At 38.9% G+C, this 117,500-nt stretch overlaps 2 protein-coding genes and 1 pseudogene across 2 annotated transcripts; 2 read left to right on the top strand and 1 right to left on the bottom strand.

Moving 5' to 3' along the window:
* The window catches only part of LOC137636971 (multiple epidermal growth factor-like domains protein 6), a 25,838-nt pseudogene extending 18,500 nt beyond the window's left edge, over positions 1–7,338 (top strand).
* Positions 7,339–16,749: 9,411 nt separating this feature from the next.
* LOC137636972 (inhibitor of nuclear factor kappa-B kinase subunit alpha-like) lies at positions 16,750–85,632 on the top strand. Its single transcript, XM_068369297.1, has 15 exons — positions 16,750–16,857; positions 21,939–22,061; positions 22,706–22,923; positions 31,896–32,054; positions 33,310–33,524; positions 43,563–43,679; positions 45,239–45,368; positions 47,715–47,906; positions 56,028–56,242; positions 59,481–59,635; positions 60,159–60,339; positions 60,802–60,954; positions 68,613–68,757; positions 71,631–71,812; positions 84,997–85,632. Exons 2-15 carry the CDS (start codon positions 21,944–21,946, stop codon positions 85,172–85,174), a joined length of 2,358 nt encoding a protein of 785 aa, XP_068225398.1. The 5' UTR covers positions 16,750–16,857; positions 21,939–21,943; the 3' UTR covers positions 85,175–85,632.
* A 17,467-nt stretch (positions 85,633–103,099) lies between these two features.
* LOC137636970 (ras association domain-containing protein 10-like) lies at positions 103,100–116,285 on the bottom strand. Its single transcript, XM_068369296.1, is given in 5 exon segments — positions 103,100–106,240; positions 114,152–114,363; positions 116,068–116,226; positions 116,228–116,248; positions 116,250–116,285. Coding segments are annotated over 5 exon segments (1,620 nt in total). The 3' UTR covers positions 103,100–105,048.
* Positions 116,286–117,500: the final 1,215 nt, after the last annotated feature.

Genomic DNA, 117,500 nt, shown 5'->3' with positions numbered 1-117,500 from the left:
CTGGCTCGGGCAGTATTGCCATATACCGTGTCGTGAAGGTAAGTTGAGAGAGAGAGAGAGAGAGAGAGATTTGAAATGTTTTGTAATATCAGATTGTTGAACGATGTGATTATATTGAGAGAGAGAGAGAGAGAGAGAGAGAGAGAGAGAGAGAGAGAGAGAGAGAGAGAGAGAGAGAGAGTTTTGAAAGGTTTTGAAATATCAAATTGGTGAACGATACAAATTAAAACTGTTTCAATGAAAATTATCAACCATATAATTAAAACTGTTTCAATGAAAACTATCAACCATATAAATTAAAACTGTTTCAATGAAAACTAACAACCGTATAAATTAAAACTGTTTCAATGAAAACTATCAACCACATAAATTAAAACTGTTTTAGTGAAAATTATCAACCATATAATTAAAACTGTTTCAGTGAAAACTATCAACCATATAAATTAAAACTGTTTCAATGAAAACTAACAACCATATAATTAAAACTGTTTCAATGAAAACTATCAACTATGTAAATTAAAACTGTTTCAATGAAAACTATCAACCACATAATTAAAACTGTTTCAATGAAAACTATCAACCATATAAATTAAAACTGTTTCAATGAAAACTATCAACCACATAAATTAAAACTGTTTCAATGAAAACTATCAACCACATAAATTAAAACTGTTTCAATGAAAATTATCAACCATATAAATTAAAACTGTTTCAATGAAAACTATCAACCATATAATTAAAACTGTTTCAATGAAAACTATCAACCATATAAATTAAAACTGTTTCAATGAAAACTATCAATCATCTAAATTAAAACTGTTTCAATGAAAACTATCAACCATATAATTAAAACTGTTTCAATGAAAACTAACAGTCATTTAAATTAAAACGGTTTCAATGAAAACTATCAACCATACAAATTAAAACTGTTTCAGTGAAAACTAACACTTGCATAAAATTATTTTTCTCTATTAAAGGATTTTGGGGTGAAAACTGCAGACAGTCTTGCAATTGCACTAGAGAGAGTAGTTGCAATCATGTTACTGGGTCGTGCATATGCCCACCTGGATACGTAGGAATATTCTGCGAAAGTAGTAAGTATCAAAGATCCTTTCAAATGTAGTAGTAAAAAGGTGTCTTATTTTAGCCCATGACCAGAGAAAACTTGGGAAAGAATTGTAGCTTAGCAAGTAGTAGTAGTAGTAGTAATAATAATAATAATAATAATAATAATAATAATAATATAGTTTTTTACCTTGCTTGAGGGTACACTCGGGCACTCTATGCCATCTTATTTCTCTTCCTCTTGTTTTGTTAAAGTTTTTATAGTTTATATTTATAGTTTAATGTTGTTACTGTTATTGAAATATTTTATTTCCTTTCCTCACTTGGCTATTTTCCCTGTTGGAGCCCTTGGGCTTATAGCATCCTGTGTGCTTTTCCAACTAGGGTTGAAGTTACTGTTCTTGAAATATTTTATTTTTCATTGTTTCCTTTCCTCATTACTATTTTACCCTCTTGGAGCCCCTGGGCTTATAGCATCCTGCTTTTCCAACTAGGGTTGTAGCATAGCAAGTGATAATAATAATAATAATAATAATAATAATAATAATAATAATAATAATTATAATATATGGGCTATTTTCCCTGTTGGAGCCCCTGGGCTTATAGCATCCTGTTTTTTCAACTAGGGTTGTAGCTTAGCAAGTAATAATAATAATAATAATAATGATAATAATAATAATAATAATATATGGGCTATTTTCCCTGTTGGAGCCCCTGGGCTTATATCATACTGCTTTTCCAACTAGGGTTGTAGCTTAGCAAGACATAATAATAATAATAATAACAATAATAATAATAATAATAATAATAATAATAATAATAATAATAATAATAATAATTTTAATATATGGGCTATTTTCCCTGTTGGAGCCCCTGGGCTTATAGCATCCTACTTTTCCAACTAGGGTTGTAGCTTAGCTAATAATAATAATAATAATAATGATAATAATAATAATAATAATAATAATTATAATAATAATGCTTATTGAAAAAAACTGAGAAATACAATAAAAGTAAACAATATAACTTTTTCCTATTTCTGCCTTTTCAGAGTGTCCTGAAGGATACTGGGGCCAAGGTTGCAAAACCAAATGCCTCTGCAGTAGGGCACAGCTGTGCAATGCTTCAACGGGAGATTGCCACTGCCCTACGGGAACTCGCGGTGAGGACTGCCGACGGGAATGCCCTTTGGGTTACTATGGAGAAAAGTGTGATATGGTAAGAGGAATAAAAGTATTTGTTATCTATAATTTTATCTTTAGAATGGGAATTTTAGTCAATTTTCTTTTAGCGAGGCAGATTTGCACTGACTCCCAGCGGTGCCCTTTTAGCTCGGAAAAATTTCCTGATCGCTGATTGGTTGCACAATATAATTCTAACCAATCACCGATCAGGAAACTTTACCGAGCTAAAAGGGCACCGCTGCGAGTCGAGCGAGGCAGATTTGCACCGACTCCCAGCGGTGCCATTTTAGCTCGTAAAAGTTTCCTGATCGCTGATTGGTTGGAAAATATAATTCTAACCAATCAGCGATCAGGAAACTTTTCCGAGCTAAAAGGGCACCGCTGCGAGTCAGTGCAAATCAGCGAGGCATATTTGCACCGACTCCCAGCGGTGCCCTTTTAGCTCGTAAAAATTTCCTGATCCCTGATTGGTTGGACAATATAATATTAACCAATCAGCGATCAGGAAACTTTTCCGAGCTAAAATGGCACCGCTGCAAAACGGTGCCCTTTTAGCTCGTAAAAATTTCCTGATCGCTGATTGGTTGGACAATATAATTCTAACCAATCAGCGATCAGGAAAGTTTTCCGAGCTAAAAGGGCACCACTACGAGTCGGTGCAAAGCTGCCTCGCTAAAAGAAATGGACTATAGTTAAATGGTCGCCATTATTCTAAAATATAGTTAGGAGATAATTAAACTTAGAATTCTTTTAATTTTAATAAACTATTTTTTTTTCACTGTGAGAGGAGGTTGCGTGTGTCTGTATATCTATCGATAAATTAATCAGTCATTTTGACGGGTCGCGTACAGCAGTTGATAATAGTGTTTATTACCATTGTATTTGTAGATATTACTCAATTCAGCCCCCCCCCCCCTCTCTCTCTCTCTCTCTCTCTCTCTCTCTCTCTCTCTCTCTCTCTCTCTCTCTCAATATATGATTATTGGGTACATGTACTGAATTTCTCTCTCTCTCTCTCTCTCTCTCTCTCTCTCTCTCTCTCTCTCTCTCTCAAACATCATTATTGGGTACATGTACTGAATCTCTCTCTCTCTCTCTCTCTCTCTCTCTCTCAATATGATTATTGGGTACATGTACTGAATTTCTCTCTCTCTCTCTCTCTCTCTCTCTCTCTCTCTCTCTCTCAATATGATTATTGTGTACATGTACTGAATCTCTCTCTCTCTCTCTCTCTCTCTCTCTCTCTCTCTCTCTCTCCTCTCTCTCTCTCAATATGATTATTGGGTACATGTACTTCATTTCATCTCTCTCTCTCTCTCTCTCTCTCTCTCTCTCTCCTCTCTCTCTCTCAATATGATTATTGAGTACATGCACTGAATCTCTCTCTCTCTCTCTCTCTCTCTCTCCTCTCTCTCTCTCTCTCTCTTATGATTATTGGGTCCATGTACTCTCTCTCTCTCTCTCTCTCTCTCTCTCTCTCTCTCTCTCTCTCTCTCTCCTCTTCTTAATATGATTATTGGGTCCATGTACTCTCTCTCTCTCTCTCTCTCTCTCTCTCTCTCTCTCTCTCTCTCTCTCTCTCTCTCTCTCTTAATATGATTATTGGGTCCATGTACTGAATCTCTCTCTCTCTCTCTCTCTCTCTCTCTCTCTCTCTCTCTCTCTCTCTCTCTCTCTCAATATGATTATTGGGTCCATGTACTGAATATCTCTCTCTCTCTCTCTCTCGTCTCTCTCTCTCTCTATCTCTCTCTCTCTCTCTCTCTCTCTTAATATGATCATTGGGTCCATGTACTGAATCTCTCTCTCTCTCTCTCCTCTCTCTCTCTCTCCTCTCTCTCTCTCTCTCCTCAAATCATTATTGGGTACCATGTACTGAATCTCTCTCTCTCTCTCTCTCTCTCTCTCTCTCTCCTCTCTCTCTCTCTCTCTCAATATGATTTATTGGGTCCATGTACTGAAAAATCTCTCTCTCTCTCTCTCTCTCTCTCTCTCTCTCTCTCTCTCTCTCTCTCTCTCAAAATCATTATTGGGTACATGTACTGAATTTAATTTTCTCTCTCTCTCTCTCTCTCTCTCTCTCTCTCTCTCTCTCTCTCTCAATATGATTATTGGGTACATGTACTTCATTTCATCTCTCTCTCTCTCTCTCTCTCTCTCTCTCTCTCTCTCTCTCTCTCTCTCTCTCTCATATGATTATTGGGGTACATGTACTTCATTTCATCTCTCTCTCTCTCTCTCTCTCTCTCTCTCTCTCTCTCTCTCTCTCTCTCTCTCTCTCTCTCTCTCAATATGATTACTGGGTACATTTTACTGAATTTCATTCTCTCTCTCTCTCTCTCTCTCTCTCTCTCTCTCTCTCTCTCTCTCTCTCTCTCTCTCTCTCTCTCTCTCTCTCAATATGATTATTGGGTACATTGTACTAAATCTCTCTCTCTCTCTCTCTCTCTCTCTCTCTCTCTAAGCTTTGTGACTGCCAGCACGGAGGCCAATGCAACCAAGATGGCGTCTGCCAATGCCCTGCAGGGTATACCGGAAACACCTGTGGTATTCGATGCCCTCCCAATACTTGGGGCATCGGGTGCAGTTCAGAATGCAATTGCTATAATAATGGCATTTGTAACCCTAGTGAGTAATTATTATTATTATTATTATTATTATTATTATTATTATTATTATTATTATTATTATTATTTCATAATTATTATTATCATTATTATTATTATTATTATTATTATTATTATTATTATTATTTCATCATCATCATTATTATTATTGTTATTATTATTATTTCATCATCATCATCATTATTATTATTATTATTATTATTATTATTAGTAGTAGTAGTAGTAGTAGTAGTAGTAGTAGTAGTAGTATCGTTTTTATTATTATTATTATTATTATTATTATTATTATTATTGTTATTATTATTATAATTGGACATAAAAGTATTAAAAGACATAATGTTATTATTATCATTGTTATTATTATTATTATTATTATTATTATTATTATTATTATTATTATTATTGGACAAATAATCTTAAAAGGCATTATTATTATTATTATTATTATTATTATTATTATTATTATTATTATTATTATTATTATTATTATTATTATTGTTATTATCATCATCATCAGAAACTGGCTTCTGTCAATGTAACATCGGATGGACGGGACCCACCTGTAACGACCCCTGTCCCCCTGACCACTACGGGCCTAACTGCCAATTAGAGTGCGGCTGTCAAGCGAACAGCTCTTGCAACCGATTCACCGGCTGCTGCGACTGCACGGAAGGTCGTTATGGTCGGTTCTGTGAACTTGGTGAGTTGGAAGGCGTATTTTTTATCCCTCAGATACTCCCTCCTCTTCACAAAAGAGATAAGATACCTGAGGTAATTAGGGGTACCACAGGAGTTAGAAAACTATCAGATAAGATCCAAGAAAGCAGATTGAGATGGTATGGTCATGTCGTGAGAAGAGATGAACAGTATATTGGGAGGAGAGTGATGGAAATGGAGGTGCAGGGAACGAGAAGGAGAGGGAGACCAAAGTGAAGGTGGATGGACTGTATCAAGGATGACCTTAGATCAAAGGGATTAACCGGTGATGAAGTGTGGGACAGAGGTAGATGGAGAACGCTGGCCAGAAATATCGACCCCACATAAAAGTGGGAAAAGATGCAGACAAAGAAGATTCACAGATCTCTATGATCTTATTAGATGGCGAGATAAGGTCAAGGATGATATGGAGAGAAGAGGTTTGGTGGAAGAGGAGGCCTTTGACAGAAGGCATTGGAGAGGGCATATCATTATCATCATCTCCTCCTACGCCTATTGACGCAAATGGCCTTTGTTAGATGTCGCCAGTCGTCTCTATCTTGAGCATTTAATTCAATACTTCCCCATTCATCATCTCCCACTTCACGCTTCATAGTTCTCAGCTTGTTGCCCTGGGTCTTCCAACGCTTCATAGGTCTCAGCCATCACTCTTCATAGTTCTCAGCCACTTCGCAGTTCTCAGCCAACCGACCCCTTAGGCCAGGAGCACACTAGCGACTCTGTGGCACCACAAAGCCACAGTATCGTGTGGCGGGGATGTGGTCTCCCATAGGTTTCCATTGTTTTCAAGTTTTGCCACGCAAACTAGCGACTGTGGCAAGCGACTGTGGCTCTCTGTCGCTCATCCCCGCCACGGGCGTGGCGTGGCTTTGTGGCGCCACAGAGTCGCTAGTGTGCTCTGGCCTTAGTGTAAGGATAACGATGGGGAAGAAGTGTTCATATATGTTTTAGCAAGAATTAATAATGAATGTTAAGAAAGTAATAATTAATTACTAATAATTCACTACAAAGCAAATCTAGTTATAACAATTCCATTTTTTAATGCAGAATGTCCATCTGGATTCTACGGTCCAGAATGCAACAGTTTATGCCTATGTGAAAATGGTGGTTCTTGCGATCCGCGAAGCGGACAGTGTATTTGCGCTCCGGGATATACTGGGGAAAACTGTGATATCCGTTGCCCAATTGGTACGTAAAACTTCTCTTTATCCGTCACTCTTAATATAATGAATCTTATAAAGTGTATTTTAATTCAAATGAATTGTAAACAATACTAATTCATTTACCTTATTTTTTTTTTATCTTTTATTATAAAAAATACAATTACATCTTAGCAATTTACATTATATACGTAATTATTCTTTACAAAATACTGATATAAACTACATTGTTTTACATAGCTATAAATTAGCTCAATACAAATTAAATCAATTAATAAATATATATGCAATAAATTTTATTGTACAAACGTTCTTAACTTATAATCATATTAAATATTTAAGTAATTATCATAAATGTACTCTTTTGTAAATATCTTATTTAATTCTTTTTTAAAAGTATTCCTTATTAAATTTTTTGTTTTTAACATTCTATTTCTTATGAATATAAGTAAATTTACCTTATTCAGGAACCTTTGGTACGAACTGCTCTGAAAAATGCCTCTGCGGAGAATATCGATGCCACGGAGAATCTGGGATATGTCTATGTCCGCCTGGTCTGAGTGGAGATTACTGTTCTTCTTGTAAGATTCATAGTTTATTAATCTCTGGAGATTAACATTAGATTATTATTCTGTTAAAGGTATAAGAGTTAGCTTAAGCTGGACAATTAATACATCTAGTATACAGGAATACATTGTCGTTATACATTGCGTAAGATTAGTCCAAATATTTGTAGTGTATCTTTCTGCAAGGAAATAGTAAACATATTTCTTTAATAGCCATCCTTGTGAACTAAGCATGCGGGTTTTTTGGGGAAGCCTATAGATATATCTGCTGAGTTATCAGCAGCCATTGCCTGCCCCTCCTTGGTCCTAGCTTGGATAGAGAGGAGGCTTAGACGCTCATCCTGTCCTTTGCCTCTGCCATTCATGAGTGGCCTTTAAACCTTTAAACCTGAAATATATTTCACAATCTTTGTGCATTCTCATCATATGTCCCTTGCCTCTGCCATTCATGAGTGGCCTTTAAACCTTTAAACCTGAAATATATTTCATAATCTTTGTGCATTCTCATCATATGTCCCTTGCCTCTGCCATTCATGAGTGGATTTTAAACCTTTAAACTTATAATATATTTCACAATCTTTGTGCATTTCTCATCATATGTCCCTTGCCTCTGCCATTCATGAGTGGCCTTTAAACCTTTAAACCTGAAATATATTTCACAAACTTTGTGCATTCCTCATCATATGTCCCTTGCCTCTGCCATTCATGAGTGGCCTTTAAACCTTTAAACCTGAAATATATTTCACAAACTTTGTGCATTCCTCATCATATGTCCCTTGCCTCTGCCATTCATGAGTGGCCTTTAAACCTTTAAACTTATAATATATTTCACAATCTTTGTGCATTCCTCATCATATGTCCCTTGCCTCTGCCATTCATGAGTGGCCTTTAAACCTTTAAACCTGAAATATATTTCACAAACTTTGTGCATTCCTCATCATATGTCCCTTGCCTCTGCCATTCATGAGTGGCCTTTAAACCTTTAAACTTATAATATATTTCACAATCTTTGTGCATTCCTCATCATATGTCCCTTGCCTCTGCCATTCATGAGTGGCCTTTAAACCTTTAAACCTGAAATATATTTCACAATCTTTGTGCATTCCTCATCATATGTCCCTTGCCTCTGCCATTCATGAGTGGCCTTTAAACCTTTAAACCTGAAATATATTTCACAATCTTTGTGCATTCCTCATCATATGTCCCTTGCCTCTGCCATTCATGAGTGGCCTTTAAACCTTTAAACCTGAAATATATTTCACAATCTTTGTGCATTCCTCATCATATGTCCCTTGCCTCTACCATTCATGAGTGGATTTTAAACCTTTAAACCTGAAATATATTTCACAATCTTTGTGCATTCCTCATCATATGTCCCTTGCCTCTACCATTCATGAGTGGCTTTTAAACCTTTAAACCTGAAATATATTTCACAAACTTTGTGCATTCCTCATCATATGTCCCTTGCCTCTGCCATTCATGAGTGGCCTTTAAACCTTTAAACTTATAATATATTTCACAATCTTTGTGCATTCCTCATCATATGTCCCTTGCCTCTGCCATTCATGAGTGGATTTTAAACCTTTAAACCTGAAATATATTTCACAATCTTTGTGCATTCCTCATCATATGTCCCTTGCCTCTGCCATTCATGAGTGGATTTTAAACCTTTAAACCTGAAATATATTTCACAATCTTTGTGCATTCCTCATCATATGTCCCTTGCCTCTGCCATTCATGAGTGGATTTTAAACCTTTAAACCTGAAATATATTTCACAATCTTTGTGCATTCCTCATCATATGTCCCTTGCCTCTGCCATTCATGAGTGGATTTTAAACCTTTAAACCTGAAATATATTTCACAATCTTTGTGCATTCCTCATCATATGTCCCTTGCCTCTGCCATTCATGAGTGGATTTTAAACCTTTAAACCTGAAATATATTTCACAATCTTTGTGCATTCCTCATCATATGTCCCTTGCCTCTGCCATTCATGAGTGGATTTTAAACCTTTAAACCTGAAATATATTTCACAATCTTTGTGCATTCCTCATCATATGTCCCTTGCCTCTGCCATTCATGAGTGGCCTTTAAACCTTTAAACCTGAAATATATTTCACAATCTTTGTGCATTCCTCATCATATGTCCCTTGCCTCTGCCATTCATGAGTGGATTTTAAACCTTTAAACCTGAAATATATTTCACAATCTTTGTGCATTCCTCATCATATGTCCCTTGCCTCTGCCATTCATGAGTGGATTTTAAACCTTTAAACCTGAAATATATTTCACAATCTTTGTGCATTCCTCATCATATGTCCCTTGCCTCTGCCATTCATGAGTGGATTTTAAACCTTTAAACCTGAAATATATTTCACAATCTTTGTGCATTCCTCATCATATGTCCCTTGCCTCTACCATTCATGAGTGGATTTTAAACCTTTAAACCTGAAATATATTTCACAATCTTTGTGCATTCCTCATCATATGTCCCTTGCCTCTACCATTCATGAGTGGCTTTTAAACCTTTAAACCTGAAATATATTTCACAAACTTTGTGCATTCCTCATCATATGTCCCTTGCCTCTGCCATTCATGAGTGGCCTTTAAACCTTTAAACTTATAATATATTTCACAATCTTTGTGCATTCCTCATCATATGTCCCTTGCCTCTGCCATTCATGAGTGGCCTTTAAACCTTTAAACCTGAAATATATTTCACAATCTTTGTGCATTCCTCATCATATGTCCCTTGCCTCTGCCATTCATGAGTGGATTTTAAACCTTTAAACCTGAAATATATTTCACAATCTTTGTGCATTCCTCATCATATGTCCCTTGCCTCTACCATTCATGAGTGGCTTTTAAACCTTTAAACCTGAAATATATTTCACAAACTTTGTGCATTCCTCATCATATGTCCCTTGCCTCTACCATTCATGAGTGGCTTTTAAACCTTTAAACCTGAAATATATTTCACAAACTTTGTGCATTCCTCATCATATGTCCCTTGCCTCTGCCATTCATGAGTGGCCTTTAAACCTTTAAACTTATAATATATTTCACAATCTTTGTGCATTCCTCATCATATGTCCCTTGCCTCTGCCATTCATGAGTGGCCTTTAAACCTTTAAACCTGAAATATATTTCACAATCTTTGTGCATTCCTCATCATATGTCCCTTGCCTCTGCCATTCATGAGTGGATTTTAAACCTTTAAACCTGAAATATATTTCACAATCTTTGTGCATTCCTCATCACATGTCCCTTGCCTCTGCCATTCATGAGTGGATTTTAAACCTTTAAACTTATAATATATTTCACAATCTTTGTGCATTCCTCATCATATGTCCCTTGCCTCTGCCATTCATGAGTGGATTTTAAACCTTTAAACCTGAAATATATTTCACAATCTTTGTGCATTCCTCATCATATGTCCCTGGCCTCTGCCATTCATGAGTGGATTTTAAACCTTTAAACCTAAAATATATTTCACAATCTTTGTGCATTCCTCATCATATGTCCCTTGCCTCTGCCATTCATGAGTAGCCTTTAAACCTTTAAACCTGATATATATTTCACAATCTTTGTGCATTCCTCATCATATGTCCCTGGCCTCTGCCATTCATGAGTGGATTTTAAACCTTTAAACTTATAATATATTTCACAATCTTTGTGCATTTCTCATCATATGTCCCTTGCCTCTGCCATTCATGAGTGGCCTTTAAACCTTTAAACCTGAAATATATTTCACAATCTTTGTGCATTTCTCATCATATGTCCCTGGCCTCTGCCATTCATGAGTGGCCTTTAAACCTTTAAACTTATAATATATTTCACAATCTTTGTGCATTTCTCATCATATGTCCCTTGCCTCTGCCATTCATGAGTGGCCTTTAAACCTTTAAACCTGAAATATATTTCACAATCTTTGTGCATTCCTCATCATATGTCCCTTGCCTCTGCCATTCATGAGTGGCCTTTAAACCTTTAAACCTGAAATATATTTCACAATCTTTGTGCATTTCTCATCATATGTCCCTTGCCTCTGCCATTCATGAGTGGCCTTTAAACCTTTAAACCTGATATATATTTCACAATCTTTGTGCATTCCTCATCATATGTCCCTTGCCTCTGCCATTCATGAGTGGCCTTTAAACCTTTAAACCTGAAATATATTTCACAATCTTTGTGCATTCCTCATCATATGTCCCTTGCCTCTGCCATTCATGAGTGGCCTTTAAACCTTTAAACTTATAATATATTTCACAATCTTTGTGCATTCCTCATCATATGTCCCTTGCCTCTGCCATTCATGAGTGGATTTTAAACCTTTAAACTTATAATATATTTCACAATCTTTGTGCATTCCTCATCATATGTCCCTTGCCTCTGCCATTCATGAGTGGATTTTAAACCTTTAAACTTATAATATATTTCACAATATTTGTGCATTCCTCATCATATGTCCCTTGCCTCTGCCATTCATGAGTGGCCTTTAAACCTTTAAACCTGAAATATATTTCACAATCTTTGTGCATTCCTCATCATATGTCCCTTGCCTCTGCCATTCATGAGTGGATTTTAAACCTTTAAACCTGAAATATATTTCACAATCTTTGTGCATTCCTCATCATATGTCCCTTGCCTCTGCCATTCATGAGTGGCCTTTAAACCTTTAAACCTGAAATATATTTCACAATCTTTGTGCATTCCTCATCATATGTCCCTTGCCTCTGCCATTCATGAGTGGCCTTTAAACCTTTAAACCTGAAATATATTTCACAATCTTTGTGCATTCCTCATCATATGTCCCTTGCCTCTGCCATTCATGAGTGGATTTTAAACCTTTAAACCTGAAATATATTTCACAATCTTTGTGCATTCCTCATCATATGTCCCTTGCCTCTGCCATTCATGAGTGGCCTTTAAACCTTTAAACCTGAAATATATTTCACAATCTTTGTGCATTCCTCATCATATGTCCCTTGCCTCTGCCATTCATGAGTGGCCTTTAAACCTTTAAACCTGAAATATATTTCACAATCTTTGTGCATTTCTCATCATATGTCCCTTGCCTCTGCCATTCATGAGTGGCCTTTAAACCTTTAAACCTGAAATATATTTCACAATCTTTGTGCATTCCTCATCATATGTCCCTTGCCTCTGCCATTCATGAGTGGATTTTAAACCTTTAAACTTATAATATATTTCACAATATTTGTGCATTCCTCATCATATGTCCCTTGCCTCTGCCATTCATGAGTGGCCTTTAAACCTTTAAACCTGAAATATATTTCACAATCTTTGTGCATTCCTCATCATATGTCCCTTGCCTCTGCCATTCATGAGTGGATTTTAAACCTTTAAACTTATAATATATTTCACAATATTTGTGCATTCCTTATCATATGTCCCTTGCCTCTGCCATTCATGAGTGGCCTTTAAACCTTTAAACCTGAAATATATTTCACAATCTTTGTGCATTTCTCATCATATGTCCCTTGCCTCTGCCATTCATGAGTGGCCTTTAAACCTTTAAACCTGAAATATATTTCACAATCTTTGTGCATTCCTCATCATATGTCCCTTGCCTCTGCCATTCATGAGTGGCCTTTAAACCTTTAAACCTGATATATATTTCACAATCTTTGTGCATTCCTCATCATATGTCCCTTGCCTCTGCCATTCATGAGTGGCCTTTAAACCTTTAAACCTGAAATATATTTCACAATCTTTGTGCATTCCTCATCATATGTCCCTTACCTCTGCCATTCATGAGTGGCCTTTAAACCTTTAAACTTATAATATATTTCACAATCTTTGTGCATTCCTCATCATATGTCCCTTGCCTCTGCCATTCATGAGTGGATTTTAAACCTTTAAACTTATAATATATTTCACAATATTTGTGCATTCCTGATGTTAACCCCTAAGGAAAAAATACCTTATAAATCTACTCGTAACGTATAATATACAGCCATTTTAATGTAATTTATAAATCTACTCGTAACGTATAATATACAGCCATTTTAATGTAATTTATAAATCTACTCGTAACGTATAATATACAGCCATTTTAATGTAATTTATAAATCTACTCGTAACGTATAAAATACAGCCATTTTAATGTAATTTATAAATCTACTCGTAACCTATAAAATACAGCCATTTTAATGTAATTTATAAATCTACTCGTAACGTATAAAATACAGCCATTTTAATGTAATTTTTTCCAGCATGCAGACAAGGCACATACGGAATCCAATGTCAGGAAACATGCAATTGTGTTAACGGAGGAACCTGTGACGCCATGAACGGAGTCTGCACTTGCCCGCCGGAGTGGATAGGCTCAATGTGCCAAGAAAGTAATGTATTATATATCCCTGGAACGGTCATTCTGTATTTTGTATTCTGGTGCATGAAAGATATGTCTATTAGTAATTCCTTTTGTATGACTGGGTACGTTATGCTCACATGTGTGAATATAAATGCAATTAATTCTAAGTGCTTGCCTGATTAGCCTTGATTATAGCTTTGGTGCTGATAACGATATAATGTTATAGATAAGTCTTTTGTCTATATTTTTTATTGCTTGCTAACAATGTGGCATCTAAATGAAGGGCTAGATGTTTTAATTATTGCATGCGAGAGTATAGACCGTATAGGCCTATTTTAGAAGTTATTAATTTTCTGTATCATTGTGGAATTTACTCTTTAAAGCACTCGTTGCTTGCAGCAATCAAGCTTATCAGTATTCTGATAAATATGGCAAGCAATGATATGACAATTTGAATCTCTCTCTCTCTCTCTCTCTCTCTCTCTCTCTCTCTCTCTCTCTCTCTCTCTCTCTCTCTATATATATATATATATATATATATATATATATATATATATATAGATAGATAGATAGATAGAGAGAGAGAGAGAGAGAGAGAGAGAGAGAGAGAGAGAGAGAGAGAGAGAGAGAGAGAGAGAGAGAGAGAGAGAGAGAGAGAGAGAGAGAGCTTTTCTATATTCTGTGCAACCTTAATTTCAATGTTAACAATATTCCATACTTGTTTTATAATAATAATAATAATAATAATAATAATAATAATAATAATAATAATAATAATAATAATAAATAACTTTCTCTAAACAGGGTTGGCTGAAATCCAAAGGAAACGAAGCATATGGGCCTAGGATCACCTCGAACAGCAGGGAATAGAAATTTGTATAGGCTTAACTGGAGGACCTGGAATTGCAAGGCGTAACTGGAATGGCAAATCACATCTATAAAGGCTTCTTAATCCAATGTTCTTTATCGAATGTTGGGTGCCATAACATCTCGACTACATCGTCAACATTGCAGCCATTGCTGTTGGTGATGAAGTGGAATTAAACACAAGTCTCGCTTTAATTTATAGGCCTAACCTTTTTTAATTGAGAAAGGATGTTGATACATTTATTCCTTAACATAGTTTAATGTAATGTATAACTGTTCTTTTCGTTTTTAATTGGCTAAAGGAGGGCAGATTTAATACTGTAGGCCTATTGAAACAATATCTAGAACTCTAGGATAAATCAATCAAGTTTTAGGCAAAATATAAAATTTTACTAGAGCTACAGTAGGTTATGAAGAAAAGTCTAGGCCGATAGAGTAAGGAATATTCAATAAATTCCATTAAAATACATTCTTATGATGCATACATTTTTCTAAATTGCTCAATTAGAATTTATTAGTATTAACAAGCACATTTGAAAAAATGCCATTGGCTGCAGAAATTATGTTGTGCATTATACAGTCTGGTGTAACTGATAAGAAAACAGTGATTCTGATAAGAGGCGTAATAAAACACAATCATGTTTTACTGATTATTATCTTGAACGACTTCAGGAAACTTTAAACTGTACTGATAATATTGATAATTCATAAAGATCGATTGGTTTACTATTTTTTTCCATTTGAATGATTTTGAGAATGTTCAGTTTTCTAATTCATCTTACTCGATTGTCACTAAATAAATTTGAAATTAAGATATAAAGTTATTTAATCCCTTTTACGTTATCTCTGCTCGGGTCTGAGCCTATACAAGCTCCCATTAGACATACGAAAAACTCAATATATCGGAACTTGCAAGCACAAACTGAAGATTTTTCCTTGTGTTTAAAGTGTTTCGATAAAGTGGATTTGACAATTAACATGAAAAACGTTATGCGATACTAAAAAATATATAATAATATAGGCCTATACGACAAACAGTTAACAGATATTGTAGGCCCTGTAGTGCGAAGAGTTACCCTTTGTTATAAGGCCAGGAAAACGATATTTAAAGTAAGTAGACGACAAACAGTTAACATATATTGTAGACCCTGTAGTGAGAAGAGTTACCCTTTGTTATAAGGACAGGAAAACAGCATTTAAAGTAAGTAAAGTAATCTTTCAGCCTTTACTGTACCTCAAGTTGCAACACGGGTTTTCCCCGATCGCATGAGGCCAAAATGAACACATCATTCTAGTTGTTTTTAAGTTCTTTCAATTAAAATTAGTATTTGAGTATGACACTGTTATTGCTGTACTAACATATTTGAGTAAATAAAAATGGAAAATATCTTGACTAAAGAATAACCTAAATTGATGTTTTCATGATGAATGGTACAGTTACAAGGAGAAGAAACACACAAAGTAGGAAACATGGGTTAAAGAACTCTCCAGTCACCACTCGTATAAATTAAACTGGTTATCAACTGAAAACTAAAGTAAAAATCAGAAAGTTTATTTGGATGTGCACAGTAGACTAAAAATTAGATTAATTAAATAAAATACTTCAGTTGGTAGTAGACCTCTTTAATTGCAATTTAAATCAATTATGCCTAAAACTGGCAGTTGCCTTCACTGGAACAATTAGCTTATTGTTGACCTGAGCTTTCTTATATAATGACAGGAACATTATGCTTATAACCAACATGCATTATGTAATAATCACATTATAATCGAACAACGAAGATATAATTCTAATCATAACAGCGGCGAGGTATAAAATTATCTCATTTCTGATAAAGTGGTAGTTATGAATTATTGTTCGCTAATCTTTTTTACCCTGAGTTTTCCTCGTCATTCTGTTTGAAGTAAGTTTGCTAAATAGACTGATCGTCTTTACACCTTTAAACAACAGTACAATGAATAAAATAGTGATACATTAATAATATATTCAAATTGATAAATGTTTCTGGCAACATGGCGGACGGAAGGATAATTTCAATCTCTGATTGGATAAGATATCTATTCCATTGGGGAACCCCCGATGCAGAGTTGCCAGTTAGGCCAAAAAAAAAAAAACAAATTAGGCCTTTTTTAAATTGGTTGGCCGTGAGTAATATGAAAAAAGGTGGGTATTAAATACTATATATTATTTTTTATACTAAGCTTTTAATGCTTCTGTTGATTAGAAGTTGACCTTCTATCATTTAGATAACCTGGCAACTCGACGAAACAGAAGACGATCAAACCAAAACAAATGTCTTAGCTCGTACCTGTTTGACGTCTGTGCTTGGTAAGTTTTTGCCATTAAATCAACGCTCGTAATTGTAATTTCAATGTTTATATATCAATTTAAGATGGAAATACAATATATAACCATCCCACGATGTATTAAGGACAGTAACTATTCAAGAACTAGAATTCAGATGTGGTTTTCCTTGGCCCATTTTTTTTTCTGATCGTCAACCTGGATTCTGTGTTTCTTTTAGTTCGTGTCTGTTATAAAGTTCCAGTATATATGGTAAATTGGACTCTATTTTATGTTAATTAATTAAATTTATGACATGAATTAGTAGATTTATTGGAGTAGGCTGCCTGGTAGCTTTTCGTCAAGGTATTATTATAGGGTAATTTAAAGTCCTTTAGGCATTTGTTTACTTCTGGTTAGCCCAAGATTAGGGCAAACGGAGCCTTTGTATATCAGCGGCCAGTTCCTCCTTTGTGGATTAAAAATAGACATCAACTAATCTAAACTTTCCCCCCTGACCTAACCTACAAGCCGTATCCTTACCTACTTACCTAATGGGTGGCTAACGACCCCTGCGACCCCCCCTTACATTGCCGTATTCCAAGTTAGCCATAATCAAACATAAATGTGGCTGCTATCATACATACACCCCCGGTGTATGTATGATAGCGGCCCCATGCATGTATCATGATGGCTGATTAAGAATACAGCAGTGTAAGGAGGATCGCAGGCGAGCGTTATCCCTCTCCCATTACTTAAGTAGGTAAGGAGACGGCTTGTAGGTTAGGTTGGGGGGGAAAGTTTAGATTGGTTGCATGCGGGAGGAACTGGTCGCTGATATACAAAGGCTCTTCTGTTTGGTCTAGGGTAGGTCATCATGCATTAGAGAGTTGGATATGAATTTGGTAAAATTACAGAGAGTTAGTGTGTATGGACATATAAAACTTTAATAGTTATAGTTGGAAGGTTAATGTTTTATTAGGTTAAGTGGTATCTTTGTCGGACGTTACTACTTTTAAGAGATCCGGAACTCCCTAAAGAACAGTAATAGTAGGGTTGCACAGTGGGAAATGTTGGTGTTTGGATGAGGGAATATACAAAGTGAGTAAAATAAAGGAAGCTGTCCAACCTAAGCACACCCACCTAACGTAAACTAACCTAACCTAGGGGCTAGTTCGTCCTTACTTAAGGGGGAGCCTTCCTTCCCTCGTGACCCTTATTTCCCCAAATCTTGTACGACAACTAATCGATGTGAAAATGCATGACAAATAGAATCAGGCAAACTGTGTAACCTATTCATACCTACCTAAATGAACCTAGGGGCCTATATCTGCCTTACTAACTGAGAGGACTTTAATTTCGGCCAAATACGTGAACCATGCATTTTTCTAACAGGCTTTCTTGTTTTTTATCCATTTTTGACTACCCATTTATGAGTCTTCCTACCCCTCGCCTAAAAACGATTTATGGGATCTTGGTGGGAAACCAGAGCTTGTGGTTAAGCTAATACCAAAAGTGAGTAATTTGGAGCTATAGAAATGGTCATAAATGTATATAAAATACTTAGTAATCAGTGGGAAAAATGTATAGAAAATCCTCAACTCACATTCGGAGATACAAATAAAAATCCAACTAAAATTGTATACGGTATCTCATACAAGGGATTTTAACGAAGGAAAAATCTATTTCTGGGCGAGGAATCTGTGTCGCCCAGTGAAATGCTACTTAAAGCACCATTTCAAAGGTATAAATACTGCTAAATATACCAGAGAAAAAAGTTGCATGGAATGCCAGGAATAAACCTAGCTCGCTCACTCTTGAGCGTCGGTATAGAAAACTGGGGCGTGATTGAACCAAGACCATGGATCCCTCACCAATTAGACCTCTCCTTCATCAACATCCCCCTCCACCCCTACATCTCCCCACCCCTTATCTTCATTCTTCTATCAGCACCTGCGTTGGTCAGACGTGTTTTATTTTGCTCTGTGTTGTTTTGTGTTTTTGAAGATGTCCGACGTTTTAGAGATCCTTGCTCCCAAGTTGAGTGTTATATTTGTCTATTTGGGATTTCTAGGTAGCGACACTTATTTATTCTTAACTGTGTTTGGTTCATATATTGTATTTTTGATACAATATAGTGGAATAAACTGTAATAAAACAATATTATGTAATCTAATGCAGTAAGCAAGATGACATTTGCCATATTACACTAGACTATTTGTTGACTCTTGCAGCTGAAAATTGTAGGCATGTGAGTTGGTTGAAGCCTACACTAGGCCAAAATTTTAAGATATTTGATTTTAACCATAAAACTTACCCGCTGGTTATATAAGAAAGGCTAAAGTCCCTGGACGCCCCGACAGAAATTCAAAACTCGCGGAAATCGCAGATATGCCAGGTGTATACTAGCGCCCTCGCGGTAGACAGGCCGAACTATTCCAACCAATTCAGACCTTCTCTGTCGCCATTGCTGGCTGGAACGATTGGAATTCACTCACAACTTACTTTGATTTGGACAATTTATGCGGTGATGTACACTGTCTTTTGGTTTTGGGCTTTCGCTTTTGTGATTTCTCTTTCATATTATCTTGAAATCTTTGTTGTTTTGGGTTTATTTAGTTACACTAGGATAAAATTTTAAGATATTTAATTTACAAACTGTTTGACTTACAAATAGCTTCTTGGAACCAATTAAGTTTGTGAGTTGTGGACTTTGTCTATGGTTCATGTTACTGACTTGAAAATAATTAGCCGTAATTTATATAAAGTCTATCAATTGGTCTTTGCAACACTGTGACTCGCTTCGGTCGCAAGTGAATGTTATCTCCTTGCTCTTTTGTTGTGGCAAGTGGTTCACGGATATGCTGTGCTCGCCAACCGTGTAGATTATAATTTTGGTTAGATTTTTTACTTTTAGATAAGTAGCAATAGCTATATAGTGAATGGAGTTGTTTTGAATATATTCAACCTCCTAAATAGGTAAAATTACACTTAAATTTCAAAATAGATTGAACTCGTCTCTGGGTCACATTGTCTTGTGGTGAAAGTCATGCTGGTAACACTAAGATTACCAAACAATTCTTCATTCAAGGGGTTAACTACTGCACTGTAATTGTTCAGTGGTTACTTTCCTCTTGATAAGGGTAGAAGAGACACTATGGCAATGATAAGCAGCTCATCTAGATGAATACAGTAATCCAAAATCAAACCATTATTCTCCAGTCTTGGGTAATACCATAGCCTCTGTACCATGGCTTTCCACTGTCTTGAGGTAGAGTTCTTTTGCTTGGCAGTTATATGACAAACTCCATCTCGAGTACTTCTCTCCTTTGAGAATTTACAGTCCACAGATGTAGAGGAGAATGAATTAGACATTCACCTAAATTTCCTCCTATGCAGAGGGTGTGGTTGATGGAAGGCCGCACCTGCTTTTCAACCTACCGGGAATACTTGCAGTGCTTCTTTGCTAGTTTTCCAAAGGATTTGGTAAAGCACTTGGTAGCGATAATGGCCAATATTGCTTCCATACATGCCCAAATTTACAAGTGGGCCGTGTTTACAAACCCTTCTCAAGCAGGTGCACTCTTGTGAGTAGAAGATGCATTGCATCATCACAAGTTTCTGTAAAGTAAGAGCATTGTTCAAGCAGACACTCAATCGATAGAGACCTGTTGTAAGACTTTAAGCTATTGCTACATCTTTGCATCGCGGAAAGGCTTAGTTTCTCACCCTGCTAGTCCTGTTTGTCTTGCAGTAGGATAAGAAACTATCTGGATTCTCTGTTGCACTTTGTCGGAGAAGTTTGAAGACGCCTTCCGATATCTGAGCGAGTCCTAGAACCCTTTCTCCACTCTTTCCATCTCTCCGATTACTCAGCAGTCGGTAGAGGCCATCCATAGCAGCCACAGGTCGAATGGTACCCAGATTAGCTGTTTATCTCTTTCTTTATTGAGGAAGCTCCCCATTTCCACGGTAAAGATACCGCTTTGTACCTGATCCAGTTGTTAAACTTGAATTCACACATCGACTATTCAAGAGAATCGACTAGACTCTTGATGACATGGGGTAGTCACAGTCTTTATCTCCTAAGAGTTAAAGCGGCTTGGAGCATTTCCATAAGTCCTCAGGTCACTTAATTTGGCCTTCCTGAACTCGGGTTAGCCCCAGTAAAACGAGTAGGAAAACGGCATATAATTTCCTGTGTCACTAACCAGTCGTAAAGATAGATCATCTCCATCTTGGTTCAGCAGTTTGTGATAAAAGACTGAATTCAAGCAGCCATAACTTCAATCTTACTCTCTTCCATAATAAGGTAACTAGCAGGGCACAGTATTTGTGTTAGGAACAACAGCAAATTTTAAAGGTAAATTCTCTATTGTATGTACTAACTATACAAACTTTTAAGTCCTTTAAGTTCTACTTCCCACCTCAACCACCCCGCAAGCCCTCGGTGAAGGTCAAATTGGCTACTCAGTGTACTGGCTGGTGGGTGGTACAGTGGTAAAGTGTTTTCCTAGCATTTGCATGGTGGCAGATTGATCCCAGCCCAGGACCGTGAGTTTAAGCTGTTTACTGGGGAGGCCATTGCTGTGCTTGGGGACCACAGTGGGGGTGGGTAGTCCCAACCAGTTACATGGCCCAATATGCAATGCTTGGTTAAAACAAAGTGGTATAAGTAAATTTACCCCTTTTATGTAGAATTGTACTGTATATTATGAAAGTTTTAACTTGTTTGAGGATGGTAAATAAACACATGTCAGTTTAGCATTTGATACCTTTTTTAAGAGGAATTCTGCTTTCATTTTTCTCTTTGTGATGATACACACAGAGTATATGGTTTTCCCCATTGCTTTGATTTTACTGTCAATACTTTTTGTTGTTCCTCGCCCTTTCTCATAGAATTTACCCCATTTTCCTCCATCCCTAAACCCAATTCTCATGGTGGTTAAATGTTTAATAAGTACTGTATTGTATTTGCAAATAGTAGTTTGTCTGTACACTTATGTTTTACCAATTTGTTATTAGTTATGGTTATGGATTTCTATTAAGAGTTGTAAATGGCTGCTTATAGTCACAATTTATAAAGATTATTTGCAGTGGTATTAAGAAGTAACTTTTTCTTTCAGAGGCAATGGCTGCGGCAGAGGAAAAACCGGCGACGTACCCGTGGATAAAGGATAAAGTACTTGGAACTGGTGGTTTTGGCACTGTAACTCTGTGGAGACACAATGATACGGGAGAAACAATAGGTGCGTTAGCCATGTTAGGAAATCGCTGCTGGTATAATGTAGTCTAAGCACTTCAAACATAAAAGACATGCTATTTAAATATGGAAAACCTGAGATATGATTTATTGATTAACTTATAAAAAGCATTGTTGGATGTAAATTTTTATGATTTTGGTCAGTGTACATCTTTATTAACCCTTTTACCCCCAAAGGACGTACTGGTACGTTTCACAAAACCCATCCCTTTACCCCCATGGATGTAGCGGTACGTCCTTGCAAAAAAATGCTATAAAATTTTTTTTTTTCATATTTTTGATAATTTTTGGAGAAAATTCAGGCATTTTCCAAGAGAATGAGACCAACCTGACCTCTCTATGACAAAAGTTAAGGCTGTTAGAGCAATTTAAAAAATATATACTGCAAAATGTGCTGGGAAAAAAATAACCCCCTGGGGGTTAAGGGTTGGAAATTTCCAAAGAGCCCGGGGGTAAAAAGGTTAAAATTGTGGACAATGTATCAACAAATAATTACGTTAATGTATTTTGAATAATCCAAGTGGAGTATGTAGCAGTGCCTACTGTATTACCAACCTTTACAGATACATTACTGCACTGTAATCTATCTCCATATGCATAATTTTATTAAACAAATCTTCTCTTTTATAGCTCTCAAAAAATGCCGGTGGGGGACTCCGGGTACAGGGACAGAGAATATTTTGTCTCCCAAGCATGTCGAAAGATGGGAGAAGGAAGTGGAAATTATGAACCGCTTAGACCACCAAGCTGTCGTGAAGTGCTTTGAAGTTCCGTCCGAACTAAGGGGACCCGTTGGTGATCTTCCCATGTTGTGTATGGAATACTGCAGTGGCGGTGATCTAAGAAAAGTAAGTACATTTCTGTAAGTTGCTACTGATTTTTCTTAAGCTTATTAACATACGTTCCTCCTGGAGACGTCAAGGGCGAAAAGGTGCTAGCCTTCTTGGGCGACCTCTAGGAAGACTTCTTATTCTTGGTACCAAGGTGTACCCACTGCACCTCTGCCCCTGCACGACGAGCACAAGACTAACAAGCACAAAGGAATATACTGTAAAAGCACAAAGCACAAGGTAAAAGCACTAAGCACGAGGGTGAGCACAACGGGCCATGCGGTAACCCCACGGTACTTGAGTCGGGGACACAAGGGTCGCACTGAGATAAGAGGAGCGTCGAGATGATATCACGACGCGACCAGAGAACTTACTGGAGATCACGACCCAAGCTCATATGTGGCCTACCTGGGATTTGCCCTCAGGGCACGTGTCCTTCCGCCTAGGCCTACCACTATAGAAAATGGGAGTAGGGTAAACTACACAAAACTCTGGTTGGTTGAGAGAAGGTTCCAGGTAACTCCTAAGAAAGTGTTTCTCGGTAAGTATGTTAGGAAAAATACAATTTTCAATATTAAACTTAGCCGGTGATTATATAAGCTGCAGCTCTGCTGCTCGACAGAAAACTCTACGTTCAAAATCCGCCAGCGATCGCTAAGCAGGTAGGGGGTGTACATCAACAGCGCCATCTGTCGTGCAGGTACTCAGTACTCAATGTAAACACAGAACTCAATTTTCTCTCTGTCGGGCTACCGGCAAGACCTACTAATTTGCTGTTGCTAACTGGATTTGTTTTCACAACTATTTGGTGAAGTACACTATTCTAGTTTTGAGCTTTCGCTATGCAGGTGTTTTATCTTCATCTCAAAACTTGAACTCGTTTTGGATAGATTTAATTATGGTGACAAAGAGAGTATGGACTTTCTTTCACTTTTAAATGGCCGACCCTTCCCTTAGACGGAAGTGTGTTTAGGTTTTTAGTAATTATCTTATCACGTTATAGATCTATATATTTTATATCTCTCCGCCCTTATTAGGCCTCTTCGATTAACTTTCCATTTATTATAAACATATAAAAAAAAAGAAATTTTAATGTTTTGTTTATATGCGACCTTTCCTGATAGTAGGCGGTCCTAACTTGGAACCGAAGTTAATCAACGTTGAGCCCTTTATATCGTAATTAGCTTTTAAAGAATTTTAAACTTTTTAAATGTAATATTTTATGAAAGAATTTCTTTGATAGTCTTCGTACTGTTTTCAAAGATGAACTAACGTTTAGTTTTTTATGCTACGCAGTTGTTGACGTTCAGGACGTTCAACATGCGCTCTATCGTTACGATAGAGAGAGAGTGTATCACGGTTTCACTTTGCAGTAAGAGTAAATCGATTCTGACGTTTTGTTCATTCTTTCTTAGCTTTAATGTTTTAAATTCTAATTTAAAGGAACTTTTTATTTGAAAAACCTTTCAGTTTTTTCCTTTAGTCAAATAACACTGTTTTTTTTGACGATATATAATTGGGCTCTTCTCTTAGGTGCGAAATCAAGAGAGAAAGAGAGAGAGAGATAGAGACGGAGGGAGAGAGAGGAGAGAAAACGTTCCGTTCAAGCGGGTAACGTTGTTCTCGTGTTACTCTCGTCCCTAGTCTCTGTACGGGGAGGAAGGATAAAACGTTTTTAGGTTTTTATTCTCGTCCCCAGGCTATGTGCGGTGAGAGATTGAAAACGTAGTTATATGAACTAGTGTCTAGTCTCTTTCCCAGCCACTGATTTTTCTTTTCATCTTAAAATATGTTTTCTGTTTTTTGCTGGTATTATGAGCTTGCATTATACGACTTATTTTGCAATTACTACCTTTTAATGAAGGGTAGAATTGCGTGTTTCAGGTAGAAATAAGTGCAAAACAGAAAATCGAAGTGATAAAGTGATATGCGCAAAGTGTTACAGTGTTGCGTCCGAGGCGCAAAGTGTTACAGTGTTGCGTCGAGGGTTCGTCTGTTCGTGCCTGTCGTTCACCTAGTCCGGGACCTCTTGCAAGCTCCCAAGCCCAGGGGAGAAGTAATGTCGAACGACTTATGGGTTCGAGAGGCCTTGACCAACGAACAGACGTTTTCCCTCTATGGTATCGGGTGTTTCTTACCAAGATCTCCCCTACCATAAGACGAGAGAGACGTTGTTTCTCCTCGCCATCCGTAGGCTTTTCGCATAAGAAACCTGTCACAAGGTTTCGAAGCCCTTAAGCGAAAGTCAGTCCTTTCAGGACAGGTCCAGCGTCCTGGTTACAGCCATTAGGACAGCTCTGACCCTATGCAGTCATCGGATAACTGCTCGCCGCCTAACAAAAGCGTAACACAGACTCCGAAAGTCTTTTTTTGTAGGCAAAGTGTTGCGGTCACAGACGTTACCCTCGTCTATTACCACAACCATTTCCGTTGATCCTTAAGGGGTTGTATGGCAAAACATGCAGTATATGCTTGCCTCCCTTATGGAAGACTATTCTACCGATTAGTCCGTTGAGTCTAGCCGTTTATCTCATCGATATCCTGGCTTTCAGCCAACCTAACGTTCCTTTGTGCTTACTGTTGACGTTGGCGTAGCTTAGTCACATCAGTCAGGTTGTTTAGAACCACACTCGATGCGGTCTCGTGTGGTTTTTCAGCCGCATTTGGACGTTAGGCCACTGGCTGATGCTCCTGTTGACGTTCTAGACGTTCACTAACAATCGGAGTTGACTTGTTTTGACGCTGTGCGTCAACCTCCGCATTCTAGAGTTGTTTTGACTGCTCAGTCTAGGCAGTCAAAGCAGTCTCGAGTGGACGCTGTACGTCCTCACGCACCTGTTGTGGTTGACAGTTCAGTTGTTGACAGTTCACAGACTGTCAAGCAGTTACATGACGTTGCGTTCTGGTCCGCTACTAATGCACCAGTGAGAGACTCAGCTTTTATTGGACAAGGTTCCTGTAGATGAGGAAGTTGCTGTTCTCCCTCCTACTGATATTCCCTTGAGACCTCTGTCAGATGGAGAGGAGCCTTAAGCTGCTTAGCCTCCTATGGACTTTAATTAAATCATGATGATTTTTTTTAAGGATCTTCGTCCGGATCTTGTAACTGCTGCTCCTCGTTCGCCTAAACGTCAGAGCTTACACTAGGCCTAGCTACTTCGAAGCCGTTGTTTTTAAGCTAGTGCTCTCTCGCTCTCCTAGAGAGCGTTACGTTGGCTAGGCGACTGGTTTTTCACCAGGAGGAGTTTGGGGGATACAGCCTTTGCTTTCCCTTCTTTTAAACTGGTTTATAGAGCGAGAGTCTGATATGACACGAGAGAAGTTCTCGGCTTGGGAGTTCATGCCTCTGCCCAGATAGACTTCTCAATTCTGGTAGACTCTCCCTGGCGCCTAGCCAGGAGACGCTCCAAGTTGTTTACAGGTCAACTTCTCAGCTGTTGTCGAGCCTTTGAAGTTTTGCTGTACTATTATGTCACGCATAACAAGGCTTTCAGGGATGGTAAACGGTTCCGCCTCAGTCGCTAACCCCGTCTGTGGCCACACCTGCTCCCGTAGACCCTAAATGGACTTTGCTGCAAGACATGCAGTCCAAGCTTGCGTCCTTGATAGAGGACTTGAATGCGGAGAAGAACCTTCTGGCCAACAACCTTCCAACCGGTCGGTTGTGCGCCCTGTTGACGCTGAGGTAACCTACTCGCGTTTGCCAGTTGAGGTGGTTCCTCCACCGATGCGACCCAGTGTGGGTTGCCAGCCGCACGTTGACGTTAAGCGACGCTCGGAGGTGGTTTTTGACGTTCAGGACGTTCAACAACCAGCAGAGGTGACTTGTTGTGACGCAGTGCGTCAACCTCAGCAACCCGGTAGGGTGTTGACTGCACAACCCAGACGGTCTAGACAGTTTCGGGTTGACGCTGTGCTTCCTCGTGCACCCATGGTTGTTGACAGTTCACAGACTGTGCAGCAGTTCCATGATATTGCGTCCGGCTCCGTCACGCATCCACCAGTGCGACCGGATTCAGCGAGTCAGACGTTGCCCACTCCGTTGCCGTTTCCTCATCAGTTTCGGATGAGGAACCATCTGATGAGGACGTTGCTGAACAAGACGATCAGCCCCCAGCCCTGCTATCCATCCAGAAGATGCTGAAGAAGGAACGCTGCTCAGTCAGGCTGTGGATGAGTCTGGTAGGGACGCTGTCATCCGTGGATCAATTTGTGTCACTAGGAAGACTACACCTCCGTCCTCTTCTATACCATCTAGCTTTTCACTGGAAAAAGGACAAGACGCTAGAAGCGGTCTCGATCCTGGTTTCCGAAAAGATAAAGTCTTGTCTGACTTAGTGAAAGGACTATATCAACCTAAGAGAGGGTCTTCCCCTGACTGTTCAGACTCCCAACCACGTTCTCTTCTCGGACGCATCGGACGTAGGCTGGGGTGCGACATTAGACGGTCGGGAATGCTCGGGAATATGGAACTCGAGTCAAAGGACAATGCATTTCAACTGCAAGGAGCTACTGGCAGTACGTCTGGCCTGGAAAAGCTTCAGGTCTCTCCTTCAAGGCAAAGTGGTGGAGGTGAACTCGGACAACACCACGGCTTTGGCGTACATCTCCAAGCAAGGAGGGACCTACTCTCTGACGTTGTACAAGATCGTAAGGGACCTCCTCACCTGGTCAAAAGGTCTAGACATATCACTAGTAACGAGGTTCATCCAAGGCAACTTGAATGTCATGGCAGATTGTCTCAGTCGGAAGGGACAAATAATTCCAACAGATTGGACCCTCCACAAGGATGTATGCAAGAGACTTTGGGCCACCTGGGGCCAGCCAACCATAGGTCTCTTCGCAACCTCGATGACCAAGAGGCTCCCAATATTTTGCTCACCAATCCTGGAACCAGCAGCAGTTCATATAGATGCCTTTCTCCTAGATTGGTCACATCTAGATCTATATGCATTCCCTCCGTTCAAGATTGTCGACAAGGTACTGCAGAAGTTCGCCTCTCACGAAGGGACAAGGTTGACGCTAGTTGCTTCCCTCTGGCCCGCGAGAGAATGGTTCACCGAGGTACTTCGATGACTAGTAGACGTTCCCAGAACACTTCCCCTAAGGGTGGACCTTCTACGTCAGCCACACGTAAAGAAGGTACACCAAGGCCTCCACGCTCTTCGTCTGACTGCCTTCAGACTATCGAAAGACTCTCGAGAGCTAGAGGCTTTTCGAAGGAGGCAGCCAGAGCGATTGCTAGAGCAAGGAGAACATCCACCCTTAGAGTCTACCAATCGAAGTGGGAAATCTTCCGAAACTGGTGCAAGTCAGTATCCGTATCCTCGACCAGTACCTCTGTAACTCAAATAGCTGACTTCCTCTTATATCTGAGGAAAGAACGATCTCTTTCAGCTCCCACTATCAAGGGTTACAGAAGCATGTTGGCATCAGTCTTCCGTCACAGAGGCTTAGATCTTTCCAACAATAAAGATCTACAGGACCTCCTTAAGTCTTTTGAGACCACGAAGGAGCGTCGTTTGGTTACACCTGGTTCGAATTTAGACGTGGTACTAAGATTCCTTATGTCAGACAGGTTCGAACCGCTACAATCAGCCTCCCTGAAAGATCTCACCTTAAAGACTCTTTTCCTGGTATGCTTAGCCACAGCTAAAAGAGTCAGTGAGATTCATGCCTTCAGCAAGAACATCGGATTCTCATCCGAAACGGCTACATGTTCTACAACTTGGTTTTCTAGCCAAAAACGAGCTGCCTTCTCGGCCTTGGCCAATATCGTTCGATATTCCAAACTTATCGTATGGTTGGAAATGAACTAGAAAGAGTCTTATGCCCTGTAAGAGCTCTTAAGTTCTATTTAAAACGAACTAAACCTTTACGAGGCCCGTCTGAAGCTTTATGGTGTTCAGTTAAGAAACCATCTTTGCCTATGTCAAAGAATGCTTTATCCTTTTTTATCAGACTGTTAATACGAGAAGCTCATTCCCATCTGAATGAGGAAGACCAAGCTTTGCTGAAGGTAAGGACACACGAAGTTAGAGCTGTCGCAACTTCCGGGGCCTTTAAACAAAATAGATCTCTGCAAAGTATAATCGACGCAACCTATTGGAAAAGCAAGTCAGTGTTCGCGTCTTTTTATCTTAAGAATGTCCAGTCTCTTTACGAGAACTGCTACACTCTGGGACCATTCGTAGCAACGAGTGCAGTAGTGGGTGAGGGCTCAACCACTACAATTCCCTAATTCCATAACCTTTTTAATCTTTCTCTTGAAATGTTTTATTATTGTTTTTGGGTTGTCCGGAAGGCTAAGAAGCCTTTTGCATCCTACTTGATTTGGCGGGTGGTCAAAGTCATTTCTTGAGAAGCGCCTAGATTAGAGGTTTTGATGAGGTCCTGTTGTATGGGTTGCAACCCTTGATACTTCAGCTCCTAGGGGTCGCTCAGCATCCTAAGAGGATCGCGAGGCTCCGTAAGGAAGACGTACTTAAAAAGGCAGAGTAATTGTTCAAGTCGACTTCCTTACCAGGTACTTATTTATTTTATGTTTGTTATTTTGAATAACTGCTAAAATGAAATAAAAAATCCTTAGCTCATAATAATGTTAACAATTATTGCTGGTCTCTACCCACCCCCCTGGGTGTGAATCAGCTTATATAATCACCGGCTAAGTTTAATATTGAAAAATGTTATTTTTATAATAAAATAAATTTTTGAATATACTTACCCGGTGATTATATATTAAAGGACCCTCCCTTCCTCCCCAATAGAGACCCAGTGGACCGAGGAGAAAATTGAGTTCTGTGTTTACATTGAGTACTGAGTACCTGCACGACAGATGGCGCTGTTGATGTACACCCCCCTACCTGCTTAGCGATCGCTGGCGGATTTTGAACGTAGATTTTTCTGTCGAGCAGCAGAGCTGCAGCTTATATAATCACCGGGTAAGTATATTCAAAAATGTATTTTATTATAAAAATAACATATTACTACTAATTTGTGATTAAAACGCAAAGCATCGTAGGAATACCTCTTTGAAATTGTTTTTGGTAGCATGCATGTTTTCCAGGATTTTTTAAAGCCAAGGTTGTCAACTTCTGAAAGGAACAGTGAATATGTTATGGCTTTTAGCTAATGAGTATTTTGTGAAGACTTTTTAGGGTCTAAATGCTTCTAAGGTTTAGCATAATGCATTGATAAACCCATCATGACTTCTATCTCATTGTCCCTTTCTATAAATCTTTGAAATCTAAAGCTGCAGCTCTTAGTATTTTTATCAGTTGAAAGTTAATTTCTTTCCTATGGTGGTATTCTTAGTCACTTTAGATGTTTATTTCTTTTCATCTATATTTTCTTCTCTGTAAGACCGTGGTGGATAACGGGGGAGGGTGGGCTGTGGCACCCTAGCAGTACCAGCTGAACTCGGTTGAGTCCCATGTCAGGCTGGGAGGAACGTAGAGAGTAGAGGTCCCCTGTTTGTTTTGTTTCATTTGTTGATGTCGGCTACCCCCCAAAATTGGGGAAGTGCCTTAGTATATGTATGTATGTAAGACCGTTATATATTCTTTCGTGACCCATTACAAAGATGATTTCTAGTTTATCCTTTGACTGAGTCATATCCTCTATAGTTACTACTTGAATTCATATCTAGGTTTTTATAGATTCCCTTTTTTATTCGTTCTTTAATTGTTTTGTTCTTATCATCTATGATTTCATCCAGACTTCCCATTCTTTTTATCAAGTGTTGAGGTTTCTGTTCCTTAAATGCCATCCTTTCTGGCAAAGTTGTATGCATTCTCTGTATTTTGTTGTCATTTAAGGGCCCAATGGAGCCTTGAATAAATTATTAGAAGCTTAAGTACTCATTTTAACTCTTATCATGACATTTTAGTACTTGGATAAAGTCAACCTAGCTCGTGTAACAATAATAGGTGCATCAGCAGAGTACAGTATGTCTTGTAAAGGTTACTGTATACAGTATTATATTCTTGGTTAAAGATGTATTAGAGATTTAATGTTTTTCTTTTTTTTTCTTTCCTATACATATGCTGTATTCAAACAAAATTCACATGAACATAAGAACCTTTTTTTTACCATATCGAAAGTGCAGTATAAGGGAAAATGAACATTCTGCTTTTAATTATGCTTTATATGTACAAACCATAAATCAGTTTCTTTCTTTGCATCTTTTCCCACTTCTATTTGGGGGTCGATGCTTCTGACCAGCTTTCTCCATCTACCTCTGTCCCACACTTCCTCACCGGTTAATCCCTTTGATCGAAAGTCATCCTTAATACAGTCCATCCACCTTCACTTTGGTCTCCCTCTCCTTCTCGTTCCCTGTGCCTCCATTTCCATCACCCTCCTCCCAATATACTATTCATCTCTTCTCATGATATGACCATACCACCTCAGTCTACTTTCTTCACCGGTTAATCCATTTGATTGAAGGTCATCCTTGATACAGTCCATCCACCTTCGCTTTGGTCTCCCTCTCCTTCTCGTTCCCTGTACCTCCATTTCCATCACCCTCCTCCCAATATACTGTTCATCTCTTCTCAGGACATGACCATACCACCTCAGTATACTTTCTTCACTGGTTAATCCCTTTGATTGAAGGTCATCCTTGATACAGTCCATCCACCTTCGCTTTGGTCTCCCTCTCCTTCTCGTTCCCTGTACCTCCATTTCCATCACCCTCCTCCCAATATACTGTTCATCTCTTCTCAGGACATGACCATACCACCTCAGTATACTTTCTTCACTGGTTAATCCCTTTGATTGAAGGTCATCCTTGATACAGTCCATCCACCTTCGCTTTGGTCTCCCTCTCCTTCTCGTTCCCTGTACCTCCATTTCCATCACCCTCCTCCCAATATACTGTTCATCTCTTCTCATGATATGACCATACCACCTCAGTCTACTTTCTTATCTGATAGATTTTCTAACTCCTGTAGTACCCCTAATTAATTTCTTTAACTTTTTTTCCACAGGTATTAAACAAACCAGAAAATTGCTGCGGCATGCGTGAAGCGGCAGTGAGAGCCTGTATAAGAGACATGACCGAAGCCGTTGCGTATCTTCACTCGATGAGAATAATCCATAGAGACCTCAAGCCTGAGAATATTGTCCTTCAAGATGTTGATGGAAAGGTTTGTCCTTTTTATATTTTAGTGATCTGTTTTGCAGAGTAGAGGAAATAATCTTGATAATATCTGTAAAACGGTGGAATGTTTTCCTTTTAAATGATTTTAAATTGGTAATGTTGTTCATAGTAAGTGGGAATTCTTTAATAACCAAAGGTTAGTGTTAGGATTTCATGTTTGATTTAATTTGCCACATTTTTGTTACTTTTCCTAATTTGGAAATTATGAAAATATTTGAGCTTGTGATATACAGTTCCTGTAGAGTTATTTTTGTTTTCTGTTTTATGGATATGGATAAGGTATAATATAAAAGATAAAGAGAAGTACTGTAACACCTGTAGTAACTGGTTAACGGAAAAAAAATTAGTTTTTTTGGAGTTTAATTTTTTTCACTAAGAGGCATTATAGATTAGTTATGACTTTTACAATATGTAATAGACAATTACAGCCATCAATATATTTTGCAGACGGTGCATAAGCTAAAATATTTAGTTCTTTTGGAGTTTAATTTTTTTCACGTAGAGGCATTATAGATTAGCTATGACTTTTAAATTGTGTAATAGACAATTACAGCCATTAATATAGTTTGCAGACGGTGCATAAGCTCATTGACCTTGGCTATGCGAAGGAATTTTGGAGTTTAATTTTTTTCATTAAGAGGCATTATAGATTAGCTATGACTTTTAAATTGTGTAATAGACAATTGCAGCCATCAATATATTTTGCAGACGGTGCATAAGCTCATTGACCTCGGCTATGCGAAAGAATTTTGGAGTTTAATTTTTTTCACTAAGAAGCATTATAAATTAGCTATGACTTTTAAATTGTGTAATAGACAATTACAGCCATCAATATATTTTGCAGACGGTGCATAAGCTAAAATATTTAGTTCTTTTGGAGTTTAATTTTTTTCACGTAGAGGCATTATAGATTAGCTATGACTTTTAAATTGTGTAATAGACAATTACAGCCATTAATATAGTTTGCAGACGGTGCATAAGCTCATTGACCTTGGCTATGCGAAGGAATTTTGGAGTTTAATTTTTTTCATTAAGAGGCATTATAGATTAGCTATGACTTTTAAATTGTGTAATAGACAATTGCAGCCATCAATATATTTTGCAGACGGTGCATAAGCTCATTGACCTCGGCTATGCGAAAGAATTTTGGAGTTTAATTTTTTTCACTAAGAAGCATTATAAATTAGCTATGACTTTTAAATTGTGTAATAGACAATTACAGCCATCAATATATTTTGCAGACGGTGCATAAGCTCATTGACCTCGGCTATGCGAAAGAACTAGACCAAACCAGCGTCTGTACCTCGTTTGTAGGCACATTGCAGTACCTGGCGCCCGAGCTTTTCTTGAGCAAGCGGTACACTTGTACTGTTGATTACTGGAGTCTTGGTCTTGTTACTCATGAAATTATCACTGGCGTCAGACCCTTTCTTCCTAATATGACGCCAGTCGAGTGGTAAGTTCATTCTAGTTTTGTTTTCAAATTCTTTTTTAACACTTTTACCCCCAAAGGACGTACTGTACTGGTACGTTTCACAAAACTCATCCCTTTACCCCCATGGACGTACTGGTACGTCCTTGCAAAAAACTGCTATTTACATTTTTTTTTTGCATATTTTTGATAAGTTTTTGAGAAACTTCAGGCCTTTTCCAAGAGAATGAGACCAACCTGACCTCTCTATGACAAAAATTAAGGCTGTTAGAGCAATTTAAAAAGAATATACTGCAAAATGTGCTTGAAAAAAAATAACCCCTGGGGGTTAAGGGTTGGAAAGTTCCAAATAGCCTGGGGGTAAAAGGGTTAATGTATATTCAATTTCATCTTGGAATATTTAAAAATCCAAGAATTAGGTAACTTTTAGTTACTTCTATCAAGTAGTTTAAGTGTACCACTATAGTCCATTTCTTTTATTGAGTCATATTTGCACCGACTCGCAGCGGTGCCCTTTTAGCTCGGAAAATTTTCCTGATCGCTGATTGGTTAGAATTATCTCATCCAACCAATCAGCGATCAGGAAACTTTTCCGAGCTAAAAGGGCACCGCTGCGAGTAGGTGCAAATCTGCATCGCTAAAAGAAATTGACTATAGATTATATTTCTTGATTCTCTTAAGTCTGGCTTAAGGATTTGATAGTCAGTAAGGCATGTACATCGCAACAAAACAAAATTAGGAAAGTTGGACAGCTGTTTGAAAAGACTAAAGGAAATGGGTGTGAAATAAAAGGGAAAATGTCAGAAAGATGATAGAGTGAACATTTAACGCAGCATTTAGTCTTTCAAGCATTATAGGCAGGGCTACTTATCATTGTGAAGAATAATTGTTTGTGTGTCAGTGAGCAATGAGGAAAAAGTAAATCACCGAGGGTTTCCATATTTTTTTTATGCATCGTTTATTTTGATTTCCTTGTAAGTCGACAGTCTTCCATTTATTTTCTGGGCCTTTTCAAACAACAATGAAATTGCTTGCTTGCTTGTTAGATTGCTCCAAACCAATGTTGGAAACTACCAGTGAAAGAAACCTTGCAGATATATGTTTGTTTATGATGGGGATTATATAGGGAATATGTATTGCAAATTTATTAGTTTAATGATTTGAATATCTTCATTACATTGGGTACTTAAATGCTTTGCAATTAACAGAATACAGGACTATAATTTTGCTTCTTCATGTTTTGTTGAAGTTTTTGTCGTTTATATAGGGAGTATTTATTTTAGTATTGCTGCTGTTCTTGAAGTATTTACGTTTTCCTTCTTTCCTGTCCCTACTGGGCTATTTTCCCTGTTGGGGCCCCTGGGCTTATAGCATCCTGCTTTCGCAATTAGGGTTGTAGCTTAGCAAATAATAATACAGTGAACCCTCGTTTATCGCGGTAGATAGGTTCCAGACGCGGGCGCGATAGGTGAAAATCCGCGAAGTAGTGACAGCATATTTACCTATTTATTTAACATGTATATTCGGACTTTTAAAACCTTCCCTTGTACATAGTACTGTTAACAAACCACCCTTTAATGTACAGAACACTTAATGCATGTACTACAGCACCCTAAACTAAAACAGGCACAAATATTAAAGGCGATTTTATATCGTGTTTCCTAAACACCTAAAAAGCACGATAAAAAATGGCAACCAATGTTTTGTTTACGTTCATCTCTGATCATAATGAAGAAACAAACTCATTTAGTGTACACATATATGTACGTATGGTTAGTTTTTGCATCGATTATATTGATTATACAGTACTGTATGTTGATTTTTTTATTACCAATGTTTTAGTTTACGTATTTTTCTTAGGACTTCCAAATGAAATCTTTTTCTTTATGACGCCGCCTGAAACGACGGCGTGTACGCTCAGTAAACAACCACGCTCAGAACAAACAAGGCATTTAACACGCATGATGATAGTGATAAATAATGATACAGTACATACAGTATTTACAGTAAAAGCATTTACAAAATATGTTACCTTACAAATATAAATTATACAGTACTTGTACGTAGCAAAGCAGGAAAACAATTTGAGAGAGAGAGAGAGAGAGAGAGAGAGAGAGAGAGAGAGAGAGAGAGAGATATATATTGTTTTACGTACGTAAATGTAAATTTTAAACAAAAAAAATATGATAGGTTACAACATGTAGACTTTTAAAACCTTCCCTTTAACTTAATGCATACAGTACGTACATTACTAAACTATAAAACAGGTTAAAGTAAAAAATAAAGATTGTTACTGTACTCACCACGAAAGAAGTTCAAGAAAAACTTGAATGACGATGGCGATGAATTTGCTGCACAGTAGAAATGATGATGATGAAGCTGATGATGTGTTCTACTGTGCAGTCAATGATAGTATTTTACGTCTCTTCAGACGGAGGTGTCTTTTCCTGGGACACCTCTTCAACTTCTTCAATTTCTTCCGAAGGCGTACTAGCAGGAGGAACTGGCTCTTTTTTGCGAGGCTGAAAAAACATTGTGATCGGAAGTTGTTGCCGCTGCTTCTTTTTTCGATCCAAGAGCATCCTGTAGGGAGTCGTGATGTCATCAACCTTGTTGCAGAATTGCATCGAGCGAACCATATCCTCGTCCCACTCTTGCAACATTTCTTTCGCCTCCTTCATATGGTTGCAGAACTTGGCGAGCCGTTCTAATGTTAAGCCCGTTTCTTAGACATTTTCTTGGGTCTCTTCCTGGGTACCCTCACTCTTTTCCTCACTTGCCGATTTCGTCAGGTCTTCGAGGTCTGCGTCAGTTAGGGGCTGGGAATGGCAGTCCAACAACTCGTCGACGTCTTCAGTCGTCATGTCGCCAAACCCGTCACCCCCAATTATGGCAGCCAACTGCACAGATTTCCGTATTGCAGAGTGTTGGATTTCCGACGGAGTAAATCCCTTGTCGTCGTAAACAATATCGGGCCACAGCTTCTTCCAGCTCGCATTTACGGTTGCAGGTTTCATCTCTTGAAGTGCCTTTTGAATATTCTGCAGGCACGTGGCTATGGTGTACTGCCGCCAGTACGCCTTCAAGTTGAAGTCTTCATCCTCGTCATCTTGGGCAGCATCCACACACGCAACGAGGTCCGCCAAGGTATTCTTCGTGTAGAGGGCCTTGAACGCCCTGATAACCCCCTGGTCCATTGGTTGAATTAATGACGTGGTGTTGGGTGGCAGGAACTCAACCTGAACGCCCTCACGCGACAGGTCAGTTGCGTGTCCACCAGCGTTATCCATAAGGAGAAGGATCTTGAATGGCAAGCCCTTCTCTAAGAGATATTCATGGACTTGCGGGATGAAACACTGGTGGAACCAGTTGGAGGTCAGCATCTTCGTAATCCATGCTTTTTGATTATGCATCCAGTACACGGGAAGGAGATTCTTATTTTTGTTTTTCAAAGCGCGAGGATTTTTCGACTTATAAATAAGCCCCGGCTTTAACAAAAATCCAGCAGCATTGCCACACATCACGAGGGTAACGCGATCCTTGAATGCCTTAAAGCCAGAGGCTTTGGCTTCCTCTTTGAACAGGAAAGTTCGCGACGGCATTCTCTTCCAAAACAAGCCGGTTTCATCCATATTAAAGACTTGTTCCGGCTTGTATCCACCTTCAGCGATAATGTTCTTGAAAGTCTGGTTCACGTAAGTTTCAGCAGCGGTAGTGTCAGCGGAAGCAGACTCCCCATGCAGGGAAACGCTTTTCAGGGCGAAGCGTTTCTGAAACTTCGCGAACCATCCTTTGCTTGCGGAAAAACGTTTCTGAGGCTGGGAATCAGTGGATGTCCCTGGTTGAGGATCATCTGCATCATCATCATCTTCAGCATGGTTGCCGTCGTCCTCTTTAGGTTCCTTTGCAGCAAAATTCTCATACAAGCTCAAAGCCTTTGTTTGGATGGTGTTCGTATCCAACGCTATGTTCTTCTTCCGGCAGTCGGCAATCCACACAGCTAAAGCACCTTCCATGCGTACGATCGTTTTATTACGCGTTGTAACGACTCGCTTCGCTGATCTGCTAAAGGTGATTGCAGCAGTCTTTCTAATGTTCGCCTCGTCCTTCTTGATGTAGCGAACGGTGGATTCGTTGATGCCAAAATGGCGGCCGGCGGCCGCGTAACTTCTACCATCTTTTAACATGTCGAGAAGCGTAACCTTCTCAGCTATCGTCATCATTCTTCGGTGGCGTTTAGGCTCACTACCAGCCTTACTAGAAGCAGAACGCTTGGGAGCCATTGTAACAGAAAGTTCAACAAAAAGTTCAACTTAAAACAGTCGCACACAGCACAGATTAAACTTCACAAAGTTAAGAACGTCTACTCAGCAATACGCGGAAAGAGAAAGTGAACGATGCAGCCCCGCGAGAACTTTGATGCTGCGGGTAGAAGATGCGGGCAAAACACCAATCACAGGCTAGATAACAAAACTTGAGTTTTGATTCGTCATCTATCAGCGCTTGAACCAATCACAACCCGTCTTAGTACTATGGAGCGTTGGTTACTCATAGAAGATGCCCCGCGCATACTGAACGTACGTAGATTAAGTACAATACAGTACCGTAATAATAATAAATAATGATAATAATACTGTACAGTAATAATAATAATAATAATGATTAATAATAATAACAATAATAATTTTATTAACAACAACAACAATAATAATAATAATAACAATAATAATAAAAATTTACGTACGTACGCTATTTTACGCCTCTCTCTCTCTCTCTCTCTCTCTCTCTTTCTCTCTCTCTCTCTCGTACGCTTACAGTACTTATTCGAAATGTGATTTTTGCAACAAAGAATATTATTGGATGCAGTACTGTACTACGTACGTATACATACAAAAGATTCATGGAAAAGAAGCACATCCATTACAGTACACACCATTCTAATATGGTATGACTGCATCTGATTTGCGTTTCATGTTCGATTTAATTTTACTACGTACTGAATTATCGTATGATCACATTCTCTTTTCGTGTTTTATTTCTTTCTGTGCTGAATTATATATCATATGTAATGCAATGAACAATCAGTAAGAGCAGATATTACTAATTACAGTATTAATGGAATTACAGGTAACAAAATATCGTATTTGGTTATCTTCAGATTTCGCGGTATTTTCGAATTTTCCGGAAAATCCGCGATATGTATATATATATGGGTTATGGGAAAACCCCGCGAAGTGGTGAATCCGCGATTGTCGAACCGCGAAGTAGCGAGGGTTCACTGTAATAATATGGCGGATGTAACAGGACTTACTCAAAAGGCATAGGTATTTTTCAGGCCTGGGATAAAATTACTCCACATTTAGGACCATATAACCCAAATTCTTCTGCATATTACTTAGGTTCTCGCTCCTGCCTTCTTTATTAAGGAAGTCTCTTAATTTTTCTTTGTTCCGACACTAGATACAAACCTTAAACTATTTACATAGGAATATTATTCCTGCGATAGCTGAAACCAGCAGTTAAAGTTTTTGCGAAGTGTAACTACCCCCGTTAGTTAGTGGAGGTGGGTAGCAGGGGTAGACCACCCTCCCTGCTCACACATGCACTAGTAAACAAATGTTACTATTTTATTTTTATTTAAGAAAGTCCATTTACTTTCAGAGCTACCTTTTTTTGGGCTCGCGGGTTTCCCGTGCAAGGCAAGGTAGCAAGAGGTCTTGCGGTAGGGCACTCGTCAGGAATAGACATACTCCTTATGGACTGATTATGGGATTAGACAGGAAATCGAGAGCCATGCATCCAGGCCTCTCGTCCTCTAGTCGTCATCCCCGTGCTCATGAAGCCAGGAGTGTCAGCACATTCCTGTGGTTCAAAAGAATTTCTTCGTGACACAGGTGTTGCAAGCGGGCATGTGGAAGTGGAAAACAGCATCCACTGCCCACTACCTGCAAGACAACCCACAGGAACCTGGGTACATTTTTCATAGGTCCTTTGGTGACCACACAACGTGGTCAATAACACCTCGGCTTTCTGGTAGGACAAATAGCAGTTGGCTAAGGACAGATGTTATTCGTGAGCTAGACTAGACTGAATGTGTGAGGGACTGGCCACTTCCTATTTCATTCTCCTCTCTCTTGGGGTTCAGCATCTGAGTAACTCTGCAAGCTGACCTCCTCTGACTACAGATGGATACCATGCGCTCTGTGCAACCGAGTCGGGCATTGTCTAGGTTAAGTGAGAGATTTAGCTAAAATTTGATGCTTACCTGGTCAAGTCACATTGTTAAATTCTACACTAGCTACGATTGCCCTGGCCGTCATCCTTTTCGGCTCACGAGGCATCAGGGTTCCCTCTAAACAGCTCGTGCTAGCACAGAAGGACATCCCGGGACAGTCTCCAGCCAGTTGGTTTAAGGGGGACCTCTACCTACCATGGGGTGAGTCTCCTATGTAAAGAGCATAAGGGTTGTATCTAGTGTCGGAAGAAATGACAAATTTGGAATCATTTGTATTTTTTCTAACTATACAAACCCAAAGCTCTTTGCTCATACTGGTCCCGCCATCACCTTCCAAGTCCTGTCGCAATTGCAAAGTGATGTTTGTTTTCTGGTGCTTATGCGAGCGGGGGGGTTGGTCTACCACCGCTAGCTCCTCCGCTAAGTAGCGGAGGGTGTTTACACCTTTGCAAAAATTTTAATGGCTGGTTTCAGCTATCGCTGAAATAATCATCTTATGTAAAGAGCTTCAGTTTTGTATTGTTAGGAAAAATAAATTATTCCAAATTTGTCATTTTTAGTCGGACATCTTCATAAACACAAAACAACACAGAGCAAAATAAAACACGTCTGACCAACGTAGGTGCTGTTGAGGAATGAGGATAGGGGGTGGGGAGATGTAGGGGTGGAGAGGGATAGTCGTAGTAGGAGGCAGAAGACGGGTGTAGGACGGCACCTTGTTGTTCCAGGGTATGTTGATGAGGGAGAGCTCTAATTGGTGAGGGATCTATGGTCATGGTTCAATCACGCCCCAGTTTTCTATACCGACACTCAAAGAGTGAGCGAGCTAGGTTTATTCCTGGCATTCCATGCATCTCTTTTTCTCTGGTATATTCAGCAATAACTATGCCTTAGAAATGGTGCTAGAGGAGCTTTCACTGGGCAACACAGGTTCCTCGCCCAGAAATAGATTTTTCCTTCGTCAAAATCCCTTTTTTGGCCCACTTGTAGTTTAAACATCTTCCAGGGACAAAGCAAACTTGAAGTGCAATCATGTGAATAGGACTCTCATTAGTCTTCCGCTTTAAGACTATTTTTTCTCTAAAACTTCTCAACTTACACTTGAAAGAAAACAAGCAGCATTCCATAAATCGGAATGTTTTTCAAAATATAAATTTCAGAACTTTAGGTACCTTTAAAGCTTGTTAGTTCTGGACAGTAATGATAAAGAAATTAATTGTGATTAGATTCCAGATTTAATTTGGCTTTTACAGCTCTGATAACATTGTTTTTTTCCCTCTTTGCATAAAGATACTCGAGGATTGTAAAGTAAAGGGAAGTCAAGGCAAATTATTTACTAAAGCATGGAACACAATTTTTTTGTTTGCTGTTTATTGGCAGTAATAAACTTACGTAATATATATATATATATATATATATATATATATATATATATATATATATATATATATATATATATATATATATATATATATATATATATATATATCCCTATTTTACCCATTATAAGTGTCATGATTTTTATATAATTATTGTTTTGCAAAGTACTTGAGAAAGTGTGTACAGGTATTTCTACATATCCCTGAAATATTTGTTAAAATAATTAGTCTTGCTTTCTTAATATTATAATGACCCAATTTATTTATAAAGTACCCATTAGGCAAATCTTGTGGGTACTATCAAGGATTTGCTATGTCAGGAATTTCTTGGGCCTCTCAAATCGAATGCAAATTCACAATGAGCTCGCTATTTCATCCCGTTATGATTTCACTCATTTAACATCTTTTTTTGCAATTCAGGACCATATATTCATTCATAGTTTCTCTTTTGTTTATTTTCCTACAATATTCAATGGGCTATTCTTTGTATTTTCCTTTATTTTTAATACTGTAGCATTAAAACTACCATGTTACAGTAGGAAAGTAGTTTTGTGGTTCTTTACACCTTGCTCTCTATTTGTTTTACAACTTGCGTGTTATTCCTTTTCCCAGAGGCATAAATATTAATGTGTATTTACATTAGCTTTATGATATTTTTTATCATCATTGAGATGCTCTTGAATTAACATAAATATATTTTGGCAGAGAATAAGGCAGTTTCCTGTTCATTATGTTTATTATAAAGTATGTTTTTGATAGTCAGGTTTCACAAAATGTTTTGTTGTAAATATGAATCTTTATGAGATCCAAAATACAGTAATTGAGTTTAAAGCAAAGGTATACCTTAATGGACTGTTCAAGTATGAACAAGGTTTTGAAATGACCATAATTTTCGTATGCTGCCTATAGTCTGTTTCTTTTAGCGATGCAGATTTGCACCGACTCGCAGCGGTGCCCTTTTAGCTCGGAAAAGTTTCCTGATCGCTGATTGGTTAAAATTATCTCGTCCAACCAATCAGCGATCAGGAAACTTTTCCGAGCTAAAAGGGCACCGCTGCGAGTCGGTGCAAATCTGCATCGCTAAAAGAAATTGACTTTAGTTGGACTGAGTTTGTCTTCATCCCATGTCTCTCTTTTTCAAGTTTATGTTTAGTCTTGTAGCTTTGACTATGTGTAAAATATGGGAATAAAATGTATTATGTGTAAAATATGGGAATAAGATGTATGACCTTTTATATACCTCAACCTGTAATCATACAGCTCCCAGTTACTTCTCATAGACCTGCTGCTTTAAGTATTTTAGATTTTCATAGACAGTTCTTTGTCCTGATGTTTCTCTCCCTCCACACATACCTATCATGAGAAGCAAGTAGCCTATCTATATTGGTAGTACATTATAAGAAACAGGACCCATTTGTCTCTACTGAGCTTTCATCAAAGAGGATACTGAAGCTATCTTGTCCTTAAACTCTTGCTAGGATGAGAGGCACTCTCTCTCCAATATGACCTAACTCATATAGCATACATATACATCCATATACCAAGGCACTTCCCCCAATTTTGGGGGGTAGCCGACATCAACAAATGAAACAAAACAAAAAAGGGGACCTCTACTCTCTCTACGCTCCTCCAGCCTAACAAGGGACTCAACCGAGTTCAGCTGGTACTGCTAGGGTGCCACAGCCCACCCTCCCACATCATCCACATCATCCACCACAGATGAAACTTCACAATGCTGAATCCCCCACTCATATAGAGAGCTGTAAAACTTTGTGTTGATTGGCTTAATCAACATACTTATACTTTTTGTCAATGTAGACATATTAAACTGATATGCTATTTACACAAATGACAACTGATTTGCCCTCGCACGAGAATTTGCTGAAAAATATTGGCTCTGGATACTGTAATAGTACTACCAATTTGGGTTTATCAAATACATATTCAAATACCTTCGCTTATTTCAGTGGCTATAGCATATTATAGGGTAATGTCTTCGTATTGTATCTTTAATATACTGTACAAATTTTTTTTTAAATTTCAAAATTCAAAATCTTTATAACACTTGTAATTTTTCAAAAATGACCAGTGAGAGGATGGTTGACTCAGCGGCATCCTTCTGGCCTAAGAAATGGAGCTCTCCATTTTTTTTTTTTTTTTTTACTACTACTACTACTACTACTACTACTACTACTACTACTACTACTACTACTACTACTACCCATTCCCTTCATGTCATTCCCACTAGCTGTTCAACTTAAATTTTTTTTTGCCCAACTCCTTATGTATTGTGTAAAAATAAGATCACTTAAACTAAGTACTGTACAGTATACTGTATGCAGATATGAGATTCTGTGAGCTAGTTAAGAAATGCCATAATAATGGGATTCTTAATTATTATGTTGGTTATGCCTGACAGTTGATGAATTTTATAATCCATGCCATCAGGATGAAACGGGTACGCACGAAGCAGTCAAATCACGTTTGCGTGTACGAAGGTCGAAATGGAGATGTCCAGTTTTCTTCCCACATGTTTCCTGAAATTCATATCTCGGGACCACTCAAGTAAGTTGTTATTGTATTATTTCTTAACTCTTTGATTAGAAATGTTTATATTTAATTTTTGTTAGAGGGAATTTTTATCCACGAGAAAATTATGTTGTGAATCATTTAAAGTCTGTTCAAGGATATCTGAACTTTTGATAATAGATTTAAGTAATACAGAACTTGTTCAAGGATATCTGAACTTTGGGTGATAGATTTAAGTAATACAGAACTTGTTCAAGGATATCTGAACTTTGGGTGATAGATTCAAGCAATACAGAACTTGTTCAAGGATATCTGAACTTTGGGTAATAGATTTAAGTAATACAGAACTTGTTCAAGGATATCTGAACTTTGGATGATAGATTTAAGCAATACAGAACTTGTTCAAGGATATCTGAACTTTGGGTAATAGATTTAAGTAATACAGAACTTGTTCAAGGATATCTGAACTTTGGGTAATAGATTTAAGTAATACAGAACTTGTTCAAGGATATCTGAACTTATGGATAATAGATTTAAGCAATACAGAACTTGTTCAAGGATATCTGAATTTTGGATAATGGATTTAAGTAATACAGAACTTGTTCAAGGATATCTGAACTTTGGATAATAGATTTAAGTAATACAGAACTTGTTCAAGGATATCTGAACATTGGATAATAGATTTAAGTAATACAGAACTTGGCCAAATCTCACGATTCCTTGTTTTCAGCACGCATAGATAACTGTTCTTATTTTACTGTAATAGTGTAATGTTTTCCATATACTGTACATATCTTTCTGCCTTGAGCTTTTCATTTGTTCTATTTGGTTTCTTTAAACTTAGTCATTTAATTGCTTCAAATTTGTATTGCTCCATTATCTATCCTTCAGGATAAGCTGTTTGACAGGTTTGCAAAGGGACTTAGTGAATCAGATCAGTATGGTAGTTTATTAAGCCGATGGTGACCATTATTTACCAAGATGTGGTTGTATGGGATCTTTTAAAATGAGATTTGTCTTTGATCTGTTGGCGATTGTATGCCATGTTTAGGCAGGAGTTAACATAAGTTGCGCTGTTCCGTTTAGTATAAATTCATGGTTAATGATCTTCAGGGGAACCTCAAAAATGCAAGATGGGTAAATAAAGAGGAACAACACTTTAATAATTTGTATTAAAGTAACTCGACAAGGAGGATGGTATGCAGTATTGACACAATCACTCCTAGCGAAAGGGTTTAATATAATGATTTTTTAGCTGGTTGCGGAAGAATACTAAAGTAGGCTTGTGTAATATAAGGGTTTGTGTCTTACATGAACACAGTTAGAGGAATTTCCCCTAAAAGAAAGAAAACTTTATAGTAAAATAAAAATTTTTATTTCTACTTAGAAGAAACAAACTTAAGTGATTTGAATGAACATTGGCCATTCTCACCAATATTGTACAAGGAAAGTATTCCAATTATTATAGGTTTGAATTTTTTGCAATATAAACTATTGTATCCTATTTTTTTTTTTAGCATTTTTCAACTATAAGAAATGAAATATATTTAAAATTTATCTGATGTCTAAACAAGTTTTTATTTTAATTCAACCAGAGCGAGAATAGAGGAGTGGCTTCGTATCATGCTCGAGTGGGACCCAGTACTCAGAGGTCAAGTCGAAGGTGGAAATGGCACCAAGCAAGTCGTTGGCTTCAGCATGATAAATGATATACTCAATATAAAGGTAGGAATGAAAGCTGAGGATTTCAAACTGCCAAGTTTATTTAAATTTGTTATAACCCTTTTACCCCCAAAGTACGTACTGGTACGTTTCACAAAAGCCATCCCTTTACCCCCATGGATGTACCGGTACGTCCTTGCAAAGAAATGCTATAAAAATTTCTTTTTTCATATTTTTGATAATTTTTTGAAAAAATTCAGGCATTTTCCAAGAGATTGAGACCAACCTGACCTCTCTATGACAAAAATTAAGGCTTTTAGCGCAATTTAAAAAAAGATATACTGCAAAATGTGCTGGGAAAAAAATAACCCCCTGGGGGTTAAGGGTTGGAAATTTCCAAATAGCCTGGGGGTAAAAGGGTTAATATACTGTAGTTCATCTGACTGAGTGACACTTCAATTGAAAACAAATCCGATCTTCATAGTCTGTGGTGTTGCCATTAAGGCATTACTTACAGTATATTTCTGAGGTCCTTTACCCCTTAACTGCAACCACTTGTTACTCTTGTTCACCTTACTGTGTAGCTCTTATAATTGTTCCTACACAAATATAAACCTTCTATTATTATTATTAGCTAAACTACAATCATAGTTGGAAAAGCAGGATGCTATAAGGCAAAAGGCTCCAACAAGGAAAAATAGCCCAGTGAGGAAATGAAATAAGGGAATAAATAAACTATATGAAGAGTAATTAATAAAGAACTAGAAAAGCACTGAGTGCAGACCTCTACCACAACAGCTTATTTCTTGACCTTTAACTTATCCTTTGACCAAGGATTTTACAAATTGAATCGCTTCCTCGTCTCAAGATGAGTTTCACTACTTTGTGAGAACCATTATGGCCAGGAAGTTTTGTTAGGGTTCAACTTCATTCCCCATAATTTGCACCATGCAATAATTTTAAGGGATTCAGTAACCCCAGATCAACATTCAGGAAAAGAAATTGATGTAGAGTAGCATCATATGCATATGCAATGAGCTTCTTTTCTAGGCCAAATCACATATGTGCATATAAGATAAATGTTAATGGGCCAAGAACACTATCCTAAGGAACACCAGCTATCACATTCCTATACTCACTATGGTGTCCATCAATAACAATTTGCGATCTATTACTTAAGAATTCAATAATGATGCTAAGAAAAAGACTCTCCTACTCCTAACTGTTCAAGTTTAAAAACAAGAGCCTGAGGATAAACATGGGAAAAGGAGCTCTAAAATCAAGGTCAATCGTACAAACTTCCTGACAACAATCAAAGAATTTCTGTAAAGCATTGGAAAGTGTAATAAGGGCAACACATGTTCCAAGGCCTTTGCAAAAACAAAGCTGGAAACAAGGGAACAGTTAATTACCTTCAGCATATCTATTTAGATGTTTTGTCAAAAGCCATTAAAACACTATAAATTACAGTATATGGGAGTTACGGAAATTCTGCGATATTAAGCAGTGCTAGAGCTACTACGAATACAGTTTTGTCAAAATACATTAAAACTGAAATTCTGCAATATTTAGCAGTGCTAGAGCTACTACAAATACATTTACCTAATGGAGTAAGATTACCAATTCTCCAACAAGTGCAAACAAACCTCTTCTTGCTAACTTAAAAAAAATAAAAGACAGCTTAGGAGCTAAGGAATCGCTTGTCTTTATGAAAAACAAAGGAAAAATGCCATTTGGGTCTACACCTCCATAAGCATTAAAGTCCATCAGAAGTGTGTTAATTTCTTGGGACCAAAAAGCTAAACTAGTAAGTTTAGCAACAGGAAAACAGGATAGAGGAAGATCAAATTTCTCGTTATTCTTCTTACTGTCAAACACATTTGCTAAAAGGGTTGCCATTTCCTTTGGATTCAACACCACTGCAAATCATAGGTTAAGGTCAAAGTAAGGATTATTCTAACTGGCAAGTGATCGGGGACTACCCTCCACCTCTCAGCAACTATGTTAACCTCATCAAAATTTCTAATGGCCTGTGCTGAAATCATATTCCTGTTAAAGTGCTCAGGTTTTTATAGTTAGGAAAAATACAAATTACCTTTAAAATTTGAGATTTATTTTAGATAGAGTTCTAGTGAATTGTTTTTACTCAGAATTCCCATCTACAAAAACTTGGTTTGTCATTTGTATGTTCCACAGACTGATTAAAAGAGGTCAGAGGTTTTGCAAGTGAGGTGGAGTGTCCTTTTTAGTTGAAGGTTTTAGTCTCTTAGCTACCTCTCCACTTGCTGTGAATACAAGATAGGTATAAGTAACAAGTTTGTATCTGTGAAACAGGAAGTACCTACTCTTTTTAATGGGATTTTTGTCTTGTCTTTTAGGAAGTATGTAATTCAAAATGTATTCTTTCAGATGATCAAGATATTTGTTGTGGACCTCTGTCGAGTTCTTGAGTACGAAGTAAAAGAGAACACATCTCTGTCGGAAGTTCAACAGTGGGTCACACGAGACAGTGGAGTCGCTCTGGAAGACCAACATCTTTTGCTTCCTCGGGGTCAACCACCTGATATTACGCGATCGGCAATACAGTGCTGGGCTCCTCCGGTAAATTCATTATTGTAATATTCCAGAATAAGGGTTACAGTATTTAATTATAGTATGTTTTTGTTTTGTTGATTTCTTAAACATTTTTGGGGTTCATGAATGAGTTAGTTTTTATAATGTTAGTGAAATATTTTCAATAGTTCATTGGTATTCTTCCTACCAGATATTAACATAGACTTGTTTTATAGACCTTTAATTTCATTTAGGTTAATTATAGTAGATGAGGTTGATAATTGAATTATGCAATTATAACAAATGAAATACCACTTCCTCCTATTCTATAAGAAGTTGTAATTTTCAATATTAAACTTACCCGATAATCATGTAGCTGTCAACTCTGTTGCCCGACAGAATTCTATGGAGGGATACGCCAGCTATCACAATACTAGAAGGGGGTGTTCTTACCAGCGCCACCTGTGGCCAGGTACTCAAGTACTTCTTGTTGACACCTCCTCAATTATTCCTCTGTCGTGCTTCTGACAAGACGTTCTGGGATACGCTTATGTTCTTGGAGTATTTTCACGACTTTGGTGAAGTATTTCTCTTTGATTTCGGCTGTCGCTTTACTGGAAACTTCTATTTTAGCTTAGTTAGCTTTTGGAATTAATTTGATTATTTTTGGTGACGAAGAGAGTATGAACTCTCGTTCACCTTTCAATGGCCGACCCTTCCCTTAGACGGAAGTGTTGGTGTCTAAGAGAGTATAGACTCTCTTTCTTAATTTTGCTTAACAAAAGTTATAGATTTATTTTATATCTCTCCGCCTCTTATAGGCCTCTTCGATTAACTTCCTTTTATTATAAACTTATTAAAATTAATTTTTATATTTGTTTATATTCGACCTTCCTAATAGTAGGCGGTCTTTTCTTGGTACCGAAGTTAATTATCGTGAGCCCGTCATTTCGGTTTTACCTGTTAACATATTATGCTATTTTAAGGTCTTTGAAAGAATTTCTTTGATAGTCTCGTACTTTTTCAAAGTTGAACTAACGTTTTGTTTGTCTCGGCAGTTGTTGACGTTCAGAACGTTTCAACTTGCACTCTATCGTTACGATAGAGAAAGAATGTTCACGGTTTCACATTGCAGTAAAGAGTAACCGTTTCTAGCGTTTTGTTCATTCTTTCTTAACTTAATGGTTTTGATCCTAATAAGGAACTTTTCTTTTTGGGAAATATTTCAGTTTTTTCCTTTAACAATAATATGTTTTAACGATATATATGATTGGGCTCTTCTCTCAGGTTCTAAGTCAAGAGAGAGAGAGAGAGAGAGAGAGAGAGAGAGAGATAGAGACGGAGGGAGAAAGAGGATAAACGTTTCCCTCAAGCCTGCCAGGCGTACGAGTAACGTCGTTATCGTTTTGCTCTTATCCCTAGTCTCTTTAGGGGAAGAAACTAAACGTTTCTAGAGTGATCTAGTGTTTAGTCTCTTTCCAGCCACTGAATTTTCTTTCATTAGATTTTTCTGTTACATTGTAATTCTGTTTTCGCAATTACTAACTTTTGAGAAGGATAGAATTGCGTGTTTCAGGTACAAACCACTTAAAGTTTCGAGTTCAGTGAAATAAGTGCAAACAGAAATCAAAGTGATAAGTGATTAGCGCAAAGTATGTCAGTGTTATGCGTGAGGGTACTTTTGTGCGCGCCAGTCGTCCTCCCAGTCCGGGACCTCTTGCAAGCTCCCAAGCCCAGGGGAGAAGCAATGTCGAAGGGCATAAGGGTTCGGCAGGCCTTGATCGGCGCACAGAAGTATCCTCGGTGGTTGTGGGCGTGTCTTACCGAGACCGTCACTCCCACCCGCAGACGATTGAGCCCTTATTTTGCTCGTCTGCAGAAGAGATTTAGAGGAGAAAATAAAGGCAGAGTTACGCTGGTCTCAGGTCTCAAGACCTCTTAAACGTAAAGTCCAGACCTATGCCAGACGTACGAAGTAAAGTTCAACAACCCGGATGCAGTCATTGGGTTAGCTCTGTCTCTCCTCAGTCATCAGTTTGTCGGGCTGAGAGTGCGCCTACACTCCCCCCCCCCCTATGCTCGCTCCGCCTGATCGCAGTACCACCTGCCAGGCGTACGATGTTGTGGACTCTACTACAGTCCATGCAAGCACAGCTTTCGGACCTGATGCGTGAGTGTCGTGCTGAGAGTGTTGCACCTCCTCCTCCTCCTGCACCGGTGGTGCACCAACCGCCTGCACCCGTTCAGCCTGTGCTGCACCCGCCTGCACCGGTGGTGCACCAACCGGCTGCACCCGTTCAGCCTGTGCTGCACCCGCCTGCACTCGCTGCACCCAGTCGCAACACCATCTGCCAGGCGTACGATGTTGTGGACTCTACTACAGTCCATGCAAGCACAGCTTTCGGACCTGTTGCGTGAGTGTCGGGCTGAGAGTGTTGCACCTCCACCTGCACCCTTTCAGCCTGTGCTCAACCCGCCTGCACTCGCTGCACCCAGTCGCAGCACCATCTGCCAGGCGTACGATGTTGTAGACTCTACTACAGTCCATGCAAGCACAGCTTTCGGACCTGTTGTGTGAGTGTCGGGCTGAGAGTGTTGCACCTCCCCTGCACCCGTTCAGCCTGTGCTCAACCCGCCTGCACTCGCTGCACCCAGTCGCAGCACCATCTGCCAGGCGTACGATGTTGTAGACTCTACTACAGTCCATGCAAGCACAGCTTTCGGACCTGTTGTGTGAGTGTCGGGCTGAGAGTGTTGCACCTCCCCTGCACCCTTTCAGCCTGTGCTCAACCCGCCTGCACTCGCTGCACCCAGTCGCAGCACCATCTGCCAGGCGTACGATGTTGAACCTCTTTCTGTGTTCGCTGTTCCCAGTGTTGTTCAGCCTCAGCCTTCTTTAAGGCAACCTTCGGTTTGGGATCAGGAGGATTACCCCACTCTTCCTCCTCCTCCCCTGGCTGCTCCACCGGTGGTGCAACTCTCGGTGGAGGTACAACCTCTTCCACCTGTGAGTCAGTCTCCTCAGCTGCTGCACCGAGCTCAACCCGTGCACCCTGATCCTGCGCCTCAGACACCTCTGCTTGCGGGAACTTTACCTTGTTCTGCGCAACCTCGGTCTCTTCACGCTCCACTCATACCACAGGAACAGGAACTTTCTGCACCTTCCACTGTTGTTGTTCCAGCTCGTTCTGACTCTGCTGTTCAGCATACCTTACCTCCATTTTCTAACCATGGCAAAAATATGAATCATGAGTTATGAATGTAAGGTAAACATTATGTTGATTTTTAAACCCCATGCAAGCATGCATAAAGCACTCTAGCACTGGTCATGGAATTTCTGAGAAATGTTAAACGCCATGCACACGCTCTGCTTTCCTTACAGCAGGCTCTGCTTACAGCAGGCTCTGCTTACTACATGCTCAGCATTCAGCATGCTCTGCATACAACATGCTCTGCATACAGCATGCTCTGCTTTCAGCATGCTATGCATACAACATGCTCTACATACAGCATGCTCTGCATACAGCATACTCTGCATTCATCATGCTCTGCATACCTTACCGCATGCTTCTCAACATATCTTGGGTTGTTGCCAACTCACTAGACTGTCAAGCAGTTTCATAACGTTGCCTTCTAGTCTGCTGCTTTTGCACCAGTGAACCCTCACTCAGAGAACTTAGCTTTTCTAGGATAAGGTCCCTGTAGATGAGAAAGTTCTTTTCTCCCTCCTTCTGATATTCCCTTGAGGACTCTGTCATTTGGAGGGAGCCTTTAGCTGCATAACCTCTTATGGACTTTTATTTAAGCATAACATGCTTACAGGGAAGGTAATGGTTCCACTTCAGCCGCTAATCCCGTCTGTTACCACACCTGCTCCCATAGACCTTGAGCTGTGTTGCATGACATGCAGTCCAAGCTTAGTCCTTGTTAGAGGATTTTTGTTTACGGAGTCAATGTGTCACGGGGAAGACGTTCAACAACCAACAGAAGGGACTTGTTGTGACGCAGTGCGGCAACCTCAGCAACCCGTTTAGGAGTTGTCTGTACGACCCAGATAGTCTAGACAGATTCGGGTTGTCACTGTACTTCCTCGCTTGCCCATGATTGTCAGTTTACAGACTGTGCAGCAGTATCATGATCTTGTGTCCGGCTCCGTCAGACGACTGGCTTTTAAGAGCTCCCACAAGTCGTCGCTGTCTGGAGATTTTCAAATGGACTATGGATCTGACCAAGGAACTGGGCCTCCTGGTCAATTTTGAGGAGTCTCAGCTCGTTCCATCCCAGACCATTGTTTCCTTGGGTATGGATCTTCAGAGTCGAGCTTTTCGGACTTGTCCGTCGGCCCCAAGGATCTTCCAAGCCCTAGAATGCATCCAGAGCATGCTGAGAAGGAACCGATGCTTAGTCAGGCAGGGGATGAGTCTAACAGGGACACTTTCATCGCTGGCCCTGTTCATCGAGTTAGGGAGACTCCACCTCCGCCCCCTTCAGTATCATCTAGCTGCTCACTGGATAAAGGACATGACGCTAGAGACGGGCTCAGTTCCTGTTTCCGAAGAGATGAGGTCTACTCTAACGTGGTGGAAGAACAGCATTCTTCTCAAGGAAGGTCTACCTTTGGCTGTTCAGACCCCCGACCACCGTCTCTTCTCGGACGCATCGGACACGGGCTGGGGTGCGACACTGGACGGACAGGAATGCTCGGGAACATGGAATCAGGAGCAAAGGACACTTCACATCTATTGCAAGGAGTTGTTGGCAGTTCATCTGGCCTTGATAAACTTCAAGTCCCTCCAGCTTAACAAGGTGGTGGAGGTGAACTCCGACTACACCACAGCCTTGGCTTACATCTCCAAGCAGAGAGGGACTCATTCGAGGAAGTTGTTCAAGATCGCAAGGGACCTCCTCATTTGGTCAAAGATCGAAAGCTCACGCTGGTAACGAGGCTCATTCAGGGCGATATGAATGTCATGGCAGATCGCCTCAGCCGTAAGGGTCAGGTCTTCCCCACAGAGTGGACCCTTCACAAGAATGTTTGCAGCAGACTTTGGGCCCTGTGGGGTCTGCCAACCATAGTTCTATTCGCTACCTCGATGACCAAGAAGCTCCTCTTGTATTGTTCTCCGATTCCAGACCCAACAGCAGTTCGCGTGGATGCCTTTCTGCTGGATTGGTCCCATCTCAACCTGTATGCATTCCCGCCGTTCAAGATTGTCAACAGGGTACTTCAGAAGTTCGCCTCTCACAAAGGGACACGGTTGACGTTGGTTGCTCCCCTCTGACCCGCGAGAGAAGGGTTCACCGAGGTACTGCAATGGCTGGTCGACGTTTCCCAGGACTCTTCCTCCTAGAGTGGACCTTCTGCGTCAACCTCACGTAAAGAAGGTACACCCAAACCTCCACGCTCTTCGTCTGACTGCCTTCAGACTATCGAAAGTCTCTCAAGAACTAGAGGCTTTTCGAAGGAGGCAGCCAGAACGATTGCCAGAGCAAGGACGACATCCACTCTCAGAGTCTATCAGTCTTAATGGGAAGTCTTCCGAAGCTGGTGCAAGGCCAATGCAGTTTTCCTCAACCAGTACCACTGTAACCCAGATTGCTGACTTCCTGTTACATCTAAGGAACGTAAAATCCCTATCAGCTCCTACGATCAAGGGTTACAGAAGTATGTTGGCAGCGGTTTTCCGCCACAGAGGCTTGGATCTTTCCTCCAACAAAGATCTACAGGACCTCCTTAGGTCTTTTGAGACCTCAAAGGAACGTCGGTTGTCCACTCCAGGCTGGAATCTAGACGTGGTCCTAAGGTTCCTAATGTCATCAGGATTTGAACCGTTCCAATCAGCCTCTTTTAAGGACCTCACATTAGAAACTCTTTTCCTCGTGTGCTTAGCAACAGGTAAAAGAGTAAGTGAGATCCACGCCTTCAGCAGGAACATAGGTTTCACATCTGAAACGGCTACATGTTCCTTGCGGCTCGGTTTTTTTTTGGCTAAAACGAGCTTCCTTCCCGTCCTTGCCCTAAGTCGTTCGAGATCCCAAGCCTGTCCAACATGGTGGGGAACGAACTAGAGAGAGTACTTTGCCCTGTTAGAGCTCTTAAGTACTATTTAAGAAGGTCAAAACCATTACGAGGACAATCAGAAGCCTTATGGTGTGCTATCAAGAAGCCTTCTCTACCAATGTCTAAGAACTCAGTTTCTTACTACATCAGGCTTCTGATTAGAGAAGCAAATTCTCATCTGAAGGAAGAAGACCTTGCTTTGCTGAAGGTTAGGACACATGAAGTGAGAGCTGTGGCCACTTCAGTGGCCTTCAAACAGAACCGTTCTCTGCAGAGTGTTATGGATGCAACCTATTGGAGAAGCAAGTCAGTGTTCGCATCATTCTATCTCAAAGATGTCCAGTCTCTTTACGAGTACTGCTACACCCTGGGTCCATTCGTAGCAACGAATGCAGTAGTAGGCGAGGGCTCAGCCACTACATTCCCATAATTCCATAACTTTTTAACCTTTCTCTTGAATACTTTTTATGGGTTGTTCGGTCGGCTAAGAAGCCTTCCACATCCTTGTTGATTTGGCGGGTGGTCAATTCTTTCTTGAGAAGCGCCGAGGTTAAAGGTTGTGATGAGGTCCTTTAGTATGGGTTGCAGCCCTGTATACTTTAGCACCTTTGGGTTGATTCAGCCTCCAAGAGGAACGCTGCGCTCAGTAAGGAAGACGAACTTAAAAAAGAGACAGAGTAACGGTTCAATTCGACTTCCTTACCAGGTACTTATTATTTCATTGTTATTTGAGATAACTGTTATATGAAATATGGGATACTTAGCTATCCTTTAATCTTGTACACTGGTTTTCACCCACCCCCCTGGGTGTGAATCAGCTACATGATTATCGGGTAAGTTTAATATTGAAAAATGTTATTTTCATTAGTAAAATAAATTTTTGAATATACTTACCCGATAATCATGATTTAATTGACCCTCCCTTCCTCCCCATAGAGAACCAGTGGGACCGAGGAATAATTGAGGAGGTGTCAACAAGAAGTACTTGAGTACCTGGCCACAGGTGGCGCTGGTAAGAACACCCCCTTCTAGTATTGTGATAGCTGGCGTATCCCTCCATAGAATTCTGTCGGGCAACAGAGTTGACAGCTACATGATTATCGGGTAAGTATATTCAAAAATTTATTTTACTAATGAAAATAACATTTCTCAAGGAATTACTGTGTAATGTAATAATACAAGAATCCCTTTTAATTATTATATATTTTATTAATATAAATATATTCTATAGTACTTTAAAAAGATACCTCTATATTATAATGAGAATTATAATTAGAGTAAGGTAAAGTTTAAGAGGGTGAACAGCCAAGAAAGAAGAAATTGAAAGGAATAGAGGAAAATAAATAAGCAGAAAGTAGTACACGGTACTGTAGTTGTAACATGAGGGGTTGGCAAAAAACTTTTAGCACAATGAGTGATATGCTATACAAAGTAATCCGGAAGCATAATTATTTTATGAATTATGTAATTAGATTGATTCTATTTCAAATTTTCTGCATATTAGTTATGTTGAAGCTATTTTTATTAAAGGTAGGACAGTTTTAAGAATTACAATAGTAGTTGAAAGTTAAGACTATCAACGTGTACAAAACTGCCGCACTTTATATTTTTCAGATTGTTTTCAATACAGTACTGTGGATCATTTGAAAACGTATAATTGACCAAAAATATTGTCTGTGTACTTTTTCAAGATGAATCTGCTTAGTAAAAAGTTCTTTCAAGAGTAAGCCCATCCTTCATGGACTTAACAGATTAATGACTGAAACATATACTGTATTTCAATGAAGTTCTTACAAATTTGGTCACATGATTGATTGTTAGGTCATCTTTTATAAAGAGGAAGGGGAAACCCTGAAATTGAAACGGTGATATGGATGTTAGTAAAAAAAAAAGCAAAGAAAGTTTATCTCGAACATTTTTTTTCTTACCAAGAATAAAATTCCTCTGATTCCATCATTGCTGCTTTCTTTGTGTTTCATGTTTGACATGACACATCTTTATTAATGTAATCTGAAGTTTGAAAAAATAATCTATATTTTATTGATTAAATTGTCTTTTCTTGTTTTGTAATATATCAAGATACTTAAATTTTTATCATAAATTCACAGGAGGAAGATGAATGGTTAATGTACGTTTTTGCTGAGGCTATGACGAGACCGCAGGTCCCGCCCCATTTCCCTCCCTTGGTAGAAGCAATGCTCCGAGAACCTCGAACTACTGTAGACTATCAGACCCAGCGAAGAATGTGGGCTCATGCCGTTTTCTTTCTACATCGCGAAGCTCGATTATTGACGTTACTCACTCAGGCACAGAAAGTTTCAATGTAAGTACTCTGTGTGTGTAAATTTTCTGTAGGTGTATCGATCCAGGTTAAGTTGGTAATCCTGGTAAAGGCTGTTCACTTGTGTTTTTATTCATAATCAGTTGGTCAACTGGACTGTGAATGGTGTAGTTTACCATTCTTTTTGAAACTTAATTGGTTCAAATAATGAATCTTTAAATGTTAATTTTAGGTACCTTAATGCATTTCTTTTGATAAATGTAGTAAATGGAGGCAGTAGCCATAGTAGCGGGCAGTAGTCGGATGTAGAACGGCACCTCGTGGTAACGGGGTATGTTGAGGAAGGAGAAGACTAATTGGTAAAGGACCTCTGATAGTGGTTTTAACACGCCCCAGTTACTATACCGACACCCTATAAGGGTGAGCGAGCTGGGTATATTCCTGGCATTCCATGCAACTTTCTTCTCTGGTATTTTTAGCAGTATTTATACCTTAGAAATGGTGCTGTAAGGAGCATTTCACGGAGCGACACAGGTTGAGCCCAGAAATTGATTTTTCCTTCGTCAAAATCCCTTATCTAGGCATTTAATGGGATTATTATATACCGTATCCTTCTTTTTTTTATTGCCTATTTAAAATAAAGTAATGTATACTACATTTAAGTGTGTCAGCTATGTAATGTATTTCTACACTTATGTATAGTATAATTACAATATACATTTCTTGTGCAAGATGAAAAATTTCATAGAAACTTAACAAGGTACAGTATATAATTATTGACAGGTAGGCGATTGTTGGGTACTTGCTACCTACCTGTCAGTAACCACCTGCCTTTTTGTTAGGCTGTTCTCAAGTCTAGATATCTATTTTTTCTTTGCTCATTGATCCTGACTGGGTTCTGAAGCTTATTAATACTGTTATTATCACTTCAGTTTTCATATGCTACTGGTGTTCATGCTGTTGTCTTGTTGGTGAATTGAGTGGTTATGAAAACTATACTCAAAATCAAATGGCTATGTCCATAAGCACTTTTTTATGGTCTTTTTATATCATTCTCTTCCTTCATGGAATCAGTTGCATAGCTGTGCCTAGACACACTGTCCTCCTTCTATAGAAGGTAGGATTGCCTCAATATTCCTCATACAATATTAGAATGTTGATCATGGACTGGTGTTCACGATCTGATATTCCTTATTTATTATGCCCTTGTATCTTCCGTTAGTTTCATTTGGTTTTGACCAAGAACCGTTTTCTTTAGAGTTCTGCTTTCAGCAAAGACTTTTCTAGCTATGGCTGTTGTCCTCAAGGTTTGCACCATTGCATCAAAGCTTCAATTTGAGACAGTTTTTTTTTTTTCTTCATCTTCCTAATGGAACACTGGACTCCTCTACCTTCCAAACATTTGGCTGGTATACAGGAGATTTGAAATAAGAGAGAGAGTCCTGTAAACCAGAAAGTTCACATGAACAAATCTAGCCAACAAATAGACAGTGAGATATCTTATAACCTTTGCCTTGTATATCTAGTTTCATACTGAAAGTCTTTCGGTACCTGCAAAAGTTAGTAAGCTGCAAGAACATTAGGTAAAAGCAAAAAACAAATCGTTGTCTTTTTACTCTTTTGAAGTGATATTTTTCCACATGACAGTCCTTCATGTTTTTGTAAATGTACAGCCTCTTACTACTGCCTCTCCTCCTCTAACTTCCTTCACTGCATTTTGCAAGAAAAGACATAGAAATGAGATTATATAAAAATTTGTGAGAAATCATGTTTAGTGTAGTTTATCCGACACTGATCACAGAGCATCTACATACATATGCCAAGCCACTTCCCCCAATATTGGGGGGTAGCCGACATCAACAAATGAAACAAAACAAAAAGGGGACCTCTAGAATAGCGCCAACGTTATCCCTGCGTGTCGTAAGAGGCGACTAAAAAGGACGGGACGAGGGGGCTGGGAACCCCCTCTCCTATATATAATCCTGCGAGACATCAACAGAGCATCTTCACAGAACAAATTTTGGCAGAAAATGGAAACTAATGAGCTTGTTAACCCTCTACTTAAAATCACCGAATTATAATAAGTAAGAATGAGCGCATGTCATTTAACACTTCATAGCAAATACGTAGCACTGAACACTTGCTTCAGAAATATTGGAAAAAGTACAAAATAGAATATAGTAATTGCAGTTAATAAGGAAGCTTATTCTCATTTACCTTAAAACAGAAAATGCTGTAAATATATATAAATAAAGAATTAAGATAAGTAAAAGCTATCACAACCAATTAACAAAAACCATTTCTAGAAATTTAAGGTGGATGTAAATTATAAAATAAAAAAATAAAAGTACTTACTAAAACCTTCAAAAGTGCATACAGGTGCATGCACTGAAATACTCTAAACTTAATTCCAATCTGGTTAAGAAAACCTACCTGTGTTGTATACAAACCTAAGATGTGCTTTTACTGATGATAATATTACTCTTTTCCTCTCAATATCTTTACCCACTTCATTGATGTCTCATAGGATTATAATACGAGAGAGGGGGTTACCAGCTCCCTCGTCCCGTCCCTTTTAGTCGCCTCTTACGACACGCAGGGATACGTTGGCGCTATTCTAATTGTTTATGCCCCCGCGGCCACAGGGGTTGTGCCACCCAAGCAGTACCAGCCGAATTTGGTTGAGTCCCTTGTCAGGCTGGGAGAATCGTAGAGAGGAGACGTCCCCTTTTTTGTTTCGTTTGTTTGATGTCGGCTACCCCCCAAAATTGGGGGAAGTGCCTTGGTATATGTATGGGTATGTATCTTTACCCAACATAAGGAGACTTGATAAGAAATGAATAATGAAATAAGAAAGCAAATTGGAATTCTCACTTTGTAAATCTAGATGGTTTTAAAAGTTTGGGATTCTCTGGGAGCTCTGGATCCTTTGGCAGAAGTTTGGAAGGGCTTAGCCAACAATGACTTTAATGTACTTGCACCATCCTATCTGAGCATTCATGTTTATTATTCATCTACAATAGAATGATCTGTGTAAGATTTTAAACAATGCCTAAAATAGGCTATGGAAAAAGTATCGAAGTTTGTATGACAATGCTTGCATTCCACTATGTTACAAAGAACTGAGTTATTTTAAATTTGAATTACTCCTTTTTTTTTTTCTTCTTTTTTTTTTTCTTTTTTTTTCCATGTCTGATTCATATATTACCAGGTTGCTATAAATGAGTGATTGTGTTTTAGTTTTTTCAAAACCTTAATTTTAAAACTATTTATTTTCTAGGCTTCATTTGATGTCTGGCCATGCACAGTTGACCAAGACAGGCCAGAGAATGCTGAGCGACATAGCAAAGTTGCAAGCTAGACATCACTTGTTTATGGAAGCGCTGAATACGGATCTTGATTACTACGATGAGCAGGCCTCGTCAGGACGGTTGAGTGAGTTAACTACTGTTCTTTAAACTCATGACTTATAAGATTATTTAACCCTTTTACCCCCAAAGGACGTACTGGTACGTTTCACAAAAGCCATCCCTTTACCCCCATGGACGTACCGGTACGTCCTTGCAAAAAAATGCTATAAAAATATTTTTCATATTTTTGATAATTTTTTTTTAAAATTCAGGCATTTTCCAAGAGAATGAGACCAACCTGACCTCTCTATGACAAAAATTAAGGCTGTTAGAGCAATTTAAAAAAAATATACTGCAAAATGTGCTGGGAAAAAAATAACCCCCTGGGGGTTAAGGGTTGGAAATTTCCAAATAGCCTGGGGGTTAAGGGTTGGAAAATTCCAAATAGCCTGGGGGTTAAGGGTTGGAAATTTCCAAATAGCCTGGGGGTTAAAGGGTTAACTGATAGGTAAGAACTGGGCCTGGAAAATGTCAGATGTGTATGTATATACTCTTGATTATGAATTTGGGTTCTCAGGAAATATTTTAACTTCGATTTTTTCTTTTAGCGTCCGAGAAACTCTACAGTGGATGGCGCGAAATGGGTGAAGTTACGCTTCGCCAGGTTCACGCTGTTGTCGAACGCGTCCAGCAGTTGGAGGGGTCGCTCACGGCCCTCAACACGAGGATATTGGAATTGCAGTGCTCTCCTTTCGCAAGAGCCAGGGCTAGCGATTCGTTAGATGCTGCGTAAGTTCTGTTTGAAATGAATATCTTTTGGAACATGGAGTTGAAGTATTTCTGTTTGAAATAAATAAGATCTTTTGGAACATGGAGTTGAAATATTTGTTTGAAATAAATAAGATCTTTTGGAACATGGAGTTGAAATATTTCTGTTTGAAATAAATAAGATCTTTTGGAACATGGAGTTGAAATATTTCTGTTTGAAATAAATAAGATCTTTTGGAACATGGAGTTAAAATATTTTTTTACTGTAATTCTACTGATATAAATAATCCAATCAGTACTTTTGCATACTTTTGAAATGAGAAAAGTTCTTTTCAGATTGAATGTTTTATCATCTTCAATGATTTTCTTTTTTTTAAGCTTTTAATGAAATACCACTCTTTACAGATTGAATTTTTTATTAGCTTCAATGATTTTCTTTTTTCTAATCTTTTAATAAAATACCACCATACAAACATGTTGCAGGTTGGCATCTGGAGAGGAGCTCTATTGTAACTTGCGTCGTCGTAATAAGGAGCAGCGAGCTAATCCACACGATAATACTGAAATGTGCAAGTTGTTATTGCAAGCTCTTAAGAAACGAGACCGACTTCAACAGGATCTTTACAAACACATTGAGTATGTTTACCAGGCTAGAAGGGTCTGTGTTCTTTATTGAATGTAGTCTTTAGATATTGCACCAGCAAAACTTTGGTCTTGGGTAGACAGCATGGAGTATGGTGTCCTGAAAAAAGTGTTCTCTATTCATTTATGAATTTTCAATATTAAACTTACCCGATAATCATGTAGCTGTCAACTCCGTTGCCCGACAGAATTCTATGGAGGGATACGCCAGCTATCACAATACTAGAAGGGGGTGTACTTACCAGCGCCACCTGTGGCCAGGTACTCAAGTACTTCTTGTTGACACCTCCTCAATTATTCCTCTGTCGTGCTTCCGGCAAGACGTTCTGGGATACGCTTATGATCTTCGAGTTTTTTCACGGCTAATTGGTGAAGTATTCTCTCAGATTTCGGCTGTCGCTTTACTGGAAACCTTCTTATATTAGCTAGATAGCTTTTATATAGTCCTGATTAACGGTTAACGATCTTTTGCTTGATTTTGGAACCCCCTTTGGCTAACTCTTTGGATTCAAGATGTCTGACATTTCGCAAGCCCCCTCCCATAGACGATGTAGGTCTTGCAATAGGCGTATTCCGAAGGCCTCGGTAGATCCTCACACCGCTTGTTCTGACTGTAGGGACAGGCCCTGTCAGTTAGAAAATCGATGTGAGGAATGCGCCGGACTTTCGGAACTGGAATTTGTCCGTCTTTTGAAATATTCAACTAAGTTAGAGAGAGGTAGAGTTAGGAGGAGTTCTTCTCACTCTTCACTTTTTTCCTCACCTCATGATCCCCCACCTTTTCCTACCCCTGTAGTGGCTACCCCCGAACCTACTGTTTGCCCTCCGCCTGATATGTCTGTTGTTTTGCGTGCTATTCAGGCCTTAGGCGATAAAGTAGAGTCAGTGGTAAGTGATCATAAGTCTCTGATGGCCGAAGTCAAGGAACTTAAGGTCAAGAGTGCAGTGGGTGGAATTAGTGCCAGTGCTGTGACGAGTGCTAGTGTCAGTGCAGTGCCAAGTGCTAGTGTTAGTGCCAGTGTGGTGCGTGAGGATACTTCTGTGCGAGCCAGTCGTCCTCCCAGTCCGGGACCTCTTGCAAGCTCCCAAGCCCAGGGGAGAAGCAATGTCGAAGGGCATAAGGGTTCGGCAGGCCTTGTTAGGCGCACAGAAGTATCCTCGGTGGTTGCGGGCGTGTCTTCCAAAGACCGTCACTCCCACCTGCAGACGATTGAGCCCGTCTTTTTCTCGTCCGCTGATCAACTGTCAGGGAAGAAACGTTGGTCTCAGGTCTCGAGACCACTTAAACGCAGAGTCCAGTCCGCGAGTGCTCAGCCAGGTTGCAGTCATTGGCTCAGCTCTGACTCGCCGCAGTCATCTGTCGACTGCACTCCGCCCAAGAGGAGTAAGGTTCTGCCACAACAGAGCTCGACTGTTAAGGCTTTACCTCAGCCTACTGTAGTTTCTACCGACCCCAAGTGGACTCTTCTACAGTCCATGCAAGCACAGCTTTCGGACTTGATGCGTGAGTGTCGGGCTGAGAGTGTTGCGCCTCCGCCTCCGCCTACACTCCCTCCGCCTGCGCTCGCTCCGCCTGCGCTCGCTCCGCCTGATCGCAGTACCACCTGCCAGGCGTACGATGTTGAGCCACATTCTGAGTTTGCTGTTCCCAGTGGTGTTCAGCCTCCGCCTCCTTTAAGGCAACCTTTACAATGGGATCAGGAGGATTATACTTCTCTTCCTCCGCCTCCACTTGCTGCTCCACCTGTGGTGCAACACTCGGTTGAGGTACAACAACCTCTCCCGTCCATGAGTCAGTCTCCTCAGCTCTCGCTGCAGCGAGCTCAACCCTCCACAAGGCTAGCACCACTACACCTTGGCCTTGCGCCTCAGGAGCCTCAGCTTGCGAGACATTTACCTTGTTCTGCGCAGCGTCTACCTCATCGCGCTCCGCTCACACCACAGGAACAGGAGCTTGCTACTCCGCTTCCGCCAACCGCTCAGCAAGCGCAACCCTTGGGTTCAACCACTCATGCTAGGAGTCAGCCTCCTCCACCCATGCGCCTTCCTTCTGCTTCGTCTTTTATTCAGCCTTTGCAGTCTGAGCCTCAGGTTCTCCCTCAACAGCTACTTGAAGAGGAAACCTCTAATATTGTTCCTTCTCGATCTGTCTCTGCTGTTCAGCATTCTTGTCCGATCTCTTCGCTACACTCTGGTGATGAGGCGTCTGATGATGAGGCGGCACACCTGGATCCCTCGTCAGACGTGGATGAATCCAAGCTTTCTCCACAGTCTATTGACTTTCGTAAGGTCTTGGCTCTGCTTAGGGAGGTTTACCCAGACCACTTTGTCTCTGCTATTCCCCGCTCTCCGCCATCTGAGTTTTCGTTGGGCATACAGCAAGCTAAGTCCACCTATACTAAGCTAGTCCTAGCAAGGTCCTCTAAGAGAGCGCTAAGGATCTTAGGGGAGTGGCTGCAGACTAAGCAACACCTTGGCAAAACTTCTTTTATGTTCCCTCCGACTAAGCTCACTTCGAAAGCGAGCGTTTGGTATGCCACAGGAGAAGCACCAGGCTTGGGAGTACCTGCCTCTGCCCAGGCTGACTTCTCAAGTCTGGTAGACTCGCCTCGGAGAACTGCAATGAGGCGCTCTAAGGTTTGCTGGACCTTCTCAGACCTTGATCACTTACTGAAGGGAGTATTTAGAGCATTTGAGATGTTCAACTTTCTAGACTGGTGCCTGGGGGCCCTCAGCAAGAAGACCTCTCCTGCGGACAAAGATTCTGCCATGCTATTAATGTCCTGCATGGATAAGGCCATTAGGGATGGATCTGGTGAGGTTGCGTCGATGTTTGTATCAGGGGTTTTGAAGAAAAGGGAACAGCTGTGTACCTTCCTTTCCTCCAGCATTACACCTTGTCAAAGGTCACAACTCCTTTTTGCTCCGCTCTCGAAGTTCCTCTTCCCCGAAGAGCTGGTTAAGGACTTGTCTGCTGCCCTGATACAAAAGGACACACACGATCTTGTAGCCTCATCGGCTCGTAAGTCTAAGGTTGCTACCTCAGTCCCCAAGACTTATCGCTCCCCAGTGGCTGATACCCCTGCTACGAGGTTCATACCGCCCTTTCGTGGTAGAGCCCCCAGCCGAGGAAGCTCCCGTCCAGACTCTTACAGGAGCAAGTCTAGGAAAGGCTCCAAGACATCTAAAGGAAAAAACTGACTCTCCGCATCTCCAGACAGCAGTAGGAGCCAGACTCAAGATCTTCTGGCGAGCCTGGGAGAAGAGAGGTGCAGACGCTCAGTCTGTCAGTTGGCTGAGGGACGGTTACAGGATTCCATTCTGCCTCAAACCACCTCTGACCACATCTCCCATCAACCTCTCTCCCAACTACAAAGAAGAGGACAAGAGGCTAGCATTGCACCAGGAGGTGTCGCTACTTGTGCAGAAGAAGGCAGTGGTTATAGTCCGGGACCATCAATCCCCGGGCTTCTACAACCGTCTCTTTCTTGTGGCCAAGAAGACAGGAGGTTGGAGACCGGTGCTGGACGTCAGCGCGCTCAACGCGTTTGTCACCAAGCAGACGTTCACGATGGAGACGACGAAGTCGGTCTTAGCAGCGGTCAGGCAGGAGGACTGGATGGTCTCGTTGGACTTGAAAGATGCCTACTTTCACGTTCCTATTCATCCAGACTCCCAACCTTTCCTGAGATTCGTTTTTGGAAAGGTTGTCTACCAATTCCAAGCCCTGTGTTTTGGCCTAAGCACAGCTCCTATGGTGTTCACTCATCTGATGAGGAATATAGCAAAATTCCTACACTTATCAGACATCAGAGCCTCCCTCTACCTAGACGACTGGCTGTTGAGAGCCTCCACGAGTCGTCGCTATCTGGAGAATCTCAACTGGACTTTGGACTTAATCAGAGAGCTGGGTCTGTTAGTCAACATAGAAAAGTCTCAGCTCATTCCCTCCCAATCCATTGTGTACCTGGGAATGGAGATTCGGAGTCAGGATTTTCGGGCTTTTCCATCGGCCCCCAGGATAAGCCAAGCCCTAGAGTGCATCATGAGCATGCTGAAGAGGAGCAGTTGCTCGGTGAGACAGTGGATGAGTCTCACAGGGACCCTTTCATCACTGGCCCTATTCGTCGAGCTAGGGAGACTCCACCTCCGCCCTCTTCAATTCCATCTTGCAGCTCATTGGGACAAGGGTTCGACTCTCGAAGCAGTCTCTATCCCAATCACCCAAGAGATGAAGACCACTCTCCTGTGGTGGAAGAACAATCTCCTTCTCAGGGAGGGCCTATCGTTGGCTATTCAGACCCCCAATCTTCATCTCTTCTCAGATGCATCGGACTCGGGCTGGGGTGCGACCTTGAACGGACGGGAATGCTCGGGAACGTGGAACGAAGAACAAGGATTGCTCCACATCAATTGCAAGGAGCTGCTAGCAGTTCATTTAGCCCTGCTGAACTTCAAGTTCCTCCTGCTAGGCAAAGTGGTGGAGGTGAACTCAGACAACACCACAGCCTTGGCTTACATCTCCAAGCAAGGAGGGACCCATTCGAGGAGCCTATTCGAGATCGCAAGGGACCTCCTCATTTGGTCAAGAGGTCTAAACCTCACTCTGGTCACGAGGTTCATTCAGGGCAATATGAACGTCTCAGCAGATCGCCTAAGCAGAAGGAATCAGGTCATTCCCACGGAATGGACCCTCCACAAGAGTGTGTGCAATAGACTTTGGACCTTGTGGGGTCAACCTACCATAGATCTGTTTGCCACCTCCATAACCAAGAGACTTCCGCTGTACTGTTCCCTTGTTCCAGACCCTGCAGCAGTTCATGTGGATGCTTTTCTACTGAACTGGTCCCATCTCGACCTTTACGCATTCCCACCGTTCAAGATAATAAACAAAGTTCTGCAGAAATTCATCTCGCACGAAGGGACACGGCTGACGCTGGTTGCTCCCCTTTGGCCTGCAAGAGAATGGTTCACAGAGGTACTTCAATGGCTAGTCGACATCCCCAGGACTCTACCTCTAAGAGTGGACCTTCTACGTCAACCTCACGTAGACAGGTTGCACCCAAACCTCCACGCTCTTCGGCTGACTGCCTTCAGACTGTCGAAAGATTCGCTAGAGCTAGAGGCTTTTCGAAGGAGGCAGCCAGTGCGATTGCCAGAGCAAGAAGGGTTTCCACTCGTAGAGTCTACCAATCTAAGTGGGAAGTCTTCCGAAGCTGGTGTAGAGCCAATTCAATATCCTCTACCAATACCTCTGTGACCCAAATAGCTGACTTCCTTCTACATCTTAGGAATGAGAGATCCCTTTCAGCCCCTACGATTAAAGGGTATAGGAGTATGTTGGCTTCAGTTCTCCGCCACAGAGGTTTGGACCTTTCTTCCAACAAGGACCTTCAAGACATTCTTAAGTCTTTTGAGACGTCTAAAGAGCGTCGTCTATCCACTCCAGGCTGGAACCTAGACGTAGTCTTAAGGTTCCTTATGTCAGCTAGGTTCGAACCTCTCCAGTCAGCTTCCTTCAAGGACCTTACCCTCAAGACTCTTTTTCTCGTCTGCCTTGCAACAGCTAAGAGAGTCAGTGAGGTTCATGCCTTCAGCAAGAACATTGGTTTCACGACCGAATCTGCAACATGTTCTTTTCAGCTCGGATTCCTAGCAAAGAACGAACTTCCTTCACGTCCTTGGCCTAGATCGTTTGAAATACCTAGCCTCTCCAACATGGTAGGTAACGAACTAGAGAGAGTTCTTTGCCCTGTCAGAGCTCTCAAATATTATCTTAAGAGGTCTAAACCTATTCGAGGACAGTCAGAAGCCTTATGGTGTGCCATCAAGAAACCTTCGAGGCCCATGTCCAAGAACGGGGTTTCGTATTATATAAGGCTTCTGATCAGAGAAGCCCATTCTCACTTAAAGGAGGAAGACCTTGCATTGCTGAAGGTAAGGACCCACGAAGTGAGAGCCGTAGCTACTTCGATGGCCTTTAATAAAAACCGTTCTCTGCAGAGCATAATGGATGCAACCTATTGGAGGAGCAAGTCAGTGTTTGCATCATTTTATCTTAAAGATGTCCAGTCTCTTTACGAGAACTGCTACACCCTGGGACCATTCGTAGCAGCGAGTGCAGTAGTAGGTGAGGGCTCAGCCACTACATTCCCTTAATCCCATAACCTTTTTTAACCTTTCTCTTGAATACTTTTATTGTTGTTTTTATGGTTGTTACGGTAGGCTAAGAAGCCTTCCGCATCCTTTTGATTTGGCGGGTGGTCTATTCATTCTTGAGAAGCGCCTGGGTTAGAGGTTTTGTAGAGGTCCTTTAGTAGGGGTTGCAACCCTATATACTTTAGCACCTTTGGGTTGATTCAGCCTCCAAGAGGAACGCTGCGCTCAGTAAGGAAGACGAACTTAAAAAAGAGGCAGAGTAACGGTTCAATTCGACTTCCTTACCAGGTACTTATTATTTCATTGTTATTTGAGATAACTGTTATATGAAATATGGGATACTTAGCTATCCTTTAAGCTTGTACACTGGTTTTCACCCACCCCCCTGGGTGTGAATCAGCTACATGATTATCGGGTAAGTTTAATATTGAAAAATGTTATTTTTATTAGTAAAATAAATTTTTGAATATACTTACCCGATAATCATGATTTAATCGACCCTCCCTTCCTCCCCATAGAGAACCAGTGGACCGAGGAATAATTGAGGAGGTGTCAACAAGAAGTACTTGAGTACCTGGCCACAGGTGGCGCTGGTAAGTACACCCCCTTCTAGTATTGTGATAGCTGGCGTATCCCTCCATAGAATTCTGTCGGGCAACGGAGTTGACAGCTACATGATTATCGGGTAAGTATATTCAAAAATTTATTTTACTAATAAAAATAACATGTTTTAAGTATTCTAGTTAATCATAGAAAGATTTAACTACTGAATATTTACACAAGTCTTTTGGGCTATTTCATCAAGACTATTCATTCGTATTTTGAATATATTTTTATTAATCTGATATTAACTTTGGTTTTTCCATAGATGTTGCTTACCCTCTCTCAAGATTTTTTTTTTTTTCCATTTACCAAAAGCTTTTTGAAATATTGTCCAGTTTTTCAAGGTCAAGTCAATGAGATCTTTCTTGAAGGTCCTGCAGTTTTCTTAACCTGTTGGACAGTAATAACTTTGAATTTCTTAAATGTAAAATTGGAATAAAGTTCCAAATGTGGTAAGCCAAGCAAATTATGAGAAAGGTTACACAAGCACTTGAACCACATGGTTATTTAGACTTCAATTTCAAACAGTGGTGACGATTATAAGTTTGATATTAATCTTGTGAGGTACCTCAACAGAATGTAAATTTTTCTCCTTTGTTGCCATAAATATGCTGGATAATCATAAGATTTTGTGGCTAAAATTCTCTGCTTATCTGTGTCTAAATGTTGAAAAGAGTTTTAAAAGCATGAGAATATATTTGGTAAAATTTTGATATATATGTGTAATGGTTTTTAGGATTCATGACATTTAAATGTAGGTCTAGTGAGTTCCAGTTTAATTATAGTTTTCATTAAAGTTTTTACGCTTGAGGCTACGATACCTTGAATTGTTTATGATTACATACTTTGAAGTTGTGCTCTGCATATCACTAACTTTGATGATATTTCAGAAAACAGAATGAAAGTTGCGGTGAAGTTTCTGCCCTTTCCGCTCCTCTGGAAACAGTGCTACAAGATTGTGCAAGAACAGCGCAGCACATCTCATCCCTCCAGAAACAGCGGCAAAAGGATATTTGGAAAATAATGGAGATTGCGGTAATTTATTTTACTTTCTGTTTATGCTAAGCATTCTTGACTGCAATCTTATGGCTCCATTTGCATTGTCTCTTAGTCTTTTACTATTAATCCTTAATCCAAATTGGGCATCTTTCTTTTTTGTCTGTCCATGTTAATTTTGTGCTAAACATGTGATTGTGAAGATGGATGACTCATTTGTTTTCTTACTGAAATCTTGTAAAGAAAGAATCTTGGAGCAGATTTATAGTTTAGATAGTTATTCAGTTAGAATCTGATTGCTTTTGACATGAATAGGCTCATTGTCATTATCGTCTCCTTCCACGCCTATTGCTGCAAAAGGCCTTGGTTAGATTTCGCCAGTTGTCTCTTATCTTGAGCTTTTAAATCAATAGTTCTCCATTCATTTAGAAGTTTGTTTTCATAATTAGATTTTACATCATTAAAAGTTCGATTAGTTGCTATAGTCTTTTTGGAGTTAATGCTTGGAGTTACTTTTGATTCTACCTATTACTAGATGTACTTTGGGTCCTAAAGTATTGTGTTTATATAGAAAGCAATTTGGAAGTCTGAATGCTTATTGAAATTAATCTAATAATCATCGAATGCTGGAGCTTCTCCACCATTATTTTAGTGCCGCTGGTCAAGTACAAATAGTTATGTACTTTCTAAATATAGTCTTATTTGATTGTACAGTACATCAATAATGTATATCCAAAAAATTTGTGAATATTGTACAATCAAATAAGACATGAGGACCAAATTGTGGGTTAGGGCATTCCGTAGCATGTGGTCTTAATATCTTTGTCAGCTTTTTATACCAAGAAAAGAAATGAAAATTGGGACCTATAGTAGACTACTTCTTCTTCGTCCACATCATTTCCCACTTCTATGTGGGGTCGATGTTTTTGGTCAGCTTTCTCCATCTGCCTCTGTCCCACACCTCATCACCGGTTAATCCCTTTGATGGAAGGTCATCCTTGGTACAGTCCACCCACCATCGCTTTGGTCTCCCTCTCCTTCTCGTTCCCTGTCCCTCTATTTCCGTCACTCTCCTCCCAATATACTGTTCATCTCTTCTCATGACATGACCATACCACCTCAGTCTACTTTCTTCACCGGTTAATCCCTTTGATCGAAGGTCATCCTTGATACAGTCCATCCACCTTCGCTTTGGTCTCCCTCTCCTTCTTGTTCCCTGTCCCTCCATTTCCATCACTCTCCTGCCAATATACTGTTCATCTCTTCTCATGACATTACTATACCACCTCAGTCTACTTTCTTCACCGGTTAATCCCTTTGATCGAAGGTCATCCATGATACAGTCCACCCACTTTCGCTTTGGTCTCCCTCTCCTTCTCGTTCCCTGTACCTCCATTTCCATCACTCTCCTCCCAATATACTGTTCATCTCTTCTCAGGACATGACCCTACCATAGTAGACTAACTTATAATAAGTAATAGGTGTTCGGTTAGTACGTACAATATTGCTTTTCCATCATAACTCTTGGTTTTGATACCCAAACTATGAAAAAGATGGCTAGCAGGAATGCAAATATTGATAGTCTGAACAACAGTATTACAAGGGTTATTGTAGTAATACATAGTCAGTTCCTCCAGTCTTTCCTTCTTTTATGCAGGTTTTATTTCTTTCATTACCATATTGCTGAATTTTTTTTTAGTACTGTAATATCGTATTCAAATCTGTTGAACTGTAGATATTCAAGCTTGATGCAAGTCCTTTTTTGTTGTGACGGATATTAGGTTTCCTGCGTTTTAAAGCCAAAACATTTGTGGTCTTCTGTAGGTAGTCAAGAATAGTGGCTGTATGAACTTTTTGAATTAGTTTCAGATGATTACAAACATAATTTTGAAGATGGGAGTCAATTTTTCAGGTGTGAAAAATCATTAAATTTTCACGTTATATAGATTATGAGTAATATTCAAATAAACTTTATTTTTAAACCTGCTTTTTAAAGTTGTAGATGTTAAATTTAAAACTGACAGGGATGGAAACTAAATATTCATAAGATTAGCTTCTTTGATCTGTAAAATTTTATTATAGGACTGATATTCTTTTTCATGTTCTCTAAAAAATAAAGTGCTGTATTTGATAGAACCAAGAAGAATACCTTTTAAGATGTCTCTCGAATATTCAAAGTTAGATGACACAGTGATTTATTGTATAGTAAGGCAATTCCATCAGTAGAGTTAAAATCTTTGTGTTCCTTTAGCAGTTGTAGCAGTTTCATTGGTTATATGCAAATGTTCATTATTATCTTATGAAACCATGAAATTCTTTTTACTGTTTAGTATTTTTATCTCTTTATTACCCTATATTTCCCTTTTTTGTGACAATAAATAGTAATGTAAAGTATAATACTTTGAAACTTAGGTCTTATGAAGGGAATTGTTTCATTAAATCATGAGTTTAAGTACCTATAATATTTTCAACCTTAAGCCATACAATCTTAACCCTTTTACCCCCAGGCTCTTTGGAAATTTCCAACCCTTAACCCCCAAGGTGTTATTTTTTTCCCAGCACATTTTGCAGTATATATTTTTTAAATTGCTCTAACAGCCTTAATTTTTGTCATAGAGAGGTCAGGTTGGTCTCATTCTCTTGGAAAATGTCTGAATTTTTTCGAAAAATTATCAAAAATATGAAAAAAAAAATTTTATAGCATTTTTTTGCAAGGACGTACCGGTACGTCCATGGGGGTAAAGGGATGGGTTTTGTGAAACGTACCAGTACGTCCTTTGGGGGTAAAAGGGTTAACATGCACATTTGCTACTGTTGGCTAACTTCAGCATATCCTAGTGTAGATCCAATTTCTGAAGTTTTTCTTTTGTGTCATTTCAAAATTGCCATTAAATAATTTGATTGATCAACAGATTAACCACAGTAGATCTGCGTCTACACCCACGTCACCACAGATGCTTCCTCTTCCAAACGCAGCAAATTTACCGAGGAAACCTCCGTCACCGGCATCACTTGTATCTTTAGGTTTATTGTTAGAAAAGTCTGGGAAGGAATCGGATGCCATAATTGCCGAGAATCGTGCTCTGCGTTGTCAGTGAGTAACCTGTTCCTATAATAAGTCTTTTAGAATTCTCATGGTATGGAATCACCAGTTCAGTTGTCTTAAATAGGTAGGACTTAGTCTTAAAATATTTTTTATTATAATTGATTTTATCATTTTCAATATTAAACTTAGCAGGTGATCATATAGCTGTCAGCTCTGCTGCCCGACAGAAAAACCTAAGGACAAAATACGCCAGCGATCGCTATACAGGTGGGGGTGTACATCAACAGCGCCATCTGTCGAGCAGGTACTCAAGTACTCCATGTCAACACAGAACCAATTTTCTCTCTGTCGTGCCACTGGCAAGACCTACTAAATACGCTGTTGCTTTCTGGATTGATTTTCACGTTATTTGGTGAAGTATTCATTTCTGGTTATTAGCTTTCGCTGTGCAGAGGTTATCTTCAATACTTCCTTGCATTCTTTTATTGAATTTTGGATTATTTGTTGACGACTTGGATAGATTTTGAATCCCCCCTTTGACTAATTCAAGATGTCTGACCCTTCTCAAGTCCCCAAATACAGGAAGTGTAGTGCTAGGGACTGTTCAAGGCGTCTTCCGAAGGCCTCTATCGATCCGCACACCATTTGTTCCAATTGTCGGGGTAAAACCTGTCAATTGGAAGATCGATGTGAGGAATGCGTTGGGCTTTCGGAATTCGATTTTCAAGAATTCCTGAAATATTCACGTAGGCTAGAGAGAGATAGAGTCAGGAGGAGTTCGTCTCGCTCAGTTGATTTTTCCTCTCCCCATGCCCCACAACCTATTCCTTCCCCTGTAGTGGTTACTCCCGACCCCCCTTCTAGCACTCTTCAACCTTCGATGGCAGATATGATGCGTGCCATCCAGGCTCTGGGTGAGAGAGTCGAGTCATTGGCGAGTGACCGCAACCAACTCATGGCTGACGTCAGGGAGTTGAAGGGTAAAAGTGCAGTGGGAAGTGAAGTGAGTGTTAGTGCAGTGAAAAGTGTTAGTGTTACGCATGAGGGTGCGTCTGTTCGTGCCTGTCGTCCTCCCAGTCCGGGACCTCTTGCAAGCTCCCAAGCCCAGGGGAGAAGCAATGTCGTACGACCAAAGGGTTCGACAGGCTTTAATCAGCGGACAGACGTTCCCTCCGTGGTTTCGGACGTATCTTTCCTAGATCGCCCCACCCACAAGAAGACGAGTGAGCCCGTTCATTCCTCGTCTGCGGAAGAGGTTTCACGCCAGAAACGATGGACCAAGGTCTCACGGCCTCTTAAACGCAAGGTCCCTTCCGCGCAAGTCCAACGGCCCAGGTGTAGCCACTGGGTCAGTTCGGACTCGCTGCAGTCTTCCGACGACTGTTCACCTCCTAAGAGAGGCAAAGTGGTACCGCAACAGGCAGTAACACCGTCTGTTGCCGCACCTGCTGCTGTAGACCCTAAGTGGTCTTTGCTACAGTCTATGCAGACTCAGTTAGCTTCTTTCATGCAGGAGTATCGTGCGGAGAAGGTTGACGCTGCACCCGTTAGCCTACAACCAACCACGGTTGTGCGCCCAGTAGACGCTGAGGCTGCCTGCTCCCGCACTCCAGCTGTGAGAGTTCCACCACCCATGCGCAGTCGACCCTGCCAGACGCATGTTGACGTTCACCGACGCACGGAACCCTCCGTTGACGTTCGCGTGTTACCACAACAACAGGAGGGTGGAGTTAAGTTGCCGTGTTGTGACGCGGTGCGTCAACCTCCGCAACCCACTGTGGTTTCCGCTACTCGACCGCAGTCAGGAGTAGACGCCTTGCGTCCCCACTCAGCTATGGTTGTTGCCAGTTCACAGACTGACCAACAGTTCCATGACGTTGGGTCCAGTGCAGCCACGCATGCACCCGTGCTGCCGGACTCAGCCGACCAGCTTTTACCTACTCCTTTGCCGCTTCCTCCTCAACATTCAGACGATGGACTCTCTGATGATGACGAAGCTGCACATCTTGACGACCAACACACGGACATCGACGAACCCAAGACCACGCCTCCCTCCTTAGACTTTAGGAAATTGCTTGCGCTGTTCAAGGATTTATATCCTGATCAGTTTGTGTCTGCAGCACCACGCTCGCCTCCCTCTGAGTTCGCTTTAGGCATGCAGTCATCCGCACCTGCCTTTACGAAGCTCGTACTCGCTCGCTCGTCCAAGAGAGCTTTAAGAGTACTGGGAGACTGGTTGCAGTCCAAAAAGCAACTTGGGAAGACAGCCTTCATGTTTCCCCCGGCCAAGCTTGCTTCCAGATCTAGCGTCTGGTATGCCACGGGAGAAGTTCTCGGCTTGGGAGTTCCTGCCTCTGCCCAGGGCGACTTCTCAAGTCTGGTAGACTCTCCCCGCAGGCTGGCCATGAGACGCTCCAAGATTTGTTGGACTCCTTCGGATATGGACCATCTAATGAAAGGAGTATTTCGAGCATTCGAAGTCTTTAACTTCTTGGACTGGTGTTTGGGAGCGTTGAGCAGGAAGACCTCTCCTTCTGACAAGGAAACTTCCATGCTCATTATGTCCTGCATGGACAAAGCCATACGGGATGGTTCTAGTGAGCTTGCGGCTTCTTTCGTGTCCGGGGTCCTCAAGAAGCGGGATTACCTTTGCTCCTTCTTGTCAGCTGGAGTCACCCCATGTCAAAAGTCGGAACTTATGTTTGCTCCTCTCTCGAAGTGCCTCTTTCCTGAGGAGTTGATCAAGGAGATTGCCGCCTCCTTGATCCAGAAAGACACTCATGACCTGGTTGCGTCATCCGCACGCAAAGCCACCCCTTTGCCCTCCGTGCCTAGACCCAGGATGGACACTCCAGCGTCAAGGTTCATTCCGCCCTTTCGTGGCAGAGCCTCCAGCAGAGGAGGTGCTCGTGCCGAAGGTCAACGTGGGAGCAAGAAGAAGGGTTCCAAGTCCTTTAAAGGCAGAGTCTGACTGCCACCTTCTTCAGACAGCAGTGGGAGCCAGGCTCAAGAACTACTGGCAGGCCTGGGAGAACAGGGGCGCAGACGCACAGTCTGTGAAGTTACTCAGAGAGGGGTACAAGATTCCATTCTTGCGCAAGCCCCCTCTAGCAACAACTCTCATCGACCTCTCTCCCAGGTACAGAGAGGAGGACAAGAGACTAGCTTTGCAGCAAGAGGTGTCTCTCTTACTACAAAAGGGAGCGGTAGTCAAAGTCCGGGACCATCAATCCCCAGGCTTCTACAACCGTCTCTTCTTAGTGGCGAAGAAGACAGGAGGGTGGAGGCCGGTGCTAGACGTCAGTGCTCTGAATGTCTTTGTCACAAAGCAGACGTTCACCATGGAGACGACAAAGTCGGTTCTAGCATCGGTCAGGAAGGAAGACTGGATGGTCTCGTTAGACCTAAAGGACGCTTACTTTCACGTCCCCATCCACCCAGATTCCCAACCTTTTCTAAGGTTCGTTTTCGGGAAGGTTGTATACCAGTTTCAAGCCCTGTGCTTTGGCCTAAGCACGGCACCTCTTGTTTTTACGAAACTGATGAGGAATATTGCCAAATTCCTGCATTTAGCAGACATCAGAGCCTCCCTCTATTTGGACGACTGGCTTCTAAGAGCTTCGTCAAGTCGTCGCTGTCTGGAGAATCTAAAGTGGACTCTGGATCTGACCAAGGAATTGGGTCTCCTGGTCAATATGGAAAAGTCCCAACTCGTCCCATCCCAAACTATAGTGTACCTAGGAATGGAGATTCAGAGTCAAGCTTTTCGGGCTTTTCCGTCGGCCCCCAGAATCAGTCAAGCCCAAGAATGCATCCAGAACATGCTGAAGAAGGACCGATGTTCAGTCAGACAGTGGATGAGTCTGATAGGGACGCTTTCATCACTGGACCAGTTCATCGCGTTAGGGAGACTCCACCTCCGACCCCTCCAATTTCACCTAGCTGTTCACTGGAGAAAGGACAAGACGCTAGAAGCGGTCTCGATTCCTATTTCCGAGAAGATGAAGTCTTCACTGACTTGGTGGAAGGACAACATTCTCCTCAGGGAGGGTCTGCCACTGGCTGTTCAGACCCCCAACCACATTCTCTTCTCGTACGCATCGGACACGGGCTGGGGTGCGACATTGGACGGTCGGGAATGCTCGGGCACGTGGAATGCGGATCAAAGAACGTTGCACATCAACTGCAAGGAGCTACTGGCAGTTCATCTGGCCTTGAGAAGCTTCAAGTCCCTCCTTCTAGGCAAGGTGGTGGAGGTGAACTCCGACAACACCACAGCCTTGGCGTACATCTCCAAGCAAGGAGGGACTCATTCGAGGACTTTGTACGAGATCGCAAGGGACCTCCTCACCTGGTCAAGAGATCGAAACATATCGCTAGTAACGAGGTTCATTCAAGGCAACATGAATGTCATGGCAGACCGCCTCAGCCGGAAGGGTCAAATCATCCCAACAGAGTGGACCCTTCACAAGAATGTATGCAAGAGACTATGGGCCTTGTGGGGTCAGCCTACCATAGATCTGTTTGCAACCTCGATGACCAAGAGGCTCCCAATTTATTGCTCACCGATTCCGGACCCAGCAGCAGTTCACATAGATGCCTTTCTTCTGGATTGGTCCCATCTAGACCTTTATGCATTCCCCCCGTTCAAGATTGTCAACAGAGTACTGCAGAAGTTCGCCTCTCACGAAGGGACAAGGTTGACGTTGGTTGCTCCCCTCTGGCCCGCGAGAGAATGGTTCACCGAGGTACTGCAATGGCTAGTAGACGTTCCCAGAACACTTCCTCTAAGAGTGGACCTTCTGCGTCAGCCGCACGTAAAGAAGGTACACCCAAGCCTCCACGCTCTTCGTCTGACTGCCTTCAGACTATCGAAAGACTCTCGAGAGCTAGAGGCTTTTCGAAGGAGGCAGCCAGAGCGATTGCTAGAGCAAGGAGGACATCCACTCTTAAAGTCTACCAGTCGAAGTGGAAAGTCTTCCGAAGCTGGTGCAAGTCGGTTTCAGTATCCTCAACCAGTACCTCTGTAACTCAGATAGCTGACTTCCTTTTATACCTAAGGAAGGAAAGATCTCTTTCAGCTCCCACGATCAAAGGTTACAGAAGCATGTTGGCAGCAGTCTTCCGTCACAGAGGCTTAGATCTTTCCAACAACAAAGATCTACAGGACCTCCTTAAGTCTTTTGAGACCTCGAAGGAGCGTCGGTTGGCCACACCAGGTTGGAACTTAGACGTGGTACTAAGATTCCTTATGTCAGAAAGGTTCGAACCACTTCAATCAGCCTCTTTTAAAGATCTCACTTTGAAGACCCTTTTCCTCGTCTGCTTAGCAACAGCTAAAAGAGTCAGTGAGATACACGCCTTCAGCAGGAACATTGGATTTACATCTGAGACGGCTACATGTTCCTTACAGCTTGGTTTTTTAGCCAAAAACAAGCTTCCTTCTCGTCCTTGGCCCAAATCGTTCGATATTCCAAGCCTTTCTAATTTGGTTGGAAATGAACAAGAAAGAGTACTATGCCCTGTAAGAGCTCTTAAGTACTATTTGAGACGTACTAAACCATTACGAGGACAGTCAGAAGCTTTATGGTGCGCTATTAAGAAACCTTCTTTACCTATGTCGAAGAATGCAGTTTCTTATTATATCAGACTTTTGATTCGAGAAGCTCATTCCCATCTGAATGAGGAGGACCATGCTTTGCTGAAGGTAAGGACACATGAAGTTAGAGCTGTCGCAACTTCAGTAGCCTTCAAACAAAACAGATCTCTGCAGAGTGTAATGGATGCAACCTATTGGAGAAGCAAGTCAGTGTTCGCATCATTTTACCTTAAAGATGTCCAGTCTCTACGAGAACTGCTACACTCTGGGACCATTCGTAGCAGCGAGTGCAGTAGTGGGTGAGGGCTCAACCACTACATTCCCCTAATCCCATAACCTTTTTAATCTTTCTCTTGAAATGTTTTTTATTGTTGTTTTTTGGGTTGTCCGGAAGGCTAAGAAGCCTTTCGCATCCTGGTTGATTTGGCGGGTGGTCAAATTCTTTTCTTGAGAAGCGCCTAGATTAGAGGTTTTGATGAGGTCCTTTAGTATGGGTTGCAACCCTTCATACTTCAGCTCCTAGGAGTCGCTCAGCATCCTATGAGGATCGCGAGGCTCAGTAAGGAAGACGTACTTAAAAAGGCAGAGTAATTGTTCAAGTCGACTTCCTTACCAGGTACTTATTGATTTTATGTTTGTTATTTTGAATAACTGCTAAAATGAAATACAAAATACTTAGCTCTTAATGTAAACATATAATGCTGGTCTCTACCCACCCCCCTGGGTGTGAATCAGCTATATGATCACCGGCTAAGTTTAATATTGAAAAATGTTATTTTCATTAGTAAAATAAATTTTTGAATATACTTACCCGGTGATCATATATTAAAGGACCCTCCCTTCCTCCCCAATAGAGACCCAGTGGGCCGAGGAGAAAATTGGTTCTGTGTTGACATGTAGTACTTGAGTACCTGCTCGACAGATGGCGCTGTTGATGTACACCCCCACCTGTATAGCGATCGCTGGCGTATTTTGTCCTTAGGTTTTTCTGTCGGGCAGCAGAGCTGACAGCTATATGATCACCGGGTAAGTATATTCAAAAATTTATTTTACTAATGAAAATAACATATTTGTTTCTATTTGGTTAAGTGTTCTTCAGTATTTTGTGTTCATTTTCATTCTTGGGATTCCTTATATCATATTTTTTTTCATGCCACTTTGGTCATAGGGAATTTTTCCATTTAATTTTCTCTGCCCAAGTTTTGTGCTGAGTATTATTTCTATGAACCTTCCCTGATGTTCATATTGCTTCTCTGTGGAAGTTCAATTTTATCGACAATTACTCCTAAAACTAAAAAATTCCCATTTTCTTTCCTTTCAATAGAATTATACCTCTAGTAAAGTGATGACTCAATCTAGCAGTCAATGGCAACAACCAATGGTTTGTTGAAGCCACGGAGCCTTTGCCTTTCAATTTCTGATAGCCTTTCACTCCAAACTGTTCAAATTTAATGTTTTTAGAGCATTTAGAAATGTCTTCTGGTTTTGTTTGTAACTTCTGCGTAGATTGTTCAAGGAAATTATTTCTGGTCCATTATATTATTATTATTATTACTTGCTAAGCTACAACCCTAGTTGGAAAAGCAGGATGCTATAAGCCCAGGGCATTCTCTTTGTATTTCGTGTCGGAGATAGTATTGTTATTTAGATACATATTGTGAGGAGTGTGAATGTTTTACTATTAAATTAAGTGTTCAAAGCACAAGAAGAAACTTGGTTTTAGTTCATTGGGAAATACAGAGAAAGCTAGGTTAGTTGATTATGGCGATGATGATGGCTATAAAGACCTGCCTGCACTGAACTCGAATATAACTCTTAATGAATAAAGATTTAATAGTGATGAGCTTCAAAAGCTCTTCTTTAGCTTCCTTTTTCTAAATCTAGGAAGGCCAGTGAGTCTTCAATTAAAAGACCGTAATTCTAAACTAACCTGTCCTTTTACTAACCATAACCTGACCACTTAAGACATCTGGTTTTTGTGTTCCATTCAGTAGGGGTTCTGATCCTCTTAGAGAGTCAAATTTTTTATTTACTTTGGAACCTTCTGCTGCGAAACCCTCATGCTTCCGCAATACTAGCCACTCTCTTAGCCAACTAGATTGTGAGGTAGAAGACAGAGTTGCCACTCTTGTTTCCTAATATTCCTCCACTTTCTGAAGTAAGTGATCTCAAGTAACTTATTATTTTATCCCTTTTACCCCCAGGCTATTTGGAATTTTCCAACCCTTAACCCCCAGGGGTTATTTTTTTTTCAAGCACATTTTGCAGTATATATTTTTTAAATTGCTCTAACAGGCTTAATTTTTGTCCTAGAGAGGTCAGGTTGGTCTCATTCTCTTGGAAAATGCCTGAAGTTTCTCAAAAATTATCAAAAATATGCAAAAAAAAATGTAAATAGCAGTTTTTTGCAAGGACGTACCGGTACGTCCATGGGGGTAAAGGGATGTGTTTTGTGAAACGTACCAGTACATCCTTTGGGGGTAAAAGGGTTAAATATGGATGGCATGGCACATCATATGATTCCCATAGAGAAAATATCTCCGATCAAGTTTGGGTAAAGCTGATTGGTTGCATCATATTTTGGATGGCACATCGTTCGCTTGCAAGCTTAACCACTGGCTCATCATGGCTTAACTATAACAGGTTAGATATATGCCCTACACAAGTACCTCGACTGCCGAAACGAGTCCCTTAAAAAATAAATCGGATAGCTGAATCTGTAGAACTTCAAAAGTTCAAAGTTGGAGCAAATGTTTTTATGTTGACCAGGCTGACATGAGTCTTTTTATAGTTTATATATGACATATCTGCTTTGGACATTGTTAATAGTTTATTTATGACATATCTGTTTTGATGATGTTACTGTTTTTAGAATGATTTACTGTATTGTTAATTTGTTCTCATCATTTATTTATATCCTTATCTCCTTTCCTCACTGGGCTATTTTTCCCTGTTGGAGCCCTTGGGCTTATAGCATCGTGCTTTTCCAACTTGGGTTGTAGCTTGGCTAGTAATAATAATAATGATAACTCGGTTGCAAAGGTGTAAACAGACAGGAAAATCAGTCGGTATTGTCTCTGTTTATCTTTCTGAATAGGAAGATGAGGATAAAGAAAACACTGAAGGAGAGTAAGACTATGAGGAGGTAATGTCTCTCCTTTTGAGTCTTTACGGAAAATTATTGCTGGAAAATAAATTGCTCTAGGTAACTCCTGAGGCTGCTTATTCTGCCAAATCTTTGGAAATCCATCTTCCATGACTAAATATACACCTTACTTCTCCCATTTCATTTTGGTTAGAATCGATAAATTGTTGTCTCAAATTTAAGGAAAGGTTGGTAACTCTAGTTCTCATCTAATGTGGAAACCTTCTTTACTACATAGATGCTTTAGACTTATATAAGACAAAACAATCATCAAATTTTATTCTAGATTGCAATTTTATATCCTGCCTTGAGCCCACCATCAATGCTAGTAGAACAAAATCTTTAAATACAGGGTTTGCAAGCTGGTTTACTAAAGGAATGCTGTATGTGGGTAATAAAGTCATTCTTAAAATACTTTCCTTTGCAGATTCTATAGTTGGAGTTATTTCTAGTCTTATAGAAGAGAAATTGTCAGGCCATCAGGATTTAAGATATCTTCCCATGGTTTTGTTGACTGTTATTGGCTGGAATTTTCACGTGTATCCTGGTGGGGGCAATACTGTTATAGATAATCATTGAGAAGCGTGCGTTTCGCTCTTGGTACCATTCATGGGAAAGTAATCTCCACTGGTTGCCAATCAAGGTAACGGTTCTAAGCACTAACGGAAACTTCCTCTTAGTTCAGGGGAGAAGCTGGGGAAGACTAGGCTAGTTGATTATAGCAGGGACAACGACGATAATGGCGCACCATCAGACAACACACAAGCCATCTTTTGATAGTGATGAGCCTCATAAGCTCTTGACATCACTTGCTTCCATTGTTAAAATTTAGAAATCCACTGAATTTATACCGTAATAATAGTATTATTATTATTATTATTATTATTATTATTATTATTATTATTAAATGCTAAGCTACAACCCTAGTTGGAAAAGCAGGATGCTATAAGCCCAGGGGCCCCAACAGGGAAAATAGCACAGTAAGGAAAGGAAATAATGAAATAAGGAAAAATAAAATAATTTAGGAATAGTAACAATATTAAAACAAATATTTCCTATTTAAACTATAAAATCTTTAACAGAACAAGAGGAGAAGATAAAATTGATAGAAAAGTGTGCCCGAGTGTACCCTCAAGCAAGAGAACTCTAACACAAGGCAGTGTAAGACCATGGTGCAGAGGCTATGGCACTGCCCAAGACTAGAGAACAATGGTTTGATTTTGGAGTGTCCTTCTCCTAGAAGAGCTGCCTACCATAGCTAAAGAGTCTCTTCTACCCTTACCAAGAGGAAAGTAGCCACTGAACAATTACAGTACAGTAGTTAACCCCCTTGGGTGATGAAGAATTGTCTAGTAATCACAGTGTTGTCAGGTGTATGAGGACAGAGGAGAATCTGTAAAGGATAGGCCTGACTATTCAGTGTCTGTGTAGGCAAAGGGAAAGAACCGTAACCAGAGAGAAGGGTCCTACGTAGTACTGTCTGGCATCCAGCTATTCAAACTACTGTTTAAGTAGTAGTAACAATAACAATAATAATAAATAATAATAATAATAATAATAATAATAATAATAATAATAAGAAGAAGAAGAAGAAGGATTGAGTTATCACGTTTCCTACAACGAAGTCGAGAGAGAAAGAAGAAGAAGAAGGATTGAGTTATCACGTTGAGAGAGAGAGAGAGGAGAGAGAGAGAGAGAGAGAGAGAGAGAGAGAGAGAGAGAGAGAGGGGGGGGTGTCACATCTCAACGTGTTACAAACTCAAAACAAATTCTTGATAAATATAAACTAAATTACTCACTTGTCATATCTAGCCCCCGACTCGCTAATGAAAATTAGAACATTGTAATAAGACGTCTAATAAGATAAAAACAGTTATTGACTGTAGACGAAGCTGAACTATATTGAGAGAGAGAGAGAGAGAAATTCTGGTCCTACATACCCTGTTATCAAACCTAACCTAACCCCACAAGGCAATCTAATGATAATAGCATATAATTCAGTAAGGGTTCTGAAAGCACGCTGTGCACTGCAGATTCTATAACCTCACATAGAGCCTCAAAATCTATACATGTTGTAGTTCCTTCTGTTGCTGAACCCTTGCAAAACCGCAATCCTAGTCACTCTATAAGACAAATTGTGGGGCAGAAGACAGAGTGGGTTGTCTTGATCCTAATATCCCTCCACTCGCTAATGTAAGCTTTTCTAATATTTCTCATACTACTTACTGCATTTGGATGGCGTGGAATATCGTGTAATTCCTTTAAATTCTGAGGGGGTAAACAAAGTGTCAACTGAAATCTATCGTTTTCATCATGTTTCAGACGACAGTGTAAGGCGTTCACGTGTAAGGTCACCCACTGGCTTGTCCCACAATAACGTTAGCGGGGTTAGTGTAGGCATTAGTACATCTAAAACAAAAACAATGCTCTAACCACTCCTACAGTTACCCTCTTTTCAAATGGTAAACAAAGCTTGAAATCAGCTGATTTCCTCACAGCTCTACCTGCAGTACAGGAAAATGAGGAAGAGGAAAACTTGTTGACAGATGATGAAATTAAGGAAGTATAGCCTTTTCAATCTTTGTGTAGCCTTATTGCTGAGATATAACCTAATAAATTTAGTAAGGTTAGTTCAGAAGTTTTTTATTGTACCAAAAAGGAAAATATGGCTACTTCTAAGAATGTTAACACACTTCAACTCTTTAATTTCGTTATGGATAGATTGAAAAAATCGCCAGAAAAATGCTAGCAATTCAGATTCACGGTTAGTGCTCGGTCCTTCTTCAACACAGAGATTGTATTTTTGTATAAAACTAATCAGTTACTTGACCTTGTCTTAGATTGTAATTTGGTAGCCAGTCTTCACCCAATCATTGGGCCTCATAAGAGAAAGCCTCTAAATTCAGGTTTTGCAAGTTGGTTAACTAAAGAGATATTATTCGTAGGTAATCAAATGGGAATGTGATTAAATCACTTAACTTTGCATATTCTATTATGGTTGGTTTGTAATCTCATCGAAGAGAAATTTGCAGGACATCAGGATTTAGATGTAATTTTAGAATATATTACCTGCTTCAATAAAACCATCAGATGGGAACTCCAAAGCATTATCAGCCTTTATATTTTATGATTAAGAAAAAAGAATACTGTAGGTATGTGCATCTATGGTAGGTTCAGTATTGGAGGCACAAAGACGGAAATTAATTTCTATTCCTATTTTGGAACTTGTGTTATATGGAGTTCACATTGATAGAGTAGTTTCTCAAATAGAAAACAGAATTCAAACCAATGTCCCGAGGTCAGTCTATAAATACTCGACCTTCCAGCTATGAATCACATTTCTAAAACACAGATGTGTCAACAACGAGGCCCTTTTGTTCAAGAGGTAACACAACAGGATTCTGTTACAGTAGACATTTCATAAGGATTGCCAACCAAACTTGAAAACCTTATTGTAGCACAATGTGACATTTCTTTCCACCGAAGTCCTGTAGGGGGAAAACTGACCCACTTCTTCCCCATTTGGAAAGACTGCGGCCTGACCCATGGATATTGGCTGTGGTCTAAGAAGGTTACTGAATCACGCTAATTTCCAACCTTCCTTTACCAAAGAAATCGGTTTTGTATTTAAGTTATCCTACCAATTCCATATCTTTTTCAACTAACAAAAGAAATTTCCTTCCATATTCTGGTATTTGACTCTGTCACCTGTTTCTTCCTTTTGTCTTTCAATAAATATATGAAGTTTTCAGGAATGTTAGTTTTCTAGCTTTCCTCTCAGGATCATTAAGTACTACATAATATATTAGATTATGGCTGTAATGTGAAGTTTTTTTTTTCTTTTCTAGAAAATCTTGGACATTGGAATTAAGCATTGTCATTATTATGACATAAAAAAAGTAACAGTAATGTGAACATACCTATAGGATACATATTGTTAGATTAATTGCCTCCACATGGAAGAAAATTTGTGAAACTGTTAATTCTTAGCTTTGAATATAGTCTTGAATTTAAAATATTGTTCTGGAAACTTATATACCTTTAGAATGTGTCAGTCCCTTGTCTCTTAAGGTATTTGTACAATGATCTTGAATTGTATTTCTCAGTAGTTTCAAGATCATGAGAAATTTTCATAACCCTTTTACCTCCAATGCTATTTGAAACTTTCCAACCCTTAACCCCCAGGCATTTTTTTTTAAAGCCCATTTTGCAATATATTTTTTTTTGAATTGCGCTAACAGCCTTAATTTTTGTCATAGAGAGGTCAGGTTGGTCTCATTATTTTGGAAAATGTCTGAAGTTTCTCATAAAGTTATCAAAAATATGCAAAAAAATGTAAATAGCAGTTTTTTGCAAGGACGTACCGGTACGTCCATGGGGGTAAAGGGATGTGTTTTGTGAAACGTACCAGTACATCCATTGGGGGTAAAAGGGATAATGATGTTACAAAGAGTTATATTTTGATTAAATCATAATTTTCCTTTACAGAATGGTAGAAATTTTATCCGGAAACCTCAACACAAATTTGGTCGTTGGAGAGGCCAAAACTCCTTACTTCCTAGCATCGCCAGTCCAGCGTGAGGGCTTAGTGAATTCTCAGATTGAAGGCTCGCCTCCCCTGTCTATGGCTGCAGTTAAAAAAGGAGCAACAGAGACTTCTTTATAGTATAATATAATTTTATGATTTAATTATAAGCGAAGTTTTTTTTCTTATGAGATTCATACAGGGCTCTTATATTTTTATGTGGTAACATAATGTGTGGAAGGTCACATCGGGAAAGAGTTTTACATAGGTATAAACTCTTGTTGTAGTTCAAAGGGAAATTTCTTTACCAGTACTTATTAGAAAGGTTTTAAATTTTCTTGTGATGCGTCTATTTTTTTCTCTTACAGTTTCTGGACAAAGCAAAGTCCTGTAAATGGCACCATTTTAGAAATCTGTGTTTGCAAAGCAAGGTCAGCACCTTTATTTTTAATCTTACCTCATCCATATTTTTATAAGAGGATTATTTGGTTAGAAATTTCTGTATTTTTGGACAGTACAGCTATAAATTTTGAAGATTTTACTGATAGAATATAAATTGAGAGACTTATATGAAGATTGGATGAAATTTTAATTTAATTTTTTTAGGAAGTTATGCATGTTCCTTAATTTCTAATTTTGGCTAGTTTTTAGTTTGCCAAAAATGAATTTTATATATAGCGGCAGAATAATTTGCCAGGTCACATTGGTGCTTTCATAATTTATATTTTACATATGCGAATTAAATTTTTATTATGGGGTTTTAAGATGACAATATAAAGATCATTCAATAAATTTTATGTCATTTGATGTCATAAATTGAGTTTAAACTCAGGCTGCCTACATATAAATAGAACAGCCACGCAGTATTTATACACACTCAAACTTGTGCTGGCACAGAATTTTCCTTGTATGCTGTTTATCATCGTTTGTTAGATTTGAAATAGGATCTAGAACATTACAAACTTTACATTTCAGTGTACAGTAGTTGTACATTGATGAGATTCTCCCTTGGTTAATTTTCTCTTGCGAACATTTTAGACTTGCCTCACTTGAGGGAGATTAAAAACTTGTAAAGTCTTCTACCATGTTGAAATTTTCTAAAACTTTTATCGATATTAGAATTTCATAAGTTGATTAACACAATCTTTACTTATATAAAGAAAGGTATATTTATTGATTAACTTTAGGAATATGATAAATATTGCTGGCAATATCCTGATAAATCTTTAAGGGTCAGCTTTGTGTTATTTTTGACAAATAGTGACCTGTCATTAGAAGGAAAACCAAAAATAGGGCATTGCCAAATCAAGTATGAAGTTTTTAGGGTTTATATGGATTTTACCTCATGACGTTGCGTATGATTTTGTTTATGTTTATAACGTACATAGCGAATACCTTGGTTATTGTTCTGTGTAAGGTGCATTTTTTTTTTTTTGCCTCTTAATCTAATGTATGCAGTAAGTGCCTAAGAGTGGCATTCTGGCATTGTGTCATTGTCACTGATATTGTCTTAATGCCTTATACTCATCATCAACACATGTCTTGGTTGTATTTAGATGGCTTTAGTTAGCATTTGATATACAGTACTCATGAGTTTCAGTTTGCAGTTAAGTGCCATCAGTCCATATGGTATATATTGTAATTTTGTGCATTGTGAATTATTTTATAATTGTGTAACAGATATATTATGAAACATTTGTCAAACCTGACCATGGAAAAGTGCAGATTGTCATTTTATTACAGCAGCAGTGTTGCATCATCGCCACTATAGATGTGTCTGCTTGTGTATAGACCTGGTAGCCTATTAGAAATGTCCTTGCCTGGCAACCTGTTGGATTGGAGTGTGGGACCTGCTCAAGCTCTATTGTTTCTATTAATGTCTGCACCTCATCATGAATATGAGTTATCAGTAGTCATTGCCTGGCCCTCCCTGGTCTAACTTGATGAAAATGGGGCTTGGGTGCTGATCATATGTATGTAAGGGCATTGTTCTGTCCCTTTCCTCTACCATTCATGAGCGACCTTTAAACTTTAAATAAGGAATTATCATTTCTAATATATTCAGGGCAGTATTAAATATAATGCAGGAGTTGTGAAATAGTAGTTTTTTGGCTATTTAATGAATTTGTTAATGTCTATGAAATTCCCCTGGTGTTCATGGTGCTTCTCTCTCAAAGCTGCTTGAATGCCGACGTCTACCCTAGAATTGAAACTCCAATTTTTTTTCCTTACCCCCCAAAAATTGCTCCTCCAATAATTATCAAGTTAATCAGGGGGGGTTGATGGCAACTATCGAGGCTTGGATACACCATAGTTCCTTTATCTTTTCATTACTCTTGTCACATTAACAAGCGGCAGACTATTTCTCTATATGCGATCTAATTGTATTTATTGTATGATTTTAGTTTATTTAAATTTTTTATAAGTAATGTCTCCTGAAATTGTTATGAATGCATGTGAGAGTGGTCCAAATGACTTTGTGAAAGCATGCCAGTCATAGGATTGCGTTTCGTTTTATGTTTTTGAGTGATGTGGTGCGCTAACAGTTCCTCCTATGAAGAGTTGTTCTTTTAATAGCTTTTCTTTTGATAGCTTTTATTGCTTTACTTGTTTAAAAGAAAAGTAAATAAATGTCTATTTCAGGGAAAATCTAGGGTAGTTGATTACATTCGATGATGTTGAATTGCCACTCAAACTATATTTGAGCTTTGCAAGGTTGATAGTGGTGAGCTTCATATGCTTTTACTATTGTTTTGTTTGTGAATTTAAGAAGGCCAGCAAGGCTTTTGGGCAATGCATTGCTTCTAGCCTAAGCTGTACTGTTTTGAATTTTAGGATAACCAGCGGTTCTTGTGTGCCAATTGGTAAGCTTCTGATACTCGTTCTCAATTTCTTCAGGTCTTTCTATTGTGCAACCTTCGTATTTCTGTGATTAAGTCTGCATTATACGACTACCGGATTCCAAAGTATAAGACCAGGCTGTTCGCCTGATCCTTGTATCCCTCAGTTCACTGATAAGGAGCAATTTTCTCTTTTCACCTTAGTCGGAATTAGAACAGGACCTTTGATCCGGACTTGGTTTGTATTCCAGTCTGTCTTGTATTTAGACATTATATGTGCAAAACTGACTTCAGTCACTGGAATGGTGGAGCAATCCTTGTCAATTAACGAATGTCTTTGGAAGTAATTGTTCCAGACATTTTCTTTTCATGGATGTATTCCAGGAAGGGTGGAATACAATTGGAATATCTTCGTTTGTCAGAAAAGTGGTCGAAAAAGGGGTCAACACTGCTGTAGGTCTTTCAGGCTCGGCAACCTCTGTTAATGGGCAAGTGCATGGTAGTGTTTTCACACTTGACAGCACTGGTGTGGATAAGGAACCTGGTTGAAATGCATGTTATTGCATACATACATATTCCAAGGCACTTCCCCCAATTTAGGGGGGTAGCCCACATCAAACACATGAAACAAAAAAGGGGACGTCTCCTCTCTACGCTCCTCCCACCCTGACAAGGGACTCAACAGAGTTTGGCTGGTACTGCTAGGGTGGCACAGCCCACCCTCCCGCATTATCCACGACAGATGAAGCTTCATAATGCTGAATCCCCTACTGCTGCTACCTCCGTGGTCATCCAAGGCACCGGAGGAAGCAGTAGGGCCTACCGGAACTGCGTCACAATCGCTCGCCATTCATTCCTATTTCTAGCACGCTCCCCTGCCTCTCTCACATCTATCCTCCTATCACCTAGAGCTTCCTTCACTCCATCCATCCACCCAAACCTTGACTTTCCTCTTGTTACTGATACCAGAATATCCAAACGTGATAAGACCAACCAGTGCACTAACTGTCAACATTTTCAACCAAGATAAAACCTACTTTTAGATAACAGTAACTTCATATATCAAGTTAAGCACTTATTAGGTAACAAAAGGAAGGTTTTGATCAATAAAACCTTTACTTTCTGTAAGCTTTTATTGATATAATTTTGAGTAAATTTCATTGATTCTCATTGAAGTTAACTGGAGTTTTAATTTTTTTTCAATCCTTAATTACCTCCAGATAACATACTCCTCTACCATATAGTTGGTTTCCAGATATGAAGGTCTGTACTGTGCAATTCCTTATTAATATAATATACTTTGAGGTTGGCTGTCCTTTTGTAAAATTTTGTTGCTACCTGTAGGACCTGTATGTGTCTGAATAGATTATACTTTTATAATCCGTTTGAATACTGCTCCTATTTATTTTGTTGTCCTGTTGGATACGACTTATAATTATTTTGCATTTCCCTGTCATTGTTTTTTCAGGCAAAATGGAATTTGTGATGTGCAAAATCTGAGCTTTTTATTGTTTCTTCGCATAGTGTACTACAGGTCTTTGCTGCCAGAAGCTACTTGTATATATACACAATTTAAAAATCTTAGTCACAAGGAATTAACTTTTCTGCACCACAACTGTAAGTCTTACATGATAATTTTTTACAACAGTAGGAAATTGATTAATAAGTATTTGTAGTTAGTGTCAGTAATTTTGATGGAATCTCTGTGCCTGCAAAAGCAAAATTTCTGGATTCAAATGGTATCACTGGAATGAGAAACTTGCTTGGATTTGAATTACAGTACAGTTATGTTTTACTTTTCATACTGGTATCTCTGCTACACCTAGGAACAGAACTTATAGAATGTATTTTCAGTGGCTTATTTATTTCTTACACTTACAGTATTTCAAGAATTATTTTTTCAACATTTCAAGAATTTAATTTCAAGTCTTGAGTCAAGATGACAAAATTTTATCTAGGTGAAATATTTCTGTAATAGTGTCGACTATTCAAAGCATATCTTTCAACACTAAATTGTTTCTTCGACACTAAATTGTTTAAAGCGGTTTCAGTCTTGCTCCATAGCATAGCATGTTTAAGGATTGTTGGTGACTGTTAAGCCACTTTTATCCTAGACCATATTAAAACCATCTTTTGTTTTTAGTTAAATTTGATATTTGGGATCTGTGTGCTTTTGCAAAATCAATGGGAAAATCCGAGTAATAATAGTTAATTTGGGAAAGATGTTAGAAACATTCTATAGTTTTTAAAGATTATTTCTTTCTTCGATTTAATAATTATTGCTCATATTTTTGCTCTTGTACCCTAGCAATCATATAAGTCTGCTAAATGAATAGGGGTTGGAACTTTTTGGTTCAAATCCGTAGCTTCGATTATTTTTTTAATTTCATTTTCATTTAGGTTGTTTTCTAAGGTCATGTGTGTAAAGAAAGGATAAGAGGCAGATTTGATATGTATTTTGTAGCTGATAATAGACACCAAGGTGCTTATTTTGTTTAGATAATACTCTTGAAGGACATGAAGCTTCTGTAGAATATTAAAGAAGACGAATATAATCGCCTGTTTGCTATGTTGATAATGGTAATTGAAAATGTTTTTGTAAGTACAATTTGAAATTTCTGTGACCAACTTTCCTCCATTTTGTTAGCTAAACATAAGAAAAGATTGTTATTCATAGCTTTTGAGTAATAAGCAGTTTGCTTATCATCAATTTACTCGTTCATTTAACCTTATGCAAAATCTGCATAACAGTTTTTCAATTCTTTTAAGAGCTCCTGCAACCAATTGTGTGGTATTCATTGTTAACGGTTTAAGATGATAAGCATTTCATTGTGGATAGAGGCCAAAGTTAAGAGGTATGTAATAGATCAAAATATAATTTTTTATATATCTTATCTGTGAAGTTTTGTACTTCATCAAATCAGAACTTTAACAGTTAATACAATATGACAATATTTTATTTTTAATCTGTGTGAGGTTTTGCAAAGAGCCAGGCGACGTTTAGTATATAGTACAGCATAGTTAAGGTAGACGACAGGGAAAAACTTAAGTAGTGATTTGCTTGGAAAAAATATAAATTTTCCAAGATATTATTTTAAGGTTCGGATAAAGTGTAGTAATGTAATGTCTTTAGTTCCTGGTATTTGTGCCATATGTATGGCAACAACCTGTGTGAATACAACTCTTTGTTCACTTGATTTGAGTTTGTACGTGAGCTTAAGCCTTTGAATATTTTTAAAGGTTATTGCAATGCTTTCTATCCTGTTGTAAAGGTATAGGGTGTGGTAATCCGATGGTGCTCAAAGTTAAGTTTTCTTTTTATTTTTTTTTAATGACAGGAATTTTAAAATGCTCATATTTTAGATGCTATTTATTTTTCATAAAGTGAACTAATATGGTGTTAATTTTATGTTATGAATGAACATTTTATCAAACAATACTGCTATATGATAAAAATATTTGGATAATGATAAAAATCCCTTTGACTGCAGTTTTTTAAAGGTTTGTAGAGTAGATTTCAGTACAGTATATCAATTATGGACGGTTACCACATATAGTAAGGTATAATTATCTCTTCATTATGCAACTGATAAAGTTTGTACTAATTTTATTTTTATCTTTATATTTGTTTCATATTTTCTCTGATTCTTTTTCTCTTGTCTCTGCAGCATGTCATGGTTGTAAATGACATGATTGTGATACTAAGAAGTGTGGCTGATGGAATGTTTTAAGATGTCTAGTCATTTTATACTAAAAACTAATAAATGTTTTTGTTGAAGTATTTATTTTTAAATTCTTTTGCTCCATTTCCATTTTTTTTTCAGAATAGCTGGAAAAATGGTTTAAGTGCAAACTATGCATTGGTTTACATGCCAGTGAATAATTATTTGAATTATGGAAAATAGGTTTTGCCAAATGGCAATGTCTTTTGAGTACCACACACTACTTTAAAGCTGAAACTGAAATGTGAGTACAGTAACAAGTTTTTACATTATATTGGATACAGTCATTCGTTTTGAAAGGTAGAACAATCTATTGAACATAAATATTCTTAATGATAACTACAGCTAGAAGTTTGTTTAAAAATTTAATTCGGCAGATATAAATTGTTGGAAGTTTAAGTATTTTCAAAAGTAAATCTTTTATTTTAGTAGAATGTAATTTAAAGTTAATTATGACATTATACCGTACAATTTTGCTGTTAGAAATTAATTCATTTCAGTTTAATACAAGACAGGCAAGTTAAATATAATTTTCCAACTATGAATGTATTTTTAAAACTTGGTCCAGTTTCAAGAAAAATATTTTAAATTCATTTGACTTTTTGCAAATGTATAATGTATTATGCGTTATATTATTTAGAAAGGAAAAGTAAACCATTCAATTGTTAATCTAAAATCAACTGCCTCAGTTGGGGCATTGAGAGTCCTGCTTAAACCAGTCTTTTTGCTAAGCTGTGTTTTTGGGCTCAAACCAGTTTTTGCTAAGCTGTGTTTTTGGTCTCAAGCCATGTCGTCCTGATGGAAGGTTCCTAATAGTAGCTTCCAAGGGATTTATATGAATTACAGTGATATTCCCAGAGAATTTACCTTTAGGTCTCCAGAATTCTAACTCCTGGCGCGAATATCCTTAAAATTCTCTTAAGGATATTGCATAAATCAGGGGACATATCTTGATACGACACATAGCGATCTTCACCCCAAATAGCGTTTTCACCTCGAGGGAGAAGAGTGGCAATTTTGGAAGGGGAGCCGTTAGGGTACCCTATTTCCCATACTACTATCGAGTATCAAGATGGCGGTCATTCCTTGTAGCATTGAGCATGGTGCTACAGATATAGTAGTTTCGGGAGGGATTCTGCGAAGGCCTTTTCTATTGAAAAGGAAGGTTGGTCCATTAGGACGACATGGCTATCTCACCCAAAAATAGAATTTTTGCTTCGCTCAAAATCTGTTTTATAGCAGTAGTTGGGGAGCATTGAGAGCCCTGCTTATACCAGTCTTTTTGCTAAGCTGTGTTTCTGGCAGTAGTTGGGGGCTTCGTCATGGTTATTTTCTTTGTGAGAGTCGCAAGTGTTGCAGACCATTTAATTGCTATTAAATTTTCTACACTCCTTTCTATATTTCTGGATTTAAATTAACCCTTTTACCCCCGGGGTATTTGGAAATTTCCAACCCTTAACCCCCAAGGGGTTATTTTTTTCCCAGCACATTTTGCAGTATATTTTATTTAAATTGCTCTAACAGCCTTAATTTTTGTCATAGAGAGGTCAGGTTGGTCTCATTCTCTTGGAAAATGCCTGAATTTTCTCAAAAAATTATCAAACAATATGAAAAATTAATTTTTATAGCATTTTTTTGCAAGGACGTACCGGTACGTCCATGGGGGTAAAGGGATGGCTTCTGTGAAACGTACCAGTACGTCCTTTGGGGGTAAAAGGGTTAATGTACTTGATCTCTTGCAAGAGGCATGTTATCAATAAGGGTTGAAGTCCATAGATATTGTTCATTGTAGGGACAGGCTTGCTTTTTGCAGCATTGCGTAGTTTTCAGCATTGTTACTGCCATAATTTAAAGCCTAGGTAGTATATATCCTGATGTATTGGCAATACTGGGATACAATTAGGCTACGTAAATTTTGTAAAAATGGGACTGTACTTGGAAGGTTTGACTTCTGAACACTTATCCTCTACAGGAGTTCGTTTCTATTTCATAGCTGTGCATTTTATGTGGATGGTCTCTTGGTAAAAATTTTTATTTTTGAGATAGTCTATCAAGGTTTTCTTTGTATCCATCTGAAATACTTTCTTCTATCTTGCTGTCCATCCTCTTAACATTTATTTCTTGTGTAACTCTAGGGTCCCAAGCTACACTTCAGCACTGAAATGCTTCACGTCTCGGCATTTTGCTATACAGTACTGTATTCGTGAACGTAATCTATGCGAGGGCTTTGTTCAGAATCTTGCAGATTAGGTGTTACTGGAATTTCAATAGTTTTTCATGACATGCATTTTACCTTCGGTGCATCCATGTTTACTGCTTTTTACTTCGGTGTACATCTTCACAGGTGCTGTCTGCATAAATCTTCTTAATGAGCCTGTCTCCATATGTCTTATTTCACAGACCCTGTATTTGCTATTTTAAAACAAGGATTTTCTTCGTTAGGAAACTCTGCGCCTGATGACATGGCATGGTAGGATGTTAATCAAAAGTCTCTATTTCTATAAGAGTACTTAACTGCTGATCACCAAGCTGGTAGTGTTATTTGTTTTAGAATGCATTTGTCTGGAGGTTCAACTTTATTCTTTTTCTGTTAGGGAGCACTGCTCTTCATCTGCATCTCTAATAGGAAAGCAGCAGCATAGGCAATTTGCCAAGTGCTCTCAAGTAACCACTCTCATGCCACAAGACAAGAAAAGAATGATTATTTCAGCAGTCTTCCACAAACCCAAGTCAGAGACATTCCTTCTCGTCTCATAGGGTCAGTCTTTGAACGATATGCAAGCTTTTTTAAGCCTAAATTCACGGCCTGTCAGTGTGTTTCCTCCTCTTTCAGGTTTATGCACTTTCAAAGATTGCATTTGTTTATATTTTGCACATGAAGGGGGAGAGGATTGCTGCCTGCTAGTTTAGTCAATACTCTAGAAAAACTTGAGAGACGTTCCAGTTATGAGGACAAATGTGGAAACTCTTACTTTCACTGCTTATTGGATGGCACAAGCTCTTCGTGGTACAACATGTTAATCTTTTGAAGTCTCGAATTGCTGGAGATCTTTCTTACTCTCAGCCGAAAAACTCTCCTCTCAGTCTTTAGGCATTATTTCCTCTAGCCACTAAAGTTCCTCTCATAGTTAGGCACATGACTGGATGCTTGAGGATAAGGGTTTTGACCAAGTCATCTTCATTATGAGGCTTTTTCTACTTTTGTATCCAGAATCATCCATGGCTGGCTTACCTTGTGGGTGGGACATTCCCTTCAGGAGGTAATCTGAAGGTGGTATTCATGTGTGCCTGTCCCCCTTGGGATTGAGAAACAAGCCGAAAGAGTGGGCAGCTGGGTCTCATATTGAGAAGCCAAAATTTACTGTTGCAATGTGACCTGTTACCACCTTTATCAACTTAAAACTGTGGTTTAGGGATGTCTGTAGTAGGCTATCACAAGTCTGCAAGTCAGAAGTTGATTTCCGTTCAAACTTCATAATTTATAGTAATGACCGCCACCTTGCCCATCCTTGTTAGATTTGGAAGGCATCTCCCAAACTGCTCAGTCTATATCTCATGAGGGTTGGGTTACACGGCCATTGCTAGAAACTATTGAGCCTGAGTAGGCCTCTTGCTTCTAACCCGCTCAAATTTGCTACCACAACTTGAAAAATGGTCTAAGGGGGTGACAGCCCCATTACAAGAGAAAATTTTGATTTCTCTTTATGAGACCCCAATCTTTTTCACAGAACTCATTCAATGAAGAAATCTTTCAATTTTCCACAATACCTAGACCTGCTTTTTGGTCCTTCTTTCCAATGGCAAACAACATGTTCCCAATATTCCCAAAAGTGGCAGGTGTGCCTAAAATGAATAGTAGAGTTCTACTTGTAATTGAACTTTTCCTGGGTTGAGAAAATCTTCATAACTTGGATATCAACTGTCCACTATAGTTCATCATTTTACAGACTATACTCCACAAATTGGTTGTTTGTTGGTAGTATAGTAGATATAGGAGGTCTTCTTACCCGCTTGGGGGTTGGACGAGAGTAGTTAGAAGAGTCTGTAACACCAGATAGAAAAACAAACTGAATTCCCATTCTTTGACAGCCAAGGAAATGGTATGCTCTTCCTTAGTTGCACATTGCCGGTCCGGCAAAGGCTATGGCTGATTCTCTTTACTCTCAGCTTAGAACTGCATAGCATTGGTATACTCTTCCTCAGTCGCACATTGCCGGAGATCTAAAAGGCTATGGCTGATTCTCTTTACTCTCAGCTTAGAACTGCATAGCATTGGTATGCTCTTCCTCAGCCGTACATTGCCGGAGATCTAAAAGGCTATGGCTGATTCTCTTTACTCTCAGCTTAGAACTGCATAGCATTGGTATGCTCTTCCTCAGTCGCACATTGCCGGAGATCTAAAAGGCTATGGCTGATTCTCTTTATTCTCAGCTTAGAACTGCATAGCATTGGTATACTCTTCCTCAGTCGCACATTGCCAGAGAACTGAGGCTATGGCTGATTCTCTTTACTCTAAGCTTAGAACTGCATAGCATTGGTATACTCTTCCTCAGTCGCACATTGCCGGAGATCTAAAAGGCTATGGCTGATTCTCTTTACTCTCAGCTTAGAACTGCATAGCATTGGTATGCTCTTCCTCAGTCGCACATTGCCAGAGAACTGAGGCTATGGCTGATTCTCTTTACTCTCAGCTTAGAACTGCATAGCATTGGTATGCTCTTCCTCAGTCGCACATTGCCGGAGATCTAAAAGGCTATGGCTGATTCTCTTTACTCTCAGCTTAGAACTGCATAGCATTGGTATGCTCTTCCTCAGTCGCACATTGCCAGAGAACTGAGGCTATGGCTGATTCTCTTTACTCTCAGCTTAGAACTGCATAGCATTGGTATGCTCTTCCTCAGTCGCACATTGCCGGAGATCTAAAAGGCTATGGCTGATTCTCTTTATTCTCAGCTTAGAACTGCATAGCATTGGTATACTCTTCCTCAGTCGCACATTGCCAGAGAACTGAGGCTATGGCTGATTCTCTTTACTCTAAGCTTAGAACTGCATAGCATTGGTATGCTCTTCCTCAGTCGCACATTGCCGGAGATCTAAAAGGCTATGGCTGATTCTCTTTACTCTCAGCTTAGAACTGCATAGCATTGGTATGCTCTTCCTCAGTCGCACATTGCCAGAGAACTGAGGCTATGGCTGATTCTCTTTATTCTCAGCTTAGAACTGCATAGCATTGGTATACTCTTCCTCAGTCGCACATTGCCGGAGATCTAAAAGGCTATGGCTGATTCTCTTTACTCTCAGCTTAGAACTGCATAGCATTGGTATGCTCTTCCTCAGTCGCACATTGCCAGAGAACTGAGGCTATGGCTGATTCTCTTTATTCTCAGCTTAGAACTGCATAGCATTGGTATGCTCTTCCTCAGTCGCACATTGCCAGAGAACTGAGGCTATGGCTGATTCTCTTTACTCTCAGCTTAGAACTGCATAGCATTGGTATGCTCTTCCTCAGTCGCACATTGCCGGAGATCTAAAAGGCTATGGCTGATTCTCTTTACTCTCAGCTTAGAACTGCATAGCATTGGTATGCTCTTCCTCAGTCGCACATTGCCGGAGATCTAAAAGGCTATGGCTGATTCTCTTTACTCTCAGCTTAGAACTGCATAGCATTGGTATGCTCTTCCTCAGTCGCACATTGCCGGAGAACTGAGGCTATGGCTGATTCTCTTTATTCTCAGCTTAGAACTGCATAGCATTGGTATACTCTTCCTCAGTCGCACATTGCCAGAGAACTGAGGCTATGGCTGATTCTCTTTATTCTCAGCTTAGAACTGCATAGCATTGGTATACTCTTCCTCAGTCGCACATTGCCAGAGAACTGAGGCTATGGCTGATTCTCTTTATTCTCAGCTTAGAACTGCATAGCATTGGTATACTCTTCCTCAGTCGCACATTGCCAGAGAACTGAGGCTATGGCTGATTCTCTTTATTCTCAGCTTAGAACTGCATAGCATTGGTATACTCTTCCTCAGTCGCACATTGCCGGAGATCTAAAAGGCTATGGCTGATTCTCTTTACTCTCAGCTTAGAACTGCATAGCATTGGTATGCTCTTCCTCAGTCGCACATTGCCGGAGATCTAAAAGGCTATGGCTGATTCTCTTTACTCTCAGCTTAGAACTGCATAGCATTGGTATGCTCTTCCTCAGTCGCACATTGCCAGAGAACTGAGGCTATGGCTGATTCTCTTTATTCTCAGCTTAGAACTGCATAGCATTGGTATACTCTTCCTCAGTCGCACATTGCCAGAGAACTGAGGCTATGGCTGATTCTCTTTATTCTCAGCTTAGAACTGCATAGCATTGGTATACTCTTCCTCAGTCGCACATTGCCAGAGAACTGAGGCTATGGCTGATTCTCTTTATTCTCAGCTTAGAACTGCATAGCATTGGTATACTCTTCCTCAGTCGCACATTGCCAGAGAACTGAGGCTATGGCTGATTCTCTTTATTCTCAGCTTAGAACTGCATAGCATTGGTATACTCTTCCTCAGTCGCACATTGCCGGAGATCTAAAAGGCTATGGCTGATTCTCTTTACTCTCAGCTTAGAACTGCATAGCATTGGTATGCTCTTCCTCAGTCGCACATTGCCGGAGATCTAAAAGGCTATGGCTGATTCTCTTTACTCTCAGCTTAGAACTGCATAGCATTGGTATGCTCTTCCTCAGTCGCACATTGCCAGAGAACTGAGGCTATGGCTGATTCTCTTTATTCTCAGCTTAGAACTGCATAGCATTGGTATACTCTTCCTCAGTCGCACATTGCCGGAGATCTAAAAGGCTATGGCTGATTCTCTTTACTCTCAGCTTAGAACTGCATAGCATTGGTATGCTCTTCCTCAGTCGCACATTGCCAGAGAACTGAGGCTATGGCTGATTCTCTTTATTCTCAGCTTAGAACTGCATAGCATTGGTATACTCTTCCTCAGTCGCACATTGCCAGAGAACTGAGGCTATGGCTGATTCTCTTTATTCTCAGCTTAGAACTGCATAGCATTGGTATACTCTTCCTCAGTCGCACATTGCCGGAGATCTAAAAGGCTATGGCTGATTCTCTTTACTCTCAGCTTAGAACTGCATAGCATTGGTATGCTCTTCCTCAGTCGCACATTGCCGGAGATCTAAAAGGCTATGGCTGATTCTCTTTACTCTCAGCTTAGAACTGCATAGCATTGGTATGCTCTTCCTCAGTCGCACATTGCCAGAGAACTGAGGCTATGGCTGATTCTCTTTATTCTCAGCTTAGAACTGCATAGCATTGGTATACTCTTCCTCAGTCGCACATTGCCGGAGATCTAAAAGGCTATGGCTGATTCTCTTTACTCTCAGCTTAGAACTGCATAGCATTGGTATGCTCTTCCTCAGTCGCACATTGCCGGAGATCTAAAAGGCTATGGCTGATTCTCTTTACTCTCAGCTTAGAACTGCATAGCATTGGTATGCTCTTCCTCAGTCGCACATTGCCAGAGAACTGAGGCTATGGCTGATTCTCTTTACTCTCAGCTTAGAACTGCATAGCATTGGTATGCTCTTCCTCAGTCGCACATTGCCGGAGATCTAAAAGGCTATGGCTGATTCTCTTTACTCTCAGCTTAGAACTGCATAGCATTGGTATGCTCTTCCTCAGTCGCACATTGCCAGAGAACTGAGGCTATGGCTGATTCTCTTTATTCTCAGCTTAGAACTGCATAGCATTGGTATACTCTTCCTCAGTCGCACATTGCCGGAGATCTAAAAGGCTATGGCTGATTCTCTTTACTCTCAGCTTAGAACTGCATAGCATTGGTATGCTCTTCCTCAGTCGCACATTGCCGGAGATCTAAAAGGCTATGGCTGATTCTCTTTACTCTCAGCTTAGAACTGCATAGCATTGGTATGCTCTTCCTCAGTCGCACATTGCCAGAGAACTGAGGCTATGGCTGATTCTCTTTACTCTCAGCTTAGAACTGCATAGCATTGGTATGCTCTTCCTCAGTCGCACATTGCCGGAGATCTAAAAGGCTATGGCTGATTCTCTTTATTCTCAGCTTAGAACTGCATAGCATTGGTATACTCTTCCTCAGTCGCACATTGCCAGAGAACTGAGGCTATGGCTGATTCTCTTTACTCTCAGCTTAGAACTGCATAGCATTGGTATGCTCTTCCTCAGTCGCACATTGCCGGAGATCTAAAAGGCTATGGCTGATTCTCTTTACTCTCAGCTTAGAACTGCATAGCATTGGTATGCTCTTCCTCAGTCGCACATTGCCGGAGATCTAAAAGGCTATGGCTGATTCTCTTTACTCTCAGCTTAGAACTGCATAGCATTGGTATGCTCTTCCTCAGTCGCACATTGCCAGAGAACTGAGGCTATGGCTGATTCTCTTTATTCTCAGCTTAGAGCTGCTTAGCACTATCTCCAAATTAGCAGGTGGTCTCGAAATGAAAGGGTCAGTAATTGAGACCAGATATCCTGGGAGGAGGTTTGCCTCAATGACTTTGTACTACTGTATATTGTTAAAGTTCTCCAACCTATACAGCCTGTGCTTTGCAGACTGGTTGCTTGTTGCTGAGAGATCTCATAATGTGAGTACCTGTTCCATTTTCCTTTATAATCCTCATGGTAGCTTGTCTGCTGGGGGAGGAAATTTCCTACAGGTGGTGATCCAGGAATGGTGGGCATGTGTGCCTGTCATCCTCAAGGAGGAGAACAAGCCAGGGAAGCTGTGAGCATCCTGCAGTGCTTGGTGATTGATTATATTATGCAAATTCTCTGTTTAACCTTTCATTTTGACATGTTAAACTTATAGCATCTTGTTCAACATGTGGGTGGTAGTCCATTCCATGTAATGAGTCACTTATTACAGTCAGGCCTTCCTATGGATTATGTGCTTGACACACACAAGGCTTTTCTTCTCAGCCCTTGCCTCTAGTGACATTCACTTCCTCCTGTATCTTCAACTTCGTCGAATCATCTCCACGTCCACTGAACGAAACCAAGTACAGGATTTCATCTTCCTTGTGACTGAGGCTTAAATGCTCTTTGCCTCAATTCCACGGTACAAGTACTACCAACTCTTGTGTGGATTATGAAGCAAATTTCTCCTAGAAGTATGGGATGAGTTCATATTTTTGGAGCATGTGTACCAGCTGTGTGAAAAGGGTCCTTCACAGCTATTGTAGATATGTATTCCCCAATTGGAGAAGCTTGTTCACTTTTAGAAAGCAGAATTGCTTCTACGAGCAAGCAAAATTTAGTGAATGGTTTACATTTCCGAATTGTTACTAGATAAAAAAATGTAAAGTAGTCACAGCTATATTTTGAAAAGCTATTTGAAATATTCTTTATGAATGTAAGAATTATCTTCAATATTAACTAAAATTTTAATTTCATATTTATTATTCTAAAATGACTGTAACCAATATAATGTAAAAACTGTTATTATGTACTCACTTTTGTTTTTCCCAGAAGTTATAAAAGATACCTCATTAAACATGTCATGCATTGCGTAAGTAATCGTTGTATAAGTTTCCTTCATCTGGCACTCTGTAAATTACAAATTGGAAATTATCATCTGAAGTTGTATTTTCACTAATGAAAGCTTCAACTCTATAGGTGTGAATTTTATTCTTGACAATATTGTATGTACATGAGTTATAAAATTTCTACACAATATATACAGTCATAAAAATATTGATATAATCATCATTGGTTTCTAAAAATATACACATTTGTACCAAGATGCAATATGAAAAGAACCTGAAACACAGTAAGTACAAGAAGGCAATGAGGCAATACTAACTGCAAAAGAAATTGTAAATAAAAAGGGTGTATAAATTGCACTTTTAAATAATTTCTTGTCTACTTTAGAGGAAATAACTAACAAAATTACTTTAATTGATTATGAATAACGTTGACAAAATTATTTTTTTGACACTCCTCCAATTATGAGGACAAGATTAACCCTTTTACCCCCCAATGGACATACTGGTACGTTTCACAAAACACATCCCTTTACCCCCATGGTACGTCCTTGCAAAAAACTGCTATTTAAATTTTTTTTTGCATATTTTTGATAACTTTATGAGAAACTTCAGGCATTTTCCAAAAGAATGAGACCAACCTGACCTCTCTATGATGAAAATTAAGGCTATTAGAGCAATTTAAAAAATATATATATAGCAAAATGTGCTTGAAAAAATAAAATGCCTTGGGGGTTAAGGGTTGGAAAGTTCCAAATAGCCTGGGGGTAAAAGGGTTAAAAAGAATAGATTCCAAATTATAAAATACTTTTTTCATAAACGTTTGGAAAAAAAAATTACCGGAATGATATGCAATATAAACGACAAAGAAGGAAAATATCTGTGAGAATCACGCTTAAGGAAAAATACATACGTATGAGAGAAGCTAAAAAGTTACCCTTATGTGTAGCAGATATTAAATATAATACTGTTGTAATACTGGGTGAACAGGTGTTCTTGCTCTTTCAGGAGATATCTTATCATGATGGCATCTGAAATTTCTAATTGCAAATACCACAGACCATTGTATTATCATCCTTTTAAAATTACAAAAATTATTTTTTTTCCATCAAAATTTACTTTTTCAATAATGCATGGATTCAGATTTCATAAAATAGATGAGACTTACAAAGTCTGTTCATATAAAAAAGATTGATCGACCTATTTAGAACTTCCATCTAAGTGTTAAAAAATTTGCTTAAAAGTAAGAAATTATTGTCAATACTTTATCACAAGTAAAGAGTAGCCTCTCATTTTGAGTGAGAATTATATGGAACAGTATCATGAAATGTGGACCACTGCACAATAGTCATTTATAATATACATAGAAATTCAAAACAACTGTTGTCAAAAAAATTTACATCACTAAGTTACTTTGAAGAAAATATTTAAGGCATCAGCAGTCCAGTATTAGTCAAGACACTGTTCAAATAAATTCCCCTCAATCAATTCATAGGTCAAAGGTGATCCCTTGGAAGATATGCAATTAAAGGAGCAAAACAACAGTTCAACCAAATGCTGTTGGTTTTACAGAGAAAACACATACAATAATACTGTATGTGTTTTAAGACTGTTTACCTTTTGTTAATACATCACAATGAAAAACAAGATATAACTGACTTCTTTTTTGCCAAAGAAATTATTAATCACACTACTACATTAAAGCAATGTATAAGGTCGTCTGTATTAGGAACCAAATTCAATCTTTAATTCTCTGATGAAAATTTAAAATTTTTATCCTTTCCCAAAATTTTGAGATGTATACCGGTATATAAATTAAATTTCCCATCAATATATGACTGGAAAAGGTAGCCAAACTTCCAATGTAAGTTTGAAGCACACAAATCTAGTAGCCAAACTTCCAATGTAAGTTTGAAGCACACAAATCTAGTAGCCAAACTTCCAATGTAAGTTTGAAGCGCATAAATCTTTAAAATGCTTTTTGCTTTAATGAAGTAGTTATCGAGCATCTTTTATGGCGACAGTTCTTCCAGAGAAAAGGTTTTAGAAATAATTCTGAAATGGAAATTACTCTGCCAAATTATTTATATGGAGAAAACTCATGTATTTTTCCAAGCTCTCCATATAACTTGTCTGACAAAGAAATACAAACAGTGGCACAATGTATAGCTATCTACCCCTCAAAGTTATTTAAAACCCCTCCATACACATTCATATATAAAACTATATGAAAATATTATGTAAAAACATGAAAAAATGAACCTTGTGGCTTGCATACATCACTAGTTTTTAAGCCAATCGTTGTTTTTCATTTCATATGAACAAATTTTGTACTATCTTTCCAATACAATTATGAATATACACAAAACATTTAGTAACATAAGAGGCTATATCAAGAAATTTCATTAAAGCCTTTTCTTACATCCGAGATTCTTTGTGAACAGAAGCGAGGTAAATCAATTTTCGTAAATTTCAAAATAGCCAAGGTAGGAAAATTTGTATTAATCCCATTCTAATTTCCTTCTCAAAGGAAAAAGGAAAAATACATTCAATACTATTTTAAAAAGAGAGGGAAAGGTAATCTTACCAGAAAATATCATTTAGCATCATTTTACTACCAATACAATTTAATAACCAAAGTCACTCCTTTTCTGCAACGTTTGTATCTGGAGTTCTCTGTTGTGATCAACTTTTTAATATCAGCGAAATTATAATACCTAAACAAACAGTATTAACCCTTCTACCCGAAATGGATGTACTGGTACGTTTCACAAAACTCATCGCTTAACCCTCATGGACATACTGGTACGTCCTTGCAAAAAAACTGCTATTTGCATTTATTTGCATATTTTTGATAACTTTATGAGAAACTTCAGGTATTTTCCAAAATAATGAGACCAACCTGACCTCTCTATGATGAAAATTAAGGCTGTCAGCGGAATCTAAAAAATAAAAAAATATTGCAAAACGTGCTTGAAAAAGAAAATTGCCTAGGGGTTAAGGGTTGGAAAGTTCCAAATAGCATTGGGGATAAAAGGGTTAAGGTTTCTGTATTTACATGGTGCCCCAAAGCTATTCTCAATTAAAAACTAGTGTCCCTCATGACATTTAAATCATATTATAAACCTAAAGAATGCATTGTAGATGATATTGGTCGATATCCCCTAAAGTAAAGATAAAGGCTTCTAATGAAAATCCCTGATGCCTAATTTACAAATCAACATTCTTTGAAAACATAAGCAATTGTGCAGGTCACTGTCTTCATTAATACAGTACTTGACATCAAGCATCAAGTAGAAGCAGCAATCTTTGGGCCAGTATAAAACACAACTAAAAAAAGCAAGGATAAGGAAGATTACCAAGAAACGTTAGACGAATTGGTAAGAAGGAATGTCAAATGGAATATAAATGCATGCTAACTCCCTATTGCCTATACTGTCACATAAGTACTTCCTTAAAATTCATGATAAAGCTTCGACACTGAGCTCGAGGTGAACCTCCCAAAGGCACCAAGAAAAATAACAATAAAAATATCTTTGACATTTCACCAGACTGTGGGGTAGGCACTGGCTCAATTCCCTACTGCAAGTAAAGATTTATAGAGAATCATATATGCATATATATATGTATACGTATAGAACTATTTATCTCATTTACATATGTTCACAAACCTATTGCTGTTTATAAATGATACACTGAACTGGTCACTGAGTATACTTTTGGTTCACTGGTTTTGTTTACTTAATTCTTTTGTATATATCTTATAAACACTTCTGTACACTGTCTACACTGAATACCTCTCTACATGAGATCAGTTTAAATGGGCTCCATATACAGAGCTCCCGAATGGCGTAAGTTTAGTATTCTTCAGTTTGCCTAACAACTTAAGTCATTATCAATGTTTTTATCAATTGCTAGACAACTGTATCTAATACTTATACCAAAGTGTCTAGGACATAAACGCCTTCATCACTACTGCTGTGAAGAGAACTTAAACCTGTATCTGAATTAGAGTCTGTGGAGTCTGTATCCTTCCCACTTCTCTCAGAGTTTTTTGGTGAATTTAACGTGGAAGTTGACTTATTCGTAGTAGTATTATCAGGCACTTTATTATTGAGACCACTGGTAGAGCTACTAGTAGAAGCTTCTGAAGACGTACTAGATCGCGAACTCACACACAGACTACTATTGTTTGCGGAGTCCCCATCATCTTCATCGTCTATTACCGGAGGAGGACAGGCTGGAAGAGGCGGAGGATCATCATCTTCCTCATCCTCTTCCCATATAACATTTTTGGTACTGCTATTTTTTAGAATAGAAACTAAATTAGTGTTGCCATTGGTAGGTTTTGCGATAGGTACAGAAGGTACTCTCTCTACTGTCACTGCTGGTGGGGGTGGCGGTGGTGGAGCACTCGAGTTCATGGCAGGCGGTGGTACTGTATTTTTACTTACCTCACCCTCTTCATCGGGTAAACGGAAAGCCGTGGGTGGGAGGTGAATGATGTAATTAAGGTGCTGTTGTAATGCTCGGGTTTCCATATCCGATTCCGAGTCTTCTCGAAGAAGGGCTTCCAGTTCTTTACGCTGCTGCCAGAGAACAGTTTCCATTTCTCTGAGTGTGATTTCATTCTGACGGGCATTAGTGACCAATTGTGCATGTGCGAGGGCAACACAAGCCAACTCTTGCTGCAAAATTTCAGCTTCATCTTTTTGCTGCTCATCAGCAGCTTCCACAGCATTCAACATACCAGCCAATGCCTCTTCCTCGTGCAGCAGACGTGTATTCATCTGCTCAATTTTACCAAGAAGTCTGACAATCTCTTCTAGTTCATCTGTACCGGAAGCAATAGCATTTTCTTCTTCTTGATTCAAAGCACTTTCCTCTGTTACGACACCCGAGTCATTGCTCTTCTCCTCACTCCCAGGCTCATCTTTCATTTCACCCTGATCATCCTTTAGGTATGAATGAAGCAGGTAGTCAGTACCTAGGTTCTGTACGCGCAGCAAGTGCATTTGCTGTTCGTACTGCTCAATTTGATGTTCTCGCTCCTGGAGTCTACGCAGCTGAGTCTGGATGGTCTCTCCCTGTGCCACGACCAGACGCATCAATCTCTCCATAGTCTCACTGAAACAGAAGGAAATATTAATGAAATCATAAAACAATGTAAAATTAACTAAGGAGTAATGGGCACTTCTAATTGAAGGTTGTTTTACTGAAAGCTAAGGGAATCATATGAATGAAAAGCACTCCTGAAACTTAAACTACTATACTCTATTCCTAAATGAATATTGTATTTCCTTAATAAAAATATTAAAAAATTGTTGACTTTTTTTCACTATTTGATAATTCCTTGTGACAGGATTATTTTGAAGTTAAGACCACCAAATTATTTACATGTGGAGAGGTCTATTGGGAAGGAATGACAAATTTAGCTTCCGACATTACTACAGTGATATTGAATGTGTGAAAGCATACTTAATTCATTACCTTTGATAGTTTCCTTAAAAATACAATAGAATAATTTCTACCAATACATTTATACAAAATATATAAAGAAATTTTTTTTTAAGTGAATCTATCTATAATATTTTATAGAGCAACCAAAAAAAATCTGAAAAAATTAACTAATTTCAGAGAGACAATGTTAAAAATTTATATAACAATGTACTGGTATTAGATTATGTGCAATAAACATGACAGATTAATATACATATACACTGTACATTGCAATTACAAGAACAACGATGATTGAGAAAAATTATGGGCAAACTAATTTAGAAACTAAGAATTTTATTTGTAAAAAAAAATGGTTGTTTGGATATTAATATGGCAGATACTACAGACAATATCGCCATAGGATATAAATTGTAGCTGCAACAAAGAAAATAATATTAGAATTACACACATACACACACACTAATATATATATATATATATATATATATATATATATATATATATATATATATATATATATATATATATAGTATACATAGTAAATATTAAAAAAAACAGGTGAATGGAAGAGCAAAGAAAATAAAAATATTAAAATTACATACATACATACATAAACCCATTATATATATACATATATACATACATACATATATATATATATATATATATATATATATATATATATATATATATATACGTAGCAAATGAAAAAAAATAAAATAGGTGAAAGGAAAAGATTTTCAGACCACCCCGGAAGCAACCAGGCCAGTAGGGGGGAGGGGGCACTCACGAAAGTCATCTCTTCGTGACCACGAAGTAGTTAAAACAAACATCTAAAATAATGAAATAATGGCTTCACACACGGGCTTCATACGACACTGATCTTACATGCGAGATGTAACTTGAATTTGTACGCGAATAATGCCAATTTGTTTGGACTTTAAATTAAGTTCTATCATTCATTATGTTTAGAATTTTGATGTTTAGATGGAAAAAAAATTGTGAAATGCTCCTATGTAGACTACTAAGCATTTAACGAAAAGTTATCCACTCATTATTATTATTCTTTATTCTAAGTTATTTAATAGCGATTTTTTTAATTATTCGTAATTAGAGAATAGCTTAATAAAATAAACACATTACCATTGATAATACTTAATGAAATAAACACATCTTAATCCAGACTCGAGCATTCTGGCTATCCATAAATTTGTTTTTATCAAGATGTATCTATATTTACATACATTCATACATACATCACCTGTTTTTATTTTATTAAGATGTATCTGTATTTACACGCATTCATACATACATCACCTGTTTTTATTTTATTAAGATGTATCTGTATTTATATAGTCATACATACATCACCTGTTTTTATTTTATTAGATGTATCTGTATTTACATGCATTCATACATACATCTATGATTTATTAAGATAAAAATAATAATCACGATTACCTTTAAAATCCCCAAATAGCGAAAAATAGGACATATAAACCATACCTTTTGAAATGAGAAAACAGACTAAAGTGCGGAGTTCCGCATCTTGGTCTGCAGGCTTTCCGGATAAACTTCATGGTGGCGGTAATCAACACCACGAGACTTGAATAAAAACAGTCCTAACCACTAATTATGTCCTTTTCCCGAATAGCTATTTTAATAACGTGACAGTGAAAAGACAGAACAAAATCAATGGGTGAACAGATAGAGTATCACACGATACGTTATGACAGCTATACTTTTACTTCATTTCTTACACCGGTTTTTTTTAATTAAATGAATTTTATCCATATGCTGATGTTTTCTCTATTTTGTTCTATAATGTTCATAACTAGAAAATCTTTTTTTTCGAACTATTCAAGTTACATGTGAGTAAAGTCAAAAAGTGCCAATTAAATATTAAGTCTGATGTAACTACATGGTCAAGCGTATCTCGAAGTCTTTAAGCAAATGTATCTCGAAGTCTTTAAGCAAGTGTATCTCGAAGTCTTTAAGCAGATGTATCTCGAAGTCTTTAAGCAAGTGTATCTCGAAGTCTTTAAGCAAATGTATCTCGAGGTCTTTAAGCAACAATGAAAACAATTCATCAACAAAACTGGTTATCAAAAGTACTACATCAAATTGACATCAATCCAAAAAGGGTGCTTCTATGAATTAAATACTTTAGTATGAGTTCCCTTAAAAGGTTTCAATTTAAGCCTCAACTACTCAAAATTCCTATTTCTGACAAGAGAAATAAGATACAGTATATGCAAATCCCCAAGACAAAGTCTATACGAAATTCCCGGCAAAACCATAAACCTTAAAGCTCTCTTTCGAGAGATAGAGGAAAAAAAACTAACTACGAGCGTTAAAGGGAGCAAAAACAGATACCCATAAAACAAGGTAAAAAGAAAATTAAATTTCTGCCTATAAAAAGAACCACAAAACTGCCCCAAGTATGGCTATGAGACGTTGAAAGGTCAACTTCCTAGAGAGTACAGTCAACAAAAAAGCTTTCTCTCTCTCTCTCTCTCTCTCTCTCTCTCTCTCTCTCTCTCTCTCTCTCTCTCTCTCTCTCTCTCTCAATGAGCGCCAGACTGTTTACATTCTCCGCACGATTCATTCAGCTAAGAATCGGAGGAGGCTCCTTTTACTTAGCGTGACCGTGGGCGTAAGAGGCCTTGGATGCCTCCTGGTGTCTATAAGGGATGATGGTTCCTTCGAGGATTCCCCCTTCTCTCAATTCTCTTTTTAAATGTCTTTCATTCTGCTGTGTCGTCTGTCTTATTATCCCTTTTTCTTTGGGTCTCATTTATTAGAACTGAAAGAAAGCGATGCTTTCATTCATGTCAGGCCATTCGACCGTCCACGGTGTTGTTGCAAATCAAGTGTCTGGCGGGCTAATGTCGCAACGACGGCAGTCTATTCACTATTCCGCATCTGTTGTTGTTGGTTGGGGTCGGGCATACAAACAAGCGTAGATATACGTGACAAGTCAATCTCTCACAAGTCACAGGTCGTATTTACTTAGTATTTACGGTCCCCAAAAGTCCCCGTAAGTAATATTTGTAAACAATTTTACTTGTGATTTTCATAATATCTTGTAGATTTATATTAATTCATTTTTCTATGCAACCAGTTCACTTTATTCCATAGCTAATCTCAGTGTTAAAATCAATGACGTTTGTATTAACAGTTTCATAAGTTCTCTTCTTCGAGTTTTCAGCTTTACGAATGAATGGAAAAATGGCAGTATTCACAATTTTCATAAATAAATTATCAATATAATTTTCTCCCCTGCACTTCAAACACTACACTAGATAAAATTACATTCTCAAAGCAATGGGATTTCAGGAAAAAATCAACAAATATGACAAATATGTTTTTAAATAGTAAAAATAATTAATGACATCCGATGCCAACACAACTAAGGTCTCCACATTTCGCTGTACCATAAACACCATTTTTCTTTATCGGTTTGTCCTTCTCAAGGCTCTAAAGCAGTTCATATAACTTCGACCAACGAGATTATTTTTGATGCATTACAAAAACACTGTTTATACAGAAATACGAATTTCTTAGGTTCATATGAATCGCAAGCACTACACAAGCACAGAAACCCACTAAATGACTACAGGGAGAGAGAGAACCTTCCCCGTGGCACTACAGAAGCAAACTCTAAAAGGTGCCACAATGCCCAAACCCTTCTTGCCCTCGCCGCCTTGCCCTTCACCTCGAGGTGCCAATTAGGAAGTTGTAAAACAGCATTGCTTGCTTTTTCCGGTTTCTTATAAAGGTAATCTTACTTATATCTGAGTAAAATAGGAAATAATATTTGCTTCTAAATAAAATAAGCAGGGTCAAATTATATAACTAAATACTAAGAACGTATGATAAACAAAACAACCGTTTTGGAGATATATTCCTAGCTGGCAACTCTATCGGTCAAGCTCATACCCTTCACCTGGGATGGCTGAGTAACTACAATTCTTACGGCTACTTTTTTTTTTTCTTTTCTTTAGACGTTTATCAGAAATAATTTTATTTCTATGTGTATGGATAAATAATAGAGAAGGAATGTATGTATATAAACTCATAAATAGTTTATGAGTTAATTAAATACACATTTTACATTCTCAGCAAAGTGTTGAAATAGATATGTGACATTTTGAATTGTCAACTTCCAAGAAATACAATTTCATATCAATCCTTTTGAACCATCTCTCTCTCTCTCTCTCTCTCTCTCTCTCTCTCTCTCTCTCTCTCTCTCTCTCTCTCTCTCGATCCATTCTCTTTCTATCAATACAATCTCCTCTGCCAAACACACGCAATGACTCAAAGGAACTGAATTACTTAATAAGCCACAAAAAAGCTACACTTACTTTCTCTCAACCTGTCAGTGATCGAAACGAACAAAAAATATTAACACCATGTACGGTCAAACTCCTTTTACCTTTTTAAGGAAACAGTTTATCTTGCACACCTTTCATTGAAAGTTTTAAACATGATTTAGCCTCTGTGTCTGTCTATCTGCCTGTGTTTTTAACATGATTTAGCCTCTTTGTCTGTCTGTCTGTCTCTCTATAGGAAACAGTTGATCTTACACACCTTTCATTGAAAGGTTTAAACATGATTTAGCCTCTCTGTCTGTCTGCCTGTCTATAGGAAACAGTTGATCTTACACACCTTTCATTGAAAGTTTTAAACATGATTTAGCCTCTCTGTCTGTCTGTCTATAGGAAACAGTTGATCTTACACACGTTTCATTGAAAGATTTAAACACGATCTAGCCTCTGTCTGTCTGTCTATAGGAAACAGTTTATCTTACACACCTTTCATTGAAAGTTTTAAACATGATTTAGCCTCTCTAACTGTCTGTGTCTTGTCTCTCTATAGGAAACAGTTGATCTTACACACCTTTCATTGAAAGATTTAACCATGATTTAGCCTCTCTGTCTGTCTGTGTCTGTCTCTCAATAGGAAACAGTAGATCTTACACACCTTTCATTGAAAGTTTTAAACATGATTTAGCCTCTGTCTGTCTGTCTGTCCATAGGAAACAGTTGATCTTACACACATTTCATTGAAAGTTTTTTTACATGATTTAGCCTCTCTGTCCGTCTATAGGAAACAGTTGATCTTACACACCTTTCATTGAAAGTTTTTTTTTACATAATTTAGCCTCTCTGTCCGTCTATAGGAAACAGTTGATCTTACACACCTTTCATTGAAAGTTTTTTTTACATGATTTAGCCTCTCTGTCCGTCTATAGGAAACAGTTGATCTTACACACCTTTCATTGAAAGTTTTAAACATGATTTAGCTTCTCTGTCTGTCTGTCTGCCTGTCTATAGGAAACAGTTGATCTTACACACCTTTCATTGAAAGTTCTAAACATGATTTAGCCTCTCTGTCTATCTGTGTCTGCCTCTCTATAGGAAACAGTTGATCTTACACACCTTTCATTGAAAGTTTTAAACATGATTTAGCTTCTCTGTCTGTGTCTGTCTACTATAAGAAACAGCTCATCTAACATCATTTAGCCTCTCTGTCTGTCTGTCTATAGGAAACAGTTAATCTTACACACCTTTCATTGAAAAAAATTTTAAACATGATTTAGCCTCTCTGTCTGTCTATAAGAAACAGTTAATCTTGCACACCTTTCACTAAAAATTTTAAACATGATTTAGCCTCTCTCTCTCTCTCTCTTTCTCTCTCTCTCTCTCTCTCTCTCTCCTCTCTCTCTCTCTCTCTCTCTCTCTCTCTCTCTCTCTCTCTCTCTCTCAAAACTTTCGCGCTGTTTTTGAGTGACATTTACTTCCTTTCTTGCCAATTAATGGATGAAGCGATCGCTTAGGGGACGAGTTCCGAAATGTCAAAATGTCAACCGGTTATGCAATTCTGGATGCTCTTACTTCAAGTCACATTTTTTTTAATGAACAATCTCTTTTCCTCATAAAATAATACTAAGAAAGTTGCTTAACACTGCCACTGAGGAAGAGTGCTTAGCTAACCATCGACTATTTTCATTTGAATAATTACCAAGAAATGCGGTACATAAATGAATCAATAATAAGCATGTACAATACCTTTTCGAGATATTTAGTGACAAATACAGTAAATATCAGTGAGAGTATATAACTTGAGAGGCACTAAGGGCGCAAACCTCCGTCCCGGCAGCTTATTTCTCGACCTTGACCTTTGACCTTTACGTGTATTAATTGATTTCGATTTTCATGCACTCAAATATGAACCAAGTTTGAAGTCCAAACTTACGGCTGATTACGTGAATTGGACATTATGTTTGACCGTTACTTTGCCCTTTGACATCGACATTCCAAAATCTAATAATTTCCAGATTTTACATAAGTTAATCCCTGCAAGTTCCATTACTCTACGATTAAAATTGTGGCAGGAGGATGTTCATAAACAAACACACACACACACACACACACACACACACACACACACACACACACACACACACACACACACACACACACACAAACAAGGGCGGAAACATAACCCCCTTCTAACTTCGTTGGCGGAGGTAATAAGACCTTTTTCCTATAAAATTTTGACCTTTTCTTCAGAAAACACGAACCCATTTAGAAACAAGAGGACTAGTCATTGTAAGAGACGAAGACGTAGAATCCAACTTCAGACACAATTTCTTTTACATGAAGGGTTTAATTGGTATGAATACTTGACTATCATTATTTGTTGTACTTGGGCTGGCTATATGTTACACAGCTGGGGGGGTGGGGGGTGGGAGGCGCTCTTCCTAGGACTGGATCAAGGTCAGACATTTGGCATTCCATCTAAGTCTAGATTACAAGGCTTTCCCAAGGAATATATAGTGTTTTCTCAGAGGCATTATCTAGTATTGATCGCATCTAATTCGAGATACCGTTGTTATGGACTTCTAAAATATCCCTCGACTGGTCTTTCTCACGAGACAATATTGCTTCTGCATACCAGTTTAATTTCCTTAAACAACGTGTGATTATTGCACTTTTTCTGTAACTCAAAATAAATTAATTTTTTCTATTTTATAATCTATTTTACTAAAGGATCTTTTGAGTTACCAAATGTCTTTTTGATGTCTCCCTTACCTAAGCAAAATTGCAATTGTTGTAGATGATAACGTATATACTGGATACCATCTTTTCCTTTGCTTTAACTATGTGTTTATAAAGGGAATTTTGCGTGATATCACAAAAATTATAATAGATGTAAAACGCCCTTCACTATTTTCTTACTCTTCCTCTTCTTCTTCTTTGCCTGCATCTTTTCCCACTTTTAAGTGGGGTCGATGTTTCTGGCCAGCTTTCTCCATCTACCTCTGTCCCACACTTCATCACCGGTTAATCCCTTTGATCGAAGGTCATCCTTGATACAGTCCATCCACCTTCGCTTTGGCCTCCTTCTCCTTCCCTGTACCTACATTTCCATCACCCTCCTCCCAATATACTGTTCTTCTCTTCTCATGACATGACCATACCACCTCAGCCTTCTTCCTCCCATCACCAATTTCTCACTCAATATTTTAAGTTTTACCAAATTTTACAAATTGTTAAAATAAATGCTCACCAAAATTTCGGGTCCTCCCTGGCCAACTTCTTGGGATGAACGGTTTCTTTGGGACTGTGGTGGGCGTGTCTCCACTTGTGGCGTCTCCGACTTCTCTCCGGCCGGCCGATGCTACTGTTGCCCCCTCCCGAGGACAAGCAACTGTCCCCGTCGCGCACCCGTCGGAGGGAGAAACGGACTTCTCCGACGGCCTCGCCCCACGTACGCCATACCTGAGGAAGGAAAAATATTTAGATGTCAAGAAGTAATAGTAAACACTCAAATTGTACGTACGATTGTCACACTAAAAATCTGAAAAGGGGCTTTGAAGGAAACAATATGCTTAAATAAGTATTAAATTAAGGATTGTGGTGGCCAATGGGGCAACGTCCCTGTCTTGTGAACACCAGACTGGGGTTCGAGTTCCACTCAAACTCATTAGTTCCTTTGGCCGCTGCAACCTAATCATAGTTGTGAGCTAAGGATGGGGGGTTTTGGGGGATCTTATGGGTCTATCTGCTGAGTCATCAGCTGCCATTGCCTGGCCCTCCTTGGTCCTAGCTTGGGTGGAGAGGGGGCTTGGGCGCTGATCATTATATATGGTCAGTCTCTAGGGCATGGTTCTGCTTGATAGGACAATGTTAATGTCAATTTCCTCTGCCATTCATGAGCGGTTTTTAAGCCTTTACGTAAAATGAAACGTGAGTATGGATACTTGTAAATACTTGAGATAAATATATATTACACAGACACAAACTATCGTTGTGAAATTATCCAATATAGACGGAATCATGGTTATATTATTTAATGGAATTTTACTTCTTGAAAACTATATTGAATAATTGATTAGGAGTTATCTGGAATTCTGACATCTAAGGTTCAAAACTATATGAAAAGTTAAAACAAAAAAAGGACAGATATTAATGTTAATTATCATCATTACTTATTCAGTCATTCTCCTTTAAAAATAGAAATTATCAAGTGGTTTTTTTTAAATTATTGCTAGTCAATTATTGTTATTCAAAAATAAACGTAATGGATAAAATAATTACAAGTTTGGATTTATATATTTTGTAACAACTTATCAATTGTTTTTTTTTTTTTTTTTAAAAAGGGGGGGGGGGGGGTAAAATGAAAAGAAAAACACAGATTTTAAGGTTAGTCATAAATAGCATAAAATAATTTATACAATTTTAAGCTTAAATCATCAATAACATTAAATAAATTATACAGATTTTAAGCTTAAATCATAAATAGCATTAAATAATTTATACAGATTTTTAAGCTTAAATCATAAAAGCATTAAATAATTTATACAGATTTTTAAGCTTAAATCATAAAAGCATTAAATAATTTATACAGATTTTAAGTTTAAATCATAAACATTAAATAATTTATACAGATTTTAAGCTTAAATCATAAATAGCATTAAATAATTTATAAAAATCTTAAGCTTAAATCATAAATAGCATTAAATAATTTATACAGATTTTAAGCTTAAATCATAAATAGCATTAAATAATTTATACAGATTTTAAGCTTAAATAATAAACATTAAATAATTTATACAGATTTTAAGCTTAAATCATAAATAGCATTAAATAATTCATACAGATTTTAAGCTTAAATCATAAATAGCATTAAATAATCTATACAGATTTTAAGCTTAAAGAATTTATACAGATTTTAAGCTTAAATAATTTAAACAGATTTTAAGCTTAAATAATTTATACAGATTTTAAGCTTAAATAATTCATACAGATTTTAAGCTTAAATAATTTATACAGATTTTAAGCTTAAATAATTTATACAGATTTTAAGCTTAAATAATTTATACAGATTTTAAGCTTAAATAATTTATACAGATTTTAAGCTTAAATAATTTATACAGATTTTAAGCTTAAATCATAAATAGCATTAAATCATTTCTTCTTTACCTTGAGTATTCTCTGTTCGTGGTCCAGAGGCCTCTCCACCTTTCGCCATCTCTCAACGATGACGTAATGGTTGACGTCACTATCGTCGATGCGTGCATTTTGCTGCGCGCGCAACAGCGCCTTGATGACGTCATGGCAGGTAGTTCGGCGAGTCACGCCCCGTCACCCACTTCTGCACGCCCCTCAACCCACACTCCGATCTCCACCTCACTCGTCATCACGACCCTTTAAGAAGAAAAAGGAAAATTTTTTATTGTTAAAAGTTATTATAACAACAACAACAACAACAACAACAACAATAATAATAACAATAATAATAATAATATTGTAAGAATAACACATTTTTTTGAACAAGAAGACTTCTTTCACCTCCTACAACAAAATAATTGCAGTGGCAGATAAAGAACTGTTCAAATGATTTACCCTTTCCCCCACTATAAATCCGTCCTAATACATATAAAGTATATATATATATATATATATATATATACATATATATATATATATATATATGTATATATATATATATATATATATATACATATATATATATATTACTTTCTACAACATAACTAATACCCTAGTATGCAAGAAGAAGAAATATATATGTATATATATATACATATATATATATATACACACACATATGTGTATATATGTGTGTGTGTGTATAACATCTTAAACACATTCTGAGTACAACACGAGAAGGGAATCTTTTATCATATCCAGCCTGTGGTAGGAACCCCTGCCAAGGTCACAACAGAAGACAACCGGTGGGAAAAGCAGCAACGAGAAAGCGGAAGGAAAACCGGATATAAAACTCCTACTAAAAAAAAAAAGTAGCAGCAGAAAAATTAAAAAGAACTACTTTTTACATAAAAGTAGTTAAACTACAAAGCAGGTGGTATTTAAGTTGCCCGGAATGCGAGCTTAACAATGGAGGGAAATATTGGGCATTTCTTAACAATGGAATTCTAATGAAAGGTCTGGAAAGAAAATACATAAAATGAGACATGCCAGGAGATAGCGCTAATCAAGCGAGGTAGCAATATTCTACTCTGTATTTCCATCAGTGACAAAAGAAGAGAAACGACTAAGAGTTTCAAACGGATGTGTGGAGGAAGATTGTAACCAAATGTGATGTCTTGTTAATATGGGGGAAGGAGAAGATTTAAATTGATTTTTTAATCAAATTATTATGTGAAAATATTCTTTAATACAAGATGCTCAAATTAGTTTAAAGACGTGAGAACTGCTATAAGAATGGTGAGAATGGAGTCACTATCAATTCACTATTCTGGGAAGAAATTAACTTGCTGAGAGAGAGAGAGAGAGAGAGAGAAAGAGAGAGAGAGAGAGAGAGAGAGAGAGAGAGAGAGAGAGAGAGAGAGAGAGAGAGAGAGAATGTGGATAATGTAGCAAAGAGGCAGTTT

This window comes from Palaemon carinicauda, unplaced genomic scaffold (assembly GCF_036898095.1).
Source record: "Palaemon carinicauda isolate YSFRI2023 unplaced genomic scaffold, ASM3689809v2 scaffold471, whole genome shotgun sequence".
Classification (NCBI taxonomy): domain Eukaryota; kingdom Metazoa; phylum Arthropoda; class Malacostraca; order Decapoda; family Palaemonidae; genus Palaemon; species Palaemon carinicauda.
Note: the sequence above shows the minus strand (reverse complement) of the source record. Positions and strands in the feature narration are given on the sequence as shown.

Excerpts from the sequence above, each read along its gene's own strand:
- LOC137636972 (XM_068369297.1), top strand. The coding sequence starts at position 21,944 with ATGGCTGCGGCAGAGGAAAAACCGGCGACGTACCCGTGGATAAAGGAT. Across the intron at positions 33,525-43,562 it reads AATATGACGCCAGTCGAGTG|GATGAAACGGGTACGCACGA; the intron begins GTAAGTTCATTC and ends CCATGCCATCAG. Across the intron at positions 43,680-45,238 it reads CATATCTCGGGACCACTCAA|AGCGAGAATAGAGGAGTGGC; the intron begins GTAAGTTGTTAT and ends TAATTCAACCAG.